The 144,179-nt window shown below is 39.4% G+C and overlaps 3 protein-coding genes, 1 long non-coding RNA gene, 1 other non-coding gene and 2 pseudogenes across 17 annotated transcripts in view; 5 read left to right on the forward strand and 2 right to left on the reverse strand.

Moving 5' to 3' along the window:
• Positions 1-7,903: 7,903 nt before the first annotated feature.
• Positions 7,904-9,255, forward strand: LOC114688424 (annotated as a pseudogene).
• Positions 9,256-12,629: 3,374 nt separating this feature from the next.
• LOC114688419 lies at positions 12,630-13,454 on the forward strand (annotated as a pseudogene).
• Positions 13,455-15,597: 2,143 nt separating this feature from the next.
• On the forward strand, positions 15,598-103,288 carry Znf182 (zinc finger protein 182). Of its 11 annotated transcripts, XM_028863006.2 has the most exons (9): positions 15,600-15,843; positions 16,312-16,370; positions 18,971-19,003; positions 20,680-20,806; positions 21,019-21,111; positions 42,546-42,598; positions 84,499-84,625; positions 84,802-84,936; positions 100,022-103,288. In XM_028863006.2, the coding sequence occupies exons 4-9, from the start codon at positions 20,773-20,775 to the stop codon at positions 101,662-101,664; spliced, it is 2,085 nt and encodes a 694-aa protein (XP_028718839.1). In that variant the 5' UTR covers positions 15,600-15,843; positions 16,312-16,370; positions 18,971-19,003; positions 20,680-20,772; the 3' UTR covers positions 101,665-103,288. The 11 variants fall into 11 exon arrangements, with proteins under 11 accessions (XP_028718847.1, XP_028718846.1, XP_037054975.1 ...); XM_037199080.1 differs by lacking the exon at positions 18,971-19,003 and having other exon boundaries at positions 15,599-15,843; positions 100,025-103,288; XM_028863004.2 differs by lacking the exon at positions 18,971-19,003 and having other exon boundaries at positions 20,667-20,806.
• Positions 25,282-28,800, reverse strand: Spaca5 (sperm acrosome associated 5). Its single transcript, XM_028863017.2, has 4 exons — positions 28,253-28,800; positions 27,691-27,849; positions 25,569-25,647; positions 25,282-25,464 (listed from the first exon to the last, which is right to left on the reverse strand). Exons 1-4 carry the CDS (start codon positions 28,395-28,397, stop codon positions 25,365-25,367), a joined length of 483 nt encoding a protein of 160 aa, XP_028718850.1. The 5' UTR covers positions 28,398-28,800; the 3' UTR covers positions 25,282-25,364.
• LOC114688425 lies at positions 85,889-85,991 on the forward strand. Its single transcript, XR_003733781.1, has one exon. It is a non-coding gene; the product is annotated as a U6 spliceosomal RNA (small nuclear RNA).
• Positions 85,958-92,234, forward strand: LOC114688422 (rab GTPase-activating protein 1-like). Its single transcript, XM_037199083.1, has one exon. It carries the CDS (start codon positions 86,069-86,071, stop codon positions 87,788-87,790), a length of 1,722 nt encoding a protein of 573 aa, XP_037054978.1. The 5' UTR covers positions 85,958-86,068; the 3' UTR covers positions 87,791-92,234.
• Positions 103,289-136,770: 33,482 nt separating the features above from the next.
• LOC114703976 overlaps positions 136,771-144,179 on the reverse strand; it is a 56,036-nt gene continuing 48,627 nt past the window's right edge. For 2 of the 3 annotated variants that reach the window (XR_005089989.1, XR_005089987.1), the window contains exon 5: positions 137,633-138,093. This is a non-coding gene — a long non-coding RNA (uncharacterized LOC114703976). Of the gene's footprint in view, positions 136,967-137,632; positions 138,094-144,179 lie in introns of those variants that run through there. The other variant, XR_005089988.1, reaches the window with a different exon arrangement.

Below are 144,179 nucleotides of genomic sequence, written 5' to 3' on the forward strand. Positions count from 1 at the left end.
GGGAGGGAGGGAGGGAGGGAGGAGGAAGGAAGGAAGGAAGGAAGGAAGGAAGGAAAGAAGGAAAGAAGGAAAGAAGGAAAGAAGGAAAGAAGGAAAGAAGGAAAGAAGGAAAGAAGGAAGAGAGAGAGAGAAAGGGGGCTAGAGAAAGAGGGGGAAAACTATTTCCTTTTGTTCAGGAAATGCTGATCATCTTTGTTTTAGTCTCCATTGTGCCAAAGTAGAGGCATTTCTGGAGTTCTGGATGAATTAGCTTCACAAGCAGGAAAAGTGGCCATTTCCTTGTGGGTTTTCAACACCCCCATGTAGCTAGATCTTATAAATAACATTCCCGTATTCATAAGTAGACTTTTGTGGCTGGCCTGAGGCCACTTCTGTTACATGTGTCATAGTAGAATCTTAGTGGTCAGGGTCACAGGTTCTGTTCAGTGGAGGCTTCAGTTTCCCAAATAACTACTAGCTCCTGGCCAAGAGACACCTATCTTTGGGCTAACACCTTCAGGCAGAGTCTAGGAATCAAGAGTGCTCAGTAGGTGTTTGCCTGTCTATTTGGTCCAGAAACTTCTGGTAGGCAATTGGCATGGTAGAAAGTTCTATTTTCAAGTCTTGCCCTCAAGGCACACACGGGAGAAGCAAAATGAAAGCCTTGTATAGTTCCTCCAGTGTCTGTTGCTCAAGCCCACACTTACAGGTGATGTGATATATAGAGACAGGCAGACAGGAAGACAGAGACTCAGCAGTATTCAGAAATTAGGACAAGATACTAAAGCTGACTTCTTGTCAGGACATGGAGCAGCGTTCTGTCTGTAAAGTCCATGCACAGTTGCTGGGCTATAGAAGTCCACAACCCAGTGATTTAGAAATATACATTGTTAACCTTCAAAAACAGAGAAAAATTAGTGTGCCTTCTTGTGGCACTCTCACTGAGTAGAACACATCAACCAAGTCTGTTTCTCCACACCATTTCCCCAAGACTCTATTGAATGTTGTAGGTTAGATGGTGTCTGGTAAAGGAAGTGGTTTTGTTTACCCTTCTGTGTTCTGTACTTGGCTTTCTCTCAATAGTCCAGATTTATATCAGTATAAGTTATAACAGAACTGCAGATAACACCATAGGAAATTTCCCCATATTTTCATATACTTTAAGCTGTGCCTATGATGGTGCTATTTATTTCCATGACATTGGAAGGGGAAGGTGACCAGTTCTTCCAGGCAGTGCCACCAGCAGTGCAGGGATCTCATTATTGAGAAAATTACTCCATGAAGCAATCTGCAGAGAAAGAGAGGTTCATTCCAGTGAAAGGAAAGGGAACAACTTGGAGGGTAACAACTAGGCCAGAAACATCTTTCAACAAAACTGGACCAGTTGTAATAGCTAAATGAATGATTTTCCCTGTGAATCTTCTCTTATGTTTGTCACTTCATGGGGTAATGCATGAATTTTTTCTGTAATGAGATTTGATCACTTCAGGCCAATGGTGTTAGCCAATGGTATTTATTATCTGGAGCTCAAATGACAGTTAATATGGTAGACAGATGGCTATTTGCCAGAACAGCTTGCTTCTGTGAACACTGTCTGTGGGAGCTGGTCTCTGTCACAGGCAAGGGTCAGTATTAAGGGCAGAAGGAGAGGCTGCCTCTGAAGAGGGAATCTTCTAGGGCTGTGTATTCCAATTATTTGACAGAGAACACTCAGTTTGAGATCTTGTTCCTTGGGGTTCAATATAACCTATGATGGTAGTTTGTTAACGTTATTTCCATAGGGAAACTGGAAATTTTGTTAAACTTTGTTCTTGGTGAGTCTGTGGGTGCGGGTTGTAATGAGACTAACAGGTCATCGTGTCTCATGCCATCTGTCACTCAATAAGCCCTCTCTGACCTTCCCAAAAGAAATAAATCTTTGGCATCAGCTAGCATTTACTATTGACAGAATTACCACAGAGTTATGAGGTCTCATGTAAAGTGATAAGCTGTTAAACACACAGAAATCCCCTTTAGGGTAGAGTAACCTATAGTCAAAATTATCCTGTGGTTGTCTTTTTAGTTTCCACAATGACTATACAGAATGTGTACACCATTGTCTGATCCTACAATTAGGAGAGACACATGTTATGTCAGCCCCTCCCAGGCAGGTCTTGCTGTAAATCATCAGATACATGCTTCTTAGCTAGGCATCTCCTCTTCATTTAGCTCCTGGTCCATGACCTAAAAATAACACTGGGTCTCAGGAGAAAAGAGAGGATGTCTCCTCCTCCACATGAGAAGTAGAGTCTTCTGCATGACCCCTACTTTTGTCTTTTCCAATTTGTAGGTAGCTACCAGCAAAGGAGCAGATGTACTGTCTTTACCATTATCACAGTGATATTGTGTCATCTGTTACTCTAGAACAGAAGACTGTTTCAGTTTTCCCTCTATCTAGTGTTTGGGGAGGTTGGGTTCCCAGTAAAAAGTAACAGTGAGCTAAGCAAAGCATAGGTCTGCTGGCTTGTACTGAATAAAATGATTGCCTCTTTAGGAGTCCTGAGAGGGATAGGAAAATAACCTTCCAATTATTTGGGTGCTTGAGATGGAACCCAGGGCTTCATGTATGGTATGCTAGCTCAATTTTGTTATTTTTTTACCTTAGCATTAGCCACCTCATCCAAAATCTGAGTTCTTGATGTGACTCTGGAGAGGAACTAGATCACAGCAGATCCAGGTGCAACAACCACAGGGTCATGTTATTGACAAAAATGTCTCCTGGTGCTGGCCAGATGACTCAACAGGTAAAGGCACTGGCTGTCAAGGTTCACGAACTGAGTTCAATCCCTGGAACACACATAGTAGAAAGAAAGAACTGACTCCCAAAAGTTGTCCTTTGACCTGCACATGTTTGGCATGTGCACACATGCACAAGTAAATACATACATACATACATACATACATACATACATACATACATACATATAATTAGAGTTGTTTTCTAGAGACCTTCTCCAACTTCTTTCAGAGGCTCAGTCTCAGAAAGATGTCTCCACCTTGCAATCTTCTTTACCAGCTACACTTGTTTCAGAGTCCCCCAACTCAATGGAACACCTCCCACTATAGCCTAGGGGATCAATGTAGTGCACACTTGCTTCAAGGCCAACTTGCTCCCCTCTTTATGTTCAGGTGCACAGGACACACAATGTCTAGCATCTGACTACTGAGTACACAGATATGTGACTTACCACCTTGCCTGGATAACTGGACAGTTCTGTATTTAGTAGTTTCCCAGAACTGAAACAGTCCTTCCAGGAGGAGAGTGAGAAGCTCATGAGACTTGGGAGGCAAACAAATTTCACATGTCTCAGAAAGCTAGAACTTGCAAAATTTAGGAGAAAGCTTCTCTACAGAGTTACAGAAGTACTAAACAACTGTTGTAGGAAGAGATTCTGACCATCTGAGAGGAGGCTTCTTGGACTTACTGATTTGCTTTTAAGTGTAGTAGTTTTAATGAAAATGGCCCCATAGGTTCATAGAGACTGGTACTATTGGGAGCTGTGGCCTTGTTGAAGGAAGTGTGGCATTGTTGGAGGAAGTGTGTCACTGAGGGTGTGCTTTGAGGTCTCAGAAGCTCAAGCCAAGCCTAATGTGTCTCAGTCTCTTCCTGATGTTTGCAGATCCAAATGTAGAACTCTCAGCTTCTCCAGCACCATGTCTGTATGTGCATACCACCATGCTTCCTGCCATGACGAAAATGGACTAAACTTCTGAAACTATAAGCCAGCCCCAATTAAATGTTTTCCTTTATAAGAGTTGCCATAGATATGGTGTCTCTTCACAGTAATAGAAACACTAAGACAGAAGTTCATGCCAGGGACTGGGGTATTGCTGTGATAGGCCTAACCATTTATTGTTTAGAGGAATGTGGACTTTGGGACTTGGTATTAGAAAAGTGGTAGAATGCTTTAGGTGGAGCTTAACAGGCCAAACTAGTGGGAACATGGAAAACAGTGGTATTGAGGGTGATTTGAATTGTGGGGGCCTGGCTCAAGAGGTTTCAGAGAAGAATATTTATTGGTATGTGGCCTATGGACTATTCTTGTGATATTTTGGCTAAGAATATGGCTGGTTTTTTCCCTTGTCCAAAAAATCAGCCTGAGGCTAAATTTAAGAGTTTTGAATTAATTGCATTGGCAGAGGAAATCTCAAAACAGCCTAGTATCAACTGTCACGTGTTTGTTAGTGTTCACTCTTATGCAGATCTATAATGAAAAGGAACTAAGAAAAGAAAAAAAATGTATAGATTTAGGAGGAAAAGGGCACCAGAAAGCAGGATGGGGCTAGTTTTGTGTTCAAGGAGATTGGCAGATTAAAAATGAATTGAGTGACTGCTTGGCCCTGGCTATGGGTTACAAGACATGAAACTGAAGCTGATCCACACGAGGTTGGAGATCGATTGTGGGATAAACCTGATGTTGCTACCTTCTTCCAGATAGTATGAGATAGTGTACTTTATTGCTATGTCAGCAGTTGCATTTCCCCTAAAATGATGCTAAGACATGCAACCAATGCTAAAGTATGGTGATATTTTATTTGTACTGAAATGTGATTGTGGTATTGTATTCCCCCAAATATTGTGCATGCTAATAAACTTATCTGGGGTCAGAGACAGAGCAGCCACAATATTAAACATAAAGGATAGGCAGTGGTAGCACACGCCTTTAATCCTAGCATTCCAGAGGCAGAAATCCATCTGTTCAAGGATACAGCTAAGCATGGTGACTCACGCCTTTAATCCCAGAAATCAAGCCTTTAATCCCAGGGAGTGGTGGTAGAAGGCAGAAAGATATATAAGGCGTGAGGACCAGGAATTAGAAGCATTTGGCTAGTTAAGCATTTGGCTGGTTAAGCATTCAGGCTTTTGAACAGCAATTCAGCTGAGACCCATTCTGGATGAGGATTCAGAGGCCTCCAGTCTGAGGAAACAAGACTAGCTGAAAAACTGGCAAGGTGTGGTGGCTGTGGCTTGTTCTCCTTCTCTGACCTTCCAGTGTTCACCCCAATAACTGGCCTCAGGTTTGATTTTATTAATGACTCTTTAAGATTCATGCTACATGTGATTTTATTTATATGTTAGTAAATAAAGTTGCCTGGGGGTCAGAGCTAATAGCAAGCCATAGCAGAGCCAGGCGTTGGTGGCACATGCCTTTAATCCCAGCTCTTGGGAAGCAGAGCTAGGTGGATCTCTGTGTGTTCAAGGATACAGCCAGCATGGAGACACACGCCTTTAATCTCAATACCAACCATAGAAGACCTGGAGGTCTGTACAGACGGGCAGTGACAAGGAGGTCATGTGGTTGGGTTTACAACCAATGAGAAGGCAGAATAGAAAGTCAATAAAAAGCACAAACACACAGGAAGTAGGTCTCTTTCGGAGAGGTAGGACAACAGCGACCGTGAAGGGTAAGGTTTTTAGCTCTTAGCTATTGCTCTGACCTCTTGGCTTTCATCTCTGTATTGGCTCTGTGTTTCTTATTTAATAAGATGGTTACATCTACACTAAAGGAAACCATGTAATGGGAGTCAATGGAGAAAATCCCAGTGAGGCCGCCTTCCTTTATGTAATTTGAAGTGGCATGCCTGCTTTATGAATGCAGTCCACAGCATGATTAGGAAGATGCCCTGAATACTATTACAGTTTACAACAAATTTTTGGTCTATGGTAGTAGCACATAATGGCAAAGAGTATCAGCAAACCACCACAGAAGTTGTCAAGCTGCTACTATGTATGCTAAGAAATGAATCTAAATCTGAGAAAGCTTCTCAGAGGGGAATTTGTTTGTGTAAGAGAAGATGAGATGGAGGTACTGTCTTGCTGTTTCTTATGATTTGCAGGATATTCAGAGAGTACAAGTTAGACCTGTCCTAAAGAGCCCTTCCTGGGATCCAAAATTTGGAAGAGTTAGATAGCAAAAAGGGAGGAAGTGGGGTAATAATAATAGTAAAGAAACTGGAGATAAGAAAAGCAGTGTTTTCTTCTCAGTTCACCAGACCAGGTAAAACTATGTTAGTAAAAGAAGTTAATTAAGCAGGAACCTCAAGACTGGTATGGGGCTTTAAAGGCTTTGTTAAGTCCCATGGTGGAATGTGATATTCATACAGTAGGAGAAGTTTTGGCAAACCTAAATGATTTTGTAGACCTGAATTATCTTGACTAGGTTATAAATTGAATCCATACGGTGGTAAAGCACTTAAAAAATGAGGAAATGAATAAACATAATGGGTTCTGTCTGAGTTACTCCAAAGCAGATGTGGCAGTATTTGTGGAGCTGGAGTTCCTAGTGAAAATTTTGATAAAAACCCAAATTCCATGTTGGAGAGTCTTTTAAAGACTTTAAAGCCTGACTAGAAGCTCACCAAAAGTTTAAAAGGAGTGGAAGACAGGGAGTTACATGTCACCCCAACTGTACCTCCTATAGAGGAAGAAGATGTTCTGGTTTGAGAACCATCCCAACTGATCTTCTGATGTGGCAACTAAGTTTTTCTTCATATGAGCACCATACATTGTGACCAGAGGACTCATTAATTATAGATTCATTGGCTGCCTACTAATGTACATAATACTTGGGCTTTGATGAATACTGGAAAAGAGAGAATTTAATTTATGGAAATCTCCTAAAGCATCAGGGGTAATGAGCAACAGTTGGTGAGTATGGGGATAGGACTGTGCAAATAAAGGGACCAAGCTTGTCCTAATGGTGTGCAATTATGCCCATGAAGAGTACATGGTATGCATTTCTCTACTGCAAGAGAGTAGTCTGGTGGGTGGATGTATTCCTGGGGCACATCCTATATACCAACACTGCAGAGTTTTCCCTGAGAGTATAGAAAGCAAGAGAGAATCTGAATGGTTGAACAAAATGGGAATATGTAAAATTTCCTACCCCAAGTAGTGTGGTGAATATCCATGGTGGTTTGAACAAAAATGACCTCCATAGACCCATAGGGAGTGGCACTGTTAGGAGGTGTATTCTCATTTTAGTAGGTGTGGTTACTTGTTGGAGGAAGTGGGCTTTGTGGTGCTCAAGCCTAGCCCAGTGGCTCACTTGCTCTTCCTGCTGCCTACTGATCCAGATGTAGAACTCTCAGCTCCTTCTCTGGCACCATGTCTGCCTGTGAAGTGCCATGCTTCCCACAATGACAAAAATAGACTTAGCAAGCCCCAATTAAATGTTTCCCTTTATAGGAATTATCATGGTCATGGTGTCTCTTCACAGCAATAGAAACCCTAACTATGACAGTATCAAACAGGACAAACTGCCTGGAGGCTATGATGAAATTACAGAAAAGGTGGAGATTATTTATGCAGCCCAGAGCCCTATCGATATCCCAATAAGGCCTGTGAAGAAGCAAGGTGGTCCTTGGAGAATGATTGTTGGTTATAAAAAGTTATATAAGGTATCACACACCCCATCCATGCCTCCGAGTCCAACATCACTCTTTTGACTGAATGACTGATGTAGTTAATGTTTTTTTTACATGCTGTATTGGATCTTGCTAGTGCATTATTTATTATTTCCTTAGCTACTAAATCCAAAGACCAATTTTGCAGCTACTTTCTTCCAAGGTTACCTTCATATTCCTACTGTCATGGGATGGTGGCCCAGGACCTTGTTTTGTTGTCATGTCTAACCTCTGTAAATATGTTTCATTATGTAGATGGGATAATGCTAATCTTTGAGTATTTCACAGGTTTAGAAAATTATCTAAATGTAGCATCGGCACTGAGTCCTGTGTACAGGTGTTCCCAGCAGCACAGTTTCTCAAGTACCAGCTGCTCTCACCAAAGCATCAGGACATGTCTCATGCTTGTGCACATCCAGGGAGATCTTTCTCATCTCACTCAGCTACAGAAAACTGGACTAGAATGATTGAATCCACAATGGAGAGAGAAAACGAAAAGTTCCATAAACAGTTAGTGGCTTAAGCTTTGAAACCACAGAAGAAAGTTTGAGAAACTACTGTGAGCAATAGGGAAATTTCACAAACAGTGTGATTATAAAGGATTCTGAAAGCAAAAGATCAAGAGGAATTTGTTTTATAACTTTCTCATCCATGGCCAAGGTTGAGGCTGCCAAGGCTGCATGGCCTCATTCCATTGATGGGAGGGTAGTTAAGCCAAAATGTGCTGCAGCAAGAGAGGAGTCGAGGAGTTGAGGAGGGGGAGCCCATGTGACTGTGAAGAAGCTGTTTGTTGGTGGGATTAAAGAAGATGGTAAAGAACACCACCTTGGAGATTACTTTGAACAATACAGAAAAATTGATAATATTAAAATAATTACTGATCTGCAATCTAGAAAGAAAAGAGGCTTTGGCTTTTTTACTATTGATGACCATGATCATGTGGATAAAATTGTATTGCAAAAATATCACACCATCAATGGTCACAATGAAGAAATTAGAAAAACATTGTCAAGAAAAGAAATGCAGGAAGACCAGATTGAAGGGGTCTAGGGCACAGAATACACCCAGACACCAAATTCTCAGCACAAAGGAGATTTAATTTACCTGGGAGGGGACAAGCAGGGGTGGGGTGGATGGCTGCCTCTAGATGGGGCAAAGACAGTGACAGCCTACTGGTACATGGCCATTTTAAAGGTTCTGGCTCAAGAAAAGGAAGAAAGGAGTTATCCATCCCAAGAGGGTTGGGGTGGCTGTCTCTGGTTGACTAGGAGAATACAAGAGATGAGGTGGTGGGCTATTGTCATGTAGCTCAGTGCTGTTTTATGAGGTAGGCTGGTGAGTTGAGAGACTGTATCAGGACCAACACAAAGTTCTTGGAGTAGAAAAGAAGGAAAGGTTGGTTTGGGGGATTCTCAAAGTGGCAGTAGCTATTTTGGACCAGGACCAGGAAGCAACTTTAAGAGGCAAATCTGATAGACATGGAAGTGGACATGGATTTGGTGATGGCTATAATGGGTATGGAGGAGGTGACCATTTTGGAGGTTGCCCTGATTATGGAGGAAGAAAAGGAGGATATTGTGGTGGAGGACCTGTATCTGGCAACCAGGGTGGGGACTATGGAGGTGGTTATGACAAATATGAAGGAGGAAATTACGGAAGTAGAAATTACAATGATTTTGGAAATTATAACCAGCAACCTTCTAACTATGGTACAATGAAGAGTGGAAACTTTGTTGTATCAGGAACATGAAAGGACCATATGGTGGAGGAAATTCTGGTTCTGGAGGAAGTAGAGAAAGTGGGAACTATTGTGGGAGGAGCCAATACTGAACTTCTTACTCATCCTGGGCTTCACTGTATAAATAGGAGAGGATGAGCACTCAGAGGTAACTGAACACCTTCAGGTTATCTAAAATAACAATGTTAAAGAAACTCTTATCTCAGTCACACATAAATATGCAGTGATATTTCAGAAGACACCAGAGCAGATTCAGAGAGACATTTTATGAATGGGTTGGATTATTTAATAACATTACCTTACTGTGGAAGAAGAATTGTAAAAAATGCCTTTGAGACAGTTTCTTAGCTTTTTAATTGTTGTTTCTTTCTAGTGGTCTTTGTAAGAGTGTAGAAGCATTCCTTCTTTGATAATGTTAAATTTTTAAGTTTCAGGTGACATATGAGACAGTTTTTAAGATTTTTCTCAAAATCTTTGAAACGATAATTAGCCAGGATCATGGTGTATTAAGACATACCTTTTTCCTTAAAAAAAAAAAGTAAGTGCACTCTTTCTGCTCTGCTCTGCTTCCTCCCACCCCCACCCCCACCCACCATCACCTTTCTTTCTCCAGGTCTGGCTCTCCTCTTTCCCCTCCCTCCTTTCCCCTCCTAAAGAAGCTCTGAAAACCAAAAAAAAGTAAGTGCATGTGTAGGGTTAAGAAGCTGTTGTACATTTATGAGTTAATAAAATAATTCTAAAGGAAAAAATTAATCAAAAGATCTATAGGTGCTCTTAAGGGAATGAAGCTGTGAGATCAATTCACACAAGGTATAAGGGCCAGGCACAACTATTAAATTCCTGGGAGTACAATGATGTAGTCAGATGTATACAATACCTGACAATGTTATCAAGAAAAATCCTACAACAACCCATATTGTAAATGTAAAAGAGCTGTAGAAATGCTTGTGGCTCCAGGATATTAGAGGGTTTTCATATCTCTCCTTGCCCAAATTTCTCATCCTCTGTATAACTTGATAAAGAAGGGTATTATATAATACACAACAGAAAGGCTCAAAAGGCTTTGGGCAGGCTCCGATCCTTAGAAAGCAATCTAAAATACTGTATGTCCCATTATCCCTGTGTCACTTTGTTATAAATCACTAGAAGTTCAGAAGGCTATAGATGGGAGCTAGGCAAAAACAACCTGAGCAAATAATTCCAATAGGGCAGTGGGTCTCGACCTTCCTAATGCTGTAACCCTTTATTACAGTCCCTCATGTTGTGGTAACCCCCAACCATAACATTATTTTTGTTACTACTTCATAATTATAATTTTGCTACTGTTATGAATTATAATGTAAAAATTTGTTTTCTGGTGGTCTTCTAAGCATTGTGCTTATGCTCATAGATTACTGTTACTCTCAGCCACAACTAATCAATGGAAATATACTTCCTTGAGGTGTGTCACAGAGATTCATCCATAGAAGCTTTTAGAAACTTCTGTGGCTTTGTAGGCCAATGCTAAACTATAAGTGGATATCTAAATCATGCCCTCCAAGGATCAGGGAACACTGTGGAAGAGGGGATCAGAGAGAATGGAACAGCTGAGAAAGGGGTGGAGTGTTATATAGCTATTCTCCCCCCTCCCCATTTAAACATTCACTCCAAGAGGGAAATAAAAGGCTCATGAAATTCAGGAGGTAAATCAATTTCACACAACAAGGAATGCTGAAACTTGCAAGATTTAGGAAAGACTCTTTTCATAGTTGTAGAAGCAGTAAACTGCTAGGGGAGAACAGCTGCATTTGAGTCATTTCCCATCCTGTAACCCCTTACCCTTATTCTGCTAGTAACCCCAACTCCGTGGTTGACCAAATTGGACTTTGATGCAAACATTATTTTGATATATTGCAGGTTTCCTTTCTACTGTGAGTAGATGAGTGTGTAGGAGGTGGGTAATCTTTCCAGGAAAAGTCTCTTATATATCACTCTGGTCCTCGGTAGTTAATTCTACCAAGGTGGGTATTACTGCTTTGCTACACAGAGGGAGGCCACATAAAAGTGTAACAACAGCATAAAACACTACCATGCCAAACTGTTGCTGTGGCATTCTTGATTCTTAGATTCACTACTTGAAGTCTGTACTGGCTGGTTTTGTGTGTCAACTTGACACAAAATACAGTCATCAGAGAGAAAGGAGCCTAGGTTGAGAAAATGCCTCCATGAGATCCAGCTTTAAGGCATTTTCTCAATTAGTGATTAATCAGGGAGGGCCCAGCCCATGGTGGGTGGTGCCATCCCTGGGCTGGTGGTCTTGGGTTCTATAAGAAAACAGACTGAGCAAGCCATAGGAAGCAAGCCAGTAAGCAGCGCCCTTCCATGACCTCTACATCCACTCCTACCCCCAGGATCCTGCCATATTTGGGTTCTTGTCCTGACTTCCTTCAGTGATGGATAGCAATGCTGAAGTGTAAGCCAAATAAACACTTTCTTCCCCAACTTGCTTTTTGGTCATTGTATTTTGTTGCAGCAATAGAAACCCTAACTAAGACAATCTGCTAGGATTATTTTCTCAATTTGAGTGACTGCTTAGATGGTCTCCTGTCCAAATCAGGATTATTTCCAGAAATTTACTATGTCATATATTTTCCCAGTCATCATGTCATTATTGAGGGACTAGGTTAGTTATCTCAAAGTAGGTTCATCTTATGATTGAAAAGAATTAAGTTTATTGATTTCTCTTTCTTGCTCTAAAATGTGCATGATATCATTTTGCTGTTACAATACATCTTGAAGGCCCTGGTCAGATCCTGGTGTCATGCTCTTGGATTTTCCAGCCTCCAAACCATGTACCAAATAAATGTCTATCATTTATAAATTATCCAGTCTGTGTTAATTCTGTTTTTATGACAGAAATGGACTAAAGCAAAGACACTATGCTCAATGAAAGAAACTAAAAGCAAAAAGCTAGCCAGGCGGTGGTGGCACACACCTTTAATCCCAACACTCGGGAGGCAGAGCCAGGAAAATCTCTTTGAGTTTGAGGCCAGCCTGGTCTACAGAGTGAGATCCAGGACAGGCACCAAAACTACACAGAGAAACCCTGTCTCAGAAAAACAAACAAAAAGCTAGTATGTGATTCTACTTTTATGAAATAATCACAATAAGCAAGTCCATAGTGACAGCAAAAAAGTATGTGGTAGCTAGGATCTGGGATCAGGGAGAGATGGAAAATGATTGTTTAATGGCTGAGGGATTTTGTCTTGGGTGATGAAGATGGTCTGGAACTAGATAGTAAAAATGTTTGTGCGGTATTTTGGATGCATAAAATGGCACTTAATTGCATATGTTAAATGGATAACATAGTATATTTTACATTATATGTGTTTTTCAAATAAAAAAAAAAGTTTGCCATTTCCCCCAGGCACCCTCATTAGAGTGGCATCATCTTTAAACCCTGCATAATAATCCCTGGCTCTCTACCATGGTACTCAGGGAGATCAGGGCCACATAGAAATCCAACTTCTTTTTTAAAGCCATCAGATTTTTGGATGATTATCCTAAATGCTTCATTGTGGGAGCAGTTGATGTGGACCCCAAGCATATTTGGAGGGATGACTGTGGTGCTCATAGGCAAGAACACCATGATACACAAGGCCATCCATAGGCATTTGGAAAATAACCCAACTCTGGAAAAATTATTGCTTCATATCCAGGGGAATATGGGCTTTGTGTTCACCAAGGAGGCACTAGCTGCTGACTCTCAGATAGTACCACTGTCCAGCCTAGAACAATGACCTAGAGCCCAAGAAGAGAGATTTCTAGGCTTTAAACCTCATCACTGAAATCTCCAGGGGTACCACTGAAATTCTGAATGATGTGTAGCTTATAAAGACTGGAGATAAAGTGGGAGCCAGCAAAGCCACCCTACTGAACATGTTCAACATTGTCCCCTTCTTTTGGGGGCTGATTATACAGCAGGTGTTCAACAACGACATCTATAATTCCAAAGTGCTTTACATCAACAATCTATCTCTTCATTCTCATTTCCTGGAAGGCACCCATAAATGTTGCCAGTGTTTATATGAACATTATGAGACTGTTGTTTCAGTGCCCCATTCTATAATCATTGGACACAGTGAGTCCTGACTGTGGAGATTGAGTATACCTTCTCACTTACTGAAAATGTCAAGGTCGTCTTGTCTGATCCATCTGCATTTGTGGCTCCTTTCACTGTGGTACTGCCACTACCACCACCTCTGCTGTTGCTGCTGCTGTAGCCCCAGCCAAAGTTGAAGACAAGAGCTAGAGGAAGTATATAAGGTATAGGACTTGGTCTCTAATCATCAAAAAACAACCAACTCATGTGACTTTATGTGAGAAACAAGGGAATAAAGGCTCACATGCCTTTAAATGTTTCTTTGGGGTTGGGGGGGGCGGGGATCAAACCCAAGGCTCTTACATGGTAGGAATGTGCTTGGCCACTGAGTTGTGTTCCCAGCCCCCATGCCCATAGATTTCATATGAGGTAGAAAATGTGAATACTGGTCATGAAGCAGAGTTAACCTTAAGTTAAATGTGTAACTGAAATGGGGGTGAATTAGAAAGACTGGCAGGCCGGGCGGTGGTGGCGCACGCCTTTAATCCCAGCACTCGGGAGGCAGAGCCAGGTGGATCTCTGTGAGTTCGAGGCCAGCCTGGGCTACCAAGTGAGTTCCAGGAGAGGCACAAAGCTACACAGAGAAACCCTGTCTGGAAAAAAGAAAAAAAAAAGGAAAAAAAAAAGAGACTGGCAGAGTGGGGAGGAGTGAGAATCATGAGGGTACAGTAAGGTTAAATTCAGTCCAAAGTGTCATTCAATTTGAGTCTTGTGCTCCTGGAAAGCAGGGATGACTATGAAGCTCCATGCCTTTGTTTTTGTGTTCCAACAAGAGATTAACTGTAAGGTCCCTGTCTTTTCCAGCTCTGGCTGCCATAACAAAATACTAGCTTAAACATCAGGAATTGCTTTCTCACAGTTCTGGGGGCTAGAAAGGGCAACATCAAAGTCAGTTGATTTGGTTTGGGGCAAGGATCATCTTGCTTGCTTGCAAGACAGCTGCTTATTACTGTTATTACTCAAATGACTTAATTTTTGTCCAAATGAAAAGTAAGCTCTTCAGTGGCTTTTATGGGGGCACCAATTCCATTAGATCAGGGTTCACCCTAATAACATTATCTAACTCTAATTACTTCCCAAAGACATCATCTCTGAATAATATTGCACTGAGGGTTAAGGTTTCAACACCTTAATCTTTGGAGGGTACACAAATCCATAGCACTCCCCAGTGCTTTTTCCATATTCTGAAATAAGACCCAAGTCCATCAATCCCCTTGACTCAAGGACGCTTTGTTAATGTGTTTCTATAAAAAACTCTAACCCTTCTTCCTTGTCTTTAATATATTCCTCATTAATGAAAGTTGTAATAACACTAAATTATATAGTGTTACTGTTGTAATAACCACTAAAAAAATCACTCCTTCATTGTCCCTTGCCTGATACTATAGTGTGTCTGAAGTCCAGAGCTGGAACAGTCTCCTGTTGGTTCCTCTAGGACTCTAGAAGACCCTGAGAGGTGTTCCACAGGACCCAGAGGCTGACATATGCACTTTCCCAAATCTCTGCTACCGGTTCCCAGGAATGTGGTCATGCAGGGGTGAGGGGGAACGGACTCACTGTCAGGACTTTGTGGATTCTCCCCTAGTCTCTTAAGACACAACATCGTTAGGGTCCCTCCTTTTCTTTCTGTCTCTGACTCTCCCTGCCTCTGTGCTTACCGGTGTCACTTTCTTCACGTATTTTTTTCTCTGAGCACAGAATCATACCCGGACTTGCCTACATTGACATCCTAGTATTTCCCACAGGGGATCATACCAATTTGAGTCTTCTTCACAGCTAGCCTAATAGTACTTACTTCTCTAGTCATATTTCCTCAAAGCCCCACCAACTCCATGATTTCTCCCCATCTCCACAGTGGTGATTATCTTTAGAGGAACACATTGTTCTCTGCTCTGATTCCCTTCTACTCCGAATACCAGGAAAGGTGGTGGCTTTCCAGCTATTCCCCCATCTCCGCAGTGGTATCTCCCTGCTGAGGGTGGGGGGTGGGGAAGCGGAGACAGGGGCTGTAGCCCTCAGCTCTAAAAGCCACACGTTATTAGTGTGCCTTTGTACAAAATGCCTAATCTTATCGCCAAGTGTTCAAATTCCTCACAAAATCTCATCTCTTCTAAACATTAAGAGGCAGATTTTTCCCCACTGTACGGAATGGCAAAGGCTATAAAGATGTCCGCTCCCTTGAAAACATGGCTTATTGGCGCATCCATTTTTCTTGCCTGCAAATTCGATCCTTGTGGTAATCAAAATATTTAGCACTGCTAGCGCTGATGGCTTCAGGAAGGGCTACTGCGCATGAGCAAGTTTAGTGACTGACAGTAACCAAGGCGGGGTAAAGGACTAAAAAGTGGCCGTCACAGGAAGTTATGACTGATTGGGAAACATTAAAGAGACTTTGCCGGCATAAGAATTCAGATTTTAAGATTGGAGAAGGGAGTGAAGGAGAGCGGAGTTCACTCAAAGCGGAAGTGGGAGGGCTGGTATTCAGGCAGGCCAAGTGAGACAGGCTAGTGTAGACTCCGCAAAGACGCGAATTTACTGGGTGAGTATTTGGGGAGGGGCTCAAATACGAGTACTGAGAATCTGGGCAGGGGGCTGCAAGCAGTGTAATGGAGATACATTGAATGAGTGAGAGGGTCTGTGGAGGCTTTGATCGAGGCGGGCTGTGGAATGAATGATGGGAATATGTGGGTTTTGTGATGATCAGGCTGTAGAGTGAGTGATAGGATCAGTAGTGTAAGTGATGTGGGGCTCTGTGGGATATACGATTGGGAGTTTTAGGGAATCTGTGATAAATATACAACGGCCTATGAGGCGCATCACAGATCTGTATTGTTGGATGATGGGAACCCATGGGGGAAAACATATGTCCTTACCCTTTTTTCTTAGCTATACAGTGACTGTTTCACCACATGGCATTTGTGGATTTCTGGCCTGTTGATTTGGTGAATTTTCAATCTGGGTATCCTTGCCATCTGAAGCTCTTCTCTTTTCTTCTCCCTCTCAACAGTCCTGCCTTTTTAGGCCTTTGCCTTCTTGCCACAACAATCAGTCATGACTGAGTCCTTGGTAAGTTCTTACTTGCTTCTCCCAACTACCCTCTGTCCTTATTAGGATAGAAGCAATATTGTATGGTGGTAAAGACTATAGAATCTGCAGCTAAATTGCTTTTACCAGCTTTAGGAGCTTACCAAAGCTCTCTGTGCCCTGGTTTCCTTAACTGTAAAATGGGAATGGTTAGGATGATAATGATAGTAATACTTACCTTGTATGGTGATTGTGAATGTCAATTGATTTAATGTATGTTTAGAACAATGCCTTGATGCATACATAATAAACCTTATATATGAGTATATGAATTAGTGTATTATTATTTATTCTATAAAGTGGGTATGTATAAACACAAAGTTTAAGGATATATAACAAGACCAGCATAAGTATGAAATATGTATCTCTCTGTGTGTGTGTGTGTGTGTGTGTGTGTGTGTGTGTGTGTGTGTATCATAGGATTTTATATATTTATGTTAAGGTACAGTTACTTTTCTGAGTTTTCTGTAAGCCACAACATAAAGGTAACAAAACATATTCACTTGTTTTATCTAACCTTACAAGACAGTAAGCCACTTGCATAGATACTTAGATTTCCTAATATTGATCAGACAGTCCTCTGATGGGTCCCTTCAAGTCCCTATTAGAAAACTTATGATAAACACAGGGTTAATATTGCTCTGCTGTGACTTAAATTATCTTCCTGTCAACCAAAGCTGTCTTGCTGAAGCAAAACTAAAAGGGATGTGACTGTTCAGAAAAGCCAAGCCAAGCCAAGCCTACACAAACATGTTCTGGACTACATGTGAATAAAACCTTGGTGTCAAAGAAGATGATATAAGCCATATGTCCTTCAAATTATTTTCCAGTAGTTTTTTTTTATAGTTTTTATTATCTAGATGAAAACCCTGAGAAACCCATAGGATTGTCCTTTTACTTTTAGTCTCAGAGTTCATGACATCCTGACCATTTTACATTCTTTCCCTTCTGCCCTTCTTTTACAAGTCTGTATTGTTTCATCTTCATACAAAAGTGGGATAAGAATGGCACCAGAATTAAAACTTCTCTAATGAGCATAGTTACACGCTTATTATCCCAATTTTCAGGAGGTGGGGGCAGGATAATCAAGAATTTGAAGGTAGCCTGGGTTACCTAGTTAGTTCCAAGCCAACCCAAGCTATGTAGCAAGACTTTCTAAAAAAAAAAAATCAAGGATCAATTCAAAACACACAGGTACGCACACATGCACGTACGCACACACGCCCACCCAGAAAGATAAAGGGTGTAGCAAGTGGTAGTTTGTCTAGCATTCTGTGGGACTTGGATTCAATCCAGGAAATAAACTCTGGAAGTGTAAAAGAGGACACTAGGGCATGTATGTAGTTCATTTGGCAGAGTGCTAACATGGTCAAGAGGCCCTTTGTTCTACTCCCAGGAAAACAATAATACTAAATAAAATTAAAAGGGAAAAAGGATCTCATGATATCATATCACCAATCATTGCAGATCGTTTGAAGTTGGTTAACTTCTGCCCTCTCTGCCTTGTTCTTTCTATATGTACAATAATTCGAAACATAATAGTTAAAATTAACTCATTAATAAAAACTTTTGCAACTCTTTGTCTTCCCTTTACATTGTAATATTTGGTCATAGCAGTACAAAGTGAGCATCCCTAATCTGAAAATCTAAATTCCCCAAAGCTACAAAATATGCAGCTTTGTGCTTTGTGGACATGATGCCTCAAGTGGAAAATTCCACAACTGACCTTATGTGATGATGGGTCATGTACAAAATGCAAACATACTGAATATTTTACAAAATTACCTTAAACAGTATATATATATGAACAAATGAATTTCATGTGTCCATTTGGCTCTCATCCCTAAAATATCTTATCATGTGAAGATATATAAATATTCAAAAAAATCCCAAATCTAAACTACTTCTTTGTCTCAAGCATTTTAGATAAGGACTACTCAATCTGTAGTAGTAATGATGATGACAAAACACACATGGTGGTGCTAATGGTAATAGGAGTGGCAGCAAGTGAGCTTATACTATGCATAGCTCTATACTAAAAAATACTTTATATGCATAGGCAATTTTAATACTCATAATAACACTATGAAATGGATACAATTATCATTCACATCTTCCAGGTGAGGAACAGAGTAGATAAGCAAGTGATCACTGGCACAGCTGGGATAAAATATAAGATAGTTTTTTACAGATGTTTCAGTATCAGGGACCCAGAAGGTTTTTGTTGTATTTTTTAGCATCAGCGCAGAGGAAGGAACCCCAGGCCTCCTACGTGCTAAATAAGTTCTCTACCGCTGAACTGCACATCTAGCTAGTTGAGATTTTATTTTGTTTTCTTCAATTTTTTGTTTTAGTTTTGAGATAGGGTTTCACACGTGTAGCCTGAGCTAGCCTTGAATTTGGGATTCTCCTGCCTTGGCTTCCTGAGTGCTGAGATTATAGGGATATGCCACCAAAGCTGGTTCACATAGGAATATTTTAAACAGCTATATTTTTCTCTTGTATTCATACACCATGATTTATTGATGAACATCATGTTGAAGGACCTCTGTGTGGTGATCTCTTGTCATCTTTGTTTTCAGAGATGAGCATTTCTAAAGTGTTTACTTTAAAAGGTGGGTGTGTTGTGAGCTTGCTTAGATATCATCAAATTGCATTTTGAAATGTTAATACAAGTTGACAGCTTCTCTAGTAATGAGTGAAAAGACCCTTGTGAATCCTTTTGTCATAATTTTAAGATTTGCAATGCGATAGTTGGAAATATCTTATGTTTTAGTTTGTGTTTATCAATATGGTTGAACAACTTTATGTTTTTCTCTTTTTATATTACTTTTGTGAATTCTTTTTCAAATACTGTTTTCTTTTTCCACTTGGGGTTTAAAATCCTTGTCTTTCTATTTTTAAACCTTTTGTAGAAATATAACTTAGACAAAAAATCTTATGTAGATTTATTGAAATATAGCATAAGTAGAAAAACATATAAAGTATACAGTTTCATGAACTTCTACAGATTGAAAACACTTATGTAAGCAATACTTGGATCAAAAAAGAAGAGGAAATGACATGCCTTCCAGAAACTTCCATGCCATTTCTAATCATTAGCTCTTGATTTATAATAACCACTTTCTAATTTCTATCATCATAATTTACTTTTTCTCTTCTTGACTTTCACATAAATAGAAATATACATATTATTCTTTTGATCTGACTGCTTTCACTTGTCATGATTTTTTTGTGATGCTGGGAATGGAGCCCAAGGCCTCACAAATGTTAGGTAAGCACTTTTCCACTGAGCTATATCTCCAGCCCATCATGTTTTATATTTACATTCTTGTTACTTTAGGTATAAGTATAATTTGTTCTATTTTTGTTATTATATACCATTCTATTACATAAGTAGTTCACAATTACTCTTCAAATCCACTGATGATGGATGTTTCCATTTTGGCTATTATAAACAATATTTCTGGGAATATTTTTGTTTATGTATTGGTGAACCCGTGTGCACATTTCCGTTAGATATATACCGAAGAATGAGGTTACAATTTTGTAAGTTAGAAGTATTTTCAGTTTTAGCAATTCTACCAAGCCATTTTCCAAAGTGTCTGTACCATTTTACTCCTACCAGCAAAGTATGATAATTTGTGTTTCTACACATCACTGCCAACATTTAGGTTGTTAGTTTTAATTTTAGCTGTTCTGTTGGAAAATACTAGTATTAGTATCTCAGTGTGGCTTAAGTGTGTGTTTCTCTGATGACTAATAATGTTAAGCATCTTTTTGTATGTTTATTCACCATTTGGATATTGTCTTTTGTGAAATACCTATTAAATATTTTTCTTTTTTCTACTGGATTATCAATATTTATCTCATTACTTAATAGTTTCCATAGTACAAGAGCCCTTTGCTTTGATTAGATATTGCAAATCTTGAAGAAGGCTGTTGCAGTGCTGAGGATGGAGCTTGGGGCCATACTGTGCATACTGGTCAAGTATTCTACCACTGATCTACACCCCTAGTCCCTAAGAAGGATTTTTAAAATGGTAAAACAATAGCTTCTCCTTGAAGAATATTTTGTTTATCATAAAGAACATTATCACTTCAATTAGCCTAGTCTAATATCTCTCTCTCTCCCTGCCCCCTCTCTCTCACACATTATAATCCATAAATATGTACAATTTTAATGTGTCAATTTTTAAAAGAATATTAAAACAAATATTTACTAACATTTTGAGAGAAATAGTATCACTAATTTTTACCAAACTAATTGAATAAAAGTATGCAATTGCAGGGATCAGTGTCATTCGAGGATGTGTCTGTGGACTTCACCCAGGAAGAGTGGAATCAACTGGACCCTATTCAGAGGAGCCTATACAGAGATGTGATGCTAGAGAATTATAGCCATCTTGTCTCTTTGGGTAAGGATGGCTTGTTGAATAATTCATGGTGTCACCAATTGTGTCTCTAAAGTATTCTAATACTCTGGGTTCTAGAGATTTAATTTCTTATTTCCTCTTAAACAAGATGATAATTGCCTATGTGAAACATACCTTTACTAAAACACACCTTACTAATTTTTTAACTGAATGTCACACAGAGTAGCCAAGTCTTGTATGATTTCCCACTACAGGGTATCCTATTACCAAACCAGATGTAATCACCTCTTTGGAGCAAGGGGTCCTTGGCATCATAAAGAGAGAAATCCCGAGTACAAGTTGCACAGGTAAGAAGGGAGAATTGGAAGATGGTGAGAGCAAGACCTTAGATGCTCTGGTAAAGGTTTTACATTTTTAAAATCTCAAAAGTATCTTCTTAAATGTTATATATACTCTTACTGCTCATTCCAAATTGTTTAGTAGGTTTCTCTCATAGTAACCTTTGAATGAGCTGTTAAGAAACTGGGCCCTATTCTGGCTTATTCATTCTGCTTCTTTTTTCATTCACTTCAATCATTTCCAGCCTTTCTTAAAAGATATTTGCATTCTGGGTGTCCCTGACCCCAATTGTGGGTTTTCCTGTCTTTCCAGTATCCATTTTCCAAGTGGCTCCCTGAACTGTATTTAGTTTCTCCAGTTTTAAGCTAACAATTATATCACTTATATTTATTGTTATTTTCCTGGTCCAACATCTTTTGGAGCACCGTGGGTTTTGTTCCCTCAAGCTCTGAGTGTAAGAGAGATACATACTTGGAATCTCTTTCTGAGCAGTACATGGACATAGAAGAAATTAAAGAACAGCACTATCAGAAGCCTGCTTCTGACTAGGAGTTTTTACAGAGTCTGGTTTATTCTTCTTCTTTATAGAAGATGGGCAAACTGAAGACTACCTGGAGTGGCATCAGGAAAACCAAAATATACACCCGGAGCAGACTGTATCCATTTTTGAGAAAAATGTGACTGAAAGAAGTTATGAATATGATGAATTTGTAAACCCACTTCCTCAGAACACATGGGTAGTTACTTCAGGACCCACACCCTATATGAATAACTCATTTGAGGAAAGTATTAAAGATAATTTAGGTTTACTCAATCCTAGTAGTTTGAGCTTTGCAGCTCAGGAATGTTATGAATGTAATAGATGTAGGAAATTATTAATTCCTGGCAGACATGAGATAAATGATGGAATGAAATTCCATGACCATATGTATGGTAAAGATTATATTTATAATTTTGTTCAACATGACTTGACTCAACTTGGAGACAGAAGCTATGAATGTCCTGAGTGTAGAATAACCCTCAGCCCAAGTTCATTCCTTATTGTTCATCGGATCACTCACATAGGAGAAAAGCCTTATGAATGGGCAGGATGCAGAGAGGCATTCAACAACACAGCACACCTCAGTCTACATCAAACAATGCACACAGGAGATAAACTCTTTGAGTGTAATGAATGTGGTAAATCCTTCAGAGAGGAATCAACACTGCATATACATCAAAGAACACATACAGGTGAAAAACCATATATATGCACTGAATGTGGCAGTGCATTCCAAGAAAAAACAAATCTCATCATACATCGGAGAACTCACAAAGGAGAAAAACCCTATAAATGTACAGATTGTGAGAAAACCTTCAACCAAAAGGCACATCTAAATGTACATCAGAGAACACACACAGGAGAGAAACCTTTTGAATGTACTGATTGTGGCAAGTACTTCAGAGAGAAATCAACACTGAATATACATCAAAGAACCCATACAGGAGAAAAACCATATGTATGCAATGAGTGTGGCAAAGCCTTCAGAGAAAAGACAAAACTCATTATACATCAGAGAACTCACACAGGAGAGAAACCCTATGAATGTTCAGAATGTGGGAGAGCCTTCAACCAAAAGGCACACCTCAGTGTGCATCAGAGAACACACACAGGAGAGAAACCTTTTGAATGCAATGAATGTGGCAAAGCTTTCAGAGAAAAATCAACACTGCGTAGACATCAAAGAATTCATACAGGAGAAAAACCTTATGTGTGTTCAGAATGTGGAAGAGCCTTTACCCTTAAGCTGAGCCTCAGTGCTCATCAGAGAATTCATACAGGGGAAAAAACAGATGGGTGTACAGTATGTGGAAAAGTCTTCTCCCGAAAATCATACCTCATGTTACATCAGAGAGCTCATACAAGAGAAAAATTTGAAAAATCATATGAATGCAATGAATGTGATAAAGCATTTTTCCAGAAATCATATCTCATTATTCATCAGAGAGTCCACACAGGGGAAAAACCCTATGAGTGTAACATGTGTGAGAAATCTTTCTCCCAAAAGTCATATCTCATTATTCATCAAAGAACCCATACAGGAGAGAAACCCTATCAATGTGATAAGTGTAGCAGAGCCTTTAGAGAAAAGTCCAAACTCACTGTGCATCAGAGAAATCACACAGGAGAGAAACCCTATAACTGCTCTGAATTGGAAAGAAACTTTCCAGATGTCAAAGCTCATCATGGATTAGAGAATGTAGAGATAAGAGAAAATGAATTGAAAATGGAAAATCTGTCATAATAAAATCAAAGAAAATGAAACTGTAAACAGTGTTGGGAAAGTAGTGCTGTATGTAGATAGGGTGCTTTGCTGAGGATATGTCAGTTGAGCTAAAAATTCAGCACCATCCACATTGGGAGATCATTCTGGGTAAAAGGAATAGAAAGATCCTCTTTCTTAAAGCAAAAAAACTTGGTCTTTGTACTTTTACATCATGGACCTATTGAATGATCATTTCCCATCAAAGAGGTCGCTCAATGCTGAAATCATTAGAAGTCTTGAATGTATGAAAGCTGTCAGATGGAAGACAAACCTGATCATAAATGTGGGCATAAGTATCAAAGAAATTCAATTAATTAATTTCAATAAGTGTATTTCCTCAGAAGTGAAGAGAAATATATATTTCTAAATTTAATATCGAACTCTCATAGAAAAAAGAAACAAAAATCTTATTAGAAAAAGTGGTTTACCAAACAATTTTAAGTTAAAGATTTAAATATAACCATTAAAGGGGCAACAAATAAAATATTATAAAATTCCAAATTATTATAATAGAACAATGTAAAGAAGATACCACTAGAGTATCAAATTCCAATTTTAACAGTTGACAATGCCAAGTTTCCACCCCAGCCTGATCTGGGAGGACTATAAGCTTCCAAGAAGGACTATAAGCTGCCTAATAGGCTTTAAAAGACCTGTTTTTTACACAGATTCATCAGTTTACTTCTTCTGCTTTTGATGAATTCAGAATCCTGTCAATAGCCAGCATGGTGACACCCTTTAAGGAACTCCATGGAGATGTGAAATTTTGTTATCTATACTGATTGGGGCAAAATATAGGGGAATTCCAGTTGACATTAAGGAAGGGATCTTGAACTCTCCTTGCCATGCAGTGACAGCTAGCATGTTTTTAAGGATCATCCCTGCTTATTTTTGATGAACACTAAAAGCAAGGCTTTGCATTGTTGAGTAGCCACCCCCCATGACCATGGACTACAAAGGACATGAACAACTACTTCATGAGAATAGCTAATTCCAGTGGGACTGCCCAGGGGAATGAGAGCAAGTGGCAAGTTCTTAGCAGCTTTGAACAAGAAACAAACTGAAACTCAGGCATTCTGTAAAAAGAAATTATTGCTTTGTGCATCCATTGAATTCTTTGCCTAAATTCCAAGCCTGTCATTAGCAACTATGGATTTTGATTATGAAAGAGGTAATAGGAGGTTGGGGCTTAGAATGGTAGTATGTGGAAATATGTGGGAAAATGTGAACATTTTAAATTCTCAGTTCACACTGTGTAAGCTATATTTAATTTCATTCTCCCCTGAAGATACTATAAGTGTCTTAAATAAAGACCCTGTAGTGACCTCATCTGAAAATGATGCTTTTTAAGGTAAGACATCTTTCATATCCTTACACCCAACCCCTCTATCCAAAACTGTAACTGACTTTTTATTGAGATAGAGTCTCACTATGTAGGCCATGCTGGCCCTATGCTTGTGATCTTCCTGCCTTTGTCACTTAAGTACTGGTATTACAAGCATGTACTACCACATGCAGATCTTTAATAGAATTTTTTATCCAAGCACTATATGTGTTTTCCAAACTTCAGTTCATTAAATCTTCCAAATAAACCCCGGGAGTTATTTCTCTCATTATCATTCTCATTTTTCAGATTTGGAAACAGGCAGAGAAAAATTCAGTAACTCTTTAAAGGAAGCACAACCAGTAAGTGGTAGATACAATATTTAAACCAAGGAAAATCTATGCTCTTGATTACTATACCATTCTCCCCAACCCTGAAGTGATCTTGTATCTCCAGATTAGATCTATAAAGCTATGGAGGAAAGGGTTGAATGGGAGTACTTTCAGACACTAAAAAACATGAAGAAAATCAAAACATCTGACAGGTAGTAGATCTTGCATTAGTTATAGATGCCATTTTTTATTAAACCCACAAAAGAAAAAATGGAATCTCTATACTTATGAAATCTGAGTCACCACTCAGTATTGCTTGAGTCAGTTTTCAGATGCACATCACACCCCTTGAGCCATTCAGATAAATCATGACCAGCACAGTGCCGGCTCCAAGAATCCCTGGGAAATAAAAGGAGGAATGGAAAATAAAGTGGACAAGTTGATGGAGCAGTAGCATCATTTTTTGTGGCTGTCCATGATCCAGACCATCCCTATGAACTTACCAGGCATTCATACTCTTATGTAAGGATACAACATGCTTGGCACATGCGATGTCATCAATGATATGGTTGTTGAGCAGGTCTGGTGAAGGGAGAGAAGGATGGGATGATCTGGTGCACTAAGGATGCAATAAAGTGTTTGAAGTTTCTGGATTCTTTAAAGCCTATATAACCTTAGCTATGATGTTGGCCAATTGTAAGTTACTTTCATTCTTTGCTAGTCATAAACTGTTTCACCTGCCATGTTGACTGGTGTTATACAATCTTAACTCATTATGAATGATCCTGTTTGACTTTGACTATCATGTTGGCTGGTTATGAATAACCCCAACCACCACAATGAGTCCCTGAACACCTTCCAACTCCACATTGGCCAACTCTGAATGACATCAACTGCTGTCATGTCTCAGGTTGAATGGTGTCAACTATAATGTTGGCTGGTCTGGCTTTGCCTCTACGACCATGTGGCTAATTAGGAACCACTTTCTTTCTATATTGGTCATTCCTGATGACTTCAGACCCTATGTGGTTAGGTCCTTGATAAGCTAAACTCCTATCTGACTGTTATAAATGAATTCAGTCAGGGCTGAAGAGATAGTGCAGCAGTTAGGAGTACTTGCTTCTCTTGAAAAAGACCCAAGTTTAATTCCTAGAACCCACATGGCAGCTCACAATTCCAGGGGATCTGATCCCTTTTTCTGACCCATCTACAAGCACCAGGAATGGACATAGTGCATATATATGCATGCCCATAAAACATTCTTACACATAAAATGTGAATAAATATTTTTTAAAAATAAATGATCTTAATCTTCATACTGGCTGGCTACATTCAGTTTTACCCATCAAAGTGCATAGTTCTCCATAATCTGAACTGCCATGTTGGTAGTCCAGGATAACATTTATTTACAATTTGCCTAATGATTTCAACCACCATGTTGACTAGCCCTGGAAAATCTTTATTACTTATATGTATGTGGGTGTATGCCACAAGTGTCGGGTGCTCATGGGGGCAGGAAGAGTATATCAGATCCCCATTAGTGCTAGGACCTAAACTTGGGTCCTCTAGAAGAGCATCAAGCAGTCTTAAACACTGATCTATCTCTCTATCTCCCTAGATAATCTTAACTACAAATGTGACTAGTTATAATTTTGTCCTCCATTTTAGCTAATCCTAAATGACCTTAATGGTCATGTTGTCCCAAACTGAACAAATTTATTTTCATTTTATCTACTCATTTAAAAGCTCATTATTCACTTGCCCTGTCTAAGACCATCTGAGATTCTGGATAACCTCAACCTTCAGTCTTGCCTGTCTTTTGTGACCACCTCTGTCATGTTCACAAGATTTAGATGGCCTCAACCTCCATTTGATCTGGCCTTAGGGAATCATAGTCTCCATTTTGGCCTGTTGTAGACAACCTCAGCCATCAGTTTGGTCAACCTTAAGAGAAATTTCAATTGCTATTATATTTTTCCTCAATAATACCACATTTTTGTCTGGAAAGTTTTCTCATTTCAACCTTAAGAGAAATTTCAACTGCTATTATATTTTTCCTCAATAATACCACATTTTTGTCTGGAAAGTTCTCTCATATCTTTCCCAGGGTAGTTTGGTTTTGTTCTTACTTCCATACTAATGCTTCTTTCCTTAGGACCTAGATAGTCTTCATTCCAAAGCAGGACATTCTTCCCCTCTATTTTACATGAAGCAAAGTTTCCTGTTCCCCCAATATCAAGAAAATTTCAGCTTGCATTTTAAGTGAGGTTGGGGAGATGGTAGGTATTTGCACTATTTCTGACCTAACAACTTCTTGGTGTAGAGTGGCTAAGGATTCAGGAAGCTTTCTCTATCAACCCAGAGACTTTCTTCCTTTCCCATTATTTTTCTGCCCCAGCAAGAGATTAATATTTAAAAGACATTCCAGCCAGATATAATGGCACATGCCTTTAATCCTAGCATTCAGGAGGCAGAGGCAGGAGAGTTTCTGAGTTTGAGGCCAGCCTGGAGAGATCCAATGTCAAAAACAAACAAACAAACAAACAAAAACAACAAAAGACATTGCTTTCTGTGTGTGACATGGGGACGAGACAGGGCTTCTGTGTGTCCCCAGGGATGCCTTACCATTACAATTCATGTGACAGAGGTTCTGGGTGGATGTGACACCATTGTTACACCACCAGGCAGAGTTCAGCTGGAAAATGCCATATTCACTGCTGCCATCTGGATTGCGGTCCACAAAGGAGGTATCAAAGCCACTTTCATAGTGTGCCACGCACAGCCCTGGGACAGACAGAGCGTAGTTAGGAGGTGGGCATACACATAAGAATAAGGAAGACTAAGGGAAGAGGGGAGAATACAGATATGATTGTCATCTTAAGTTGTGAAGCTAGTTGTCTAGGATTGGCTGTGGATTGTTTATTCTGCTGACCTATCATTGATGCTGGTGGTGTATGGTAATAATTATGAAGATATTGATGGTAATGATGATGTTAATGATAGAGACATTGTGAAGACAGTGATGATGATGACTTTACAGTTGAATTAAACTAGTCATTATAATCAGGTGGTGACTGAAAAGATTGTGTCCTGGCCCAAAAAGATGAAAAATTACAAAAGAGGCCTGGATCTGAGTGAGGTAAGTGAATTGGGGTATGGATAAGACTTGGGGCAACGGGAATCTTACAGTCTCCCACAGTGTAGCCTCTGAAGCCATTGAGGCCAGCCTTCTCCAGCTTTCTTGCCAGCTCACAACGTTCATAAATCTTGGCATCCACAGTGGCGACCATCAGGGTGGCCAGGGTCACTACAACAGTGCTCCAGGCCTGCATGACACCCAAAAGCCGTTCTATCTGATTCCTTGCCTCAGACTCATCCTGTGATGATCAAAAAGTAGGGACATTCTGGAACTCTGGGCTCTGTGAGCACCAGTCTGAACTATAGATTCTGGAACACAGAAGCTAGAGGGCTGGGGACTGTACCACTTTCCCTAATGTAAACTCTGTTAGAGACCGGGAGATACAAGAGAAAGAAAAACATTAACATATACACAAAAATGAAGGGAGATGAAGACAGGGAGAAACTCAGAAATATCAGAAAGACACAGGAAGAGAAGGATTGGGTATACACAAAAGATATACAGAACTTGGATACTTGTCCTCACAGTAGGACCACATTTCTCTACATTCTTTAATACTGTCCTACCTTGTCCTAGGCTTGCTAATTCTAATTTACTACATGGCTACCTCCTTTTCTACTCACTCTGATGCTTGGTGCCTCTGTTACCCCCTCTGCTGAGTAGTCAGTTCTGTCTTCTACATTGTGTTTACTGTCACCCCTAGTTCCTTATGCTCTGCAGAACATGACCATCATGCCCTCACTCATTACCTTTATTTACTCATAGTCCTGATCTGTTGGAACTGCTATAGCAGAATACCCAAGACTATGTAATTCACTAAGAACAAAAACACATTTCCACATAGTTTTGGAGGCCAATAAGTCCAAAATTACAGTGATGGCATCTGATGGGTGCTTTCTTGCCTTATTCTCACATGGTGGAAGGCAAAAGAACAAGAGAGTGAACCCATTTCTGCTTTTGGTAGTTGTTTTAGGTTTACTAAAACTGTGATGAAACATCATGACCAAAACAAGTTGGGAAGGAATGGGTTTATTTCAATGACAGTTTCATTTAACAGTTCATCATCAAAAGCACTTAGGGCAAGAACTCAAACAGGGCAGGATCCTGGAGGCAGGAGATGATACAGAGGCCATGGAACAGCACTGCTTATTGACTTGCTTCCATGGCCTGTTCAACTTGCTTTCATATAGAATCCAGGACTACCATCCCAGAGATGGTTCTACCCACAATGGGCTGGGACCTCCCCCATCAATCACTGATTAAGAAAATGCCTTACAGGCTTATAGACTGCTTATAAGTCCAATCTAATGGAGGCAAATTCTTTTTTTTTAATTAATAAAAATAATTTATTAAGACCTTATATTCAGTAAATATATTTTATTTAATTTTTTCCATTTTATGTAACAACCACTGTTCCCCCTCACTTCCCTTCTCCCGTTCCCACCACCTCCCCTCGCCCCCCCTCACTCCCATTCACTCCACATAGAGGGTAAGGCCTCCCTTGGGTAGTCAACACAGGCTGGCATACCAAGTTGTGGCAGGACTAAGCCCCTCCCCCTGCATCAAGGATGAGTAAGGCATCCTACCATAGGGAATGGACTCAAAAAAGCCAGTCCATGTACCTGGGATAGGTCCTGGTCCCATTGCCAGGGGTCCCAGAAACAGATCAAGCCACACAACTGTCACCCACATTCAGAGGGGCTAGTTCAGTGCCATGCAGGCTCCCCAGCTGTCAGTCCAGAGTCCCTGAGCTCCCACTAGCTCTGGTTAGCTGTCTCTGTGGTTTTTCCCATCATGATCTTGACCTCCCCTTGCTCTTATAGTCCCTCCTCCCTCTCTTGAAATGAACTCCAGGATCTTGGCCAAGTGCTTGGCTGTGGGTCTCTGCATTTCCTTTCATCAGTTACTGAATGTAGATTCTATGATGACAATTAGGGTTGTCATCAGAGTACTGGGGAAGGCTAGTTCAGGCACCCTCTCCACCATTGCTAGAAGTCTTAGCTGGGAACATTCTTGTGGGTTCCTGGAGATTTCCCTGGAACCAGGTTTCTCCCCATACTTGCTCACTCTGTCAAAATATCTATTTCATTGCTCTCCCGCTCTATTCATCCCCCAAATGTTGCCATCTTGATCCCTCATGTTCCCATCCCCATCTCCCACCAGGACTCCCACCAGGAGTGAAGGAGTGTCCCCTTTCTCCACATCCTCCCCAACATAAGCTGTCATCAGTGTTTTTGATCTTAGCCATTCTGATACATGTAAGATGTATCTCAGAGTCATTTTAATCTTTGTTTTGGTGATGGATAAGAATGTTGAACAATTCCTAAAATGTCTTTTGGTCATTTGAGATTCTTCTGTTGAGAATTCTCTATTTAGATCTGCACCCAATTTTTTAATTGGATTTTATGGTACTTTGATGTCTAGTGCCTTGATTTCTTTATATATTTTGGAGACCAGCCCTCTGTCAAATGTGGGATTGATAAAGATTGTTTTACATTCTGTAGGATGCCATTTTGTCTTCTTTACCATGTCCTTTGCCTTATAGAAGCTTCTCAGTTTCAGGAGGTCCCATTTATTAATTGTTGTTCTCAGTGCCTGTGCTACTAGTGTTATATTTAGGAAGTGATCTCCTGTGCCAATGCATTCAAGGCCATTTGCACTTTCCTATCAGGTTCAGAGTAACTGGATTTATGTTGAGGTCTTCGATTCACTCATACTTGAGTTTTGTGCATGGTGATAGATATGGATCTACTTGCAATCTTCTACATGTTGACATCCAGTGATGCCAGCACCATTTGTTGAAGATGCTTTCTTTTTTCCATTGTACCATTTTAGCATGTCAAAAATCAGGTGTTCCTAGGTGTGTAGATTAATGTTAGGGTCTTCAATTTGATTCCATTGATCCACGTGTCTGTTTTTATGCCAATACCAAGCTGTTTTTATTACTATAGCTCTATAGTCGACTTGAAGTCAGGGATGTTAATGCCCCCAGAAGTTCCTTTATTGTATAGAATTGTTTTGGCTATCCTGGGTTTTTTGTTTTTCCATATGAAGTTGAGTATTGTTCTTTCCTTGTCTGTGAAGATTTGTGTTGGGATTTTGATGAAGATTGCATTGCATCTGTTGATTGCTTTTGGTAAGATTGACATTTTTACTATGTTGATCCTACCTATCCATGAGCATGGGAGATCTTTCCATATTCTGATATCATCTTTAATTTCTTTCTTCAAAGATTTAAAATTCTTGTTATATAGGCCTTTCACTTGTTTGGTTAGAGTTACCCCCAAGATATTTTATGTTATTTTGTGGCTATTGTAAAGGGTGATGTCTCTCTCATTTCTTTCTCAGCCCATTTATCATTTGTATATAGGAGGGTTACTGATTTTTTTTTAGTTAATCTTGTATCCTGCCACATTACTGAAGGTGTTTATCAACTGTAGGAGATCCCTGGCAGAATTTTGGTGATCGCTATGTATACTATCATATCATCTGCAAATAGCAAAAGTTTGGCTTCTTCTTTTCCTGTTTGTATCACCCTGATTTCCTTTTTTGTCTTTTTGCTCTAGCTAGAACTTCAAGTACTACTATACTGAATAGATATGGAGAAAGTGGACAGCCTTGTCTTGTTCCTGATTTTAGTTCAATTGCTTTGAGTTTCACTCCATTTAATTTGATGTTGGCTGTCAGCTTGCTATATATTGTTTTTATTATGTTTAGGTATGTTCCTTGTGTCCCTGATCTCTCCAAGACCTTTATCATAAATGGGTATTGGATTTTGTCAAAGGTTTTTTTCAGCATCTAATGAGATAATCATGTGATTTTTTTCTTTCAGTTTGTTTATATGGTGTATTACATTGACACATTTTCGTATGTTGAACCATCTCTGTATCTCTGGGATGAAGCCTACTTGACCATGATGAATGATTTTTTATGTGATCTTGGATTCAGTTTACCAGTATTTTATTGAGTATTTTTGCATCAATGTTCATGTGGGAGATTGGTCTGTAATTCTCTTTCCTGTTTGCATCTTTGTGTGATTTTTGTATCAGGGTAACTGTAGCCTTATAAAAAGGGTTTGGCAATTTTCTATTGTTTTGGCAAAATTTTCTTCTGTTTCTATTGTGTGAAACAATTTAAGAAGTGTTGGTATTAGCTCTTCTTTGAAATTCAGGTAGAATTCTGCACTGAAACCATCTGGTCCTGGGCCTTTTTTGGTTGTGAGACTTTTGATGACTGCTTATATTTCTTTAGGGGTCACAGGTCTATTTAAATTATTTATCTGATCTTGATTTAATTTTTATGTGGTAAATATCCAGAAGATTGTCCATTTATTTTAGATTTTTTTCAATTTTGTGGAGTACAGGTTTTTGAAGTGTGACCTAAAGATTCTCTGGATTTCCTCATTGTCTGTTATTATGTCCCCCTTTTTATCTGATTTTGTTAATTTGGATATTCTTTCTCTATCTTTTGGTTAATTTGGATAGGGATTTGTCTATCTTGTTTATTTTCTTGAAGAACCAATTCTTTGTTTCATTGATTCTTTGTCTTGTTCTCTTTGTTTCTATTTTATTGATATCAGCTTTCAATTTAATTATTTTCTGTCATCTACTCCTCCTGGGTGAGTTTGTTTCTTTTTGTTCTGGAGCTTTCAGGTGTGCCATTAAGTCACTAGTGTAAGATTTCTCCATTTTCTTTATGTGGGCATTTAGTGCTATGAATTTCCCTCTTATCACTGCTTTCAAGGTGTCCCATAAGTTTGGATATGTTGTGGATTAATTTTCATTGAATTCCAGGAAGTCCTTAATTTCTTTCTTTATTTCTTTCTTGACCCAGTGATGATTCATTTGAGAGTTGTTCAGTTTCCATGAGTTTGTAGGCTTTCTGCAATTTATGTTGTTGTTGAATTCTAACTTTAGCCCATGGTGATCTAATAAGATACAGGGGTCATTCCAATTTTTTTTTGTATCTGTTGAGATTTGCTTTGTTACTGAATATGTGGTCAATTTTGGAGAAGGTTCCATGAGGTGCTGAGAAGAAAGTGCATTATTTTGTGTTTGAGTGAAATGTTCTATAGATGTCTGTTAGGTCCCTTTGAGTCATAGCTTCTATTAGTTCCCTTATTTCTCTGTTAAGTTTCTGTTTGGCAGACCTGTCCAGTGGTGAGAGTGGGTAGTATGTAGAGTTTGATATGCGATTTAAGCTTTAGTAATGTTTCTTTTATGTATGTGGGTGCCCTTGTATTTGGGGCATAAATGTTCAAAATTGAGAATTAATTTTGATGGATTTTCCTGTGATGAATATGAAATGTCCTTCTCCATCTTTTGATTAATTTCAGTTTGAAGTCTATTTTGTTAGATATTAGGATAGCTACACCAGCTTGCTTCTTAGGTCCATTTGATTGGAAAATCTTTTCCCAATCCTTTACTCTGAGGTAATGTCTGTCTTTGAAGTTGAGGTATTTTTCTTGTATGCAGCAGAAAGATGGATCCTGTTTTCATGCCCATTCTGTTAGCCTGTGTCTTTTTATAGATGAATTGAGTCCACTGATATTAAGAGGTATTAATGACCATTATTTGTTAATTTCTGTTATTTTTTGGTTTGGGTGATGGTGGGGGTAGTGTGTGTGTGTGTGTGTGTGTGTGTGTGTGTGTGTGTGTGTGTGTGTTTCCCTTCTTTGAGATTTGCTGGTGTGAAATTATCTATTGCCTGTGTTTTTGTGGGTGCAGCTAACTTCTTTGGGTTGGAGTTGTTCTTCTAGTACTTTCTGTAGGTCTGGATTTGTGGATATGTATTGTTTAAATCTGGTTTTGTCGTGGAATATCTTGTTTTCTACATTTATGGTGATTCAGTGCTTTGCTGGGTATAGTAGTCTGGGCTGGCATCTGTGGTCTCTTAGTGTCTGCAGAATGTCTGCCTAGGACCTTCTGACTTTCAGAGTTTCCATTGAGAAGTTTGGTGTACTTCTGATAGGTCTGCCTTTATATGTTACTTGGCCTTTTTCCTTTGCAGCTCTTAATAATCTTTCTTTATTTTGTACGTTTAGTGTTTTGATTATTATGTAGTGAGGAAACTTTTATTTTTGGTCCAGTCTATTTGGTGTTCTCTAATCTTCTTGTACCTTCATAGGCATGTTCTTCTTTAGGTTGGGAAAGTTTTCTTCTATGATATTGTTGAATGTATTTTCTTTGCCTTTTAGCTGGAATTCTCCTTCTATCCCTATTAGTCTTAGGTTTGGCTTTTTCATGGTGTTCCATATTTCCTGGATGTTTTATGTTAAAAATTTGTTGGATTTAACATTTTCTTTGACTGATGAATCTATTTCCTGTATTGTATCCTCAACACCTGAGAGTCTCTCTTCCATCTCTTATATTCTTTTGGTTATGCTTGCCTCTGTAGTTCCTGTTTACTCAGATTTTCCTTTTCCAGAATTCCCTCAGTGTGTGTTTTCTTTATTGCCTCTATTTTAATTTTCAAGTCTTGCACTGTTTCCTTTATCTGTTTGATTTTTTTTCCCTTGGGCTCTTGGCTTTCTTTACGGGATTTACTGATTCCTTCCCATTTTTTGTTGGTCTTTTCCTCCACTTCTTTAAGGGAATTTTTCATTTCCTCTCTAGGGGCCTCTATCATCTTCATAAAGTTATTTTTAAGGTCTTTTTCTTCTGGTTCATCTGCATTGGGATATTCAGGTCTTGCTGTTGTAGAACCACTAGTTTCTGGTGGTGCCATATTGATCTTTATGTTGTTGGATGCATTCTTACACTGTGGTCTACCCATTCCTTCCCCCAACCCGTGCAGGTGGAGCCTGTGCCTCCGGGAGTCCCTCTTCCTCCAATTGGTACAGGTGGGGCATGTGGCTCAGGTGGTTGCTAGTGATGCAGGGGATGGGTGGCAAGGGAGCAGGGGAGGAGGATGCTGCCCGGTCTCTGGGGTCTTCTTCCCAAGTGGTGCAGGTTGCTCCAGTGGTTGCTGGTCCCTCACGGGATGGTTGGCAAGGAGGCAGGGGAGGAGGCTGCTGCCAGGACTCTGGGGCTGAGATGGGTTGGGGGAGGGGTATGGTGTGTGCCCCCAGGGTCTAGGGGCTAGAGATCTGGGCTGTACAGCTGGGAGCTCAGGGACTCACCTCTTCTTCCCAATCAGTGCAGGTGAGTCATGGAGGGAATTTCTTAATTGACGTTTCCTCCTCTCAGATGACTTTGACTTGTACCAATTTGACATAAAACTATCCATCACACTAGTCACATTAATTTATTCATGAAGGTGTAGCCCTCATGGCCTAAACACATCTCCAAATAGCCAATCATCCAAAGCATTAAGTTTCTGGCACTTGGGGTTCTTTTTCAACATTTTATTTATTTATGTGTATGTGAGGGAGGTGGGGAGAGGAGGTGGTATTGTGTTCCCCAAAATATTGTGTACCCTAATAAACTTATCTGGGGTCAGAGACAGAACAGCCATAATATTAAATAGAGAGGATAGGCAGTGATAGCACACACCTTTAATCCTAGCATTCCAGAAGCAGAAATCCATTTGTTCAAGGATACAGCCAAGCATGGTGACTCACGCCTTTAATCCCAGAAATCGAGCCTTGAATCCCAGGGAGTAGTGGTAGAAGGCAGAAAGATATATAAGGCGTGAGGGTCAGGAACTAGAAGCATTTGGCTGGTTAAGCTTTTAGCTGGTTAAGCTTCAGACTTTCGAGCAGCAGTTCAGCTGAGAGCCATTGGTATGAGGACTCAGAGGCCTCCAGTCTGAGGAAACAAGACCATCTGAGGATCCAGGGAGGTGAGGATGCTGTGGCTTGTTCTCCTTCTCTGACCTTCCAGTGTTCACCCCAATAACTGGCCTCAGGTTTGATTTTATTAATGAGAACTTTTAAGATTCATGCTACATCTGGCGCCCAATGTTCATGGTATGAATTCATGAAAAAGCTGCTTGCCTGTGGCCTTGTGGGCCCCACCTTAGGCCCGAGCTACACTTGGCCGGTTGTGGTGGAGCACACCCTAGGATTTACTGAAGGAGGCAAAGGCAGGAGGATCCTGAGTTTGAGGGCAGCCTAGGAGGCTTGCTAAGGAGAAGCTTCAGCTGGGCGGAGCCACAAACAGTAGTGGGACCATGGAGGCAGTGAATGCTGCTTCAAGTTGCTGGCTCCTTCTCATCATGTTGGTGATGCTGCTACCTGGGACTGCTGCTTGTTCAGAGAAGAATTGCCTGGACCATTGTGTTACAAGAAAACATTGGCAAAGGTCAGTTTGGAAAAGTTTGGCAAGACAAATGGTGGGGAGAAATTGCTGTGAAAATATTCTCTTCTAGGGAAGAACATTCATGGTTCCAAGAGACAGACATGTATAAGACTATGATTACTCCAAACCTCGGAGGAGGAACAAAAAAAAGGGGGGGGGGACTATGACCATGCCTAACAGTGATTTTGAAATCTTCAAAAGGATGATGGGACTCCATAATGACGGTTCCACATGGACTATGGTAAAGCCATTAAACTAATTAACACCATGGAAAGATCTGCTTTGGCCTACAAACTACTCAGGACAATTTTGAGATGGCTAGCTGAGATGATTCAGCCTGACAGACTACTTGAACAAGGACTTGAAACAAGCCCTGCACTTTCTCATTTTGCAGCAACTGGACAAATGATACAGGACTTGACAATTAACCCAAAAATTTTCTTTTCAGATTCCTTAAAGATGTCTTCAACCCTAGAAAGCAGGAAGTAATTTTAAGAAAATGACACCGACATTCCCAAGAGGTGGGATGGGAGGTTTTTGGTCATTTAATGAGTTATGGATATTGTCATTGTTTATGATGGTTGGTTACAAGTTATTGTTAATGGTCAGGAAAAAAGCTGAACAAGGAGATTAGATTCAGAGGTTTTGCTTAAGAAAGAGAAAGAAAAAGAAAAAAGAACATAGATTTGAGGTAGATAATTGAATCTACTCTGAAAAAAAAGATAAAGAAATAATAGGATAAATAGGTAGATCACTGAATATACACTGAAAAGAAAAAGGGGAAGATATAAAAATGACAAAAGGTAGACTACTGAATCTATTATGAAAAGAAAAAAGAGAGACTATAGATATGATAAGATAAAAAGGGAGATTATGGAATCTACTTTTAAAAAGGAACTACTTGTTTTAAATAAGTAATGAAAATTTTTTGTCTGAGTTTATCAAATGTTACTGGACTGGACATTGTTATATATTAATGGAGTTTTTAATCTGAATCTGTCAAATGTTAATGGACTAGACATCATTAATGTAATTCTTGACTGTATATATTGCATATACTTATTGGACAGTTTTTCTTGTATTAGTTATAAGCTTTTTTAAATTTTAGACAAAAGGGGGGAAATGAGGTGGTATTGTGTTCCCCAAAATATTGTGTACCCTAGTAAACTTATCTGGGGTCAGAGACAGAACAGCCATAATATTAAACATAGAGGATAGGCAGTGGTAGCACACACCTTTAATCCTAGCATTCCAGAGGCAGAAATCCATCTGTTCAAGGATACAGCCAAGCATGGTGACTCACGCCTTTAATCCCAGAAATTGAGCCTTTAATCCCAGAAATCGAGCCTTTAATCCCAGGGAATGGTGGTAGAAGGCAGAAAGATATATAAGGCATGAGGGCCAGGAACTAGAAGCATTTGGTTGGTTAAGCTTTTAGCTGGTTAAGCTTCAGGCTTTCGAGCAGCAGTTCAGCTGAGAGCCATTGGTATGAGGACTCAGAGGCCTCCAGTCTGAGGAAACAAGACCATCTGAGGATCTGGGGAGGGGAGGTAGCTGTGGCTTCTGGTTCTGGTTCTGGTTCTCTGATCTTCCAGTTCACCCCAATAACTGGCCTCATGTTTGATTGTTATTAATAAGAACTTTTAAGATTCATGCTATAGGGAGGAAGGGAAAGAGAAAGAATAAATTTGAATATGAATCACTTTATGATATCAGAATACCCACAATCCACTCCACTCACATAGGCATGCCTCTGAACACTGGTACATTAAGGATCAATCTGTTCAACAAGCTTTGTGGGGCTTTTAAAATCTGTACCAGTCATTCCTTTACTCTGCTTTATATCCTCCTGCATTCCCTTCTCTCTGCTGCTCACTCATCTTCATTCCAATACTTTTTATTTCTCTTTGTGCTCCTTCACTACAAATTTGGCCTGTAGTCATCATTATTAAACACCTCTACCAGTCCCAGGTATCCTATTTACCCTCATTCACATTTTCTAATAAAAATGTTTATGTACTCAGAAACCTTCCAAAAAATTCTGTAGAATAATAAATAAACAAGGAAGAGTATTATTGAGTGGAAATTATGGATTCAACTTTGGGAACTTGTGACCTTAAGCAATGGTCCCAAGCAAGACCTTTCTGATCTCTGGAACAGTTTCTTTATCTAACAGATGAGAGCAATGGATCTATTGTATTGACTATCTGAGGCAGTTCAGTATGTACTTCACACAGGACACATTTACTTCACTTCCTGTGCCTGTTGCCAGAACCTGTTCACTGGCTTTCTTGTTCCTTTAAGATATGTTCTTCTCAAAACCAGCTTGCAATTCATTTCTTAATTGCAATTTTTCCTTTTTATTTTCCTTACAGGCTGTAGCCATGCAGGGATCATAAGTCTACTCATTTTTTCTGAATTATTCAGAAAACTGTAACTTTTCCCTTTCTTCTATATCTTTTCCAAGCATGTGTTTCTGAACACTTTGGGCTCTTCCCACCCCCAGTGTTTTGGGCTTCCTTATTATTTCTCTAAAGTCTCCCTTCCCACCTTCCCACCATGTGGCTGCTGGTCTACCATTTTACTAACCTCCATGCCAGCTTAAAATAGCCTTTTCTGGAAAAAAAAAGTGTGTGTGTGTGTGTGTATGTGTGTTTGATGTTTCTTAAATGATGACCAAAATCACTTAGCACCTCCATGTAGCAGATGTTGTTCTACATCCTCTACAATTATCAATTCATTTGTCACCACCACCTTAATGAGGCAGACATTGGTATCCCTATTTTATAGATGAGGAAACAGCACAGAGAAAATAAGAGCTGTGCCCTATGTCACACAGCTGGCTGAAGTGCTTTTGTTCTACCCACATGGAATTCTTGGGTAGAGTGAAAAGACCATTAGAAGCAGTGCTAATTAAAACAATGTGAATGAAAGACAATATCTCAGGTTGGTTCCAGAGTGAATTGGATGGTACTGTCCTGGAAGGGTTCCTGAGGACATTTATATGCATATGGAATATTATATGCATATGGTGTATGATGAAGACCCATTTATTTGAACTGTTCTATACTAGCTTATAAGTGTCTTGCTATACTTAGACCTGCTAATAAAAGTGCAAGTTAATAATGTACAAAAAAAGACAAAATTGTGAGTAGGTGAGAAGAGTCTCTTCAATCACTATTCTTTGGAAGATTTTGTTTATCTCAGTGTGTGGCAGGAATAGACAGGTGGTGGTGGAGGCAGGTGGTACCCTTTCGTGGCATAGTCTTTGTGCAGAATTCTGGTATGTGAACCTTTAGCTCTACAAGTATTTGCACTAATCACAGCCATTTGCTTTAGACAATCATAGCCTTGCCTCTCAGCACCAATCATAGATATTGTGTTTGAACCAACTACAGCCTTGCCTCTTCAACACCAGTCACAGTAATCCCTTTGCTGGGCCAGTTGAGGAAATGTTCCCCTTCAAGTTGTAGGGTGTTTTTGAGTTCTCCAAGTTTTGTGGTAGGAAAAGCTGTGATACAAATGCTCTCAAGCAAGCCTGTTTGAAGTTGTATCACCACCTGCTGCATCTACCACCTACCTGACTTGCCACCAAACAGAAAGAAAAACAAAATTTGCCAAAGACCAGTGATTGGAAATCTTCTAGCCTGCCCACTATTTCTGTCAGGAGAAAGGGCCCACAGCCAGCTGGTAGGTAACACCTTAGTGAGGTGTTTTATTTGGGCTATCCTGCGCTATTTAAAAAATATTTTATTGATATTGAGTACACTGCAAGGGAGCAGTGAAGTGTGCAGTAAGTAACTGCATGCAGTTTTATAATTTTAATTTTAATTTATAATTTTAAGCTCAGTATACAATGTTAGATTTATTCATCTCTCTTAAGGTTCCCCATGATGTCCAGAAAATAAAATATCAAAGCCCTGTCCCTGGTTGAGAAAGTCCTATACCATGTAGTCAATGCCCACTCCTCCCTATTCCCAAAACAATGACAAACTGCTTTCTCTGGAGAGGGAGATACACTGTCATCTCACTTAATACACTACCATATTCTTCTCAGTGTATGTTTGTGGCCCCATGTGGTGGATAATTTTTCAGCTTGTTGTTTGCAGAGACTTATGGTCCTTTATATGCTGGAACACAAACTCACAGTTCTAGACAATGGATGGAGCCAGGGCTTTCCCCTAAACTCCTACTCAAAAGAAGGTAAACCATTCGCACCACTTGGTCTTCTTGATAATTACATCTGCAACTCCGTGGCTGCCCTCTGAATTCACCACACAAAATTCTTCCTTGTTAGAACATTTGTCTTAATTGGACTCTCTCTCTCTCTCTCTCTCTCTCTCTCTCTCTCTCTCTCTCTCTCTCTCTCTCTCTCTCTACTCTCACACACACACACACACACACACACACACACACACACACACACACACACAAAGGTGCCTGTCGTCTTAGAAATGCTGATCTCTGCAAAATAAACACCAGCTTTGCTATGGGCGCCGGGGGAGGGTAGTTGAGACAGCGGATGCAGACAATTTTTTTCCGTCAGTTACGTCACCGACGCTGCCCGCTACACTCTGCGCCTGCGTAGGGCCTGCTAGTCTTCACAATACCATGTTGACTATTGGCGGATGTGGTCTCAAGGCATCCCTGAGCATGCGTAGAACAAGCCGCCTTTCCAGATTAGGCGGCAGGGACAACTAGTAGGTCCCAGACGGAAGTGTTTTTCTGGGCCGTTCCACTAACGGTCTACTCAACATCCCGCAGAAAATCTGGTTGAGTAAGGTTGAGGGTCTAGCACCTGGGGTCGCGAGCTGAATGGTGGGGAATTCTAAGGGATGAATGAAGGGAGGCTCGTGAGTGTCATTGATTTGAGAAACTGGGAGGTGGGATGATCCGGGTTTGAGAGAGCAGTTGAATCGGGGTCTGCAGACTTAATAGCGGACAAAGTTATGAGGCTAGTTAGCATTAAGTAAGCCTTATTAAACTTTGGCTTTTACACATTTTCCAGCACAGTGGTCTCCCCTCTTTAGGTGTGGCCCCACGTCTCTGTCTGCCAGTGTAACCCTCGCTGGAGTTGCAGGGAAGGGTGCTGGATTGAATCAGCATCTAAAGACTTCTTTGCAGCGCCTGTACTAGAAGGCCCCAGTGAGGTGAGGGAAAAGAAAAAAGCATCTATAGAGCTTTAGCAGGCTTTGAACAGTTTGAGGTCTGAGATGGATAGACAGGCATTAAAGTATGTGAATTGAGGTACCATTCGGATAATAGGTAGTTTTTAGTGTCTAATAAGTAACATTTGAGTTATAAATTAATTGGAAAATAGAGGGGAAGAAAACAAGACTAATTTTATCCCTCAAACAAATGTTCATTCTTAGACATACAAGAGCTTTGTCTCACTTAATAGTTGACATTTATTTTATACATTTAAAATGTATTCCTGTGGTTTTATAAACCTTTTTCATTTAGAAATTTAATTGGACTTACGTTATTTTTTTTCTGTAACATTTATTAAACTTGGATTTGAGCTTCATGTACCACAAAACATGTAGATAATAAGTGCACAGTTCCATACGTTATTGGAACAACTATGTAGTATTTCATCCCGAATTTCTACTTATTGTAATATTATAAGTTATATAGATAAGATTTCTTAAGGTTGGCATTATTAAATTCAGTTCTGTGCATCTCAGTGGTATAGTGCTGGCTTAGGTATAGTGCACAAGGCCCTAGGACTAGGTTCTATCCTCAGTACTACAAGGAAAAAAATTATATATATATATATATGCCTTTTTGCTCAGAGTTCACATGACATAATGAACATATACAGGCTGTTATTAAAACTTGTAATTGCTGCTGAACATGATGATGGACCCCTTTAATTCTAGCACTCAGGATGCAGAGGCAGGTAGATCTCTGTGAGTTCAAGGCCAGCCAGGGCTATATAAAGAGACCCTGTCTTTAAAAATAAAGAACCTTATAATTGCCCATACTCTTCCCAAGAGTAGCCTTCTGGCCAGCTCATGTAAGGGGATTTCTGGGCAGGTGATTCTGAGCACTGTAAATCTAATGATGTCTACTCTGATATTCTACTCTCCTCATTCCAGCTCAACTTTCATATATGTTTTCCCAAGAAAAGAAGGAAATGGCCAAACCCCAGGTAAGTATGTTGTCTATCTGTTTCTAGATTTTATCATAGATGTGATGAGTTATATAGGAATCAGTACCACAAACTAGGAAACTATAAATTACTGGAATCAGAGAAAATGAGAAATAGCCAGTTAGGGTCATTAGATTGTTGATGCATTGAGTATTTAAAGGTAATAGATACAGATGCTTCTTAAATTATGATGATGTTATGTCCTGGAGTTATGTCAACTCAAAATTGAAAATTCATTTAATACCCTTATCCCACTAAACATCATGGCAACATGAACATGGTATACAGTGGTATGTATAGGTTGTTTCCTAGCAATGACATTGCTTACTGGGAGCTGTTGCTCAATGCTGCTGCTTCACATCATGAGAAATTAGAGTATCACTTATCTTTAGCCCAGGAGAAATCAAAATTCAAAGTATGGTTTCCATTTAATGTATTTTTTTTCACCATTATAAAGTTTTTTTTAAAAAAAGATTCTCTCGGCCGGGCGGTGGTGGCGCATGCCTTTAATCCTAGCACTCGGGAGGCAGAGGCAGGCGGATCTCTGTGAGTTCAAGGCCAGCCTGGTCTACCAAGTGAGTTCCAGGAAAGGCACAAAGCTACACAAAGAAACCCTGTCTCGAAAAACCCAAAAAAAAAAAAAAAAAAAAAGATTCTCTCAATATTTTCTGTGAGTTTCCAGTTTGTCTTTGAGCCTTCTGGCACTATATGAAATTGTAATGATTAATAATATTAAATATTTTTTCACATATCTATTGGCCATTTATGTGTCTTTTGCAGACAGTGTCCCAGGCTAGCATTGAACTTGCTATGTAAGCTTTGACTCCCAAGTGCTGGTTTTCAGGTGCATGTCACCATGCTTGCCAGTGTCTTTATCTTAGAAATATATATTCAGATTACTTGCTCATTTTCAAGTGGAGTTGTTTGCTTGCTATTGAGTTGAATAACTTTTTTTATTATTAATACCTTATCAGAAATAACTCCTTTTAAATAATTTAAATATAGTTTTAAATATTTTTCCCCAATCCACAGGTTTGCCTATTCACTTGGTTAACTATTTCTTTCCTAATACAGAAGTTTTTTTTTTGTTTAATCCTACTTACCTATTAATATTTTTGTTGTTGAGCCTTAGGGGTCAAATCCCAAAGCAATTATTGCCCAAACTGATGTTGTGTAGTTTTACACCTGTGCTTCTTAATTATTTTTTTTAATTTTTAAGATCTTGATATGTAACCCAGTGTGGTAGTTTGAATGAAAATTGCCCCATAGGCTCATAGGGACTGGTACTATTGGGAGATGTGGCTCTCTTGGAGTAGGTGTGGCCTTGTTGGAGGAAATGTGGCCATCTTGGAGGAAGTCGTCACTGAGAGCAGGCTTTGAGGTCTCAGAAACCCAAGCCAGGCCTAGTGTTTCTCAGTATCTTCCTGATGCTTACAGATACAAATGTAGAACTCTCAGCTCCTTCTCCAGCATCATGTCTGCCTATACATAACCATGATTTGCACCCTGACTAAGACCCCCCAGGTTGACCTGAAACTGACTGTGTTGTCCTGTCTGGCCAGAAATCTTGATCCTCCTGCTTCTCAGCATTTGAGTGTTGTGATGACAGACATGCAGCACCAAGGCCAGTTCCTGTGTTTTCTTCTAAGTGTTGTTTGTCTATATTCTTCCATTGATTTGTGTATCTGTCTTCCATTAGTACTATAGTGCCTTCATTAATGAAGCTTTATAATAATGTGAAGTCTCTAACTTTATTCTACCTTGCCAAAATTGTTTGGCTATGTGTATTCCTTTCCTTTTGTCTTTCTGCATAGATTTTAGGTTAATCTTGCTTATATGTTTTAAAATATCTTGCTAGGACTATGATAGAAATTAAGTAACATTGAAAGTCATTTTAGGAGAATTGATATCCCTGAATACAGTATACCTCTCCATTTATTTGGTCTTTAATTATCTCATTGATGTTTTGTTGTTTTCAGCATACAGATCCTATGTATGTATTTTGTTCTGCCTAGGCCATGATGAGAAGATACCACAGTTTAATAAAGGTATAGTTCAGTCATCAGTACCACTAAAAGTGATTAAAACAAAAACAAAACACCTCTTCTTGGGTGACTTAAACAATATAAACTTATCTTCTCACAGCTCTGGAGACTGGAAGTACAAGATCAGGTGCCAATAGAGGTGTCTTCCTGACTTGTGGGTGGCTGCATTTTTGCTTGCCCTTACATGGCCTTTCTTGTGTCTACACCCTAGAGGGAATTTCATTTGCTGTCCTTCTGTGGGCTCACTCCTATCAAGTGAAAAACCTACCCTTCTGACTTCATTTAACCCTAATGACCACCTTAATCCACCCCCCAAACCCTACCAAGTTGGGGGTTAGGATTTAAATATATAATTTTTGAAGGATACAGTTTCAGTCCATAATGATGTTTCTTTTTATAGTTTTAGTAGCACATATTATACATTGTAATGAATTTGATTATGATCTTTTCATACCTGTATATGATGTATTTTGATCATTTTCACTCTCCTTTGTCATCTCTTGTTCCCTTCCCATAATGCTCTTACTTTTGTCAGAGAGTTCCCCTGTTTTGATGTCTTTTTTTTGGACACCCAATGAGTTTCATTAGGGTTATTTACAGGAGTGTAGGTGAGAGGTTATTTACTGCAGCATGATGAACACCTTACCAGTGGCTACTCCACAAAGAAAATGCCTCTCCCTTCCCACCAGAAACCATTACCTGCCTATAGATCCTGAGAGGAGTGGGTCTTCTTAGCCCTCCCCTAGAAATCATTTAAAAATTCTCAGAGAAGGATGACCCCATGATTATGTCATCAGATGAAGAAAAGGCTTTGAAAAATTCAAGTGTGTTTCATAATAAAAATCCTCAGAAAAAATAGAAAAAGAAGAAATTTTCTGGGCTTGATTTAAGAAAAAAAAATTTTAAACTTCTAGAGATTATGTCACATTTAATGATCCAAACATAGATTCAAACACAAGGCCTACATGTTTGCTACTAAACAGGCTAGGAAAACGAGCCAGTGCAAATACGCAGGAAACAAAAGGCATCGTGACTAAAAAAAAAAAAAAAAAAAAAAAAAAAAAAAAAAAAAAAGTATCTCTGTTCAAGGAAGACATGATTAGACTATGTTGAAAACTCCAAAGACTCTACCAAGGAAAAAAATCTAAGACTAGTAAGGGTGCTCAAAATCACAGGATATAAGGGTAGAAAACAAAAATCAACCCCAATTCTACAGGCTGATGATGACTACTAGAAACATTTAAAAACAAAACCATTACAATAACTTAAAACTGAAACCTACACGTATATGTCTAAGAAAACACATCATTATGTGGTGGTATTAACCCACCCAAAAGCCTATGGCTGGGGGTGTCATGGGTCTTGAAGGTAAACTGCAGCAATTTTGCTAAATGAACATGATATGTCTGTCAAATTGACTTCTAAATAGTTATGTTTATCTCCATAAATTAGTTCTGCTCTCAGTTTTGGTCAGAGATGCTTCTTTTTACAGTGAGCAACAAGTGTATAATTCTACTGATTAAATTTTAAATATAGAACCATCTTTGGGTACCTGAAATGAATCCTACTTGGTTGTGGTACATTATTCTTTTTACATGTTCTTAAGTCCAAATTGCTAATATTTTAATAGTCACTATTATTCTCATGAGAGATGTGACATTGTTTTTTGTTTTGCTTTGTTTTTTATTTTGTTTAGATAGGGTTTTACTATGTAACTTCAGCTAGCCTCACATTCTCTGTGTCCTTCAAGCAGGACATGATCTCATAGTCCTTCTGCCTCAGCTTTCCTAGCACTAGGATTACAGGAATGTGCAACTACTCCTGCCTTTGGGACTGGTAGGTTTTTGTTTGGTTGGTTGGTTAGTTGGTTGGTTGATTGGATTTTTTTTTTTTTTGGAGGATTTTTTGGCCTTGTTATCCTTATGTAGTGTCAGACACTCTCCTGAGTAATTCTTTCCTTTGTTTCTCAAAGTTTTAATTCGGCTGTTATAAATATGATCACTCTAGTTTTTCTTTGATTAGTATTTCAATAATATACTTTTTTCCATCTTTTTTTTTTTCATTTACTTATTTTATGTGTACAGATGTTTTATCTGCATCTGTGACTGTGCACCATGTGTGTACCTCGTGCCCATGGAGGCCAGAATTGGGCATCAGATTTCTTGGAAGTGGAGTTACAAATGGTTGTGTGTGTTTGGAATTTAACCCAGGTCTTCTTGAAGTGCAGGCCATGCTCTTAACTTGCTGAGCCATCTCCCCAGATGTCATCATCCCTTTTTGTTGATACAGACTCTCTATATCCAGTCCTGTCTGACCTCAAACTCACTGTTTAACAGAGGCTTGCCTCAAACTCAAGATCCTCCTGTCTCCAACAACCAAATACTGCAATTGTAGGTGTACACCACCTCACCAAGCTCGTCCTTACTTTATATACAACTAGTATTATTACATTTGAAGTGTGTTCTTATAGATAACATATAGTTGTGTTCATTAGTCTGTTGGAGTTATCATAACAAAATACCACAGACTAGGTGGCTTAAACAACAAAAGTTCCTCTTTCAACAGTTCTAGAGACTAGGAATTCCAAGATAGAAGTTCTCTCTGATTTATTGTTTGGTTAGGGCCTCCTTTCTACTTACAGGTGGCCTACTTGCTGTGACCTTGCTTTTCTCCTCTTCACACTGTTCCTCTTCTTATAGCAGTTCTTTATTGGCTCTGCTTTTTTACCTTCCTTTAACTTTCCCTTTTACTTTTATGGCAGTGATTGCTAGGTAAGCACTCTACCACTGCCCTGTAGCCCCAGCCCTTCATTTAATTACCTCTATAAATATCCTATCTCCAAAGAGAGTATATTAATTAAGCTCCAATATGTGAACTGGGGAGGATACAGTTCAGTCCCTAATAGTTGGTAATATTTTTAATCCATTTGGAAATTTTCATTTAATTGGTATATTTTAGTCTTTTTACCTTTAATGTAATTATTGATACACTTGGGTTTAGGTGTACCATTTCATTATTCATTCACTGCTTTTTTTCCATTTTATTTAGTAGTGGTTCTTCTTGCTGCCTTTAAAATTTTTTTAAACTTTTTTTGTACTACATAGTTATTTATCTATCAATGTGTGCTGAGAATTGAACCCAGAACTCTGGTATGCCAAACATACTTCACCACTGAGTACCCTGTGCTATTTTTTGAGACAGGGTCTTACTATATAGCCCAGTGATTTCAATTATATTGTTTGCCAAAGCTTGTTTCTCAATTCATACATACTTAAAAAATGTATGCTCTGCTTTTTAGTGGAGTATTCTGTATATGTTAGCAAATAATTAGTTGGTAGTATTATGTTTTATATTCTTTTGTTTGGTTGCTTAGATTTTATTTATTTTGAGACAGTCTCACTGTCTTGAGACTTGTAGCCCTTGGTTGGCCTTGAACTCTCAGAGATCTGCCTGCTCTGCTTCCTGGCTGCTGGGATTCAAGTCCTGTGTTGATTTTCTGTCTACTGATTCTTTCAATTTCAGGCTGTTTTGAAACTTGAGATACAGTCCAGGCTGGCCTCAAATTTGTGATCGATCCTCCTGCCTCCTCTGCTTCCTAAGCATTGAGATTGCAGCTAAGTACCACCACACCTGGCCCTTGGTTGTATGTTGGACTATGTCTATTTACCTAGTTTGTTTTGTGTTTGCTCTGAAGATTATCATGTGTACTTAACTTTATACAATATGATTAATGGGAATATTTTTACCTCTTTGGCTAGATGTGTGAACTTGGCTAATGTCTTCTTACCTGGTCCCCTTTCTGTTTTAGTTGTCATATATCTACGTGTATTGAAAATTACACTGAACACTATTACATTGTTTTTGTCTCTTTGTTTGTTTGGGGGTGTTGTTTTTATGTAGATTTTCACTATATTTCCTATTAGGTCCCAAATTCCTAGGTTCATTTGATTCTCCTGCCTCGGCCTCCTGAGTAGGCAGCACAGACAAATGCTACTACATCTGTCTTTACATTGTTATAATTAGCACTTTCAATATCTTCATATTTTAGAAGACTGAAAAGAAATGATGTTATTATATTTATCTTTTTAAAAAACCAAGTCTGGTGTTCTTCCTTCATTGTTGATAATTCAGATTTCCCTCTGTGATCAGTTGCCTGTCTATAAACTGCTTTTAGTAATTATTTTCAGATTAGGTCTACTGGCAATGTATTTTTCCTTTATTTGAATATCTTTATTTCACTTTTATTTCTAAAGGAAATTTCCACATAACATATAGATTTTTCAGTATACCATCATTTCTTATATTTATTTATGTTTTTGCTTGTGGAGGCCAGAACACAACTTATAGAAGTCAGTCCTCTCTACAATGTAGGTTTCAGGGGTTGAACTCAGGCTGTCAGGCTTGGAGGCAAGCATGCTTACCTGCTGAGCCATCTCACTATACTAAACTATCATTCTTTTTGGCACTTCAGCAATGTTGTTCTACATCCCTCTGCACTCTTTGACTTCTGATGAGAAATACAGTCATTAGAATAGTTAATTCCCCTATATGTATTATTTTTCCTTTGTCTTTAGTTTACAGGAGTTTTATGATAATGTTTCTGGCTTTGGAATCCTTTGTTTTTTATCCTGTTTCAGATTTGCTCTACCTCCTGAACCTACAGAGCCCTGTCTTTTGTCAAATTTGAGACATAATGAGGAATTATTTCTTCAAATACTTTTCTGAATTACCCCCTTTCTCCTCTGCTTCTGGAACTCTGATAATCTGAAATGAGTACTGTCCTTCAGGGTCCCAGAGATGCTGTTCTTACCCTTGCCTACCCTGATGCTTCCTCCCCATTTTCCACATTGGACAATTTCTATTTACCTGGAAGCTTTGTTACTCTTCTCTGTTTTCTACTGTCTTCATTGTACTATTGTGTCCTTCCAGTGGGACCTTACTTTAGTTATTGTCCTTTTCCATTTTCAAACATCTATTTTGTTTTTCATTAGATCTTTTGTTTCTTTGGTGAGACCCTGGTGGCTCCCTGAGCATTTATCTTTCTTAGATGTTTTTAATAATAGATGCTATAAAAACTTTTTCAAATAATTTTAACAGCTGGGCAGTAGTGGCGCACGCCTTTAATCCCAGCACTCGGGAGGCAGAGCAGGAGGATCTCTGTGAGTTTGAGGCCAGCCTGGGCTACCAAGTGAGTTCCAGGAAAGGCGCAAAGCTACATAGAGAAACCCTGTCTCGAAAAACAAATAATAATAATAATAATAATAATAATAATAATAATAATAATAATTTTAACATCTACATTAATCCCACATTGGAGTCAGTTCTTTGTCTTCTCATGTGAGTTAGGATTTTCCTAGTTCCTTGTATATGTACTATGTAATTTGGGGTTGTGTTCATGAGTTTTATTAAATACCAGGGTTTTTGTGAATCCTAAGGGAAATGTTGATTTTTCTGTTTATGATAGGCAGTTAACGTTTGGACTGCAAGTTGTAATCTACCCTCTGTGGTTCAGTTTTCAAACCTTAGCAATTTCATTTGTACCTGCTGTGTATGCCTAATAGCCTATTCTGGCATGTGGCTGTCCCTTCTTAGTTCAGTTCTCAAAATGTTTGTTTTTCTGTTTCAGATTAGCTGCAGACAAGCACAGCTTGACAGTGAACCCAGGAGCTGATAGTGATTTTATAGGGTTATATTCCTAAATTCCTTCTCCCTGTAATTTCCCATGTTCTTTTTAGTCCCTTGCAGCCCCTCTTTACTATCTTCTGTGGAACAATGGGAACTCTCTGGCATTGTAGTATCTCCAGAAAGGGAGATTCTCTTCCCTCTTTTACATTTGGTTGGGGTGAAGGGAGAAGCACATGTGCCATGGCACTTGTGTCAAGGTAAGAGGACAACTTGTAGAAATCTCTTCTCTTCTTAAATCGTGTAGTACTGGGCTTGAATTCAAGTTGTCAGGCAAGTGCCTTTTCCTGCTGAGCCATCTTGCTGGCCCCTTCTCTGTTTTTTTAGGTGACTATACCAGATTCCACTGCTGCTGTGTGTTCTGTTTTTTGCAAGTGAAACTGCTGGGTTTTCTGCTGTTTGATGGATGAGAAAAAGGATGGAGAAAAATGAATGGATGAACATTAAATGTTCCCTTCTCTTAAAGCCAGACAAGAAGGTCACTTTTAGAGATCTTTGTCTGTGTCCATACTATCTTCTTGGCTATGCTACCTTTATCCTGGGCCCAGAGAATACCAGAGAAAAGTGGAAAGTCACAATCCCCTGAGTTCTGGCCTTTCCCTTAATCTTCCTGATACATATTTACTTTTAAATTTATCTAACTGCTGTTCCCTGCCTTTTGTCCAGGTTTCATGCCTGTACTAAGTGGGAGACACAGTGGGAATATGCTCACTCCATCTTACTTGGAAACACAGATCCCAGTGTTATGCTGCACTGGGCTGTCTACTGTTCCTGGGCACATACTTATATATTTCAAGTGCATAGATTGACCAGATGGGACCTTGTCATGTACCATCCTCAGCTGTTGTGTTGCTGAGCTGCTAGGCAGATGTGGAAAGGGGTGGGAGTATTTGTATTGTCTGTTTCATTATAATTTCAGTTGTGAGAGATCTCTGATCCTAGGCATTTTCTCTTTAAAAGAGATAGAAATCTTTGTCATTACAAATGCAAGAGAAGAATCATACAAAAAAATCTAAACTACTCAGGAAAGCAAAAGGGAGGCAAATATCAAAAGGCGTGATTGATAAAATCACCCTCTAGAGAGGCCTTCTCTTCCTGGTTTGGCCAATGTCTCCAAGGAAGTTTGTTCTTGATATGTATAATTGCTCTCCATCCACCCGTATTTCCTTCCATTTTCCTCCTCTGTATTTGTATCTAGTCAGTCATCTTTCTGATCTGTTCACTGTTGTTCTTCCTGGTGTTCTACAAACAGTCCTACAGCCTTTGTGTTCAAAGAATTTCCTTTAGATTTTGTTTTATTTTTAGTTGGAGGGCTCACCATGTTTCCCAGGCTGGCCTTTAAACTTGTGGCCTAAATGATCCACCTGCACTGGTCTTCCAAGTTGCTGGAATTACAAGTGTGTTCTCCCAGGCCTGGTTTTGGCTCCACCTACCCCCCAAACCCCCCCCCCCCGTAGGTCTTCTGGTAGAATTTTTTTAGTTTTCCTCATCTGAAATATTTTAATTTCCTTTTTCTTTCCTGAAGAATAACAATTTGTGGGTGAGATTTTTTTGTTTCTTTTAACATTTGAAAAGTATTAGGGCTACTTCTTCCTGACTTCCTTCCATGAGAAATCTCTCATATAAATTCTGTCCTCTTATAGGTAATGCAGTCTTTCTGTCTGGCTGCTTTCAAGATTTCTTTGTCTTTACTTCTTAAGAAGTTTAATTTTTGATATATCTTGGCATAAAATGTTCAGCTGTTATTGCTTTGAATATGAATTTTATTTAGTTTTGTTTTTTTTATTTTGAGACTGAGTCTTACTATATAGCTTAAGTTGGCCTTATATTTATGATCCTCCTGCTTCAGTTCCTAAAATACTAGGAATATAGGCATGCACTACCATGCTTGGCTTGCTTTGAACATTCTTTTAGCTGCATTGTTCTATTTTTGTGGGATATCATTAATATGAATATTGGAATTTCTGTTAAAGTCCCATGGGCCCCTGAAATTCTGTTCTACATAATCTTTGCAGTACTTGGTATTCTACCCATAACCTCATCATGTTAGGCAGGTACTCTACCACTGAGCTACACTCTCAGCTTCCAGTCTTCAAGACTAAATAAATTCTGTTGATACATATCTTCAGGGTCACTGACTCTATTTTTTTTTATTACCACTAAACTAGTCAAGTTTTTGTCTTGTTTAGGTTTTTTTTTTTGTAAGAATATGGGGAAATAATCCAGGGCCTTGTGCATTATAGGCAAGTTCTCTCCTACCTACTTAGTATGTTTATTTGTTTATTGCATTTTTCAGTTCTGTAATCTCTGATTCTCTCATTATAATGTGTTTCTTTGCTGAGTTTTCCTATTTTGTTTGTTTTGGAAGGACTTTTAATTATTGAATCTTTTTTTTGTTAACTGCTTTAAATTTTTGTAGTGTTTTAGACTGATTTGTAACCCCCCAAAACATTTGTTTGCACCAGCATTAGGACAGACCCAGTAGTCCCACAAAGTTGTTTGACTTCAGACACCAGCCAAAACTGAAGTGCCTAGGTTATCTATACCTCTGCTACACCCCATTACAATTTGGAGATGTATTATATAGTTTTCTCATTGCTGTGTCCAGATCCCTGACAGATAAGAAACTCATGGTTTTAGGGTATATTCCATCCTAGAGGGAAAGTCATAGAACATGAAGACTGCTTGCTCACAGGTCAGAAAATATAGAAGGGTAATACTGATGCTCACTTCAGCTTGACTTTTTCCTTTGTTCCCTTTCTGTTCAGTCTGGCATCTCAGCCCTTGAATGGTACTGCCCACATTCGGGTGGTGCTTTCCTCCTCAGTTAATCCACTCTGGAATTGCCTTCATGGACATACCAAAGGTGTGTCTCACTAATGAGCTAAACATTTCAAGTAGAGAAGCCAAAGTAATCATCATAGGGCTAGAAGGGCTCCCCCACAACCCATCCTATACAAGTTCACAATCTACTTGAATAACTCAGAGAAGTCAGGAAGGCATGGCCTGTGGGCATACCTGTGGGACATTTTTCTATTATTATGCCACAGGATGTTATACTTTTTGGTATTTTTTCTAATTTTAACTTGAGTTCTTTCTCACAAGAGTGGTTGTAAATCCCAGTCCTGTGTGTGAGCAGGTCCCGGGGGATATGGTAGTGGATAATTATAATGTGCTCTTCATAAAGTGCTATTTTACCTTGGTGCATGGCTTAGGAAACTTGTTCATACTGATAGGCACCCTATGGCTCTTATCTGAACTATGTAGTGTAGTTCCGCTAAGATATCCTTGAGAATGGGAAAAGTTATATTCAAGTCTGCCAGTCAGGTGAGATCCAAAGAAGATAGTTAAGCAAAACCCCAGTGGCATAACAGAAGTGGAACTTAGAAGAAGGCATTATAATACCTCACAGCATCAACAGGAAAGAGAAAGCCGTCTGGGATATAACTCAGGTGCAGTGCAAGAGAAAGTGGGGATCCTGTGGGTCAAAGCCTTTCTTGGGGTCCAGGACATTATCTAGTAAGTTTTGCTCAAAAGGAGTTTCAATGTGGAGGTTTAGAGCAAACAGGAACAAGGTTCCTGGAGTCACATTGTGACTGAGAGGCAGTGACATTTTGACAGCATATCTAAAGTCTATGAATTATGTGGGGATTAGTGGACTGTGTCCAGTAGGTTATACCTAGTTGTGCCACTAAAAACTAAGGTAGGTAAGGTGTAAGGTGTTGCTAGACTTGAGGAACTCAGAGGAGTTAGAGAATTAGAAACTGTATGGAAAGTGACTGAGCCCTGCTTCTGTTGCAAGAAGATCAAAATGGACACTCAAATAACATAAAATTATAGGAATTTTCTACTCAGAAGAAAATAACCATTCAGAGGTGTGGGCCATTTACCCACCACCCCCACAGCTTCCCAGAGTTTTCTTGAGTGCGATCAGCAGGAAATATTAGATAGAAGGATTTATAGTGGAGAATCTTGTGGAGATAAACAGATAGAAAATAAAGGATAGCCTTGAGAGGGCCTGGAACCTATTCCAACGGGCCTCGACTGTCTCTGGCCCAGGATTTTTATAGAGATGTCAAGGGGTGGAGCAAAAGACCTCCTCCCCCAGCACAGCCAAGTGCAGACCATCTCAGACACCTGCACTCAGGCCCGTGGTCCTGATCATCCTCTATTCAGACCTGCTGGGTAAAGCCACGAGGAACCCAAGAATGGGCTCCCACAGGTCCCCCCTTCTTAATATATAAAAAAAAAAACTATTAATGGCTTACAGCAATCTCCATAGCTGATACACCTCCCAGTATGGGAGTAGAGGATGATACAGATGGCATTTCTCTTTTGAATTAAGTCCAAGGTGACTACAGCAGTCTTAGCTGTCTCAAGCCCTTTCTAAACCAAAAACTCGTAAGGCAACTACAAACTTAAAGAATCCCTTGGCTTCATCATTACCATTAACAGGTTAACATAAATATTGCTATACATAGTCACAATTCTCTCAATCTTACAACTCAAAGCGAACTCTTAACAGAACCATTTGAATTAGCATATATGGTGCTATATATAGTTAACAAATTTCTCCGTCTTACAACTTTAACTCATTTTTCTTGTTAACAAAACATAGGAAAAACTTCAATGTATTCACATCAAACTTACATTTCCTCAACTCCACAAAACCAGGGTGTACTAATATCAATAGGTTTCTGCGAACATAATTCAATCTCATAACTCCTCCTTTTCTTTATAATTTTTAAACAAAAACTCAAACCTAGTTAGAGGAACTCAAACTTATACAATTCCTACAAACCCATATTGAAAGGCAATATTTTCAATCTAACCATTAACATTTTGAAAACTTAGCAAAACATCCAAAAGCAATTTCTTAATAAAACTCTTTACACACTTTAAAAGTAGTCTTAGTAAACCCCATTTGCATTTCTTACTAACAAAACATGACATTAATCCACTCAAACAACAATTTAAATTAAATAGACTAAGGATTATTAACTCTCCCTTTTCTTTATATTTTTAAGCAAAAATCTCAAGCCTAGTTATAAAACCCAAACTTCTGTTTATACAGTTCCATTTGTACCACAAAACCAGTTCCATAAGTAATTCCATTTTACATAAACAGTTCCACAAAACAATTCATAAGTCACCAGTTAATAAAGCACATATGCATACACAAAATTGCATCTTGATCCTAAGTAGAAATACATTTCTTCATTTAATGCAATTCCAGGTCATTACTCAAAATTGTCCCATTGCAATGAAATCTCTATTGTTTATTTCATTTCTTAAGTCTTAAAATTTAAATGATAAATTCTGGTACTAGCCTTCCAAATATGAGAAATCCATAACCAAAATCTTTTTGTAATTTTATCTCATTTTAAGTTCAAAAAGTTCAAACAAGAAATAAATTCTGGTATCAGGCTTTCACTTCCAAATATGAAGAGACGTTTTACAACCAAAACTTTTTGCAGTTAACAATTTTAGTTCAAACAAGCATCTCTGCAACTTTTGTTCTCACAGACAGACCTTTTTAGTTATAGTAATATTTTAAACCGCACCGTTTTTGCTGTTAGCTCAGGTTTTTCTGTGCTGCGTTGATATTCCACGGATCTCAGCTGCGGATGCCTTGTGCTGGTTCTGGCGTCCGCCATTCTTAGCTTCTTAGCGGCTTCTGGAGCTTTTGAAACCATTCAGACTGCCTACTTTGCAGTCTACTAGGACACTAACCTTCTGTGTCTCGGGGTTCTTTCACCATATACATTAAGAATAGATTCACACTTAACATTTACACTTTACAAACCCACATAACATGTGCTTAAGCATAAACTCACTCAACATTTACACATTTTTACAAACTCACATATAACATATTAACATCTACTTATTTATACTTTAAGGAAACTATAGAACTACTTTAGCAAATATATTTCTTATTAATTCTTATATACGTATATTGATTCCATCTTATTTCTTATTTAAGCTTACATTTACAACTAGCATCTTACAAGCTTATTACTACATGTCTTAAGACTACCTTAGATACTTCTTACAAGCTTATATTCTTAAAGGAACTCTATAGATCTATTTTACAAACTTATATAGGCTACCATTAGCATATATCTAACTTAGCAAACACCTAAAGATTTCTTAACACAGATCTAACAAGACAGAATTTTTACAAACTCACATATCTTATTTTCATCTTTCTACGTCTTACTCTTAATTATCATCACCATCTCCATTAGAAAGATTCTCTTAACTAGACAGGAAGTATGTACATCATTTCTAAAGTTTAGAGTTTATAGTCAGCTTTGTTATAAAGCACTGGGATTTAGTGAGTGTTGTCATAATAGAGTTGTGATACTTGTTGCTAGGGGGCTGTAACATTCTCCGGACAAAGCCACACCCCAAAGTTGCGAATCGGCCTTTTCGAACCGGCAGAGATGCACTGTCAGCGGTAAACGGTTTTTAACTACAGGCTGTCCCTTCATCCAAATTCATAGTAGCTCCCCTAAGTGTTTCAATTCAGACAAACGTTTCTATTACAGAAGTATTTTTGGCTCGTTCTACCAAAAAACTTCACTTCACGCTGAGGGTGAAATTACCATATTTAGCTGCTCTAAAGCTTGTCACCAAATACTGCACAGCTATTAGGTGATATAAAGTATTTTTCTAAAGACGCTAGTAAAGCCAAAAGTGGCACAGCTCTGAACTCTGTTTCCTCACTGTTTGCATTAACCAGTGACAAAACCTCAGAAACACTAATCGAGCCACTTTCATTCCGCTTCCTTTATAGGAACGTCATGGGAGCTGACTTTTCTTAGTTCCACGCTCCTTACCGTCATTGGAGCTGACTTTTGTTAGTTCCACGCTCCTTACCAGATGCTCCGGTAACCACCGAGCTTCATTCTCCTCTTGCGAAAAAACACAAACATGTCCTCGACCCCATATTAACACAGGATCAGGACCCTTCCATAATCCTGAGCAGGGATCTTTCCATTTCACTTGAGTTTCAGGATTTAGTATTTTCACTTCATTAGCTTTAACTCCTGATGTTATTAGCAGCGGTGATATTTAGCATTGATTTCTTATAAGGAACTTTCAGGTAAAGCAACTATTTTGTAAGACAGCTAGATTTTCTGAAGTTTGTTTCCCATCTATAAAGCAGTCATTTCTTTTTTGAATGCCTGTTTCCTTGTCTCTTTATTAGATTTGCAAAGGAATTACTCATTGCAGGCAGTTTGTTCAAGAGGCAAAGAACTTTTTAAATTTCAACATAAGTTTCTTCATATCTAAGACAACGTTCAGTGTATAAACTGCTTTCCCTTGTTTTAAGGATTTTAAAGTGGCTTGTTTGCTCTTATAGGTAGCTTTTTAGTCATCCAACTACCGTAAAAACTTTTCACAGCTATTAGGGTAAATAAGGCATTTTACCAATGGAGCCCCAAACCACAAAGCGCCTAGTTCCGTATCCTTTCAATTTTTCATTGGAACTGACACTTAAACTCTTAAATGATTTTCCTCCTTATTCTTTTTAAAGGCTGTATTTTAAGTTTACCATGAATGTATTTTTGAGCTGACAAAAATGTTTCAGGGCAATGTCGCCATCTTTAGCGGAAAAACTACCTTTCCCAGAATGCATTTCCCTTATATCAGTCCATAATAATATCAGTCCCATATCAGTCCCTTATATCAGTCCCTTATATCATTTCCCATAGTTCTTTTTGGGTCTGAGAGTCAACTGGTTCTCTTTTACCAGACTTGCTTACAAATTCTTGCCTGGGAAGTTTGAACAAAGTTTTTTGCTTTTGCAATGGGAGATTTGAACAAGCATTTTACATTTTCAGCTCTATGGCACATTGGGAGGTTTCTATTCTCCTCAGCTGGCTTTAACAGGTGTTTCAACTTCAGACACTGGCCCTGGATCAGAACCACACCTGCCTCGTCAGCCGGCATTGAGGCTGGCATTTCTGATAGCAACTTTGCTCGGGGCTTGTGTTTGCCTTACCCAGTCAGTGAAGAACAAGATCATTTGCAACAGAGCTTTTCCATAGCTCCTTCAGAGATTTTCTCCCACTGATCTTATTCTCATTTTGCTTGTTCCTTCCTTCCCCAGATGCAGAGCTTCAGCTATCTGTGGCTCTGTACCTCTGCTAGCTGCCTTTGGAGGTAGGGGCTTTTTTTCTCCCCCCGAATCTGCCTCAAACTCTAGCAGCTTTTTCAGGTCACATATTTTCTGGGGAGGATTATGTCCCTTCTGTTTCTTCAGAGTCTTTCTCCCAGACAGTTCCCAGTTTGGTCTCAATTTATCCCCTCTACCCCAGAAACGGTTTCCGACACTAGAGCGGTGGCTTTCCCTGCTACTGAAGGTAGGGGCTTTTTGTCCGTTTGTTTTCGGGGTCTGTGTGGTTTGCGTACAGACTGAAAAATTTAACAAGGGAGGTTTTTGCCATTTCTAAACTCCCATTAGAACAGGTGCTTTGCCTCATCAGGCCTTCATCTGGCCCAGTCCCCCAGTGGGTTGTGTTTGCTTGTCTGGGTGCTCAAGGACAGAGCTTATGCCAGAGGCAATCACCCCTCAGGGCTACACTCCCTCTTCTCATCGGGAGTCAGTTGAAACAAAGCTTTTCTCAAAGAGGTGCTTTCTCTGACAGAAAAGACCTTTACTCCTGGATAGTTCTGTTCTGCCCTGGCTGGGATCTTTCCCCAAACAGCGTTCTGACTCAGCAGCATGACTGCTTCAGACACAGTTCAGCTTTACTGTTTTCCCAGAAAGGTCCTTTCTCTAATAGGAAAGCTTTTTCTCAGATTTCTTTTCGCAGCTCTGGACCTATCAACCCGGGACTTGTAGGAAAGTGCACAACTGTGCCGTTCCCACCGGCTTTAGCTTTGTTTGTTGTTCATTAGCAATCTTCCCCTGGGTCCTGCACCCTCCTGCCTCAGCTCTGTGCTCCAGGAAGTTTACAACTGCAGGAACCCTAGTATCCCCTAAATGCACTCCAACTCAGAGGCTGGCCTCTGGGTTTTTGGTCAGAAGCTAGGATACAATGCTAACAGTTTGCATTGCTTCAGGGGTCTTTGCATTAAGAAGATTAGGAGCACCTTTCCATTCTGAAAGGCTCACTCAGAAACAAAGCACTTGATGCCTCAGCTCTGCTGTAACTGAAAAGCTTGGCTTTTTGCTTTTCTCAGGTAAAGTTTTCTGCCCTTTTGGGCTCTCTGTAGCTGTTCACGCTTGCTCTCCCCAAGCATTTCCCTCAGGGTATTCTGACCCACTGTCTTTTACTAGCTTGAAGAGAGCTTATTAGAGGTTTTTAGAAACTTGTTCCTGCCTCCTGCATTGCAGGGAGGATTGTTAAAGCTTGAAAGAAAACTTCGAGGTTTTGCTGTCTTAAGAGGTTTGTTGTTTTCCCTTAGAGCTAATCACAGGTGGTCCCCATACTAATATCTTCAGGTGACTCTAATTTTTGTCCTTCGGAGAGAGTTCTGAAAGGCTTTAGTTTTTAAGTTTAAGAGAGCTTTTGAGAAAGATTAAGGCTTTTTAGAGAGATTTTTTCCCCAAAAATTTTCCAAGAAAAGCTTTAGTTTAAGAGAAAGATTTTTTTCCCCCCAGGAGAAAGACCAACTTTTCCCAAAACTTCCCAACTTTAAACTTTGACTTCTTACACCCCCATTTTTGCCTCAGGGAGAAATTACTTTCTCCTGCCTCTTGGACTTAGCATTTCAGCTGTCCCCAGGTCAAAAGCTTCCATAGGAAACTTTTTCTTCCCCATAAGCTCAAAGAAGAGCTTTTTTACTACCCGTAAAGCCCAAAGAAAGATTTTCCCCAGTTTGCTTTCAAAGCCCCTAAAGTGAGAAAATTAAAGAGTTTTTCTGTCTAGTTGCCTTACTTATTTTTTCCTACACAATCTTACACTTCTAAGTTTTTCCTACACTATATTACTACCCTATACCTTATACTTATCACAGATAGAAATTGAGAAAGGGATAGAAGATAGAAAATTTTGACAGAAGAGAATTTCGCTGCAGCATCGGACATCCTTCCAGTCCACTTTCCTTTTCTCTCGAGGATAAAACCCCTGCCTCACCAAAAATATATATATATAAATATATATATTCCATAACACCGGCATGCCTTTCCACTGGCAGGGCTGACTCAGCACTTTCACCAAAAACTCTGTAATAAAACTATTATTTTCCTTTATCTTTAGTCCCTATTACTTTTTCCTAAGTCCCTGTTCATTTGTCTTTAGTCCCCCCTTTTTTGTCCCCCCTTCTTCAGTCTCCCTTTTTTTCTTTTTTCTTTAGTCCCTGTTCAGGCGCCATTCTGTGGGGCGTTTACCCACCACCCCCACAGCTTCCCAGAGTTTTCTTGAGTGCGATCAGCAGGAAATATTAGATAGAAGGATTTATAGTGGAGAATCTTGTGGAGATAAACAGATAGAAAATAAAGGATAGCCTCGAGAGGCCTGGAACCTATTCCAACGGGCCTCGACTGTCTCTGGCCCAGGATTTTTATAGAGACGCCAAGGGGTGGAGCAAAAGACCTCCTCCCCCAGCACAGCCAAGTGCAGACCATCTCAGACACCTGCACTCAGGCCCGTGGTCCTGATCATCCTCTATTCGGACCTGCTAGGTAAAGCCACGAGGAACCCAAGAACAGGCTCCCACACAGAGGCTTAATATTATGTATAACTGCTCAGCTTAATATTATGTATAATTAGCTCAGGCTTATTATTGACCAGCTCTTACACTTAAATTAACCCATAATTCTTATCTATGTTTAGCCACATGACTTGGTATCTTTTCTCAGTTCTGCCTTGTCATCTTGCTCCTCTGTGTCTGGCTGGGGACTCCTGACTCAACCCTTCCTCTTCCCAGAATTCTCCTCATCTGCTTGCCCTGCCTATGCTTCTTGTCTGGCTTCTGGCCAATCTGTTTTACTAAACCAGTGTACAACTGCATTATTCCACAGCATTCTAGGCTAGGCTTCTCTTATGTCTTACTTACTTCTCTTCAGATTTACTTCTGCAGGATCTATGCCTAGTCACAATAGGAGATGGGGTTCTTGGCCAGCAGGAATGAAGAGTATTTCCCATCTGGGTGCTTATTGTGTGGGTCTCCATGAAGTCTTGCTGGTTTGCCAGCAAAGACAGTCTCAGTGAAAAACAAAAGCACTTTGTCTGCTGCAGGCTCCCAACTGATCTCCTCTGCTGGTGTTTCCTTCATGTCTGAAGTTGTTGGAGAGCCACCTGTTGATCTGAGGAAAGGTTGACACACCTACACAGCTTTCTGTTAGTAGGTTGGGGGTTTAGAGACACTGGCTTTGGTTCTTGTTGGGGCTTGGCAGTCATAATGCACTCTGGCACTTTTGAGAGTTCCTTGGATCCCTAACCAGACTGCTTTCCACTTTTCCTCCTTTGAAAGTCGTTTTTTGAGTGCCTTGTGTACTTTCAGGGCTTATAGTTATACTTAATGTAGTTATTGAGTAACTAGCATGAAACCATCTTTCCACATCACACTAGAGAACTACCTTTTCCTTTTTTTTTTTTTTAAAGATTTATTTATTTATTATGTATACAGTGTTCTGTTTGCATGTGTCCCTGCAGGCCAGAAGAGGGCACCAGATCTCATTACAGATGGTTGTGAGCCACCATGTGGTTGCTGGGGATTGAACTCAGGACCTTTGGAAGAACAAGCAGTGCTCTTAACCTCTGAGCCATCTCTCCAGTCCCACCTTTTCCTTCTTAACTGCATATGATTAGCAAACAGACTAAACATCCCTAACCAAAAATCTGATTCTAAAATGCTCCAAAATCTAACATTTTTTTTTGAGTGCCAGTATTACAGAAGTAGAAAATTTCACAACTCATCTCATGTGATATAATGGCTCAAAGTCAAAAAGCATATACACTAAAAATATAGCAGAAATATATTTTCAGGCTACATTAAGACATGTATGTATATGTTGCTAAAATTCCTTCCCTGGTGGGAGATGTAAATCAACATCTACTCTTTCTTCGACATCACAACAAACCCAGGAACAATTCCAAGTTCACTCTTAGGGAACCAAGGAATTTGTTGAGCTTACTTACAGAGCATAAGAGAGGTGTTACTTCCCCCTATTGGCCACGCCTGGAAAATCTTGCTCAACAAGGATGAGGTAGGCTAAGTAGATAGATGGATGCTCAGCTGTAGTCTTCCCCTTCTATATACTCTACCCCTTCCCCCAGGCCCTGGGCAGAGTCCTCACATAATAGGGGCAAGAATCTCTCTCATGCCCTCCTCTGTACCTCTTTGGGGAGGTATAAACATCAAACAGCCTGGCTGGGACTATTTGGCTCTGAGGACAGTTAATTATAACACATTGTGTGTGTGTGTGTTTGTGTGTGTGTGTGTGTGTGTGTGTGTGTGTGTGTGTGTGTGTTTCATAAATGAATTTTATACTTGGGCTTGGGTCTCATCCTTAAGATATCATTATGTATGTGAAAATATTCTCAGATATCCAAAACATAAATATCTAAAACTCTTGTTATCCCAGTCATTTCCTGTAAGGGTATTCAACCTGTATTAGTTCAAGCTGTAATAACAGACTACCACAGATTGTGGACTAAATAGCAATTTATTTTTCACAATTCTGGAGACTAGAAGTCCTAAATCAAGCTGCCATCAGGGTTGTTTTCAGCTGAGGTCTCTCTCCTTGGCTGCTAATGTCTGCTGTCTTGCTGTCTTCACACAATCTGCACACTACTACTACTACTAACAATAAATAAATAAATAAAAATTTAGAATTTTAATTAAATTATAGCTAATGTAAATATAATATTATTATGCAACATGTAATCTTTCTATTTTAATTTTGTAGGTTAAATGCCTGAGCATTTCTTTGTCTTTCATGTCTGGATTTTTTTCTTTTATTGAAATTTTGATTGTAATTTTATTATTTATAAGAATTGTTCTTAGCCGGGCGGTGGTGGCGCACGCCTTTAATCCCAGCCCTCGGGAGGCAGAGGCAGGCGGATCTCTGTGAGTTTGAGGCCAGCCTGGTCTCCAAAGCGAGTTCCAGGAAAGGCACAAAGCTACACAGAGAAACCCTGTCTCGAAAAAACCAAAAACAAAAAAAAAAAAGAATTGTTCTTATTCTTTTCTCATATATTATATCCCAACTGCAGTTTCCCTGTCCCTCTCCTCCTTCAGTCTCTCCACTTCCCACATCCCCATGTCTGAACATTTTTTAAATACACAGGCTGTTTATATTGTAAAATATGCCTCATTTTAGGCTTCTCTGTCTTTATGGTTACATTGAATTATGCTTTTCTGAAAAGAAAAATATGTAAGTGATATTGTATTTTTGTTGTATCATGACAGGGGACACATCCTCTCAGTTTGTGTCATTTTTGATGACATAGGCTTAGATTGATTGATCTTAATTTCTCTTAGTTGCTAGATTTCTCCATAGTAAAGTTGCTAGTTTTTCCTTTGACATTAATAATTTATGGTATTATTCTTTGAGGCTATGTAGATGTTATGTTCTTCACTAGACTTTTTACCTTTAGTATTAATATCCATTGATGAATTGTACCTGAATGACATGCTGTGACAGTTGCACATGACAGTTTTCTCTTATCATTTCTTCCATATTGATATCTTTTTACTATGTTTCGTCTTTTTTTCCTTATTTACTTCCATGAGTAATAATTTTTAATTTAACATGTTTTTATCAGTGGCTTACTATCATTATTTTGATATTTGTTGTCATTTAGTTGGCTAGTGAGAGCCACTTTAAGCTGGCTTTTATGCCCTTTTGACACATCCTTGTCATTTTCTGAACACCAACTTACTTTCTTGCACTAGACATTCCAGCCTATATCTTTCATCATTAGGTACTGCAGTCCTGGAGCCATTCAGTGGATAGTTATGAATATAAATTCAAGGTGTGCTCTTCACTGCCATCAGTACTGTATGTGTGTGTGTTTGCTTCCTGCTTATATGTATATGTATATGCATGTGTATATACACATACTGCACACTCATACATACTTTCCTTGAGTTCATACAGTATTATATTAATCTTTCCCATTAGTCTTTATTCCATGTTTGTGTTTTACTGATCCCTTCTCTAGCAGTGAGAGCATTGGCTCCTGGTATCAATATTTTGATGCCAGGAGCCATTTGATCAGCATTATAAAAAAACTAGAGTCAGAATTTCTGCACCTGTATCACTGAGGAAAGACAACTTATTTCATACAGTATGTGACTTGTCTGCATGCCTTCTGTCTGCAATGAAGATAGGTGAAGTATTGAGTTCCAAAGTTACTTACACTAGTTTTTTTTTTTTCCATTTTGTTCTACTCAGTGTCCTTAAGTTATTTATTATATTGTAGATTCAAATTTTTAGTTTGTATTCTATTTAGATTTTATTTCTTCCCAACATCACCAATTTAACTTTATTTTTAACTTTGTATATAATAAAATATTAATAAGATTTTTAAATTTTTGTGTGCATGGATGTTTTGTCTCTATATACATCTGTGTACCACATATGTGCCTGGTGCCTGAGGAGACCAGAAGAGGGCATTGGATCTGCTGGAACTACAGTTACAGATAGCTTAAGTCACCATGTTGATTCTGGGACTGGAACCCAGGTCCTGCACAAGAGTAGTGGTGTTCTTAACAGCTAAGCTATCTCACCAGCCCCTTGATGTATTTTTTAAAAGACAAAATTATAGAAAAAGAAAATTGTCACTATTCCTCCATCTCTTCTGTTCCATTTTCACTCTGCCTTTGAGACACCCAGTTTTGTTAATTTTCAGTTTTTGTTTATAGTGTTTCTTTTGTTTTTTTGTATTTAAGTATCTGGAGAGACAGCTTGATAGATAAAGTATTTGCTTCATAAACATAAGGACCTGATCCCTAGCACCCATGTAAAAGCTAGGCATTGTGATGCATATTTGTAACCCTAGTATCAGGAAAACAGACAGATACTCAGGAGTTTGCTGGCCAGAGGAATCACAAGCTCTAGGTTCAGTGAGAGGCTCTGTCAATATGAGGCTTGGAGCTACAGAGTTGGTTCACCAGTGTGTAGTTTATGGTTACTGGCCTGTCTGTTTTGTGTGTCTTATCTGTCTGTCCCTGTTGCATCTGTCCCCAACAAAGGACTTTACTCAGTATTTATTGAACAGCACAGAAAATATGGTATGGAGAAGGAACAAGGAAATCTTTATGGAAATCTATAACAGAGGTTTACAAAGAGAGTAAGTAGTTAATTTACTACTCCAGCTAACCCCAGATAGCATTCAACACTACAGACAGACATTACCAACCTATACCCATACATTGCTTTCAACTTTACAGCTTCCAACCTGATGGCTTTGTTGGAACATACACATACACACATAAATTATTCTGGGTCAGAGGCATGGAAGAGTATATAACTTAAGACTGAAACTATGCATTTATCTTATGTTGTAAAAGCTAACTGCATGGAAAATCCAAGGCACAGTAAGATTGGTTACATTGTTCTTATAAAGACAAGTTAAACTTAAAACAGGCTGAGTACACAGTGAGATAATAGATTTAGTACATAGTCTTAAAGGCATACTTTTAACTTGACTGTAAAATCAAAACAGTTATTTTGTAGTCAAGAGATACTTTCATAAAAATGTATCAATATAGATAATAATAAACATTAAAAAATTAGATGGATAGAAATTGAGGAAGAAACCCAAAGTTGGTCTCACTTCTACCGCACACATGCTCATGTACACATGCATGTATACCATGCACATGTATGCACACAAACACAAATACACACACAGAAAGCAGATGGGAGGAATGGATATTACTGCTTATTTATTTGGTCTTCATTACATGTATAAATTACCTTAGGGATAACTACATTTTTGTGACTTTGTGTCATTCTGTGATGTGTTTCTCAGTCATGATGTTAGAGGTTATAATTCCTGCAAGAGACTACCCTTACTTCTCAAACTGAAAGTTAAGGAGTACCGAAACCACTGTTGGATGTGATGATTCACTGGGTATGTCAGAACTCACAGAAAGCTGTTACATGCACAGTACTGACTTAATGTATGAAAGCTTACTAATTGGAATCTGCTATGGCAAGAAGCACTTAGGGCAGGGTCTAAAGAAGTACCACATGCAGAGCTCCTATTTTCTTCTCCTTGTTGAGTCAGAACACTACTTTTGACAGCACTATATAATAGCACTCGGGGAGTATTGCCCATTAGGAAAGCTTGGCTGTGTTTCATGGTTCAGAATCTTTATTATGGCTTCATTAGGTGGGCATACTTGATTGTTCCTGTGGCTGGTCCCTACCTCCAGCCCCTTTGCCTCCAGCCTAATACAAACAAAGACACTCCTATGGTCATGAAATCTTAAATTACCTCCATAAATCCAAGGACCAAAGCCAAACAGCATTTTGAAAAGATTAAATTATTTTTACTACGTACTATTTAAAAATTCCGGAATGTCATCATCACTTGGGTGTAGATATCTAAAATGTTTTTCAAGTTTTCATCATACAGATTTTTCTCATTTCTTTGAAATATCTCTAAATATTTTTCCTTCCTTGTTGCTGTTTTTCTTCTGCTAATATAATTTAACTAGCATTTCTTTGCATATATGAAAATTATTGATTATATTTACATGGTTTTTTCTAAATTTTTCAAATAATTGTTTAGTTTTACTGTTGATTCTTCATTTTTCAGATATCCCCTCATACTGGTTGCAAGTAGACTTTTATTTATTTTTAGTTCTACACTTTTTTGTTTTCTCAAACTTAATTGCATTAGCTAATCCCTACAATACCATGTGTCATAGCAATGGTGACTGTATTTTGCTTTGTCAGTGGAGATAACTCTAGAATTTTCCAATTAAGTATAATATTGACTTCAGGATTGACTTATACCTTTAACTGCCTACCTTTTTTGAAAAGTCATAGATTGAATGTTGTCTTAGGGCTTATATTGCTGTGATAAAATATCATGACCAAAAGCAATTTATGGAGGAAAGGTTTTTTTGCATCATATACTTCCACTCACTCTGTCATCGAAGGGAAGTCAGAGCAGAAATTCAAAACAGGAACCTGGAGGCATGAACTGAAGCAGAGGCCTTATAGGAGTACTGTTTACTGGCTTGTTCCTCATGGCTTGCTTAGCCTGCTTTCTTTTAGCACCTAGGACCACCAGCCCAGGGATGGCACTACCCACAATGGTCTGGGCCCTCCCCCATCAATCATCAAGTATCAATCAAGAAAATACCCACAGGCTTGCCTACAGGCCAGTCTTATGGAAGCATTTTCTCAATTGAGATTCCTTCTTCCCAGATAATTGTAGCTTGTGACAAGTGGACATGAAACTAGCCAATACGCATGTAAATAACCCTTGGTTATAGTAAGTAAATTACCCTCAATTCTAATATTTTGGGGGGTGTTTTTAAAATAGGAAATGGCTGTTAAATTTGTTTCAGTGTTTTCTTTTTTATAAAGAAGAGTGGCAGAGGTGGGAGGCTGGAGACATTACTCAGTGGTTAAGAACACTGACTGCTTTTCCAGAGGTCCTGAGTTCACATGGTGGCTCACAACCATCTGTAGTGAGATCTGGTGCCCCCTTCTGCCTTAAAGTTATACATGCAGATAGAGCACATAAACATAAAATAAACAAATCTTTAAAAAAAAAGATGGGGTAGGGAATGTATACATGCCATAGCATGTGTTTGGAGGTCAGAGGAAAAATTGTGAGGGTTGGTTCTCTCCTCCAATGTGGTTCCTAGGGCTAAAGTCAGATCATCAGTCTTGACGGAAAGAGCCTTTATCCACTGAGCCATCTTATCTTTACATTTCTTTAAAAAAATTAAGAATTACTATTATGGGAGAAGGCATATGTTACAGCACACATAGAAAGGTGAGAGGACAACTTTTGGAGTCAACTCCCTCCTACCTTTATATGGGTTCCAGGGATTGAACTCAGGTCACCAGGTTTCTGTGGCAAAGATGTTACTCTCTAAGCCCATTTCAGCATTTTTTTGTACTAAGATTTTAAAAATAATCTTACAAATTTTCTTTTATCTATTTGTGATGGCGAGGATCAAACCCAGTGCCTTACACATGTTGTCTTAGTCAGTATTCAGTTGTTATGAAGAACACCATAGCCATGGCAACTCACATAAAGGAAAGCATTTAATAAGTTTCAGAAGTTTAGTCCATTGCCGTCATGGTGGGAAGCATGGCAGCACACAGACAGAAATGGTGCTGGAGAGGTAGCTGAGAGGTCTATATCTGGATCCACAGGCAGCAGGAAGAGAGAGACACTGCACCTTGCTTAGGCTTTTGAAACCTCAAAACCCACTCCCAGTGGCACACTTCCTCCAACAAGGCCACACTCCTATTCTGTTTTAAGTAGTGCCACTCCCTGATGACCAAGAATTTCTATGGGGGCCATTCTTATTTAAACCACCTTCATGCTAAGCAAGTACTCTACCATAGAGCTATACTTTCAGACACTTCTCATTTAAATGGTGAATTATACTAATGAATTTTTCTTTTATTGGGCCATCATTGTAGTCCTAGAATAAATTTCATTTGGTCATGTGGAGGTTCCACTGATGGTGTAAACAGCTTAGATGCAAGAATGTAGAACATTCGGTAGGGAACTTCTGCCCTCCAGGGTTCCTCCATTGTGCTGTAAGCCTGTATTTAAGGTTTCCTCCCTCTTTCAATCAACGGCATTAGTTCAATCAATGGCATTCGGCATTCTGCTGGGGCAAATGACCCACTGTCTCTTGTCTCTGTTTTTTTGATGCACAGCCCCTCACTCGCACATGGTGAACGGTGGTGTTAGTGCAGGTGCTACCACAACAGTCATGTTGAGTTATTGTGTTAATGTGGTTTATGTTTATTTAGAAGTTTCACAAGTGAAATTGGTCTGCTATTTTTTTGTTTAATACAACCTCCAACCATTTGCATACCAATTTGTTTGATTCATGTCAAAATGCAGAAGCTTTTCATTGTCCTTTCTCAGGAAGAATTTTTCCTGAGTGTTAGTTAGTGTTAGAATTGTCTTTGAAGGTTGGGTAAGATTCCTGTGTGAGACCTTTGTAGGTTAGTTCCTTGACTTGCCAAAGAGTAGTATAGCTGGGGCATATTATAGATTTATTTTTAGCTTTTTTAGAATTCTCCACACTGATTTCCAAAGTGACTACACCAGTTTACAATCCCACCAACAGTTAATTAGTATCTCTCTTTCTGCCACATCCTTGCCAGCATTTGTTGTCAGTTTTTTTTTTCTTGATCTTACACATTCTGACTATGGTAAGGTGAAATCTCAATGTAGTTTTAATTTGTATTTCCATAATTGCTAAGGATGTTAAATGCTTGAGATATTTCTTAGCCATATTTATTTCTTCTGTTGGGAACTCTCTGTTTAGATTCATAGGGCATTTTCTTTTAAATTTTCCATGTGTTTCTTAACTTTTGTTTTAGTTCTTTATATATTTTGATACTAATCTTGTCAGACATTTAACTGGCAAAGTTTCATTCCCACTCTGTGGGCTTCCTCCTTACTTGATTGTTGCCATTAATATACACAAGCAGATTAGTTTTATGAGGTCCCACCTGTCAGTTGTTGACCTTAATTTGGGGGCCAATTGAGTCTTATTCAGAAAGTCCTTTACTACACCTATATCTTCTAGGGTACTGCCTATATTATCTTCTAGGAGCTTCAACATTTCAGGTTTCATATTGAGATCTTTGGTCCATTTGCAGTTGATTTTTTGCAGGATGATAGATGTAAATCTAATTTCATTTTCTACACTGGACTTCTAGATTTTCCAACACTATTTGTTATCTTTTGTCCAGTATGTATTTTTGGCATCTTTGTCAAATATCAAGTGGCTATAGTTACATGCACTCATGTTTGGGTCTTCTGTTTTGTTCCATTGATCCTCATGTCTATTTTGTGCCAGTACAATGCTGTTTTTATTAGTAAAGCTCTGTAATATATCTGGAAATCTGGAATGGTAATCTCTCCAGAATTGTTTTTTGTTGCTTTATGGTTGTGTTCTCCCACCCCTCAGCATTGTTTTGGCTATCCTGGATCTTTGGTGGCTCCATATTAATTTTAGGACTTTATTTCTGCAAAGAATGTTGTGGGGTATTTTGATTTGGAATAACATTGAATCTGTAAATTGCTTTTGGTAGAATGGTCATTTTTACATAATTCTACTCACCCATGAGCATGGTAGGTCTTTCTATCTTCTAGTTCCTTCCTCAGTCTGTTTCTTCAGAGATTTGAAGTTTTCATTATAGTGGTTTTTATCTCCTTAGTTAGGTATTCCTAGATATTTTTGAGGCTAGTATGAATGGGAGTGTGTCCATGATTGCTTTCTCACTGTTGTTGGTATGTAGAAAGGCTTCTGATTTTGTAAATTGATTTTGTACTCTGCCACTTAGCTGACATTGTTGAACATTTCTAGATGTTTTCTAGTAGAATTTTTGGGATCTCTTATGTATATCATCTTACTTATACATCATCTGCAAATAGGGATAATTTGATTTCTCTTTCCCTATTTGTATCCTTTTAATTTACTTCTCTTGGTTTATTCCTCCAACTAGTGCTTTGAGTACTATATTGAAAAGCAGTAGAGATAGTGGACAGCCTTGTCTCATTCCTTATTTAAATGGAATTGCTTCGTGTTTTTCTCCATTTGGGATAATGTTGGCTGTGGGTTTGTTTTATATAAATAGCCTTGATTATGTGAAGTTATGTTCCTTTAAGTTCTACTCTCTCTAGGACTTTTATCATAAAAAAATGCTGGGTTTTGTCAATGGCCTTTTCTGTATCTATTGTGTTCTTCATGTGATTTTTGTCTTTAATTCCATTTATTGACCTGGAACTCACTATGTAGGCCAGGCTAACCTTGACTTCAGAGATCAGCCTGCCTCTAACTCCTACATGCTGGGATTAAAGATGTGCACCACCATCCTGGCACAGAAGGCTTTTATTTCTTATGGGTCTGCTTAGTTGTTGGTTTCTATTTGGTCTGACTTTGGCTTAGATTAATCTAGAAATTTGTCCATTTCTTTTAGATTGTCTAAAGAAACTGAGTGGTTTTTTTAATATTCTCTTATAATACTCATCTATGCCTATTCAAAGATTTGGCCTATTCACAGTACCCCATAGTTTTAGTTTCTTCTGTTATTATTATTATTATTATTATTACTAATATGTAGTTTGATCCTGTTGTGGATGGGAGTTATTTGGATGAGTTTCATCTTTTTAAATGTATTGAGACTTATTTTGTGTTGTAAAATACCTGAAAAATGTTCCATGTGCCCCAGCTAACATAATACAAGAAACTCTTACAAGGACTTTCTGCTAAAATTTCAGAACTCTGGCATTATTTTTCTTTGTAATCAGATTGGTGACTACCCTAATTGTCATCATAGAGCCTTCATCCAGTGACTGATGGAAACAGATGCAGAGATCCACAGCTAGGCACTGGGCAGAGCTCTGGGAGTCTAGTCGAAGAGAGGGAGAAGGGATTGTATGAGCAGGGGGTGGGGGTGGGATATGTGGGGACAGTTTTCAAGATCATGTGGAGAAATCCACAGAGGCAGCTGACCTGAACTAGTGGGAGCTCATGGACTCTGGACTGATGGCTGAAGACCTGCATGGGACTGAAGTAGGCCCTCTGAATGTAGATCACAGTTATGTCTGTTTGTAGTCCCTTGGCAGTGGGACCAGGATTTATCCTTGGTGCATGAACCAGCATTTTGGAGCCCATTCCCTTTGGCGGGATACCTTGCTCAGCCTTGATACAGGGGGCAGGGGCTTGGTCCAGCCTCAATTTGATGTGCCAGACTTTATTGACTCCCTATGGGAGGCCTTACCCTCTTTAAGGAGTGGATGGGGGTAGGGTAGGGAGTAGGTGGGGGGAGTGGGAGGAGGGGAGGGAGGGTGAACTGTGGTTGGTATGTAAAATTTTTAAAAATTAAAAAAGAATAGCTTTCCCAGTCCTGTTCTTATGACTAATGAAAACAGCATTTGGAATGAATTTCTGAAAAAAAAAAGACTAGAGTATAAGGCAAATTAATAACTTGAATAAAGGGTGTGGGACAGAAGATGACACCCAAACATATAACATATAACCAAATTCCTATAGCCAGAGGGAAACAGTTTACAGTGAGGACATTCAAACACATCCATGTACAGAGAATCTAGAAAGCCAGTATGTCCAGGACTAGACACATACAAGTCTAATCTCTTACCTCAGGCTAGCTCACAGAATCAGTACAAATATAGCTGAATATTATAGTAGCATCCTAGTGCAGAAGCAATCTGTAAAACTACCAGAGGTGGTTTGGTTTTGGTTTGTTGCCTTCTTGATTTTGTTGTTGTTGTTGTTGTTGTTGTTGTCGTTGTTTTCTTAATGTTCAAGAAACTAGTATCTGGTCCAAAGGCATAAACAGGATGAAAGTGAAAGGATGAAAAAAACATGTTCCATGGAAGTAGGTACCTAAAAGATAACTGGGATGGCTATATTGAATACCAGACAAAAGAGACTTTAAGTCAAATACTTCCAAAGAGACAAATATATTGAAAAATGATCAATTAATTGTGAAGATAAAATACATTTAAGCATATAAAAAACAAACAGTGTATCCCCAAATATATAAAGCAAAATAGTTGAGCAAGTGTCCTTATGGTATGATTGATCATCCATTGGGTATATGCCCAAGAATGGTATTGCTGGGTCTTGAGGTAGATTGATTACCAATTTTCTGAGAAACCTCCATACTGATTTCCAAAGTGACTGTGCAAGTTTGCACTCCCACCAGCAGTAGAGGAGTGTTCCCCTTACTCCACATCTTCTCCAACATAAGGTATCATCAGCGTTTTCAATCTTAGCCATTCTAACAGGTGTAAGATGGTATCTCAAAGTCACTTTGATTTGCATTTCCCTGATGACTAAGGATGTTGAGCAATTCCTTAAGTGTCTTTTGGCCATTTGAGATTCTCTGCACCTAATTTTTTTATTGGATTATTTGGTATTTTGATGTCTAGTTTCTTGAGTTCTTTATATATTCTGGAGATCAGCCCTCTGTCAAATGTGGGGTTGGTGAAGATCTTTTCCCATTCTGTAGGCTGCTGTTTTTGTAAGTAAATTTGTTGCAACTCTGAGGCTTTGGTCCTGGGTTTTGGCACCAAAATGTGAGTTTTGCAACTCTGGGAAAAGGTGTCCTGATTACCTGAGGAGTCAGAGAATACCTTGAGCTACTTAGGATTGCTCTGAAGACTGGAGCTGCAAAGAGACAGCTCAGCCCTGGAGGGCAAGGTATCTCAGACACCTTGAGCCACTCAGAACAGCTCTGCCCTGGAAGTGTTCCAGACACCTGGAGCTGTTTAGCACAGCTCTGGTGGCTGCAATTGCAAGGAGACAGTTCAGCCCTGGAGGGAAATTTTTCTGACTGCTCAGGAGAGTCATGCCTGGAACTGCTTCAGCAGGAAAGGGTATCCTGACAATTCAGGAATGGAACTGCTTCAGCAGGGAAGGGTATCCTGACTGTTCAGGAAAGTCAGGCAATACCTGGTATGATGGGAGATGGTTTCCACCTGCAGGATATAGCAATCCTGCTCCTTTCCTGGAGAACTGCTAGAGCTGAGGTTTGCTGTTTAATAATTTCACCAATATCTGGCGCCTGATGTGGGGCTCAAACCCATGACCCTGAGATTAAGAGTCTCATGCTCTACCGACTAAGCTAGCCAGGCTCCAGATATTGGTGGAATTATTAAGGCCACTCCACATAGTTAAAAGGAGATTTATTTAATGGTGTAACTTCCAAATGAAGGGATAGGTAGGTTGAGGGTTCTGGAAAGGATGCAGTGTAGTCCAGTGGTGTTCTCTGGAGAGCTCTGTCGGTCCACCTCTAGTATCTGGGTTCCCAGCAGCAAGAGAGCACCGCACGTCCCGATCTCGGGTCTTCAGGGGCCTCCTTTGGCCCTGCCTTGTAGGCGTGACAGTTACTGAAGCCTCAATGGGGGCTGGAATTTCCAGACCAAAGCTGGAATGGCTACCTACTACATCAACATGCTTAGCTATATCCTTGAACAGATGGATTTCTGCCTCTGGAATGCTAGGATTAAAGGCATGAGTGCCAACCATTTTCTAGCTCTGAATCTAGTGACTGTCTGTTCTCTGACCCCAGATAAATTTATTAGGGTGCACAATATTTTGGGGAACACAATACCACCACACTCTCTTGCTCTGTCCACTGAGGGACATCTCAGCAAGGATCTTATGTTCAGCTCCCCCTTGGTCTGACTACTGAGGGACGTCTCAGCAAGGTTCTTCTGTTCAGCTCCCCCTTGCTCAGTCCACTATGAGACAACTCAGCAAGGTGTTGCCAGTGAATGAAGGTCTTCACAACCAAAACTTTTGAGAGATTTACTTGAGAAGGAAGAGTCCAGGAGAGTAGCTGCCTTAACCAGGGTGGAGAGAACAGCTTCCAACTGACCAGACAGGGTGGTTTATCTAGGATATCTTGAGGGTGGAGTCAACCAGTGATTGGTTAGTTTTTTTCTGCCCAGGAATTGGCCAGTTTTGTGGACTAGGGACAGAGGTGGCCCTGATTTCAAGGCCAAACTGTGTTTCTTTCACTGGCTTTATTTAGCTTTTTGACACTACCTCTAAGACCAGGGCACATTTCTTTCACTAACTCTGATTCTGGGAACCAAGAGTGTTATTTTGACAATAGTTTCAGAGTCAGTGCATGTTTCCTTGGTTCTGGGTTTGGGGAAAAAGTGTTCATTTCTATGGCTCAGGTCCCAAACCCAGGCTATGTTTCTTTCCCTGGTCCTGGGCCCCAGGGCCAGGATTCTACTGTCCTCCTCTGTGATTGGTTGGTTTCACAAGTCAGTTTGCCAGGAGCATAGATGGTTCTGATTTGAACCAAACTGTTTCTTTCACTGGCCTTATCTGAGCCATCTTTCCCTAGTTCAAGGCCCAGGGTCAGGGTGGGTTTCTTTAGCCAGCCCCCTTTCCCTACAGTTTTGTCTTCTTGACCATGTCCTTTGTCTTACAGAAGTTTCTCAGTTTCAGTTGGTCCCATTTGTTAATTGTTGCTCTCAGTGTCTGTGCTACTGGTGCTGTATTTAGGAAGTGGTCTCCTGTGCCAGTGCATTCAAGGCTACTTTTCCACTTTCTCTACTATCAGGTTCAGTGTAACTGGATTTATGTTGAGTCTGATCCACTTGGACTTGAGTTTTGTGTATGGCAATAGATATGGATCTGTTTGCATTCTTCTACATGTCAACATCCAATTATATAAAGGGTGATGTTTCTCTGATTTCTTTCTTAGCGTACTTATCATTTGTATATAGGAGGGCTACTGATTTTTTTAGTCAATCTTGTATCCTGCCACATTACTGAAGGTGTATATCAGCGGTAGGAGTTCCCTGGTAGAATTTTTGGGGTCACTTATATATACTATCATATCATCTGCAAATATCAAAAGTTTGACTTCTTCCTTTCCAATTTGTATCACCTTGATCTCCTTTTGTTATCTTACTGCTCTAGCTAGAACTTTGAGTACTGTATTGAGTAAATATGGAGAGAGTGGACAGCCTTGTCTTGTTCCTGATTTTAGTGAAATAGCTCTTGAGTTCCTCTGCATTTAGTTTGATGTTGGATGTCAGCTTGCTATATATTGCTTTTATTATATTTAGGTATGTTCCTTGTATCCCTGGTCTCTCCAAGACCTTTATCATGAAGGGGTGTTGGATTTTGTCAAAGGCTTTTTCAGCATCTAATGAGATGATCATGTGTTTTTTTTTTTCTTTCAGGTTGTTTATATGGTAGATTACATTGACAGGTTTTTGTATGTTGAACCATCCCTGCATCTCTGGGATGAAGCCTACTTGATCATGGTGGATGACTTTTTTAAGGTGTTCTTAGATTCAATTTGCTAGTATTTTATTGAGTATTTTTGCATCAATGTTCATGAGGGAGATTGGTCTGTAATTCTCTTAGTTGCATCTTTGTGTGGTTTGGATATCAGGATAACTGTAGTCTCATAAAAAGTTTGGCAATGTTCTTTCTGTTTCTATTGTGTGAAACAATTTAATGAGTATTGGTATTAGCTCTTCTTTGAAATTCTGGTAGACTTCAGTGCTGAAACCATCTGGCCTGGGGCTTTTTTTGGTTGTAAGTATTTTAATGACTACTTCTGCTTCCTTAGGGGTTATAGGTTTATTTAAGTTATTTATCTGGTCTTGATTTAATTTTGATATGTGGTACCTATCCAGAAAATTGTCCATTTCTTTTAGATTTTCCAATTTTGTGGAGTACAGGTTTTTGAAGTATGACCTAATGATTCTCTGGATTTCCTCAGCATCTGTTGTTATGTTCCCCTTTTCATTTTTGATTTTATTAATTTGGATATTCCCTCTCTGCCTTTTGGTTAGTTTGGATAAGGGTATGTCTATCTTGTTGTGATAGACCCCAGAACCAGGGTACTACCTTCTCAAGTGGGTGCCCCAAGAACCCAGACTCTGGTCCAGTTGATGCAAACAGCAAGAGGTTTATTGATGCAGCTGTACAGTCAGGCCACTCTTGTCCTGAGAGCAAGAGTCTCATCCTACTGCAGCCACATAGATACTTTTAAAGGAAAAACCCACAAAAGCCACAAGATTACAATTCCCATACAATTTTGTTTTGATTGATTTATGTCTAGAGGCTAATTTCTCAAGATCATGATCTGATCACAGAGGGGGTACAGTCATATCCACATGCACATTCTTCCTGAAACCCCTAGGGGGGTATCAGGATGGGAGTGAGAGTTACACAAAGGTTACAGTGGTCTTTCCTGGAACACTTGCAATTATCCCATTCACAGTTGAGCACATCTCTTAATAGAAATCTCTTTACATTTTACATTGTGGCAGGGGTGGTTGGGTAATGGCTGAGTCAGTTTGCCCTTGGAACTAGCTTTTTAGTTCCTTATTCTCCTGGGGCTTGGGGGGGTGTAAGCCTGAAGGGTTAGGGTCTTTCAGTTGATTTTGTCAAAGAACCAACTGTTTCATTGATTCTTTGTATTGTTCTCTTTGTTTCTATTTTATTGATTTCAACCCTCAATTTGATTATTTCCTGGTATCTATTCCTCCTGGGTGAGTTTACTTCTTTTTGTTGTAGAGCTTTTAAGTGTACTGTTAAGTCATTACTGTGAGATTATCCAAATTCTTTATATGTGGGCATTTAGTGCTATGAACTTTCCTCTTAGTACTGCTTTCATAGTGTCCCATACATTTGAGTATGCTGTACATTCATTTTTCAGTGAACTCTAGGAAGTCTTTAGTTTCTTTTTATCTTCCTTGGCCCAGTGGTGATTCATTTGAGCATTATTCAGTTTTCATCAGTTTGTAGGCTTTCTGTAATTTGTGTTGTTGTTGAATTCTGACTTTTAAGGCCTGGTGGTCTGATAAAATACAGGAGGTTATTCCAATTTTTTGTATCTGTTGAGATTTGCTTTGTTACCAAGTATGTGGTCAGTTTTAGAGAAGGTTCTGTGGGTTGCTGAGAAGAAGGTATATTCTTTTTGTTTTGTTTTGTTTTGGTTTGGTTTTGTTTTGTTGTTGTTGTTTTTCAAGACAGGCTTTCTCTGTGTAGCTTTGGCACCTTTCCTGGAAATCACTCTATAGCCCAGGCTGGCCTCGAACTCACAGAAATTGGCCTGCCTCTGCCTCCTAAGTGCTGGGATTAAAGGCATGCACCATCACCTAGCAATATTTTCCTTTGTGTTTGGGTAGAATGTTCTGTAGATGTCTATTAAGTCCTTTTTAGTCACAATGTCTGTTAGTACCCTTATTTTTCTGTTAAGCTTCTATCTGGATGACCTGTCCATTGGTGAGAGTGGAATGTTGAAGTCTCCCACTATTAGTATGTGGGGTTTGATGTGCAATTTAAGCTTTAGAAACCATATATGTTTCTTTTACATATGTGGGTGCCTTGTATTTTGTGGGAGCCCGTTTTCGGATTCCTCGTGGCTTTACCTAGCATGTCCTCATAGAGGATGATTAGGACCACGAGCCTAAGTGCAGGTGTCTGAGATGGTCTGCACTTGGCTGTGCTGGGGGAGGAGGTCTTTTGCTCCACCCCTTGGCGTCTCTATAAAAACCCTGGGCCAGAGACATTCGGGGCCCGTTGGAATAGGTTCCAGGCCCTCTCGAGGCTATCCTTTATTTTCTATCTGTTTATCTCCGCAATAAATCCTTCTATCTAATATTTCCTGCTGCTCACACTCAAGAAAATTCTGGGGAACTGTGGGGGTGGTGGGTAAACGCCCCACAGTATTTGGAGCATAAATGTTCAGAATTGAGACTTCATTTGGTTTATTTTCCTGTGATGAATATGAAATGTCCTTCTCCATCTTTTGATTAATTTCAGTTTGAAGTCTATTTTGTTAGATATTAGTATAGCTACACCAGCTTGCTTCTTAGGTCCATTTGATTGGAAAATCTTTTCCCAACTTTTTACTCTGAGGTGATATCTGTCTTTGAAGTTGGGTGCAACAGAAGGATGGATCCTGTTTTTATACCCATTCTGTTAGCCTGTGTCTTTTTATAGGCAAGTTGATATTAAGAGATATTAATGGCCAGTGATTGTTAATTCCTGTTATTTTTTTTGTTTGGGTGGTGATGATTGTGTGTGTGTGTGTGTGTGTGTGTGTGTGTGTGTGTGTGTGTGTGTGTGTTTCCCTTCTTTGGGATTTGCTGGTGTGAAATTATCTATTGCCTGTGTTTTTTGTGGGTGCAGCTAACTTTTTCGGGTTAGAGTTTTTCTTCTAGTACTTTCTGTAGGGCTGGATTTGTGGATATGTATTGTTTAAATCTGGTTTTGTTGTGGAATATCTTGTTTTCTCTGTCTATGATGATTGTGTGCAAAACATCTGTCCACGACATTCTGGCTTTCACACTCTCCTTTGAGAAGTTGAGTGTTATTCTGATAGGTCTGCCTTTATATATTACTTGGCCTTTTTGCTTTGCAGCTCTTAATATTTCTTTATTCTGTATGTTTAGTGTTTTGATTATTACGTGTCAAGGGGACTTTTTTCTTTTGGTCCAGTCTATTTGGTGTTCTGTAAGCTTCTTGTACCTTCATAGGCATGTTCTTTTTTAGGCTGGGAAAGTTTTCTTCTATGATTTTGTTGAATGTATTTTCTTTGCCTTTGAGCTGGAATTCTTCTCCTTCTATCCCTATTGGTCTTAGGTTTGGTCTTTTAATGTTGTCCCAGTTTTCCTGGATGTTTTGTGTTAAGAATTTGTTGGATTTAACATTTTCTTTGACTTATGTATCTATTTCCTCTATTGTATCTTCAGTGCCTGTAATTCTCTCTTCCATCTCTTATATCCTGTTGGTTATGCTTGCATCTGTAGTTCCTGTTCATTTACCCAGACTTTCATTTTCCAGATATCCCTCAGTTTGTGTTTTCTTTATTGCCTCTATTTCAATTTTCAAGTCTTAAACTGTTTCCTTTACCTGTTTGATTATTTTTTTCTTGAGTTCTTGCCTTTCTTTAAGGGATTTATTGATTTCTTCCAATTTTTGTCTTTTCCTCCATTTCTCTAAGGGAATTTTTCATTTCCTCTCTAAGGACCTTTATCATCTTCATAAAGTTATTTTTAAGGTTGTTTTCTTCTGCTTCATCTGCATTGGGATGTTCAGGTCTTGCTGTTGTAGAACCACCAGGTTCTAGTCGTGCCAGGTTCTTTATGTTGTTGAATGTATTCTTACACTGTTGTCTACCCATCTGAATTGGGGTAACTATAGGTACAGGTGTTGATTCTTCCTCAAATCAGTGCAGGTGTATCTGTGCCTCCAAGGGTTGCTGATGCCACAGGGGATGGTTGGTGGGGGTAAGTGGGATTTGTAGGTTACAGGGTCCAATGCATGGCAGGGGTGGTAGAGCGGCCTAGCCTCAGGAATCTTACCTGCTGACACACACTACTTTTTCACTTGGGTTCTAGAAATTCAAGCACCTTACCCACTTAACCATCTCCCTACCCTACCCTGTAGTCTTTTAGAGTATTGCCCACTACTTTTCTACTCTGAATCAAAGTTAGGCAAAACAGAGACAACCACCTGGCACCCCTAAATAGGTTAGGAATGGACACATTTATTAATAATGTCTTCTCTGCTTCCTCTAACACCTGGGACTTGGTAAGCACAGGCTACTACTACTAGTAGTCATCAATAGGGGTAGAACAAGGACAAAGGTAAGCAAACTATGCTGTAAAGCTTTCCCACAACCTTTGTGTTGCTTTTTTCTTTGTTCCATCTTTGTGTGGTTGCTGCAAACCTGTCACTTTTGCCAGGGTTATATTTGGTTTGGTCTCTTCTTATTTTTAAAAATTTAATGCATTCATTTATTTATGTATTTATTGAAAGAGAGAGAGAGAGAGAGAGAGAGAGAGAGAGAGAGAGAGAGAGAGAGAGAGAGAGAGAACGAACCACCCCTTACCCAGGCATGGAGGTAAGAGGACAACTTATGGGAGTCAGCCCTCTTCTTCCACCATATGAGTGGGTCCTGGGATGGAACTCATATTGTTAGTCTTAGTTGTAAGGGCCTTTACCTGCTGAGCCTTTAACTGTCCTCTTGTTTGTTTTTTGTTTATTTGTTTCTGTGAGAATGCGATCTTAGAATTACCTACTTTTTTGTTTTGATGTTATCATTGTGGGGTGAATTATTTGTCAACCTGGAATGTTTTTAGAGAGGTTCAGTGCTGGTGATTGAACTTGGGTTTCTACTACTGAGCTATATCCCTAGCCTGGTCACAAAATGTTGTCTTATTTTCCATTGTTCTTAAGAAAGTTTTGAGTGGATATCCACTGTTTTTGTTGATTTGTAAGGAGATCCTAGGATTCAAGTAGTCTCCATGATGTTTAGTTCAAAATCTGGCAGAGTAGTCCAATGCAGTAGCTTCAGTGAATGACTTTTGCTTTGGGTACTACTGAGAGGGATTTTGTATATACTAACTTTGTTTTGTTTTATCCCAGTCTTCCTCTCACATTGCATTCATTATTTTTCTTGTTGCTGTGACAAAATACCTGGCAAAAGCAGCTTAATATATAAGGCTTTGTTCTGGGTCATAGTTTCAGAGTGTCAAAGTCCACAGTGAAGTTTATTTGTGATATGGGTGTGTGCTAGAGGCAGCCAGAGCAGGGGATGGAGAACACAGGCCAGCACCAGAACTGGAAGCAGATATTAACCTTCAGAGCCCTACCTTCTAATAACCTTCCACAAATACCATTTCCTAAAAGCTCCACAACCTCCTAAAACAGTGCCACCAGCTAAGGAACAAAAGTTCAAAGTATTGTGGGGTACATTTTTTATTTGAATAATAAGGTCATAGCATGCATGACCTTAATTTCCCCCTTGTTTTTTTTCTGCCACTACCAAATCTTCAAATGCTTCTTCATTCCTTTGTTTACATATTTTACCTTCAGAAGTAATGCTTTTCATTGTCACCTTTGGTTCTGCATATTTTTCCTACAGCTAGCAGTTCTTTGATATAGCAGATTAGTCTTTCTGTACTTTCATGCACATAGATGGCAAGGCACTGGGCATCTTTCTAAACATGATCATTTTACCCCTTCTGCTCTGGCTTTTCAGACCCCTCTTGTATTTCTGAACACTTCATGGCAAGAGTTTGAAAGACAACTGGGGTAGATGTTTGTTTTTTGTTTGTTTGTTAGTTAGTTTTCAGTTTGTAGGTGATTAGAGCATTCTGTAGTACTCTCTAATTTGTATTATACATTATACTGAAAGTATTGGTTATGAGTCGTCCTATGTGCTGTGTTGAGCAGTAAAGTTTACTAGGAAGTTTATGGAGAGATTTGAAGGATTTTTGGTAGTTGGGTTTTTTCCAAATGCTGAAGATTCAACCTTTGTACATACTAGACAGGTGCTCTGCTAAAGAGCTGCATCCCAAGCCCCTATGTGGAAAGATTTGGATTTATACAAATGTATTTATTCTAGACTACTTGAAAGCTTCTTATTTTTAATTGTAAGAAGCTAAGATATAATTTACCTACAGGAAAATGGATCCTTTTAGTGTATAGTTATATTAACCCATAGCTGTAAACCACTACCACAGTGGAAGCAAGAGTTCTGTTACTCCCTTTGTAGTCAACCCCTGTTGCACCTGGTCCTCTAACTCTTGGTATATTTTCTGTCTCTGCAGTTTTTAACTTTCCCATTAGTTACATAAGTGGAACCATACAACAGATCGCTGCTTGAGCTTGGCTTCTTTCATTTAGCACAGTACATTTACTATAGGTATTATCATCTATGTCATTAATTCCTTCATTTTTATTATTGAATAGTTTGACATTATGTGGATTCAAGTTTGTTCATTTGCTGACAAAAAGTGCTTAGGTTATTTCATGTTGGGGTGAATAAAAAAAAATGTTCATTTGTAAGCTTTTGGAGGCTGTGTGACTTTCATTTCCCTGGGATAAATACACCTAGGAACATATAGTTCAATAGTATATTCCTAACTTCACAAACACTTGGAAAACTGTTTCCAAAGGCCTGTGCTCTTTCTACCTTCATGTCTGTGACAACAGAGATCCAGCTGTTCCATGTCTACACTACTTTATTGTGAGGTCTCCTGTTCTCACAGATGTGTGGTGGTATCTCATTCATTGTGTTTTAATTTGCAGTTCCCTGATGACATTTTTTATGTATTTATTTGCCATTTATATGTCTTGTTTGGTGATATATTCCCCCCTTTTTTAAAAAGATTTATTTATTTATTTATTATGTATACAATGTTCTGCCTGCAAGTATGTCTACAGGCCAGAAGAGGGCACCAGAATTCATTACAGATGGTTGTGAGCCACCATGTGGTTGCTCGGAATTGAACTCAGAACCTCTGGAAGAGCAGTCAGTGCTCTTAACCTCTGAGCCATCTCTCCAGCCCCCCCCCCTTTTTGTTTTAATAGTTGTTTTTATATTTTCAGTTAGTTCTTATTTGAGTTTTATACTCTCAAATAGTCTAATAGTACTTTTTATGTTATCAGATATCTGATCTGTAATATTTACTTCTATTCTGTGACTTGTCTTTTCATTATCTTTAAGAGTGAGTATCAGAAATTTTTGTGTTACTTGCTTCATCAGGATTTAAGGAACTTTATTCCATACTTTTCCCCTACAAATACTATAGGTTTAGATACTACATTTAAGTCAGTGATGCATTTTGAGGTGTATTTTTTATGCTGCAGTTATTTTGGAATCACTTGTTGGGATAATTTTCAGGAAAGTAGAGGGAGGAACTGAAGCAGAGACTATGGAAGAATTCTCCTCATATGAAGCTTGCTCTTCCTGCCTTGCTCAGCTACTTTTCTCATACACCCAGGCCCACCTGCCTAAGGATGTTGCTGCCACAGTGGACTGGGCCCTCCCGCATCAATTAAAAATTAAGAAAATGGACCACAGATATGCCTGTAGGTCAAATCTGATGGATGTAATTATTCAATTGAGGTTCCTTTCCCTAGGTGACTCTAGTTTGTGTCTAGTTGGCAAAACCTAACCAACACACACGTATTATAGTATATTAGTTGGCGTAATTTTAACTTTTCTGGCAGACACATAGTGATGTCTCATTGTGGCTTAAATTTTCACTTACCTGAATATGGCTTGCATTTTCACTGTTATACTTAAAATATAAGACATGAGTATGTCTGTGTGTGCCATGTATATGAAGGTACCCATGGAGGCCACAAGAAGGCACAGCTAGAGTTATAGGCTGTTGTGAGCCACTTAATGTATGTGCTAAGAGCCAAACTTCAGTCTTCTGGAAGAGCAGCAAGCACTCTTAAACACTGAGCCATCTCTGTAGCCCCTATACATACTTAGATTCTGTTTTTCTCCTAGATACCTATCCTTATGATAATATCATATCATTTTAAATATTTTATCACTTAATGCAATTGTTTTCTGTCATGATTTGTGATTCTCCTTCAAAGTAGGCTATTAGTATGTTGTGAAGAAGACATCTTGATGAATTGGGAGCACAATTAGAAGTTTCCTCATATATCCTTATCACTCAGTGGTCAGCATTTTAGAATAAAAGAAGCTTTCTGTTACAGGAACTAGTGACATTTGAGGATGTAGCTGTGGATTTCACCCAGGAGGAATGGCAATACCTGAACCTTCCACAGAGGACCCTGTACAGAGATGTGATGCTTGAGACCTACAGCAACCTTGTTTCTGTGGGTAAGATGGCTTCCTCAAATAATTTTTAATGGTTATTGTATCCAGTGTGGGGAGGGCCTTGGCTTGATTGATTTCATATTTTTCTTTCATTAAAGGAAACACAAAATACTGGTTAAATTGTTTGTGTCAAGTGATAGATCCCCTGTGCTGATCACATACTGCAACTTCTGTTTCAGGCTCCGAAGACCAAGGAGGTATCTATCATTTATCATCTTCAGAACAGCAGGTTACTAAACCAGACCTCATTATCAAGCTGGAGGTAGAAGAACCAGAGCCAGAAGATGGGGAGATTTCAGTTTGGAGCTTTCCAGGTAGTATCTTAATACAGCCCTCTGTCCTGTTTTTCTTATAAGGTAGATCAGATTCGGGATGAGCTTTCCTCTCTTTTTCCTTCCTAAGTATTTCCATCAAGAGGTTTGTCATGCACAGTTGTCTCTGTTTTATGCTATTATTTGCTGGTAATTGCTTGATTAGGCAAGTTAATTCACTAAGAGCTGCAAAATGGAGTTTTTAATTGTTTATTCTTGAAAATTTCATACATGCATACAATGAAATATGATCACACTTACTCCACCATTTCCCACCTCCTATTCCTCCCATAGTCCCCTCAACAGATCTTCCTCACAATTTCATGTCTTTTTTTTCTTACAAATATGCCCAGTTATTGCTGTCCATATGTTCATGGATGTGGGAAAACACAAAACAGTAGTGGTTACCATCACAAGATCAAGCCAGCCGAAATTGCAGCATAAATAGAGGGGAAATTATTTCCAAACCTCACCCCTTACCAATGAACTATTGGCTGGAAGAGGGAGAATTACTCTTCTTTGAGGATAAGTCCATTCGTAGGACTCCCATGATCCAATGCTGAGATTTTAATTCTTTTTTTTTTTTTTTTTTTTTTTTTTTTTTTTGGTTTTTCTAGACAGGGTTTCTCTGTGTAGCTTTGCGCCTTTCCTGGAACTCACTTGGTAGCCCAGGCTGGCCTCGAACTCACAGAGATCCACCTGCCTCTGCCTCCCGAGTGCTGGGATTAAAGGCGTGCGCCACCACCACCCGGCTGAGATTTTAATTCTGTTATTCATTCATTATCTAGCTAGAATACTTCTATGAAAACAAATTGTGAATGTCTGGCATGGTGGCACATGCCTTTAATCCCAGCACTCAGGAGGCACAGACAGGAAGATCTCTTGTGAGTTCTAGGCCAGCCTAGTCTACATAATGAGACCTTGTCTTAAAAAAAAAAAAAAAGAGTGGGAATGCTTGCTTCCGCAGCACATATACTAAAATTGGAACGATACAGAGAAGATTAGCATGGCCCCTGTGCAAGGATGACACACAAATTCGTGAAGCGTTCCATATTTTTCAATATATGAAGTGGTGAGTCTGCAGAGAGAGTCTGACAAGGAAGAGCCAGTCACTCCTACTAGTGGAGGGGGGCCAATGTCACCCCAGGAGGATGAAGCAGAAGAGGAGAGTGATAACGAACTCTCAAGTGGAACAGGTGATGTGTCAAAAGACTGTCCTGAGAAGATCCTCTATTCTTGGGGAGAATTGTTAGGAAGATGGCACAATAATCTTGGTGGCCGACCAAAAGGGCTATTCACTTTGGTAAAGAGTGGTGTTCCTGAGGCATTAAGAGCAGAAGTATGGCAGCTTTTAGTGGGATGCCATGACAACCAGGTAATGCTGGATAGATACCGAATTCTTATCACAAAGGACTCTGCACAGGAGAGTGTTATTACTCGAGATATTCATCGTACATTTCCTGCACATGATTACTTTAAAGACACTGGAGGAGACGGACAGGAATCCCTCTACAAGATCTGCAAGGCCTACTCTGTGCATGATGAAGACATTGGGTACTGTCAAGGACAGTCTTTTCTTGCTGCTGTATTGCTCTTGCATATGCCAGAGGAGCAAGCATTCTGTGTTTTGGTGAAAATCATGCATGACTATAAATTGCGAGACTTGTACAAAAACAATTTTGAAGATCTTCATTGCAAATTCTATCAACTTGAGAAACTAATGCAGGAACAGCTGCCGGACCTGTACAACCATTTTTGTGATATGAACCTAGAAGCTCATATGTACGCGTCCCAGTGGTTCCTCACTCTTTTTACTGCCAAGTTTCCTCTCTGCATGGTGTTCCACATCATTGACCTACTGCTGTGCGAGGGTTTGAACATAATCTTTCATGTAGCCTTGGCTCTCCTAAAGACCTCAAAGGAAGACCTCCTGCAGGCTGATTTCGAAGGTGCTTTGAAGTTCTTCAGAGTTCAGCTTCCAAAACAATACCGGGCAGAGGAGAATGCAAGAAGATTGATGGAGCAGGCTTGCAATATTAAAGTACCAACCAAAAAGCTGAAGAAACATGAAAAAGAATATCAGGCAATGCGGGAGAATCAGCTGCAACAGGAAGACCCAATGGATAGATACAAGAGGGAGAACCGAAGATTACAGGAAGCCAGCATGAGGCTGGAACAAGAGAATGATGACCTTGCCCATGAACTAGTGACAAGCAAAATTGCTCTTCGGAATGACTTGGATCAGGCAGAGGACAAGGCTGACGTGCTGAACAAGGAGCTCCTCTTGACCAAGCAGAGGTTGGTGGAGACTGAGGAAGAGAAGAGGAAGCAAGAGGAGGAGACTGCCCAGCTAAAAGAAGTCTTCAGGAAACAGCTAGAAAAGGCAGAATATGAGATAAAGAAGACTACAGCTATCATTGCTGAGTATAAACAAATATGTTCTCAGTTAAGTACCAGGCTGGAAAAACAGCAAGGAGCCAGCAAGGAGGAGCTGGAAGCAGTAAAGGGTAAGATGATGGCGTGCAAACACTGCAGTGACATTTTCAGCAAGGAAGGAGCTTTAAAGCCAGCAGCCATAAGTAGAGAGGACCAGGGAATTGAAGCCGATGACGAGAAGGATTCACTGAGGAAGCAGCTGAGGGAGATGGAGCTGGAGCTGGCACAGACCAAACTGCAGCTGGTGGAGGCCAAGTGCAAGATTCAGGAACTTGAGCATCAGAGAGGCGCACTTATGAATGAAATACAAGCTGCAAAAAACTCTTGGTTTAGTAAAACCCTGAACTCTATCAAAACAGCCACAGGCACTCAGCCACTACAGCCACCACCGGCTCCCCAGCCACCCAAGGAGAGCACATAGCTCCGCTGCTACAGCCAGTCACAAGAGCACAGTGATCAAAACAACAGAAACCAAGAATCCTCCCTGCTGTCCCCTTGAAGGAAAGGAAAGGAGACCAGAAAGCAAGTTAGAACCTTTAGTAGCTCTGCCTTTCGTGTATGCCATTTTCAAAGGGATGATATTTAAACTGACCTGATTTATGTTGCATATCTGTTTCCCAGCTTCTTCATGGAAAGCCACATTCAGATCCATCATAGTGTTACACACTGTTTTATAGGCCTGAAATTTAGTTGGAAATAAGTAACCTGAGAACTAAATGCTTTTGTTTAGAATTATTTATTCATAATCATTTTTTTATCTCACATAAAAATGGAGACATGCTTTTCCAAGGTTAAAATGGTAAGACCTTTGTCATGGAATTCTGTTTTTAAAGGAAAATTAACCCTCTTTAACTTTCCAGGATTATTTAGATAAAGCACACTGTGGGGCCGCACATGACCACTGACAGGTTTCACAACTGAAAGTGACTTCCAGAGTAGTGCTACTCCTGTCCCAAGAAAACAGACCAGGAGTTGGCTTGAAAGTTCCCCCCAAATTATTTTGAGTTGGTTACATTTGGAAATGGAGTGCCAAGAGCTGTGGAGTAGCTGGGCTACTGCATTCCAAGTAAATAGAGACTTTCAGTAAATGTGCAATAAAGTCATTTGGTCAGGCATTCTAGCAGATCCTTTGAAGGACTCCACATGGGGCTCATTCTCCTGATGTGCCTTTGTATGAACACAGAGGTGACTTGTGGCAAATATAGCCTCAAAGATGGATATTTTCAGTGGCCGACTTGGGGACCCTCACTGGAGAAGTCTAAAAAGGTCCGTGTTCAGCACTGTAGTTTTGAGTGGAACAGGATGATTTAGTGGATGCTGACACACTAGTTAAGGCAAACACTGATGTTCTGTACTTTACTAAAGGCTGTGATATTGCCAAGGAAGTTGAAGAGAGCTTCCTAGCACCTTAGTGTTAGGAAACTTTCCTAACTTCTCCCTAACCCAAAACAGTGCCCTACACACCTGGGAATAAAGAAAAACAAGGGCATTTTTCACATTTTTGATTGACTAAACCTTTATAGAACTACTTAACTCATGGAAAGGTAAGGTTACTGTTTAAAAAAAATTGGTGCAAATATTTTTTCAATTATATTTGACATGCCTGTATAAATAGCCCTTACAAGAAATTCTTTGGTAACAACAAAACTAAATTTTCCATTTCTAAGCTACTATAGAAGTCTCTGGTCCCTTTACAGCATCCAAACTACTGTCAGTCATGTATAGTAACATTTCTTCATATTCATCTTAGGCTTCATTGTTAAGCATACTGTTTCCAAAGTATCTCAGACTATTTAGTCCAGAGGGCTCTCCTCTGTGCCATATGTTGTAACTGTAATAACACACTCTAGAGGTAAGCCTCAGCAGAGCCCTCCCACCCCCAACTTCAAGTTGCTCATGATAGAGCCTTTCCTCTAAAATCATTTTTGAGTTCTAGTATGTGAAATTTCTTTAATCTCTAAATGTCTCTATTATCTACAGGCCATAAAACTAATATGGTTGTTTGATATGTTACACTTATCAAACAATACCTCCCATATAGAAGTTTCTGTTTTTTCTGGTGTCTTTCATCAGAAGATTCACTTCTTTTTACCAAAAGACAATAACCCAGAACTCCAGATGTCTCTGTTGATTTAACATTCCCTGAATCTCTGATAAGCTATTTTTTCTATTAAATATAATGGCTAGAATATTACATCATTTCTGTCAGTCATTTAGTGTAGCCAATTAACTTTATTGGTCCTGGGCACTTGGACTCCAGAAAGCCCTGGACAAGTCACTTTTTCAAATGGCCAGCTAAATTAAGGTGCACTTCTGTGAACTTCTAATACCATTTCCAGCTTTTTCTAACTTCTGAAAATAAATACATTCCACAGAATACCGAAGTTGAATAATTTTCATAAGTGGTAAATGAGGGAAACAAAATGGCTCTTGATCAAGTATCTGTTCAGATTCATGGCCCCTTTTTCTCTAAACAAAATCACCAGGACCATATATTTTAAGAGTTAAATATATCTTTTGAGTTTTCATCTAGCTCTTATAAAAGACATAATGGCAATACATAATCTCTTTTGTTCGCTGGTATCATATGATACTTGGGCGTGTATATTGGTATTTTGGTATTATGTTTAAACTTCCCTGCATTATACCATCTTTTCAAGAGATAATATGTGATTTCTTGTTCACTATTTCACTATAGCAATGCCTCAAACCATACATTCCTCACTATTGCTTGAGAACTCCAGAATGCCAACATAAAGCAACTACTCATCAGTTTCACTTACTACTTTATATATATATTTGAGAATTGCAACTTTTTTTCTTGAAACAAGTTCTACTTATGTAGTCTAGGCTAGCCTTGAACTTAGAACCTTCCTACTTCAGCCTTCCAAGTGCTGAGATTATAGGTAGGCACCACAATAGCTAAAATTACTCTCTTGAATTCCTTATAGAAAAAAGATAAACCATCCAAGTATGGTTTATCCAAGTACCATTCAAACATGGTACTTTCTTTCATCCTTTCCTAAGATTTACATGATAGTAAACACTCCTCTAAAATGCTAATATTTGTAGTATCTGGGAAGTGATCATTTCTCTTTTCATTGAGTCCTATAGAATAAATGAAGTTTCAACTCATTCATTGGCTTTTATAACTTAGTCTCATTTAGTATATTCTCAAAAGACACCATGCTGGATTTTGGAGTGCCTATGTTTGGTACACATCCTGAGCCAAGTCACAGTGGTTATTTTTAGTACATATAATTTGATGTAAAGAAATTCTTGGTTCCCTGTACTTCAGTATAGGAGTTCCTATCAGAAACAGTAATGGGAATGCCAATAAGCCTGCACCCTGGATTTTCATGCAGTATCTGCTGTCCCCTCACCATCTGTTAAATTAGTCATTTCTTTTCCTTTGGCGTTCTAGAATGTACCCTGATAGAGTTAAAAAGACCCTTTGTACTGATGATGAGAGTTTAGTTTTTGTTTCATTTGCTTTAAAAATGTTCACCGTTTCTTACATTATATATTTATTTTTCTCCAGCTCCTACTCTGTTTCAGCTATTTTCCAGTTAGTAACTAGTGGTTTCATTTCTTAGTTAAAGTAAGAAAACTGAAACAATATACAGGTCAGAGGGCACAGCAGATAAAAAATGATTCCTTTACATTTGTAGTCTCTTAGGTTAGGTCTCAGTGTTGGTTGTGGTGATACATACCCACAATCCCTGCACTCAGGAGGCTGAGGCACAGGCGTACCTGTGAGGTCAAGGCAAGCATGGGGCTACACAGTGAGTGCCAAGCTAGCCAGGATTACATAGCCAGGCCCTATTTCAAACAACACACAAAAGATCAAATGTGCAGCTAATGTCAGGATTGAGCCTTGCTGTGCCTCAAGGAAATCGACTCTGCTAATGAATTCACCGACCCTGTGCATCCAACACTAAGGTGGTTGTCTGTATTTTAGGACTCCTGTAAGTGGACAGAAAGGAAATTTTAAAAAGACTTAGTTTTCTCTTCTAAGAATGACACTAAAAAATGATTGTATTACATAACTTATTCTTTATAATATTCTACAATAGATGATTCTCTTCTCTTGCTTTAATATCTAGTAAATGAGATAATGAACAATTCTGTTGTATGGTTTAAATAGTTGGAGATGCATTTGCATGTGTGCACAGTGTGTGTGTGTGTGTGTGTGTGTGTGTGTGTGTGTGTGTGTGGTGAAATTTTATAGGTTATCCCTTTTTCTTTTGTTTACCTAGATACATTGCAACCAAATGCACATTAGATTTCAAGACACAATGATCAAAACTGGAAGCCCAGACAGCAGCTCTGTGGCCTGTTTCCAATGACCAAGCATAAAATTCTGTTGGTCTTTGTGCTGAGGGTCACACTGAGCATTCTTTCTTCCCTATGGTGGCTTATATGTAATACATGCAAGGCACTTTATGTTATCTATTTCCTTAACTTTCAAATCTGTAAAAATGAGGACCCCCATTTGGACTATACCTCAACAGGTGACGCTGATCTTGAATTATAAGAAAAGTAGATGCTTGTTCAAGTGACGAGTCAGCTATCTGCATATCATTCTCAATTTCCTCTTAAACAAACAAAACCCTACAGTGTGAGCTTACCTCCAGTAAAACACACCACCTGCTATAAAACAGTCTCCATCAATATGTCCCCCTCATTCTGCCCTCACCTCTGGTTTATCATTAACTGTATTTGAAAAGTTTGAGAAAAATGAATCACTGAAAAGAAAATGAACATTATTTTTATTGGCATATGACTTTCCACTAAACTACAACTCTGAATAACTATATTACATATAGAAAAAGATCAAAGAAACTGATTTATGAGACTATAAATGCATCAAAAGACTAATATCATGAAAGCACAAGAATAAAGCTGGAGATGATCCCAGAATCCAAGATGTCCCAATAGCCTTCTACATTGGTTTCACTATTCTTGGCATTTTGCATAATGCATGGATTCTTAGTTCAAATTAGGGAAAAGGTTTCTGTCAGCCCCATTCCTTTCTTTCCAACTCCTACCTTTGCCTTACTGAGGAGGTAGTACAAACCTTATGCTGTCTGTCTTCGTGAGACATGGTTTTCCCCAGCATCTACAGTGAAAACAGGTTAGAATAAAGGAGTTGATTAGTCTGGGAGTGCTAATTGACTATAAAACCAACATTAGCCATCAATCTCTTCCTCTATAAACACTGACCAATTAGTTGTTTCCATAATGCCATGTATTATGTATAGTACACTCTATTAATGTAAATGTGATGCTTGTTAAGAAAGTGCAATTTATTGTACATTGTCTCAATAAATGTTTACTTTTATAATCGTTAAAAAAAAGATTGGGAGAAATTGTCTCTCAATTATTATTTGGTTACTAGGAGTTACATATTCTATAGAAAAGAGATGAAAAGTGATTGAGGTTTTGTTTATCATTATTCAAAATAATTTTTAGTTGGGCTGAAAAGATGGCTCAGCAGTTAGTACTACTTGCTACTCTTCCAGAAGACTTGAGTTTGGTTACTAACACTCATGTCAGTAGACTTACAAACACCTATAACTCCAGCTTCAGTGGATCCAAAACCCTCTTTTTGTTTCTGTGTGCACCCACACTCATGTGCACATACCCACATATGGACACATAAACACAAAAATAAATAATTTTTAAAAACAATAATAATATTTTTCCCAATAATATTTTTCTCTGTGTAGCCCTGGCCATCCTGGAACTCTCTCTGTAGACCAGGCTGGCCTCAAACTCAGACATTTGCCTGCCTCTGCCTCCTGAGTGCTGGGATTAAAAGCATGTACCACCATTGCCTAGCCAAAAAAAAAAAAACCAATAATTTTAAAAATGGTTTTAGCAACATCTGAAGGTGACCAATTTTTTAATTAAAATTTTCATGCAAGTATATATTGTATGTTAAGCATATTTCCCTTCTATCTTAGAGTTACTGTTGCTGTGATGAAACTTCATGACAAAAGCAAATTGGGGAAAGAAAGGTTTATTTGGCTTATACTTACACATCACTGTTCATCAGTTGAGGAAGTCAGGGCATGAACTCAAACAGGGCAGGAATCTGGAGGCAAGAACTGAAGCAGAGGCCATAGAGGTATACTGCATACTGGCTCAGTCCCCATAGCTTGCACAGTCTGATTTCTTACAGAACCCTGGATCACCTCTCCAGGGGAAAATACCACCACAATGAGCTGAGACTCCTAACATTAGTAACTAATTAAAATTAAAATCACTTTATTAAAAATGTTGTACAGGCTTGCCAGCAGCATGATCTAATGGAGCCATTTTCTCAATCAAGGTTATCACCTCTCAGATAACTATTGCTTGTGTCAAGTTGACATAAAGCTAGCCAACTCATTTTCAAACCAGTCCACTTTCCCTTTTCTTATGCATTCATCTCCCATTATGTTACTTGTTCCCCTAGACAGTTTCGTATCTATTTTCACATTGTGTGTGTGTATGTACACATATATGGTTTTATGTATATACACAAAAATCTAGGAGCCACAAATGAAAGAAGATGCTTATATTTTAGAGACTGGCTTAATTCACTTAATATGATTATCTCTAGTTGCATCCACTTTTCCTGCAAATGACATGATTCCATTGTTTATAACTGAAAAAAAAATCTATTGTGCATATGTAGCATTATTTTCTTTACCCAATTCTCTGTTGGACAAGATAGTTTTTCCTTAATTTAACTATTAATTTAAATTAAAGCTTAATTTAACTATTGTGAGTAGTGCTACACTAGACATTGATGTACAAGGATCTCTGTAGGTAGAATTTTTCTGTCCCAATAGTCAGTTCCCAAATAACCACACAGAGACTGTTATGCCCAAATGGCATCCCCAAAGAAGCCACTGGAGACCTTAGGTACAGAATGCAAAAGCAAGGTTTATTCAAATGAAGTTTACAAGCCTCGGCAGGGGGCTCATTCCAAATCTCTCACGCACAGCAGGGAGGTTGGAAGGAGCATGCCCCTTTCTTTGTGAGGCTAGTTCTTAAAGGCACAGACCACATAATTCATCTCCCACAGCCCGCCTCCCTCTTTTTGGTTCATATCAGTAGTTTTTCATGTTATCTTTATTTCTCATTTGTTCAGCAACCGTGTTTAGGAGTTTTATGAGCTGTCTCCGGGGTTCGGGAAGTTAGGGACTTAGTCTCTACCAGATGGTCGTATATCCTAACTCTGTGTTTTCTTAAGTTTCTGTAGCTGATAAAACTACCTGGGAAAAAGGTGGCTAAGTTCTTATCTACACTTAGGAATCCTGGTTTAAGCTTCTCTTTGTCTGTAGGGGATGGAGTGGGGAGGGGGTTTACGGAGGTTTCACAGAGACTATTATCAATTATAAATGCTTGGTCGATAGCTCAGTTTATCACTAACTAGCTCTTATAACTTAAATTAACCCATATTTCTTATCTATGTTCTGCCACATGGCTCAGTATCTTTTCTCAATATGGCAAGTTTATCTCCTACTTCTTCTGCATCTCCATGTGACTCCCAATACTCCTCCCTTCCTCTTCTTCTTCCCAGCATTCTCTTAGTCTGATTCTCCCACCTAACCTTATCCTACCTAGCTATAGGCCAGTCAGCTTTTTTAATAAACCAATCACAGTGACATATATTTATACAGTATAAAGGAATATCCGGCAGATCTCTGTGATATCTGTGATATGTTGATTTAGAGTTCTTTGGGTAAGTACCTAAGAATTGTGTAGCTGTGTCAATTTATATCCTTTTTTGTGTAGCATTTATAGCTTTAAAGATATAAGCATTCTTAAGTCCTTTTGGGGGGGCAGGTGCTCAATGTTTTGTCCAGGCTAGCTTCAAACTTATAATCTCCTGCCTCAGCCTCAACAGTGCTGAGATTGCAGGTATGACTCACAGGCAAAACATTTTTGTCATAAGCAATTGCCTTGGTATTCTTATGAGTCAAACTATCCACCTTTGGTTAGTGGAAACCCTTCAAGTTAGCCTTGAAGCTCCACATCACCCATCCCAAGTGGTAATACACAAAGACAGATCAGACTCATAAGATAAGACATAAACAACAAAGCAGACAGTAGCAATTGCTGTCACACAGAAGTTTTACCAGTCTGAACAAAGAGAATTTAAATGATAAGAGGCTGTTTTAGTTGCCTTCTTACACAACCTCTGGACTGCCTGATGTCCCCACATTGGGCCGTTCCAAACTCTAAGTTTGGCCCTCAATGTCCTGTAAGGCTTTGTTGTACAGCTTTGACTTTGGAACCCAGCTGACGGCGCCAAGGTGCTGGACCACCACAAGTTTGACTCAGTCCCCAGTGTCATCAGGACATGAAATCAGAGATCCAAGGCAGGTCAGAAAGCAACTGTTGTATTTTGTTTGAGTCTTAAAATGGCCTTATAATAAAAAAAATAAATAAATAAATAAACATGTGCCAGATATTGGGGTGAAGCTGAAAGATCAGAGAAGCAGAACAAGCCACAGCCACCACCTCTTACCTCATCAACTCCTCGGCCTGAAAGAGCTCAGCCAATAGGCCTCTAGCCGAATGAGCTTCCTCAGTCAAAAAGGCTTTAGTTCCTGTCTCCTCATCCTTTATATACCTTTCTCTACCTAGTCATCACTTCCTGGGATTAAAGGCATGTGTGCTTCCCAATACTGAGGAATACCAATACCAAATACCAAAAGGTATGTGTCACGACTGCCTGACTCTGTTTTCACTCCTAGACTGAGTCAATCTCATGTAGTCCAGGGTCGCTTTGAACTCACAAAGATCTAGATGGATCTCTGCCTCCCAAGTGCTAAAATTAAAGATGTGTGCCACCACTGCCTAGCCTCTGTGTTTAATCTAGTGGCTTGTTCCGTTCTGTGATCTTCAGGCAAATTTTATTAGAGTATACAATATATCACCACACTGGTGGCTCTAGTCCAGTTATCCAGAATAACCAGAGGGCCATGGGACATCTCCCTGTACTTTAGACAAAGGATTTTGGGGTCTCATTAGTTCCCCTTAATCCCCAGTAGGATACCCCCAAACCAGAATCTAGAAACCAGACAGAAAAGTGTCACAGAGCTTTTCTTTAAAAAAAAAAAAAAAAAAAAAGCTTCTGGGAGGTCTCTATAAAAATGCATGCTACTTTTTTTCCAAGCTGCAGGAAAAGGGGTTCTCTGTGTAATAGCCCTGGTTGCCCTAGAACTCTCTTTGTAAACCAATCTGGCCTCAAACACAGAGATTGCCTGTAAAGATGTGACCATCATACCAGGCCCTTTCCTGGGTATTTTTGTGTTTCTGTATGAAGCAGAAGGTTGTTCTTTTAAAATCTGTGAACAATTGTGTTGACATTTTGATGGGGATTGTATTGAATCTGTAGATTGCTTTTGGTAGGATGGCCATTTTGCTATGTTAATCCTAATGGTCCATGAGCATCGGAGATCTTTCCATCTTCTGATATCTTCTTCAATTTCTTAAAGTTTTTATTAGTTTCACTTGCTTGGTTAGAGTTACCCCAAGACGTTTTATATTATTTGAGGCTATTACAAAAGATGCCACAACTTGAATCTTATGAAATCATGTTTAGACAGTTTCATTCCTAAAGGTTAGAGAGTATGTTTAAAATTCTTTAAAGAAAAAATCCTCATGTCTTCAAATTGATACTTCTAAGTCAAATTCTAGAATTTTTTATTTTTAGTACGTGTGTGTGTGTGTGTGTGTGTGTGTGTGTGTGTGTGTGTCACACATGCATGTCATAGCATTTGTGTGAAGGTCAGAAGAAAATTTACAAGAGTAAATTGTTATATCCTGTGGGTCCCTAGAATTAAATTAAGGTCATAAATATCTTTGCCTGCTGAATCATCTCACTAGCCCTAATTCTTTTGATTAATTTTTCATCTGTTTATGTACATGTGGTATATTGAGCTGATTGAGGTAATGATGTTGGTACCTCTGAGAACTGAGACTTCTTACTAGAAAATAGAAATGACAAAGTATCTACCATTATTCAGTTTTTCTGATGGTTATATACAATACTACAAAAATGTTTATGTGGTTCTGAAGTGAAATCTAGCAAACAAGATTATTAAGAGTAGCTCAGGGCTGGGGAAATGGCTCAGTGGATAAAATGTTTGTGCCAAGTCTGATGAGCTCAATTCAATTCCTGAAACCAACAGGGAAGAGGGCAAGAAAGAACTGACTTCTGCAAGTTGTCCTCAGGCCACTGCATATATGCTGTAGCATCTGTGCCCCCTAACATAAATAAATAAATGTAAATTTTAAAAAGAGCAGTCCAGTCCTTTCCCTTTCTACCATACTCTCTTCTGTTCCTCACAGGTAACCTTTAGTGGAATTTAGTTTATCTTCGCATTGTTTTCATACAACAATGACCCTATATGAATATACTTAAACATTTATCTATTCCTTAAAATTATACTCTACAGTATACAGGGGGCTTTTTGGTTTGGTTTGGTGTGGTTTTTAAGACAGGGTCCAATTGTTTAACCCTGGCTGGCCTGGGATTCACTGTGTAGACCAAGCTGGCTTTGAACTCACAGAAATCTCCTGCATATGCCTCCCAAGATACTGAGATAAAGATGTGTACCATCACACCTTGCCCCTATGCAGTTTAATTTGCCCCTTTTCACTTAGTTTTTGAGAACACATCAAATACATATTTGTGCATGTATATGAACTCGTTATTTCTTTTATGATAATATAGTGTGGCTATACATAACTCATAATATCAGTAGAAATTTGGTTCAGTAAACATTTTAAGTATTTCATTGGTGCCATATGAGCTCTATTGTAAGTATTTAATTCCCCTAAATATCCATTTTGGTGAGCACTGTTTTATAGGTGGGAAAATTATACAAATAGATTAGATCAAGTGAAAAGCTTAGTCAGAATTCACTCCTGATCCAAATATTCCACATGACCTAAACCACAGGGTCATACTGCTTATGATCACCTAAGGAAGTTAAGATTTAGCAGATCCTAGATGGAGTTTGACTCCTAAATGCAACTTGTGAGACCCCTTCCTATGATTCAGTGTCCATCACTTGATAAGAACTTGTGCTTTTCTATCTAGAGAAAGGAAATCACAGGGAGGGAAACTACAACCATGTGACCTATTTTAAAATTCATTGCTACTGTAGTAAATCCTAGTACTATAAAATCTAAGAAACTTAAATAGTAGCTGTACTCTACTTGTTTCAACATTTCTCCGGGCTTGAAAGTTTTCATATACAATCTTAGAAATTACAGAGGCTGGAGATGTAGCTCAGTGCTTAAGAGCACGTGTGTTGTTCTTTCACAGGATCTGGGTTCAGTTCCTGGCACTCACATGGTGATTCAAACCATCAGTAACTCCAGTTCCAGATCTGACTCCTGCTTCTGACCTCTGTGGGCAGAAGGCACACACATTGTACACATACATGTACACAAAACACTTATACACATAAAATAAATAAGTCTAAAAATTTTAAGCAAACTATAAGATATAATTTATGTATATTGCAAAAAATGTCTGCTAAATTTTGTTGAATTTAGGATACTATTGATTTTAAGATGTGCCACTAAGAAATAAATATTGCCACTAATTAAGTTATGGCATGTTGCCAGCATTGATATTTAAGGTATGTTTGGATTCAGAAATGTTAAAATGTGAAATATTTTATAGATTATTAATTATGAAATTAAAGGCAGAGTTGCAATTTAACTGTTTAAATGAGTGGTAGAGATTATTAAATATATTATATGTTAATCAAAATTTAAAATATATAGAAAGGTCAGAGTAAGCTTTTGTAAAATGATAAAACTGCCTCTTAAAAGTTATCTAGATTCTAAATATAGCAAAATATAGAAGACAGGAGGGTAATATAAGGAAACATCACAAGTCATAGAGTTAAAATATGCACATATTTTAAGTGAAGTAGAGTGGTCAGTAGCAGAGTCAGTGGTGTTGAAAAACTGTATGTGTTGAGGGAGATCATACTTATAAGCTCCAATTGAGAATAGTTTTGTTTTGTTGAGCTCATTATTCTAGATTTTCTGTGACATGGATCAGAATTATTAATATTGAGTTTAGGAAGTACAATGCTGCATTTTCCCTAGGTGGAAATAATATATGTTAGGTGTAGCCAGAAGTTCATATAATTATGCCAGCTGTATTGGCACATGCCTTTAACTCCAGCACTCTGGAGGCTGAGGCAAGTGGATCTCTATGAGTTCAGGGTTAGTCTAGTCTACATGGTGAGTTCCAGTACCCCCAGATCTACATAGGAAAACCCTACCCAAAAAAAGTTCATATAACTAAGAAAATTAAGGGTTAGAGATGTTATGGGAAGTTTTTCTTGATCATAAAAAAGACAGCACATGAGAATTTACTAAAAGGTCCTCTCTCCTTTGGGACTCTGATAAAATGATGTGATAGTTTCATCTGAATCACAGGGAAAGCTCTTATGAGATGCCCTTAGAGGAAGCCAAGCCCAACCTCAGATCTGCTAGATCTGCATCTCAGGTGGTCAGTAGCTGTATGGCAGTAACAGTTGAGGTCATGGCATTTCTGAAAAAAAAGGCCTACTCCCCATAATGACAAGTATACACATGATTTACTGTGCTTTTTTTTTAGAAGTCTGCCAAATTAATGAACAGTTTGAGAGGCAACATCAGGATAACCAAGATAAGTATCTGTTGATGCAATTTGGATTCCCTGAAGACAAAATAATTACCAAGAGTGACCAGAACTATGCTGAATTTGAAAACACATTTCATCTGAGCACAAGCCTTGTTGTCCCAATGCAAAGAACCCACAAATTTGAATCATTTAGAAATAATATGGTGGACAATTTAAGCTTGCTTAGTAGAAGCTCTACAGAAAATAAACATGATACTGGGTATGCAAAGTTATTCTTCCATACAGAATATGAAAAACCTAATTTCATAGTGAAACCCTGTGGATATAAAGAATATGACAAAACCTTCAGGCGAAAGAAAGGTCTTAGCCTTCATCAGAGAATTAAGAATGGAGAGAAGCCTTTTGAATGTACTGCATGTCAGAAAACCTTCAGCAAAAAGTCACACCTCATTGTACATTGGCGAACTCATACAGGAGAGAAACCATTTGAATGTACTGAATGTGGGAAAGCTTTTAGCCAAAAGTCCCAGCTCATTATACACCTCAGAACTCATACAGGAGAAAGACCCTTTGCATGTCCAGAATGTGGCAAAGCCTTCAGAGAAAAGTCAACTGTCATCATACATTATAGAACACATACAGGAGAGAAACCTTATGAATGTAATGAATGTGGGAAAGCCTTCACTCAGAAGTCAAACCTCATTGTCCATAAAAAAACCCACACAGGAGAGAAAACCTATGAGTGTACCAAGTGTGGGGAATCTTTCATCCAGAAACTTGACCTAATTATACACCATAGTACTCACACAGGAAAGAAGCCTCATGAATGTAATGAATGTAAGAAAACATTCAGTGATAAGTCAACCCTCGTTATACATCAGAGAACTCACACTGGAGAGAAACCTCATAAATGTACTGAATGTGGGAAGTCTTTCAATGAGAAGTCAACCCTCATTGTGCACCAAAGAACTCATACTGGTGAGAAGCCCTATGAATGTGATGTGTGTGGGAAAACTTTCACTCAAAAGTCAAATCTAGGTGTGCATCAAAGAACTCATTCAGGAGAGAAACCATTTGAGTGTAATGAATGTGAGAAAGCCTTCTCTCAGAAATCCTATCTCATGCTACATCAGCGAGGCCACACTGGAGAGAAGCCCTATGAATGCAATGAATGTGAAAAGGCATTTTCTCAGAAGTCCTATCTCATTATACATCAAAGAACTCATACAGAAGAAAAACCCTTTAAGTGTAATGAGTGTGGAAAGGCATTCCGAGAAAAGTCAAAACTCATTATCCATCAGAGGATCCACACAGGAGAGAAACCCTATGAATGCCTTGTGTGCTGGAAAGCTTTTAGCCAGAAGTCACAGCTCATAATCCATCAGAGAACACACACAGGAGAAAAGCCCTATGAATGCACAGAATGTGGTAAAGCATTCAGGGAAAAATCCACATTCACAGTACATCAAAGAACTCACACTGGAGAGAAGCCCTATAAGTGTGCAGAATGTGGCAAAGCCTTTACCCAGAAATCCAACCTTATTGTACATCAGAGGACCCATACAGGAAAGAAGGCCCATGGAAGAGGTCATACCTGCAAGGCAAATCTCACTACAAAATATGGAACAAAGCACTAGTGTCTTTCATATACCCAAAAGGAAAGATGTGTTGATTTAATGTTGAAAAAGAATGACCTGAATTCTAGTCTAATCATTGGGATAGGGTCGGCATTTCTTTTCATCTATTTTCACTCTAATGCAGGTTGAAATAGAAACAGATGAGTAATTTCTTTGGAAACCACTGCAACCATAGGGCTGTCAGTCTAAAAGGCAATCAAACCCTAGTGCATGAGATTTCACAGCTTCAGAAGTGAGGCAGCATAGCTAAGGACTCTCCTCTGAGGGCTGAGGTACACGGTAAGGTGCATGACCAGAGACAGCTGTGACAAAGACCATGTGAGGCCTGAGGAGAAACGGGCAGACAGACCTTATATTTACAGAAAGTAATCAGACAGATTTGAGGGAGAGCTGGAGGTGGGGAAGCTGGGGCAAATAAAGGGATATAGTTAGTCTTCTTTACTGGTTTGGGAAAAGTAAAGTCTGAAAGAACTAACAGAAGGTAAGGGGTGTCTCATTTGTTTGAAAAACTGATCTGTCTAGAATGTGGCCCTGGCATCTTCCTCCACAAGAACCTCAGGCAAGCAGCAAGTCCAGGAGCTACTCTTCTCATTCAAAGAAAAGCATTTAAAAGTAATAAAAATCACAAATACATTTCTACTTCTAGGAATACATATATTCACATGTGTACAAAATGATCAAAACAGATATTTGTTGATGCAGTGTTTGAAAACAAAAGATTAGAAGCTTTCCAAATGGCATCGCCTGGATTCTTCTTCCTAAAACTGATATATATTAATACAGCAAACTCAAGACAAAAATGAACAAAAAGAATGTGGATATCATTTCTGTAATGGTTTGGGGTAGTCTCCAAGTTACATCATTAGATAGGAAAAGCAAGGTGCAACACAGCAAGTATAATGTGCTACCATTTGTATATAAAAAGGGGGAAATGGTAAGTACAGAGTACATTGTATGCATAATCTGTTTCTGGAAAGGAATATAAGAATCTGATTATCATTATTATCTTACAAAAGGGAAGGGGGCAGTATGTGACTAGGGAGATGAAACCTCGAGACACCTGTGCATTCTCTCATAGCTTTGGAAAGTTGTACAGTGTGGATATATAACCTTTTTGACAAATAAATCTCTAAAACCGTATTTCATTCCTTTAATAGTTAATTCTAGATACATAATTTATAACGTTTAGTGTATATAAGCTGAGTAGAGTTTATTTTCAGTGAATAAACTGAAATACTGGCAAACAGGAGCAAATATTCAATCAATTCCTAAAGTATGTAGGCATTTTTTTCTAAGCATGAAGTAAAGTAATTCTAAGGTCATCTGGGACCATATTACATAAGCCTAAAATAACTGAAACTGGAATATATTTCATATTTAGGGTACACAGTGACACCTGTGAGAAGTTACTTTATTAAAATTCATTGATATCTTTTCAAATCTTAAAATGATTTAAATGACTTAATATGCATACACTGTTTTTACAAGAAGCATAAAGTACCAATTCAATGGAAGGCAGAATAACTTGCTCCAAATATTACACAAGTGCTAGTAACATGGATTTCCCAAGATTACAGATGAAATCGAGACCCATGAGAACAATAAAACAACATTTGCTATAGAACAAGAGATCTTGTCTGTGAATTACTCTATTTGTAGCCCTCTTGATAATATGGCTATTCATTGAGTGTGTGCCTAGCATTATTAGGCAACCCAAGCTATGTAAAACCTAAAGGTCATCAGAGTTTATACTCATCAGAACAGATGAATTAGACTTGAGTCTGTACCTTTCTAGACCACCTTGTTTAAGGTGTGTGTGCATGTGCATGTGCTCATTGAGGCCATAGAGTCACTCCCAACATATTTTTTGTCTATTTGTGTCCATATTTATTTTCTAGAGTCAGATCCTAAACGTTAAATTGCTTTGATATTGATTTCTAAATTGCATTTAGAAAGTTTAATACACTACTCTCAATAATCTTCTTTCAAACTCCATAGACCCAGTCAAACACTAATGTATAAAATTTGCTGAACTTGGGTCCTCTGTAAGAGCTCACTTAAACACTGGGCCATCTTTCCAGCATCTTTTTTTTATTTATTTCTGGGGAGGGAAAGTGAGCAGTAGGCTCAGGTTGGGATGGGGGGGTTGTTATTTCAGTGCTGGAGCTCAAATATGGGACTTTGCAAATGTGAAGTGCTCTCACACTCTTCCATCCTCATCCTCATTTTATTTTTGAGCTCTGTACATCACGTGTCCAATTCCAGGTACAGGAAATGTAGGGCCAACTAGATTGTTCCTGGTGCAGTCTATAGAAAAGATGCCCAAGGGAACTGGAAGTAGCTATTTGATTTTTTTACCAATAGAAGATAACCCCAATTAAGTTATTCTGCAATAAGGTGAGAGCTCAGCTTGTACCTTTTCCTGTGAATCTTGTACACTTTCCTATGCCACAGATGGCAACTTGCTCCAGCTACATTTAAGCAAATTGAGGTGAGAGAGTCATAGACTGAAGAGGAAGGGATGAGGATGAACTGCAGGATGCAAATGTGCTGATGTTAGAGGGAAAGAGAGGAGGGTAATGAAGAACCAAGTATGGCTAAATGGGGCCAGTAAAAGGCAGAATTGGGAACTGTTTCTAGTGGTCCAAGTTGGGGTCATCCCTGGGGATGCCTGGAATCTTCCCTAACACCCAGTTTCTCTCTGTCCCCATGACGTCTTCCTCTATCATGGTATCTATTTCACTGTTTTCCTGCTCCATCCTGTTCCAGCTCAGCTATCCATTTCCTTGTGTTCTCATTCTCCATCCCCCTACCCTCCATTCCATCCCATATACCTATGCTCATAGTGCCTGTCATTACCCAAAGGTTCTGTGACTATAAGTTTTGACACCACAGATCCTTGTTACCTACGAGTATCCATCATTCTTTCACTCCAGCTGTCCATCCATTTTGATGGCCCATCCCTTTTCCTCTGTTCACTCACCTGCACTTCTCTCCACTCAACTGCATCTAGCAGGAACATTCGCTAAACCTTGCCTTCCCTCACTTCCAATGTAACTACTTGCCAATTCACTCTCAAATGCTACCCATGCCATGGGCAGTTGGTGAGGACCAAGAAGAGAACCCCACTATGAGCATTGATATATGAGGTGGAAACAACCTGTACTCCGGACTCAGTGAAGGTAAACTCTGTGCTCCATGTCCTTGTTGGTGTTTATATTTAGCATGTCTGAGACCATCATATATCAACAAAAGTAGCTGGGAATAAAATTTTATCTCTGAAGATGAGGAAACCCAAAGGATCTATAAATTATTAAAATAAAGTAAATGGGGGCTGGAGAGATGGCTCAGCGGTTAAGAGCACTGACTGTTCTTCCAGAGGTCCTGAATTCAATTCCCAGCAACCACATGGTGGCTCACAGCCATCTGTAATGAGATCTGGTGCCCTCTTCTGGCCAGCAATCATACATGCTGTATACATAATAAATAAATAAATCTTTTTAAAAAAAAAAGTAAATGAAAGCTTAGCAATATTAGTTCAAAATTTAGAAATGTCTTTGTACCATCAATGACCAGAACAAGGATCATTAATTCAGTGTGGAGGAACAGAAACATAACAAGGCCATTCATTGAGACTCTTGAGTTGAATGAGGATTAATCTATAAATGTCTAGAATGCTTTAGGAAAGGAGTAGAGAGCTGGAGGAAAAGTAAAAAGGCCATGTATCTGATCATGGAGGTGAGGTGAACTAGGACCCACTCTCAAACCTAAGCAAAGGATGGGGCAGTGAATTGTGAAGATGTCCTGTCACTGAAGGAGTTGGCTTCCATGTGTTAAAACCACCAGAGACCAGTATCCTTTAAGAAAACATCATGGCAAAGGATTTGACACCCACTCACCAGCTGGATCTACTCACCATCCCAGTGTTTTAAGTGCTCACCTCCCTGTGCAACTTGAGATTTTTCTCCCATCCAGGGCTCTTCATCAACATGAAGATCATAACTGCTTTGAGAACTTGTCACCCTTATGTAGACATGATTAAAGATTACCCACTTAAGCTTGGAGTCCTGTCATGGCTAAGAAAGGGACAGCTTCATGGGCTACATAACACAAACAACCATTTCTGTCAGGCCATTCTGCATCCTCCAGGGGCCACAGAAATGGGGAATATGAGCACACACACAGAGGCAAGAAACAAGCTACATGTGTGGGCCCATGTATCAGCTCCTCTGCTAAGGTTCTGACTAGTATAGACCTTGTCCTCAGCATCCAAGATAAGTGGAATGTCTTAACTATGAGAATGCAAGGCAGGAAAAATGGAGAAAGATAAACATGCAAAGATGAATTCAAGAAAGTAGGTGTGTCTATACTATAACAGGATACAGTAGTTCCCTTTTACCAAGGCTGTTTTTTCTTTAATTTCAGTCAACTCTGTTCTGAAAATATTAAATGGAAAAAATTCCAAAAATACTGTTTTAAATTGAGTGTCATTCTGAGAAGCATCAGATTTTATTCCACCCCATAAATCTCCTTATCAAACATTTTCATACTGTTAGCTACTGCCTGTTAGTGATTCAGTAGCCCTCTTGGTTTTTGAATTGACTGGCACAGGGCTTGTTTTCAAATGCTTATTTTACTTAGTAATGACCCTGAAGCATAAGAGCTGTGATGCAATGTTTTTGATATATCTTAGAGAATCCTTTCATTGAAAAAGTGAAAGGTCTGAACTTAATAAGAAAAAATATATAACTTGATGTTGCCTAAGCCTATAACTGAGAATGAATCTTTGGAGCCAGGTGTGGTGGTACATCTGTGATCCCAGCATTAAGGAGGCAGAGACAGGAAAATCACAAATTCAAGGACATCCTGGGATACATAGTAAAACCCTGTCAAAGAAGAAAGGATACAAGGTGATGGAAGCAGGAAGAGAAAGATCTTCTGTCCATGAGCTTGTGAGGGGAAAAAACTTTCCTGCTAATTTTGCTGTTGTACCTCAAAATGCGAATGTTACAGCCACAGTGCTCAGTAAGGTCATAAGTATGATAAGCAAGGAATTAAATTACAGGATTAGCTACTTTCCATGGTTTTAGGACTTTACCAGTGTCTTTGAACATACTCCCTGCAGATGAAGGACACTCTGACTCACAGATTGGATGCCTTAAACAATAAACACAGTTCTGGACATGGGGAATTCCAAGATCAAGGCACTCAGAAAAACCTGTGTCTGGTGATGCCTGGCTTCCTGGTTTGCAGATGGCATCTTGTATCTGCAGAAAGAAACTCCTTTTCAATTAAGATACTAATCCTATCATAGGGGCTCTGTTATCATGACTTCATCTAATTCAAATTAATAGAGAAAAGCCCCACGTCCTAACCCTATCCAATTGAAGGTTAAGGTTTTTATATAGAAGCTTGGGGCACAGTGAGTGCAAACATGCAGTCTGCAACAGTAGCCAAGTACTTTAATGTATTTCGGTTCAAAAATTTCATAATTCTGAAAATAATTTTGAATGTAAACTACAAATTAGAAAACTGCTAACAAAATAAGAACTGATTATAAAATTCAAAGAGAAAAACATTAACCAGGATGAAGAAATATATCTTGTATCAATAAAAGAAATTATATTTGTCAACAGATATGATAATTGTGGGTGTGTCTCATTTACAAGATAGGTTTAAAGTCTATGAAGCAATCCAAAAGAAGTGGTAAATCTTGAATTATACAGAAATAGAAATTAACACTCCTTTCAGTGCAAACAAGGAAAAATAATGACTTACTTGATTAACAGTTACTAAGCTTGCTGCATTATGAAACAGAGACATAAATGAAATGTATGTACATGCATATGGGAGAAACATTTACAAATAGTATAAGTAGATGATCATAAAGGCCCAGCAGACGATGAGTGGTGGCATGTGCCTTTAATCCCAGCACTAGGAAGTAGGGGCAGACAGATCTCTGAGTTTGAGGCTAGCCTATACTATGTAGTCAGTTCCAGGACAGATATGTACAAAGACCCTTTCTCAAAAGAAAAAAAAGAAAAACAAAAGCCCAGCAAATCATAGGCACATGTTTGTCTAGTTCCAATACAATAAAATCAACTTCTGCTATCCTAAATAACTTTTGTATTAAAATTTTAATTAATGTATGAACATATGAGAAATAGATGAGTATACAGATCAGGGGCATCTGAATAAAACTAGAAAAACCACTGCCTGTTGTGTAATACTGGTATCTCAAGATCATATCTCTTCATTGGCAAGCTAGAAATCCTCAAACTCACTGGACACTGCAGTAAGGATGTTTTGTTTTGAATTTTTCACTAGTTCTATAAGAATTTTGTGGCCGGGCAGTGGTGGCGCACGCCTTTAATCCCAGCACTCGGGAGGCAGAGGCAGGCGGATCTCTGTGAGTTCGAGGCCAGCCTGGTCTACAAAAGCGAGTTCCAGGAAAGGAGCAAAGCTACACAGAGAAACCCTGTCTTGAAAAAAAAAAAAAAGAATTTTGTACAATATGTTTTGACCATATTTACCTCTCCCCCGCAACTCCTCTCAGATTCATACCCCCTTCTCTACACACCTGTACTGGCTGCTTTTGTGTAAACTTGGCACAAACTAGAGGAAGGAGGCTTGGTTGACAAAATACCTCCATGAGATCTAGCTGTAAAGGCATTTTTTCAATTAGTGATCAATGGGGGCGTGCCCAGCCCATTGTGGGTGGTGTTATCCCCAGCTTAGTGGTCCTGAGTTCTATAAGAAAGAAGGCTGAGCAAGCCAGGGGAAGTAAACCAGTAAGCAGCTCTCCTCTATGGCCTCTGCATCAGCTCCTGCCTCCAGGATCCTGCCCTGTTTGAGTTCCTGTCCTGACTTCCTTCAATAATGAACAGAAATATGGAAGTGTAAGCCAAATAAACCCTTTTCTCCCCGGCTTTCTTTTTGGTCATAGTGTTTCATCACAGCAATAGAAACCCAAACTAAGACACCACTCAACTTTGTATCATTTAAACACTGTTCAAGCCGGGCGGTGGTGGCGCACGCCTTTAATCCCAGCACTCGGGAGGCAGAGCCAGGCGGATCTTTGTGAGTTCGAGGCCAGCCTGGGCTACCAAGTGAGTTCCAGGAAAGGCGCAAAGCTACACAGAGAAACCCTGTCTCGAAAAACCACAAAAAAAATAAATAAATAAATAAATAAACACTGTTCAAGTCCAATTTGTGCTACCCATATATTGTTGGATGCATGGCCTTCCATTGAAGCATGAGCCATGGATGATGACAAGGAAGCAGTGTCTTCTAGACACAGCAAGGCACATATGAACTTACAGTGGTTGTAACAGCATATGTAAGACTAAATTCCAACATGAAGAGAGAGCATGATGTCCCAACCCTAGCTGAGGAGCTATTGGTAATTGTTAGCTACTGAAAGAGGAAGAGTCCATTTTCTTTAAGAATGTAGCCCCTGGTAAGTTGATTATACGCCAGTGGAAGGCCACACATAAAAGGATGAGCTTTCTGGTGGCACAAGATCTACAAAATTTGATGGTATGGTGGCACACACATTTAATCCCAGCACTTGGTAGGCAGAGGCAGGAAGATTTCTGAGTTCAAGGACAGCCTGGTCTGAAAAGTGAGTTCTAGGACAGCCAGGGATACACAGAGAAATCCTGTCTGCCTGGGGGGGGGGACAATAAATCTACACAGTTAATTGGATAGCTGGCAAGTTTATCATAGAAGGCCTCAAAGGGTAGTAGAATCAAGAATGCTACTGCCACAGTTTGGCATGGCATTGTTCTGTACCATGTTGCACTCCACATTTATGGACTCCCTCTGTGTATCACTAGAATGGCCAAACAGCTACACCACCAGTATGTGGGTGAAAACACTTGATGAAGATTGACTTCAAGGTATCTGAGTTATCCATTTACATAGGAAAGTTCAGCCACCCACTTGGTTTCCACTACACAGATTCTGTACCATGTGAGACCTGTGGCATGAACAAGAGAAACATGCCATCCAGACTATAATAGCAATTGTTCTATGTGTGGGTTATTGATTTGGAGGACTCAGAGAAGAAAGAAAGTATCCCTAAGAACCCTAATGGCAGGTAGGTGAGCTGCTAAGGCAAAGATGTTAGACTAAGGGCTGGCCCCTACACACCCAGCCACAGTTATTATAGCATTCAGTTATTTGTTGAAGATGTCATGTTTTGAGTCCCTCCCTGTAGGAATATCAAGATTACACACTTGGGTTATGCAACTAAAGAGTTAGACTAGATTCAAGAGATCTTATACTCCTTCCCAATGACTCAGGGAGGTGGTTGTCCTATTAAATTTAACTAGGAGATGGATGCTGGGCCTTAGGACTGCCTAAGAAGGCCACCCAGAGAGGAAGTTGGTGCCCAACCTCCTTCAGAGACCAGACAGCTGCCACAATGTGGGTAGGGACAATAGCATCCACACTGCTGTGTTTGGGGCCATCTACAGAACTACCCCCATGAGGATTTGGACCATAGTCCACTCTGCCTTGTTAGTAGGAATTTCTATGACTTGAAAGGTGGTTATAAGGACTCATAAGTTCCTGTGTAAACTCATAAGTTCTGTGTAAACAGAAAACACTAGCTGACACCAAAGATTCCAACCAACCACTAGTGGAATATCAGAGTGAGCACCCAAAGTGACAGGCGGCATGCACCATGATGACTTAGTCCAGAGTCCACAAAGCTATTTCTCAGGGAGCTCTGGACTAGTGTTAGTCCTGGCTAACTGTCCATGGTAGGGAATATTATCAGTTTCATCACATAGAGCAATGGGCCACACCTATTGACTCCCATTTAAATCACACTTATATATAGCACACAGCAGCCAGCATTATGACCAGCTCATGATTATGCTGATTGGTGCAATCAAATTAAAAACACTAAGCTAAAAATAAGTTAAATTGAAAACAGAATAAGGATAACAAGAGGTTGAAAAAGGTGGATTTGATAAATGCATGCTATGTGCATGAATATAAATAATAAATGAACTCTGTTATCATGTACAATTAATACATGGTACTAAAATGTTTTCAACAGGGGCCAGCAAGATGGCTCAGTGGGTAAAAGCTCAGTATGCAAGCCTAACAATTTGATCCCTGGAACTCAAATGGTGGAAGCAAAGAACAGACTCCTGCAAGTTATTCTCCAACCTCCACAAGTGTGCACCCTAGCATGCATGCACCTATACACAATTAATTAATTTTAAAATGAATCCAATTGCATATCAAATTGTCAAGAAATACACAGCAGCCCCCCTACCGCATCTCTAGTGGATGCTACATATCTTCCCCTCTTAGCCTTCCCCCCACTCTTTTATTTACCCCCTCAACTCCAGCAGGCACTCCCTACAAACAGGCTACTCCAGCCAGGGAAAGAGGTAAGCTAACTACAAATGCATCTCGCCTTCTGCTCCTCAAAATCAAATCCCCCAGTCCCATTCCCAGCTATGCAACAGAACATCTGTTTTAGCCTCAGCTCCCTTCATGCACCAATCTCCAACTGATCCCACAGATCTTCCACTCCTAATCTCTCTCCCCCAGTACTTGCTTTATTCTAGCCCCCAACTCCAGCAGGCATTTCCTAGGTACCCACAGGGAAGCAAGTAGAATAACTAGAGACCCTCATCTCTCTTTTTGCTCCTCCAAGTCCAATCACAGCTTTCTAGGAGATCTATTTGCCTTCTCCTCACTCCCTACCCCCATTCTTAGGGGACTACCTAAGCAGATCCCTGTAGCTGCATTCCTGCTGAGCTCCTGGCCTAGTTCCAGAGAGTAGCACCTAGCCCTAATCCTTCTATTGTTTAACCACACCTTTTGTTTCTCTTACTTTTTGTTTCTCTTATTTCCCTATGTGAATCTTGTCTGAGAGTCAAGGATCAGAGAGACTCCCAAAGATCAAGGGCCTATGCAAAACTTGGTTCAGGAAACCTGGAAAACTGTGGTGCCTGAGAAATCAAGTAATTTGCACTTGGCATTTTATCACTGAGAGCTCCTTTCAGGTTGCTTTGAAGGTATAGAAATTAACTGGCTAAACTGTAATTAGAGAGAAATAAAAATGCCCTAGGTGAAGGGATGATGCTTCAGTCCTTTGAGGCTAGAGCCCCCTGCAGCCATGAAAGGCTCTATTCATTCTTAAGATGCCTCTGAGTCTTCTTTACCTACATGAACCCACACACTCCTGTCATGACAAATAGTGACAGATCCCCATGGAACATCCAGCTTTCTTCCTTTTTGCAAAGCCCCACCACCATCCCCAGCACATCCTAATACTAAGTCTCAGACCCCAATTCCCAGAAAAACATTTTTTTCCTGGAATCCCCCATGACCACAAAGGCACCCAAAGATTTCCTACAGGCAACACACTGCCACCACACTCTCTTGTAAACAGATTGTTCTCTACCAACTGCCAATTCCTGAATAACCACTCAAAGGCTTAATATTACTTACAAATGCTCGGCCACTAGCTCAGGCTTATTACTAACTAGCTCTTATACTTAAATTAACCCACAATTCTTATCTATGTTTAGGTGCATAGCTTGGAACCTTTTTTCAGTACAACATTCTCATCTTGCTTCCTCTGCATCTGACTGGAGACTCTCCTGACTCTGACCTTCCTCTTCCCAGAATTCTTAGTTTCATTGCCCTACCTAAACTTCCTGCCTGGCTACTGGCCAATTAGCATTTTATTAATCCAATTCAAGTGACAAATGTTTACAGCCCACAGCATTCCCCCCTTTTGTCTAATTAAAAAGGAAAGTTTAAACTTTAACATAGTAAAACTATATACATCAAAAATAGTTATTAAGTAAGAATTATAGTAACACTATACTATCTAACAATTTGCATTTGGAAAAATTAGAGAATATACTTATTATCTATCTTGGTGACTCTAAAGTTTTGTATTTAATTTACTTTCTTTTATAATTTAGGAAAACTATAACTATTTAGTCTTCAACTCCATCAAAGACCACAGAGGGGTGAAATGTTACCTAATGACAGGGACCTCAAGCTGCCTAGACAATCACCCAAAATTCTTCTGTAGTGTTGGAGCATCCATCTTCAGCCTACAGGCTTAGAGTATCTGGCAGACTATTGAGTGAAACAGGAAATTTAAAGGCCTGTCCTGCCTTATATTGTCAAAGGCCATTGCTTGCTTTCCTCTGTGTCCTGCAGAATGTCTGGCAACTTCTGTAAAGCAGGAACCTGAAGGACCATCATGTCTTGGTTTGGTAAAGTTTAGCAGTCACTTTTCTGTGAGTTCTACATGTCCAGTTTATACAGCATACTGCCAAGCAATCCAGGCAAGGGCAATTTCTTGCCCAAATGACGAACCTTACCAGATTGAAAGCAAACTCCATAAAGTGTTTCTTCAATGCTCATCATCCTCGTTGAAGTAATTGGTGCTGCCAGGAGCAGACATGTTTCACTGTTGAGAAAAGTCTAAGTTCTTAAAACATTTTGAATGCCACATTCTGTAGGTCTTTGAAGTGATTGAAGATTACCTACCTATCTGAAATATATCTCTGTATGACCTTGAAAACATATCTAACATGACTATAAGTTTGCTATTATTGATGACTATTAATCTGTATTTCTTAATTATATATTACAATTTTAAATGAGTTGTATAAACATAATATCTTAAACAAGAGTAGAAATATACATTCAGTATAACAAAACTAACTTTAAATTTGTATCAATAAAATAAAATCAATACAAATGTAAAATATGTAAGATTAATAGCTGTTTTCTGGATTAAAGTAATCTACCCATTTTTCCCATCATTATAATCTACCCTTTATCCTATCATTTCTATATAATATCCCCCTTTCTTCTTTTAGAAAGATATTGACTATGCCTAATAACAATTTGTAACTAGCCTCCCTTAAATGAAAATGAACATTTATGACCAATATTTTGGGTATGTGGACATAGTTCTCTAGACTACATCTTATTGATAGCAGGCACTGGTAATCTTTGGGAGATCCTGAGAAAATTTAGGATTATGGTCAAGTCCTGACTAGAATATTCTGTGAGGCTGGTTCATGTCAGCTAACAGCCCTGAAGCCATTCTGGATGCAATCTCAGAGGAAACTGCAACAGAGGCACTCTGAAACACTGGGCCATCTGTTCCCATTGGAAATTTTTTCAAGAGGTCTTCCTTGATCAAACCTGATTTTTCTTAACCCAGAATGAATCCATAGTCTCTCATTTCCTGTGGAAATAAAAACACAATTTCTCCCCCAAACTGGCATATATTTTGACTTAAATTCTGGATTCAAGATAATTTTTAAATATATAGGTTGGTTTAACATAGCAGTCTCCAAAATCAAATGTCTCTCAGCAGTTATCATCATTAGCCATCAAAAAATTTAAAGTCAACACAGTGACATACAGTATCCAGACTCTCCATGTATTTTCCATCCTTCTGTGGCTCATTATTATTTTACTACTCTATTTTTTTAGAGAACTTTACTATTTCTCTCAAGCCCACACATATTTTTTAAACATACTGTGACCCCGTTTAGAGGCCTTTTGGTCTGATTTTTTGTACTATGTATTTCTAACCTTTTCTGTATGCATGAGCAAAAGCTCTAAATCTGCCACACAGTGCATGGCTGATTAGCCTTTCTGTACTGTGGCCCATGTGAGAGACTGTGGAAACCTGCCAAGCCACTTAGCTCATGACAGCTGGCAGCAGTTACGTCTAACAGTCAGCTTGTCTCTGTACTGCTGCTGGCATGAGACTGTGAGACTAGGAATCCCAATGCAGCTCCATTTCTGTGTGTTTAGAACCATTTTTAAGCTTTCTCAGGTCTTATGTGGAAATTCCTGCCCTGTGTTTTGCCACCATATGTAATTGGTGGCAGAACTTTTCTATCCTAATCACCTGGTCCCAAATAAACATACAGAAATAATCTAAATGTAAGAGCTAGTTAGTAATAAGCCTGAACTATAGGCCAAACATTCTGTAATCAATATTAAACCTCTGAGTGATTATTTAAAAGTAGCTGCAGGACAGAGAAAAGCCTCTGTTTACATATGGTGCCCATCATCGGGCATGGATCCACATGAGACCTAAAAAAGTCTTTAAAAGGTTCTAAGTTTGAAGAAACAGAACCACACTGGGCTTCCTAGTCTCTCATGCCAGCCATGGTACAGAGATACATCTCCAGACAACTGCCTGGGAGATGGAGCCAGCCGACCAACAACCATGAGCTAAGCCACATGGCTGGTTCCCACAGCATCTTATACTGGCTGCAGTAAAGAGGCTTGTCTGAGCCACTATCTGAGGGCCTGAGAACACAGCTGTGCACTGCATGGCAATTTAAGGTTTTGCTCATACAGACAAAAAACAGTTAGATATACACAATAAGGACAGATTAAGATGCATACGGTCACAGTATGTTTTAAAAATGTGTGTAGACTTGAGAGAGAGAAGAGAAAGAATATATACAGCCTTGGATTTAAAGTAATAAAATAAAATCCTTAAAAAGAGAGTGAAGTAATATAAAGAAAAAATACACATAGAAAAGGGAAATATACCAGGAGTCTGGATTCCGTATGCTATTATGTTGATTTTGAATTTTTTTATTGTTGAGAAGCAAATGACAACTGCTAAGAGCCATGGGATTTAAAGAGGGACTGATGAAATAAACCAGTCCTAGGTTTTTTTTTTTTTTTTTTTTGTTTGTTTGTTTTTTGTTTTGTTTTTGTTTTTGTTTTTCAAGACAGGGTTTCTCTATGTAGCTTTGCGCCTTTCCTGGAACTCACTCGGTAGCCCAGGCTGGCCTCGAACTCACAGAGATCCACCTGCCTCTGCCTCCCAAGTGTTGGGATTAAAGGCGTGTGCCACCACCGCCCAGCCCAGTCCTAGGTATTTTAAGAATGACTTAACTTTAAAAAAAGAAGTCAAAAATATATTTGTCAAATGAAAACCAAAAATGCTTTGGAGAAGAGGTTTTGCTTATGTTTCCACAGAAAACATGACGCTATGGATATGGATCAGGTTTGATCAAGGGAAATCTCTTGAACCTTGACAGATGATATCTATTAACAAAGATTATAGCTGGTATTCCCACGACTTGGCCATTATTTCAAATTTTCTCTCTGGGACCCTAAAGATGCTTCATCCACAGACAGAATGAAGGAGTCTAGAGTAAACAATGCCCACATTCCCAAGAGTTGAGAGATATTGGTGGTCTTTGTTTTTTGGTGGGTTATGGATGTTTGTTTTCATTTAGGGCAATATAGGAATGAAAATATAAAAGAGTAGATTATTGAATCTACTTTAAACTAAAAACACAACTATTAATCTCAAATATTTTGTATTTGTATGGATTTTTGTATATTGATACAAAATTAAGGTTTTTTTTTACAACATATTGTATATATGTTTCTACTCTTATTTAAGGTATTGTACCTATGAGATTCATTTTAAATATAAGATAAAGTTCTAGTTTTTTAACGCTATTATTATAAACTATTTAGGATAATCAAGAAACATAGGTTAGTAGTCATTTATAACAATCAAGTTTGTAGATAACATTAGGTATGTTTTTCAAGGTCATATAGAGATATATTTTAGATAGATAGATGGTCTTCAAACACTCGAAGACCTATAGAATATGAGATTTAAATGTTTTGTTAACTTAAGACTTTTCATGACAACAAGACACTTATGCTCCTGGCAGCATTAATTTACTTCAGAGATGATGGGCATTGAAGAAACTCCTTATGGAGTTTGCTTCATTGTGGCAAAGTTAACCACTGAGCAAAGAACTGCTCTTGCCTTTGACTGCTGACAATGTGCTGTGCAGACTGGACATGCAGGACACACAGGAAAAAGACTGTTGAACTTTGCCAAAACAAGGCAGGACAATCCTTCAAAGTACCTGTTTCACAGAAGAGTCTGCCAGATATTCTGCAGAACACAGAGGAAAATGACTGACCAACTTTGCCACTACAAGACAAGACAGTCCTTCAAATTTCCTGCTTCACTGAAAATTTTGCCAGATATTCTGGGCCTGTAGACTGGACATGGATGCCCCAACATTGAAGAGAAAGTTTGGGTGACTGTCCAGGCAGCCAAATGTCTCCATTGTTAGATAATATTACATCCTTCTGGGTCTTTTATGGAGTTTAAGACTAGATAGTTATAGTTGCAGTTTTTCTTGGTTATGATAGAAAGTAACTAAGTATAAAACTTCAGACTCACCAAGATAGGATAGATAATTGAATGTTTTCTCTGATTTTGTCAAAAACAAATAGACTAGATATTATAACTGTAATTCTTGCTTGATAACTCTTTTGTAACTTTGTGATGTTAAAGTTTAAACCTTCCTTTTTGAATAGACAAAAAGGGGGAAATGTTGTGGAAGGATCTTTCTGTATGCTGTGAATATGTGTTTCTCTCATTGGTTGATAATAAAAGTTGATTTGGCCTATAGTCAGGCAGAATAAGGCTGGGCAGGAAAGCTAAATGGAGATACAGGAAGAAAGAAGGACAGAGTCAGCAGATGAAATCCAGGTGCCCAAAGAACAAGATGTCAGAGAATTGGTAATCCATGGGCCACATGGTGATGCATAGATTAATAGCAATGAGTTAATCTAAATGTAAGAGCTAGTTAGTAATAAGCCTGAACTCTAAGCAAAACATTCTATAATTAATATTAAGCCTCTGAGTGATTATTTATAAGTGACTGAGGAACAGAGAAAAGCCTTTGTTTACACTCTTCTAAGAACCAAAGAGGAAACAGAAACCAAGGAACAAAACACCCATCCAACAAATGTAAGAGCAGATGTCAGCACCTAGAATTACAATCTTCCCAATCCAAGATGATGCCAACATAAAAACACAATGACAGCCAGTATACGGTGTCTCATCTAGAACTCAGCAACCCTATCACAGCAGGCCCTGAATATTCCAACATATTTGAAGCACAAATAAAAGACCTTAAAACAACCTTTATGAATATTTGTGGTGGTTTGAATGAAAAATGCCCCCATAGGGTCATAGGGCATGGCACTACTTGAAAGGAAAGGACTTATGGCATTTTTGGAGTGGGTGTGGTCTTGTTGGAAGAAGGGTTTCACTGGGGAGTGGGCATCGCAAGCTTTCTTGTTGAACTATCTTTGGACCGCAACCCAAAAATAATAACCAAAAGACTTATTATTAATTATGAAATCTTGGCCTTAGCATAGGCTTTTCCACAACTCTTATGACTTAACTAACCGACATTTTTAATATGAGTTCTGCCATGTGGCTCAGCCTCTTCTTAGTATGACACATCTGACTTATTCTAAGTTTGCTGGCAAAATCTCAAGCCTAGGTTACTTCTTCCTGTTTCTCCCCCCCCCCTCTCTCTCTCTGTCTCTCTCTCCCTGGAAATTCTGCCTGTTCTCTCCTGCTTAGCTATTGGTCATTGACATCTCTCAACATCAGTGGTCTCAGTTCCTCAAGAAAAAGACAAAGACTAACAGAATGAATGAGAAAACAGGATCCATGCTTCTGCTGTATCCAAGAAATATACCTTAACAACAAAAGTTAAAGTTTGTTGACCTCAGGGTGAAAGGTTGTAAAAAAAATATTCCAAGAAAATGGACCTAATAAATAAGCTGGTGTAGGTATATTAATATATGACAAAATAGACTTTAAACCAAAGCTAAGCAGAAGAGATAGAGGAGGACATTACATACTCAAAAAGAACATTGTCATTTTTAACATCTATGCCCAAAAATCATGTATACCAAGTTTGTAAGAAAAAAAACTATTACAACATAAATCACATATGTACCTTCACACACTGATAGTGGGAGATTCCAATACCCTACTCAGACAGGTCATCCAGGAAAAAAGCTAAACAGAGAAAGGCAGAAGCTATGAGACATTATAAACCAAATGGAACTAATATACTTATCAAACATTTCACCCAAGCACAAAAGAATATACCTTTTTCTCAGCACCTCATGGAACATGGTTCAACATTGACCATATGCTTGGATACAAAGGAAGTCTTAACAGATATAAGGAAATTGAACTAACTCCCTGCATCCTTTCAGACCACCATGGGTTAAAACTGAATACCAAGAATAACAGAAACAACAGAAAGCTTACAAACTCATGGAAACCTACCAAAAACAATAAAGTTCAGCCTTTATTATTTTCTCCCAGGGTCCATGGAAGAATCTAAAAACAGCTGAGGATTCTAATCTGAGGGATATCAAATGAATCTAAGCACACTGAATTCTTTAGTCCATTCACTTTATTCTCCTAAATTCAATTCTATCTACACAGCTACCTTTCTGTCTCATACTTAGCTCCTCTCTGTCCCTTCTTCTTTTCTCTCATCATTCTACCTAGTTCTTTCCATCTCCATCCTCATCTTTATTCTTCTAAATCAACTCCCTCTAGTGCTGTGGGGGCACCAGTATATATATACAAGCAGTAATTATTTTGCAAAGCAATGCAAGGCTTGAAGTTTTCAGCGTTGCAGAGAGATGTGATAAGAATCTACACATAAAGCAATAATTATCAACTTCCAATTACAACCCAAAAGAGGGAGTGAATTTGCACAAGAAATGGAACTTGGCACCTGTCATGTGCCTGACCTTGTCAGAAGTCTCCTTTGGTGAGTGGGAAATAATTATCTTAACTCAGTAAAAAGCAAGGGGCTAAAACATCATCCCAGAAATGTGAGCAGTAAGTATCTTAAGTTAGGGTCTTGTGTAAATAGCCTGGGATAAAGGTAAAAAGTTGAGGATTTAATTGTTAATGGTTATTTTCTCTTATCTGTAAGTGAGATGAGCTAATGTTTAGCTATGCACAGTTTTGTCCTCAGAAAAAAAGTATCTTTGATGAAATACTTTTGTCTGGAGAAAAGCCCTGGGCAGATGTAAGTTAATGAATAATAAACACAGCTGGAGAAATTATTCAATTACTCCAAATGTATAAGGAGAATTGTGCCCAAGATTGAGATGCAATCATGAGATTATATGTACACATATAATCTGGAAATACACAGTAAATGGGGAGAATCATAGCTGTTATTGCACAAGAAGTTTACAACAAGAAACAGCCTATTCATTCAAAAGGCAGTAATTCCATAAAACCTTACATGATGGTTTCATCTAATAGAACCCTCAGTTCTGATAGGTTGGCTTTCTGAACTCTAATTGTCACCTGCTGTATACCCGCATGGTTTTTTGCTACCAGCGGCTCTCAATAGAAACTGAACAACTCTCTATTGAATGAAAAATTGGTCAAGACAGAAATAAAGAAATCAAAGACTTTTTAGAATTGAAGGAAAATTAATACACAACATGACAAAACATATGGGACACAATAAAGGCAGTTCTAAGAGGCAAGTTGATAGCACTAAGTGCCTACATAAAAAATACTGGAGAGATCTCAAAAGAGCAATTTAATAGCACATCTGAAAGCTCTAAGAAATCACACCCAAAAGGAATAGACAGCAAGAAATAATCGCACTCAGGCCTGAAATCAATAAGAGAAACCAAGAGAATAATACAAAGAATTAATGAAACAAAAAGTTGGTTCTTTGAGAAAATCCATAAGATCAAGAAACCCTTATCCAAGTTAACTAAAAGGCAGAGAAAGAATATCCAAATTAACAACATCAGTAATGAAAAGAGGGGCAAAACAACAAATACTGAGGAAATCTGGGGATCATAAGAACATACTTTAAAAGCCTGTACTATACAAACATCAGGAAATTTAAAAGAAATAAATAATTTTCTCAATAGGTACCACTCACCAAAGTTAAATCAATATCAGGTAAGCAACTTAAAATACATATAACACCTTTTGAAATAGAAGCAGTTATTAAGAGTCTCCCAAACAAAAAAGCCCAGGACCAAATGGTTTTAGAGCAAAATTCTGTCAGACTTTCAAGGAAGAGTTAATGCCAATACTCTTCAAACTGTTCCATAAAATAGAAACATAAGGAACATTGCCTAATTCATTTAACAATGCCACAGTTACCCCAATACCTTAAACACATAAAAACCCAACCAAAAAGGAGAATTACAGAGCACTTACCCCTATAAACATAGATGCAAAAATTATTCAATAAAGTACATGCAAGCCAAATCCAAGAACACATAAAAAAGATCATCCACAATGACCCACCCCGGAAATAGAGGCAAGGTTCAAAAATACATAAATTGATAAATATAATCCACTATATAAGCAAACTAAAAGGGAAAAAATCACATAATCACCTCACTAAGTGTAGGAAAGGCCTTTGACAAAATGCAACACCGTTTCATGATAAAAGTCCTGGAGAGAGTAGGGATAAAAAGGGCATACCCAAACATAATAAAGACAGTATTATAGCAAAATCATAGCCAACATAAAATTAAATGGAAAGTCAAAGCAATTGCACTAAAACCAGGAATAAAACAAGGCTGTCCACTCTCCCCATACCTATTCAATGTAGTACTTGAAGTTTTAGCTAGATCAATAAGACAATTGAAGGAGATAAAGGGCTACAAATTGGAATGGAAGAAGTCAAAGTATATTTATTTGCAGATGATGTAATAGTCTACATAAATGACCCTAAAATTCAACTGAACACCTATAGTTGACAAACACTTTTGGCAAAATAGCTGGATATGAAATTAACGCACAAAAATCAGCAGCCCTCCTAAATGCAAATGACAAATAGTCTGAGAAAGAAATCACAGAAATATTACCTTTCACAATAATTTCAAATAATGTAAAATATCTTGGAGTATCTCTTAACAAGCAAGTGAACAAATTTTATGACAAAAACTTCAAGCCTTTGAAGAAAAAAATTTGAAAAAGATATCAGAAGACAGAAAGATATCCCATGTTTATTGATCAGTAGGATTAACATAGTAAAAATGGTCATCCTGCTGAAAGGAATCTACATATTCAATGCAATCCCTATCAAATTTCCAACACAAGTCTTCACAGATCTTGAAAGGACAATCTGTAGCTTCATATGAAAAAAGAACAGGATGGCTAAAACAGTCCTGAGTAAGAAAAAAAAATTGCAGGTGGTATCCCTGATTTCAGGTTTCAGTATGAAACTATAGTAATAAAAACAGGAAGGTATTGGCACAATACCAGACATGTTCATAAATGGAATCAAATTGAAGACCTAGATATAAACCCACATACCTATGAACACCTGATTTTTTTATACAGTAGCTAGAAATACATACTGGAGAAAAGACAGCATCTTCAACAAATGGTGCTGGTCAAACTGGATGCCTGCATTTAGAAGTATCTAAATAGATCCATATTTATCACCCTGCACAAAAGTCAACTCCTGATAGATCAAAGACCTTAACATGAAACCAGATACACTGAACTTGATACAAGAGAAATTGGAGAATAGCCTTGAACACATTAGCACACAAAAAGATTTTCTGAACAGAACACTTATAGCACAGGCACCAAGATCATCAAAAATTAATAAATGGGAGGTCATGAAATTGAGAAACTTCTGCACAGCAAAGAATGCTACCATTCAGACAAATCAGCAGCCTACAGAATGGGAAAAGATTTTTTTTTAACCAACTGCATATATCTGATAGAGGGCTAATATTCAAAATATATAAAGAACTCAAGAAACTAGATATCAAGAAAAGAACCCAATTAAAAATGAGATATAGATCTAAACAGATTTCCCAATAAAGGAAGTTCAAGTAGCTGAGAAACACTTCCTTAACCCTCAGGAAAATACCAGTCAAAACTACTCTGAGATCTTATCTTACACCTGTCAGAATTGCTAAGATCAATAACACAAGTGACAGTTCATACTGGCAAGGATGTGGAGTAAGGTGAACACTCATACTTTGCACATGGGGGGTGTAAACTTATACAGCCACTCTGGAAATCAGTATAGTAGTTCTTCAGGAAGATTGAAATCAATCTACTTCAAGATCCTGCTATAACAATCTTGGGCATATACCCAAATGATGCTTTATCCTAACACAGAGACACTGGCTCAACCTTATTAATTGTTGCTCTATTCATAATAGACATAAATTGGAAACAACTTAGATGCTCCTCAAAAGAAGAATGGATATAGAAAATATGAGTAATACAATGGCAGATTACTAAGTTGCTGTAAAAAAAAATGACATCATGATCTTTGCCAGCAAATGGATGAAACTAGAAAAAAGATCATCCTTACTAAGGTATTCCAGACCCCAAAAGACAAGCAAGGTTCACACTCACTTATATGTGGATATTAACTGTCAAATCAATGACAACCAAGCTATAATCCATAGAACTAGAACAGATAGATCTCATCGGGAAAGGGAAATAGAATAGATACTTGTGGATGGATGAGGGGGTGTGAAATGAGAGTATCAAATGGTGATGGGAAGGGGAGAAGGGGTAGTGGGAGGGAATGTGGGGTGAGACAGCTAAAATTAAGAGGCATCAGCTCTTGCCTCCAGGTTCCTGCCCTGTTTGAGCTCATGTCCTGACTTTCTTCGATGATGAACAGTGATACATAATTGTAAGTCAAATAAACGCTTTCCTCTCCAAGTTTCTTTGGTCATGATGCTTTATGACAGTAATAGTAACTCTAAGTAGGACAGAACAAATACTTCTTATACCACATGCTCTCACAGGGCCAACCTGTAACAAGCTCTCAGACCTTAACACAACCAACACCAAGTTAGAGGCACCATTTTGCCCTTAAAACTTAGCATGTCAGCTACAACACTTGCCAAAAATGGGAACAAGGACATAATCTATCAAAGATATAGTCCATAGTTCCAAGATCCAGGAAAATCCCTAAATGTACTAACCTTACTTTTTGGCTCCTGTAGTTTTGCTTCCTGATAACTGAAGTGTGCCAAACAGGGTGTAGTTTTTGTGCATAAAAGACAAAAAAAAATGGTAAGGCTTGGGGCTGCATGATTTAGGCAAGTTCCCTGTGGAGCTGCTGGCCAACAATACAGACTTGCTATTTGTCTTCATGTGTGTTCAAGCCCCAGGCTACTAAAGGTGTATAAATGGTCATCCTATAAAAGCTTTTCCTTGAAAGCTATGCAGTAGATAGTTGCTACTGAAACACAGTGATATGCTAACCAATAAGAACAGAAATGGGCCCAGAATGTTGACATATGAGGCAAAGGCAGGCAGATCTCTGTGAATTCAAGGCCAGCTTGGCCTACACTGAGAGGTCCAGGCCTACCAGGACTACAAAGTGAGACTCTATCTCAGAGACAAAGAAGAAAAAGAAGGAGGAGGAGGAGAGGAACAGCAACAACAACAACAAACAGCTTATATGTGCTATAAAATTGGTGTTTATTTTTAAATACCTTAGACACCACCCCATGGATCCAATGTATGAGTGTCTCTATGATTCATAATCCACTATATCATGTGGCTAAATAAAAGCTTGAAAAAAATACCCACTTAGAGACAATGTGTAGTTTAGTTTATACCCACCCAGGAACATTGATGTTATTTACTAAGGACAATTAGCAGGAAACTGGAACACTTGTACACACCTACGAGAAGAATGAGGAGTATACAACTGTCCTCAAAACCAAAACTGCAATGAAACTTAGCCATAGATGGCATATTTAACTCCAAGCTACACTGGATTCTGCCAACCTGATCTTAGTACACATAGTGAATGTTTTTATACTCCACAAATTCATAGGTTGAAGGCTTAACCTCCTGAAAAGGCCAGGCCAAAGAAACCCTACTTTGTGCTAAGGGCTCCATCTTAGTATCTAATGACTGTTTGCCCTAGACTCAAAATCCCAAAAAGGTAAGTCCCAAGAAAACAGCCTTGACTCAGTGATCCCCACCCAGAAATATACAGCCATGACCATCTACTTGTTATGATATAACTTACTTGTTATGATATAGTTATGTGAATTGCTTACATAGATACCCAAAGACTGTTTTGAGTCACTTTAACCACTTAAACTTGTCATAGATATTGAAGGTCTTTTTGTGATTTTCCACATTTAAAAACCATCCCCATACTCCTCTTTCATGGAAATCTCAAATTTTGCTCAGAGATTGTTCATAATCCACCGAATGACAAAAAAAAAAAAAAAAATCACCCACCCCACCTCTTGGGAATGTGGGCTTTGTGTTCTCTAGACTGCTTCCTGTTGTCTAGGGGTGCTGGCACATTTGGGAGACCCTCAGAAAATTAAGATAGTGGACAAGTCCTGGCTAGAATAGTCTGTGAGGCTGGACCATCTCAGCCAACAGCCTTGAAGCTGTTCTAGATGCAGAACTCAGAGGAAACTGAAACACAGGTACTCTGAGAAGTTAGATCACCTGGACCACCCATTTTCATTGGTGTCTGGTCCCATTGCTCTGAAACACATAAACTTTCAGAGGTAACATAGATATCTACATTAACATAAGTATGGACTGTGCATTGTACACAAGCCAGCCAAAGATTTTTTTTTGTTTTATGTTTAAGCAGGTAAAATATACATCACCTGTCTTGTAGTTTTTCGAGATTTATTTCTTCATGCCTTTAGTCAGGATTTTCAAGGTGTCTCCCCTGATCAAATCTGATCTCTATCAACTTTGAATGAATCCACAGCCTTTTGTTTTCTATGCAAACAAAAACATAAACTCTTCCCCAATATTATGTATTTTTGTACTTCCATTTTGAAGTTAAGACATTTTTAAAATGTTGGTTTAATTTAGTAGTTTTTATAATCCATTGTCTCTCAACAGCCATTGTTTACTCATGAGCAATTAAAAAATTAAAAATCAACGGCCGGGCGGTGGTGGCGCACGCCTTTAATCCCAGCACTCGGGAGGCAGAGGCAGGCGGATCTCTGTGAGTTTGAGGCCAGCCTGGTCTCCAAAGCAAGTTCCAGGAAAGGCGCAAAGCTACACAGAGAAACCCTGTCTCGAAAAACAAAACAAAAAAAAATTAAAAATCAATATAGCACCATACAGGATCCAGACTCCCTGTGTATTTCACATCTCTATATGACTTATTTTTTATTATTTATAAACAATTTACTATTTTCTATGACTGTCTATATCCATTTTCTTTTCTTTCTTAAGCCTATGCACATTTTTAAACACACTGTATCCTGTTTAGAGGTTTGTTACATCTGAACCTGCTTTACCGTGCATCTGTCTACATGAGCAAAATCTTTTTTTATTAAGAAATATTTTGTTCAATTTACATACTAACCACACAACCCCTCTCTTCCTTCCTCCTGCCCCTCCAGCCTTCTCCCTCAACTCATCCCCCATTCCCTCCTCTAAACATGTAAGGCCTCCCATGGGGAGTCAGCAGAGCCTGGTACATTAAGTTGAGGCAGGTCCAAGTCCCTCCCACAAGGCTGTACAAGGTGTCCTACCATAGGTAGTGGGCTCCAAAAAGCCAGCTGATACAACAGGGATGGATCCTGATCCTACTGCCAGGGGGCCCCTTAAGTAGATCAAGCTACACAACTGTCTCACATATGCAGAGGGCTTAGTCCAGTCCCATGGAGGCTCCACAGTTGTTGGCCTAAAGTTCATGAGTTTCAACTAGCTTGTTTGATACTCTCTGTAGGTTTCCCCATCATGATCTTGATGCCCCTTGCTCATAGAATTACTATTATCTCTCTTCAATTGGACTCCTGGAGCTTGATCAGGTACTTGGATGTGAATCTCTGCATCTGCTCCCATCAGTTACTGGATGAAGGTTCTATGATGACAGATAGGGTATTCACTGATGATTACCAGGGTAAACCAGTTCACGCAACCTCTCCACTATTGTTAGTGGTCTAAGCTGGGGTCTTCCTTGTGGATTCATGGAAACTTCCCTAGCACCAGGTGTCACTCTATCCCCATGATGTCTGCCTCTATCAAGGTATCTCTTTCATTGCTCTCCCACTCCATCCCTGTTCCACCTAGGCCATCCCATTTCCTTATGTTCACCTCTCTCATCCCCTACCCTCTATTTCCCCCTATCCCCCAGTCTACTCATGGATATCTCATCTATTTCCCCTTCCCTGGGTGATCCATGGGTCCCTCTTAGGGTTCTCCTTGTTAGCTAGCTTCTCTGGACCTGTGGGTTGTAGTCTGGATTTCTTTTGCTTTATGGCTAATATCCACTTATGAGTGAGTACATACCATGTTTGTCTTTCTGAGTCTGGGTTACCTCATACAGGATGATATTTTCTAGTTCCATTCATTTGCCTGCAAATTTCATGATGTCATTGCTTTTTACTGCTGAGTAATACTCCATTGTGTATATGTACCACATTTTCTTTATCCATTCTTTGGTTGAGGGGCATCTAGGTTGTTTCCAGATTCTGGATATTACAAGTAATGCTGCTATGAACGTAGCTGAGCATGGGCCCTTGTGGCCTTTGAGCATTCCTTGGGTATATGCCCAAAAATGGTATCATTGGGTTTTCAGGTATATTGAATACTATTTTCTGAGAAACCAACATACTGATTTCCAAAGTGGTTATACAAGTTTACACTGCAACCAACAGTGGAGGAGTGTTCCCCTTACTCCACATCTTCCCAACATAAGCTGTCATCAGTGTTTTTGATCTTAGCCATTCTGACAGGTGTAAAATGATATCTCAGAATCATTTTGATTTGTATTTCCCTGATGATAAGGATGTTGAGCAATTCTTAAATGTCTTTTGGTCATTTGAGAGTCTCCCTTTGAGAATTCTCTGTTTAGAGCCTGCTGTGGGATGTTCTGTATGCTATGAACATGTGTTGCTTTCATTGGATGATAAATAAAATGCTGATTGGCCAGTAGTCAGACAGGAAGTATAGGCAGGATAAGCAGACAAGAAGAATTCTGGGAAGAGGAAATCTGAGTCAGGAAGAGGAAATCTGAGTCAGGAGATGCCAGCCCACTGTCCAGGAAGTAGCATGTAATGGCACACAGATAAAGCCACAGAAAATGTGGTGACATATAGATTAACAAAAATGGGCTGAGTTTAAAAGTAAGACCTAGTCAGTAGTTAGCCTGAGCTAATGTGCCCTGCCTGAAGGGCTACAATGGGATCTCAACCACCCTAAGGAGGGAATGTAGGGACAGGAGATACAAAGGAAAATACACTAAGTCTAGATTCTGATCAAAGTGCAACTTTATTTTCTTCCAGAAGGGTTTATATAGTTCCTGCAGGGTGGTGGGAGCAAGAAGCTGTCATCTGCATAAGGTGGGGCAAGCTAACAGGATGTTTGTATAGGATGTTTACAGGGAGAAAGGGTCAAGGGCTATGAATCAATGTCCTGTTGCTAGGCAACCTGACTGTAAGATGATCTAGTTCCCTGTCTTATCAGGGGTCTGTATTTTTCCACTAATTAGAGATTCTGTCCTTGTCCCTGTCATCACCCCCTTCTTAGTAATAAATCTAATAAACCAGGTTCAAATGGTCTAAAAGGAGAGCTCTGAAAGAGGCTTTGCATGGAGGATTACAGAGGCCCTATCCCTCTAAAAGTTGTGAAAAAAGGTCCGAGAGGGAATGTCTCTCCAGACTCAAGCACCACAAGCATGCCCACCATGCAGTTTTTTGAGGGAGCGGAAATGGGTAAGCGCAAGGCTGCTACTGCACAACCACTATGCAACAGGGCATATAATCCAGGTTCTCGGGATTTTGGGGTACCATGGCCCCAGCCTGTGCAGTCCCAGCTGCACTCCAATAATGCCTTGAGTGAGCCTTTTTCCCACACACAGGTGCAGCCTCCCCTGAGTGAAGGGGTCTGTGTGGGGCATCTCTCATTAGGGGAAATTTCAACCCTGGAGTCCTGCATATCAAAGCAGTGGTAATGAACCTGGATCTGCCTGGCCCACAGGTCTGTTATTTGGCTTCAGATGAACGGAATGAGCCAGGAAAGTGCCCATGGACCAAAGACAAGGACTAGGAGCAGGCCTACAACAGGTCCTAGGAGGGAGGAAAGAAGGGTCGTTAGCCAAGGGGAGTTGGAAACCAGTTATAGAACCACCCAAGCTCTTGTTCTCCTTTTCTTTTTCTTTTTTTCTAGTCCTTTTCTAACCTTTACCATACTATCTCTGAATACCCCAGTGTGGTCTGTAAAGAAGCAACATTCCTCTTTGAGCACAGTGCAAAGGCCACCCTGTTGTAAAAAGAGGAGATCCAGGCCTCTCCTGTTCTGTAAAACTACCTCAGCTAGGGAGGAAAGGGGTGACTGGAGGGCAGAAATTCCCTGTTCAAATTGGGCAATATCCTCATCTATGGACAGGTGAAGCTCAGAGTAATGTTGGTTGAACAGGACCAGAGAGGCAATTTCTGTGCCTGTTTCCGCTGCTCCAAGCCCCAGAAGGACTGCTAAGGTGATGGCAGTAACCAGCTCCCATCAAGGCAGTCGTCTCAGCGCGGTTTCTCTTCCTAGAGATCTAGGAATTGATCTGAGGAATAATAGGTTAGTCTAGGTGGAAGGGACCTAAGTGCCCTGAGTGGCACATCTCTGGTGCTACCCTGTTTGCTGTGCTACCTGCCAGCCACAGGCTGTGTCAAGCTGGCCCAACATGGCTATGACCACCTGTGACACCAAGGCCAGCAAGTCCAACAAGCCTGTCTGACACCTTGGATGAAAAATTCAGCACTGCCCTTGGAAACATGACTCCTGCTGTCAGACTGGATTTGTGACAAGCAGTGTCCCTGCTCAGCCCAGAACATGATTGACTATGGGACTTGTATACTGTGTGAAAGGTCTCACACACAGTTTGCTGTAAAGTTCCCACTGTTCCCCCACAGGAACTCTGAGCAGAGTGATAACAGAGCTAAATGGCTGGTGGGGGTTGCTGTAGGTGAAGACAATAGCCTGGATTGTTTGACGGAGGGACAGCATTTGAAACAGAAGAAATTTCCTCAGGAGAGGATCTATCTCTCCTGGGTAGATCAGGTATATTTACAGCTCTAACCAGGCATTCTGGTAACCATCTGGGAGCAGAGTGTATCAAGAATGCAGGCCAAACCTCGTCCCCATATAAGGACCCAGTGAGGCGCTGAGGAGCCCAACCAGCTGACCCCCAGAGGTGTTTGTAATTGAGGGATTATCACAGACAGATGAGAGTAGAGGAACTAGCTGTGCCAGGCACGTACTGAGGAATTGTGACCATGCCGTTTACAGAAGTGGCCAGAATCTTAATTTCACCTGTGAAATCACTATCTCTTATGCCAGGGTAAACCTGGACCCCTCGGAGGGCCGCAGAAGCACAGCCAAGGACAAGTGCGCAAACATTAGGAGGTAAGGGCCCTGTCACCCCTGTAGGGATGACCTGAGCCCCTTCAAGGGAGTTTAATACTGTTTTGGCGGCGGCACACAAGTCCAATTCGGCACTGCCTGGAATTGGAACTGGGGCAGGAGAATTTGTTGAGGCTGGGGAGGCAGGAGGTGAGCGGACCTCAAGGCCCCAGGGTGCGTTCTTGGAGGCATTGGTGAAGGGTTCACAACGCGGTTCCATTTACTGGGCAGACGCTTCCGTCTAGCCATGTCCGCATCAAAATCGTCCCGTAGCTAGGATACCACAACACGGTTCCATTTACTGGGCGGACACTTCCGTCCAGCCACTTCCGCATCAAGAGCGTCCCGTAGCTAGGATACCGGTGGGCCCGGATGTCTCCACCTATCAAGTTCCGGGCCAAGGGGTCTCGCGTGATCAGAGTCCCGTGACGTTGCATGGTGATGTAAGCGCGCAGCACCACCATGTGCCCTACGTACACACGTAGGGTAGTGACGTGACCTGGCCACGCCCCCAGCCGGTTTTAAAAGTCCGGCGCCATATTCCCCACTCCCCTTCTCCACGCACGTGTCTCTCCCACAGGCCCGCGCACTTTCTATCCTTTGTTTCTAGTAAACTCTATAAGCGGATTCTGTCGTGTTTCGTGACGTTCCTTGCAGGGTAAGAACACAACGCAGACAGAAAACTAACAATTGGGGCCAGGGGCTGGCCCCTTTGGAAGTTTCCTGGCACCCGCGGAGGAAGGGGCTGCCCAAGATAATTGCTTTTTGACCTGCATTCTGTAGCCCAATGATGGCCTTTGTAGCAGCAGGGGCAGAGAGTGGAAGGCAGGGGCCTCATAGAGGTGGCCTCCTCAGCCGGCTGGGCTAAGGGCGCAAGGCTGTGACCTTTCTGGGGGCATTCCCTAGCAAAATATCCGGGTTGTTTAAGAAATAACAGGTGCGGGCCCCAGGCTGTTGTGAAGACCTCAGGGCAGCACCTATGGCTAATTCCATGGTATGGGCGGCACCAACACCTGAACAGAGTCAGACATATTCAGACAGGTCTGCTCTGTTTTTATGAGGGCGGAGGACTTCCTGGCAGGCAGGGTTTGCATTTTCAAAGGCCAAGTGTTTAACAAAGGTGCTTTTGTGTTCATTCGGCCCAAAAAAGTCTCTCAGCTGCATCATTTAAGTGAGAAACAAAGTCACTAAAAGATACATCAGGCCCTTGATGAATCTTTGCTAATGAGGTGGTTGATGCCTTTTGGGGCAGGCATTTCCAGGCCCAGACCCCCGCATTTTGAATCTGGGCCAGGAGGCCAGGAGGGAATTTTGCCTGTGCTGCATTTGTATCATAAGGGGGGTTGCTGAGGAGTTTCTTTAGCGTCCAAGTTTTTGAGGATGGCTGTTCAATATTTTTTTTTGAGCAACTTCTCAACAATTTTCTGTAAATTCTGTTTTCCAGAGGACAAAGTCACCCCCAGAAAGAGCCACATGGGCAAGGAAATACCAGTCATTAGAAGTTAACCAATGTTCACTCTGGTTTTCCACCAAGGCCATTGTAAAAGGAGCTGTAGGACCATACTGAGCACAGGCAGATTTCTGCTTTTCAACAAGGCTGAAATTTAATTTGTGATAAATCTGTCCTGGCGGGGGATCCTCTGAAGACAGCTCTGGCTCCTCCTCCTCTTCCTCCCCCTCCCCCTCATTTTGATCTTCCAAACCCCCTGAGGGGCCGCTCTGGGCGGCAGCCTTGGATGAGTCCCCAGCAGTCTGGCTCCTGGTAACAGGAAATGCCAGGAGAGGCTGAGGCTTACTTTTTGATTTACTAGATTTTTGAGATGGCTTTAGCGGCCCGGGAGCCACCACTTCAAGGGCAAGATATTTAAGTTCTTTGTCAAGAGTTTTCAATTCACTTAAAAGCTCAACATGTTCCCTGAGAGCCTGGAGGGCCCATCTCAGTGAGCCGAGATATGGGACAGGGGGAACTAACTCATCAAGAACGGCCGCAAAAGTGGGAAGACAAAACATAGGGAGGAGGCACCGATGGAGATTTTTGTGGTAGTATAAAAGGGCCCAAGGACTCCTGTTTTAAGGGGAGATTTTTGCAGGGAGGGCAGTCTGGATTATGTTAACGGGCTGCCCCTTTCTCTAGGGAAGCCTCCTCAGTGGGGTCTGGAGGGGAGTTATGGGTAAAATTATTAGCAGAGGGATAAAGATGGGCAGGAGTGGACTCCTGGGGATTGTTAGGTTTAAAAGGCATGAGCATCCCCTCTTCCATAGAGTGCAGGTCGTGATCCGAGGGACAGACCGAAGGTGCTCGAGAAAGTGCTCGGGGGTGGGGGGTGGGGTGGGGGGTGTCTTAGGGCAGGTAGAGGGGGAGTGAAAGGCTTCTTTTAAGATTTTTTTCTCCTATATTAATAAGCTCTTGTATTTCAGGGGAATGTTTATAGACCCTAAGAATGTCATTAATAACCTTCCAGTAAGAAAATGTGGTGATGGGAAACTTCTCTAGTCCAAAAGTCCTGTAGAAATCATCTAAACATTCTCCGAGACATGCCCAAATTTTTTCATCTATGGTTTCTCCTTGGGGGAACCAAGGACATGTGTCTATAATATAATCAAAAAAGGCTTTAAGATCTTTTTTCTTAACCCTAGTTCCTCATATCTTGAGGGCCTCTTTCAGGCCAGAAAGGAATAAATCTTGTGACCATGTTGCCTGTCCCATGGCACATCACTTTCTTATCTGTATCATCTCTGCTCTCCTCCGGGATCACGTCCTGAACCGGGCGATTTCAGGGGGATCCATCAACTTCACCAAGGCCTTGGTCTTCCTCCGGGAGACGACGTTCCGAAACCTCAAGAGGTGGTTTCATCCACGTTGGGCAACAGTTGCCCGCCTGCAGGGCTACAACGGGTTCTCAACCACCCTAAGGAGGGAATGTAGGGACAGGAGATACAAAGGAAAATACACAGATCTAGATTCTGATCAAGGTGCAACTTTATTTTCTTCCAGAAGGGTTTATATAGTTCCTGCAGGGTGGGGGGAAGCAAGAAGCTGTCATCTGCATAAGGTGGGGCAAGCTAACAAGATGTTTGTATAGGATGTTTACAGGGAGAAAGAGTCAAGGGCTATGAATCAATGTCCTGTTGCTAGGCAACCTGACTGTAAGATGATCTAGTTCCCTGTCTTATGGGGGGGTCAGTTAAAGGGCATCTAGGTTGTTTCCAGGTTCTGGCTATTACAAACAATGCTGATATGAACATAGCTGAGCATGGGCCCTTGTGGTATGATTGAGCATTCCTTGGCTATATGCCCAAGAGTGGTATAGCTGGGTCTTGGGGGAGATTGATTCCCAATTTTCTAAGAAAGCTTTATATTGATTTCTAAAGTGGCTGTGCAAGCTTGCATTCCCACCAACAGTGGAGGAGAGTTCCCCTTGCTCTGATCCTCTCCAGCATAAGCTGTCTTCAGTGTTTTTGATCTTAGCCATTCTTTACCATGTCCTTTGCCTTACAGAAGCTTCTCAGATTCAGGAGGTCCCAGTTATTAATTGTTGCTCTCAGTGTCTGTGCTACTGGTGTTATATTTAGGAAGTGATCTCCTATGCCAATGTGTTCAAGACTACTTCCTACTTTCTCTTTTATCAGATTCAGAGTAACTGGATTTATGTTGAGGTCTTTGATCCACTTGGACTTCAGTTTTGTGCATGGTGATAGATATGGATCTATTTGCAATCTTCTACATGTTGACATGCAGTTATGCCAGAACCATTTGTTGAAGATGCTTTCTTTTTTCCATTGTATACTTTTGGCTTCTTTGTCAAAAATCAAGTGTTCATAGGTGTGTGGATTAATGACAGGGTCTTCAATTAAATTCCATTGTTCCACGTGTCTGTTTTTATGCCAATACCAAGCTGTTTTTATTACTATAGCTTTATAGTAGAGCTTGAAGTCAAGGATTGTGATGACTCCTGAAGTTCCTTTATTGTACAGGATTGTTTTAGCCATGCTGGGTTTTTTATTTTTCCATACGAAGTTGAGTATTGTTCTTTCCAGGTCTGTGGAGAATTGCATTGGGATTTTGATGGGGATTGCATTCAATCTGTACATTGCTTTTGGTAAGATTACCATTTTTGCTATGTTAATCCTACCTATACTTGAGCATGGGAGATCGTTCCATTTTCTGTTATCTTCTTCAATTTCTTTCTTCAAAGACTTAAAGTTCTTGTCATACAGGTCCTTCACTTGCTTAGTGAGAGTTACCCGAAGGTATTTTATACTATTGGTAGCTATTGTAAATATTGATGCTTCCTTTATTTCTTTCCCAGCCCACTTATCATTTGTATATAAGAGAGCTACTGTTTTTTTTGTTTTGTTTTTTGTTTTAGTTAATCTTGTATCCTGCCACATTGCTTAAAGAGTTTATCAGTGGTAGGAGTTCCCTGGTAGAATTTTTGGGGTCACTAGCATCTGCAAATAATGAAAGTTTGATTTCTTCCTTTCCAATTTGTATCCCTTTGATCTCTTTTTGTTGTCTTATTGTTCTAGCTAGTACTTCAAGTACTATATTGAATATATATGGTGAGAGTAGACAGCCTTGTCTTGTTCCTTATTTTAGTGGAATCGCTTTGAGTTTCTCTCCACTTAATTTGATGTTGTCTGTCGGCTTGCTGTAAATTGCCTTTATTATGTTCAGGTATGTTCCTTGAGTTCCTGATCTCTCCAAGACTTTTATCATGAAGGGATGTTGGATTTTGTCAAAGGCATTTTCAGCATCTAATGAGATGATCATGTGTTTTTTTTCCTTTCAGTTTGTTTATATGGTGTATTACATCAACAGATTTTTTTATGTTGATCCATCCTTGTATCTCTGGGATGAAGCCTACTTGATCATGGTAGATAAGTTTTTTGATGTGTTTTGGATTCAAGTACTAGCTAGAGCAATAGGACAACAAAAGGAGATCAAAGGGATACAAATTGGAAAGGAAGAAATCAAACTTTCATTATTTGCAGATGCTATGATAGTATATTCAGTTTACCAGTATTTTATTGAGTATTTTTGCATCAATGTTCATGAGGGAGATTGGTCTTTAATTCTCTTTCTTTGTTGCATCTTTGTGTGGTTTGGATATCAAGGTAACTGTAGCCTCAAAAAAAGAGTTTGACAATGTTCCTTCTGGTGCTCACTTCAGCAGCACATATACTAAAATTGGAATGACAATGTTCATTCTGATTCTATTGTGTGGGACAATTTGCAGAGTATTGGTATTAGCTCTTTGAAATTCTGGTAGAATTCTGGGCTGAAAACATCTGGTCCTGGGCTTTTTTTTTGGGGGGGGGGGTTGAGAGACTTTTTAATGAGTGTTTCTATTTTCTTAGGGATTATAGGTCTACTTAAATTGTTTATCTGGTCTTGATTTAATTTTGGTATATGGTACCTATCCAGAAAATTATCCATTTCTTTTAGATTTTCCAATTTTGTGGAGTACAGGTTTTTGAAGTGTGACCTGATGATTCTCTGAATTTCTTCATTGTCTGTTGTATGTCTCCCTTTTCATTTCTGATCTTGTTAATTTGGATGCTCTCTCTCTCTCTCTCTGCCTTTTGGTTAATTTGGATAAGGGCTTATATATCTTCTTGATTTTCTCAAAAAACTGACTCTTTGTTTTATTGATTCTTTGTATTGTTCTTCTTGTTCCTATTTCATTGATTTCAGTCCTCAATTTGATTATTTCCTACCCTCTTTTCCTCCTGGGTGAGTTTGCTTCATTTTATTCTAGAGTTTTCAGGTGTGCTATTAAGTCACTAGTGTGATATTTCTTCAACTTCTTCATGTGAGCATTTAATGCTATGAATTTTCCTCTTAGCACTGTTTTCATAGTGTCCCATAAGTTTGGATATGTTGTGCATTAATTTTCATTGAGTTCTAGGAAGTCTTTAATTTCTTTTTTGATTTCTTCCTTGAGAAGATTTTATTCAGTTGAGCTTTATTCAGTTTCCATGAGATTGTAGGTTTTCTGTAATTTTTGTTGTTGTTGAAATCTAACTTTAAGCCATGGTGATCCAATAAAATACAGGAGGTTATTCCAGTTTTTCTGTGTTTGCTGAGATTTGCTTTGTGACTGAGTATGTGGTCAATTTTAGAATAGGTTCCATGGGTGCTGAGAAGAAGGTATATTCTTTTCTGGTTAGCTCTTGTGAGGCTTGGGTTCAGTCCCAAGCACCACAAAAAAAATTATTTTCAATTACCATTTTATGTCTTAGAAAAATTGAATTGAATGTTTGTGGTCAACTATTTATTTATTAACAGGGTCTATAGTCCAGGCTTGCCTCAAACTGTGTTAAACTGGGCTACATCTTCAGTAACCAATATTCATTTCATTGGAAGACTCACACTGTATTTTCATAATTTAAATATATTCTCTAGATGTCAATTATTTCTCCATACTCATTTCTGGGATTCATTTTAATGTTATCTTTTATTTATTTTATTTATTTTACATCCCAATTGCAGTTTCCCCTCCCTCCCTCTCTTCCTAGTTCTTCTCCCTCCCACCTCCCCTCTGCCTCTCTGGAATCCATTCCTTGTCCTTTTTATTCAGAAAATGGAAGGCTTCCCATGGAGATCAACAAAACATGGTATATGAAGTTGAAGTGAGACTAAGCACCTCCCCTCCTATTAAGGCTGGACAAGGTGACCTAGTGTGAGGAATAGGGGCCCAAAATCTGGCAAAAGAGTCAGAGACAGCCCCTGCTCACACTGTTAGGAGTCCCACGAGAAGACCAAGCTATACAACTGTCATATATATGCAGATGGCCTAGGTCAGTCCCATGTAGGCTCCCTGGTTGTCGGTTCAGTCTCTGTGAGCCCATATGACCCCAGAGTAGTTGATTCTGTGGGTTTTCTTGTGATGTCTTAGATCCCTCTGGCTCCTATAATTCTTTCTACCTTCTTCCTCAGGATCCCCAAGCTCCACCAAATATTTGACTTTGGGTCTCTGTATCTGTTTCCATCAGTTGCTGGATGAAGTCTCTCTGATGACAGTTGGGCTAGGCACCAATCTATAAGTATAACAGAATATTAGGCAACAGTGCATAGAATTTTTTTTAACCAATCATGTTTGGTCATCTAGCCTCTAGGTCTGGCCCCCAGGCAGTGTCAAGTGTGGGCTCATCTTATGGCATGGGTTTCAGGCTAGACCAGTCATTGGTTGGCCACTCCCACAATCTCTGCTCAATCCTTACCCCAGCTTATCCCATAGGCAGGACAAACTGTAAGTTGAAGGTTATGTGGCTGGTTTGGGGTCCCAATCCCTCCACTGAAAGTCTTGCCTGGTCACAGGAGATGGCCAATTTAAGCTACATATCTACTCCTGCTAGGAGCCTTTGTTATTTATTAAGCAGTGCAATGTTATTTATTAAACAGTGCTATTTACTGTACGAGAGAAGCCATGAGGCACAACAAAACCCACTATAAGAGTTTATTAAGGGAATAGAGAGAGGGTGTGCATAGGCCTATGGAATGACCATGCAGGAAGAGAGAGAAGTAATAGGTGGAACCTGCTTTTATAGCTACCCACTGCACATACACATATAGGCTTACATAGCTATGCCACACACGCTCATAGATTACATGATCATGCTGTGAGCAAATTACATGATCACGCAGCACATGGATTATGTAGGATGTAAGGCCCTGGGATGACTAAACATCTTGCCTGGCTGCTGGACAGCGCATGTGCAGTCATGTAGCTCGGGAGTGGCTAGGAATTCTAACATTCCAGACTCTTTTTTATAAAAATTGGTGGGTAAACAGGAATGGGGGTGCTGTGTCTCCCAAAACTGCTTCCAGCTGACTCACTGGGCATTGGTTAACTTTGGGGAGTAGGAAAGGGGACTTTTGAGGTAGCCAGATGTCCTGAGGTAGTAGATTGTTTTCCACTGCTTTAGGAATTCTCCATCATCTTCTGCTGCTTCAGGCTCTGTGGAATTGTCCATTGCTGCTTGGATCTGACTGTTTGGATCTGACAAGGTGCTAGCAAGGCAGAAGAGGAAGTTTAGAAAAAAATTTTACCTTGGGGGGGTCCCTGAGGGGTCTTGGGGTGAGGAAGGGGGTCCCAGGACCAGGAAAATTTGAATGATACTTATCTGAAGTGGATCTGACCTGTACAGGTGGATTCAAGCTGGCTCTGGAACACAGAAGAAATTTTAAACATATTAAGAAGCAGCTGCAAGTAATTTAAAATCTTGAGCTGGTAACCATGATATTAAATGTTTAATACTCTGCTATCTGAATGTTATTAGTTAGTGTTAGCAAGAGAGAGAAAAAGAGAAACCTGTAACATGCTTTTAATTTTCACCAGAGATAAGTCTTCTTTAAAACAAACCTCAAGGCACCTGTTTCCTTTATTAGTTTAGCATCCAGGAGATACAGGTGATCAATTGCTGAGGGCATTTAAAAGTAATAAATTGTGGGAGCCCATTTTCGGGTTCCTCATGGCTTTACCCAGCATGTCTGCATAGAGAATGATTAGTACCACGGGCCTGAGTGCAGGTGTCTGAGATGGTCTGCACTTGGCTGTGCTGGGGGAGGAGGTCTTTTGCTCCACCCCTTGGCGTCTCTATAAATACCCTGTGGCAGAGACAGTCAGGGCCTGTTGGAAAAGGCTCCAGGCCTTCTCGAGGCTATCCTTTATTTTCTATCTGTTTATCTCCACAATATTTTCTGCAATAAATCCTTCTATCTAATATCTCCTGCTGCTCACACTCAAGAAAACTCTGGGGAGCTGTGGGATTGGTGGGTAAACACCCCCACAGAATGGTGCCATGAACAGGGACCAAAGACAACAGAAAAAAAAGGGGACTAAAGAAAAAAAGGGGGGACTAAAGAAAAAAAGGGGGACTAAGACAAATGAACAGGGACTAAAGACAAAGTAATAGGGACTAAAAATAAAGGAAAATAATGGTTTTATTACAGAGTTTTTTGGTGAAAGTGTGGGTCAGCCCTGCCAGTGGAAAGGCATGCCAGTGTTATGGAAAATATATATATATATATATAATTGAGGGGCAGGGATTTTATCCTCAAGAGAAAAGGAAAGCAGACTGGAAGGATGTCCGATGCTACAGAGCAAAATTCTCTTCTGTCAAAATTTTCTATTTCTATCCCTTTCTCAATTTCTATCTGTGAAAAATAAGTATAAGGTATAGGGTAGTAATATGGTGTAGAAAAAAAATGTGTAGAAAATAAGTAAGGCAACTAGACAGAAAAACTCCAATTTTTTAACTTTGGGGGCTATAAACACAAACTGGGGAAAAAATCTTTCTTTGGGCTTTATGGGCAGTAAAAAAGCTCTTCTTTGAGCTTATTGGGAAGAAAGTTTCCTATGGAAGCTTTTGTCCTGGGGACAGCTGAAATGCTAAGTCCAAGCAGCAGGAGAAAGTGTTTTCTCCCTGAGGCAAAAATGGGGGTGTAAAAAGCCAAAAAGTTTAAAGTTCAGAAGTTTTGGGAAAAGTTGGTCTTTCTTTCTTGGGAAAAAATCTTTCTCTTAAACCAAAAAGCTTTTCTTGGAAAATTTGGGGAGGAAAAAATCTCTTAAACTTAAAAACTAAAGCCTTTCAGAACTCTCTCAGAAGAACAAATTAGAATCACCTGAAGATATTAGTATGGGGACCACCTGTGATTAGCTCTAAGGGAAAACAAACTTCTTAAGACAGCAAAATGACTCTAAGTTCTCTTTCAAGCTTTAAAGATCCTCCCTGCAATGCAGGAGGCAGGGACAAGTTCCTAAAAACCTCTTCTAAGCTCTGTCTCTTCAAGCTAGGAAAAGACAGTGGGTCAGAGTAGCCTGAGGGAAGCGCCTGGGAGAGTGTGGGTAAAGAGCTACAGAGAGCCCAAAAAGACAGGAAGCCTTACCTGAGAAAAGCAAAAAAGCCAAGCTTTTCAGTTACAGCCAAGCTGAGGCATCAAGGGTTTTGTTTCTGAGTGAGCTTTTCAGAATGAAAAGGTTCTCCTAATCCTCCTAACACAAAGATCCCCTGAAGCAATGCAATGGTATCCTTCCTTCAGAGCAAAAACCCAGAGGTGACTGGCCAGAGGCTCTGAGTTGAAATGCATTTCGGGGATACTAGGGTTTCCGCAGTGATAAACTTCCTGGAGTGCACAGCTAAGGCAGGAAGGTGCAGGACCCAGGGGAAGATTGCTAATGAACCAACAAAACTAAAGCCAGTTGGAATAGCATAGTTGTCTGCTTTCCTACAAGTCCAGGGTTGATAGGTCTACAGCTGCAAAAAGAAATCTGAGAAAAAGCTTTTCTATCAGAGTAAGGACCTTTTTGGGAAAACAGTAAAGCTGAACTGTATCTGAAGCAGTTGTGCTGCTGAGTCAGAACGCTGTCTGGGGAAAGAGCCCAGCCAGGGCAGAACAGAACTATCCAGGAGTAAAGGTCTCTTTTCTGTCAGAGAAAGCATCTCTTTGAGAAAAGCTTTGTTTCAACTGACTCCTGGTGAGATGAGGGAGTGTAGCCCTGAGGGGTGATTGCCTTTGGCATAAGCTCTGTCCTTGAGCACCCAGACAAGCAAACACAACCCACTGGGGGACTGGCCAGGTGAAGGCCTGATGAGGCAAAACACTTGTCCTAAAGGGAGTTTAGAAATGGCAAAAACATCTCTTGTTAGATTTTCAGTCTGTACACAAACCACACAGACCCCGAAAACAGAAACGGACTAAAGTCCCTACTTTCAGAAGCAAAAAAGCTGTCACTGTGGCAGTGGGAAATGTTTCTGGGCTAGAGGGGATAAATTGAGACCAAACTGGGAACTGTCTGGGAGAAACACTCTGAAGAAACAGAAGGGACATAATCCTCCCCAGAAAATATATGACCTGAAAAAGCTGCTAGAATTTGAGGCAGATTAGGGGGGAGAAAAAAAAAAGCCCCTACCTCCAAAGGCAGCTAGCAGAGGTACAGAGCCGCAGACAGATACCTGAAGCTCTGCATCTGGGGCGGGGGGGGGGGGGGAGAGGAACAAGCAAAATGAGATAGATCAGTGGGAGAAAATCTCTTGAAAGAGCTATGAAAAAGCTGTTGTAAATGATCTTGTTTTTCACTGACTGGCTAAGACAAACACAAGCCCCGAGGAAAGTTGCTATCAGAAATGCCAGCCTCAATGCCCACTAATGAGGCAGGTGTGGTTCTGATCCAGGCCAGTGTCAAATGAAGGAGAGACACCTGTTAAAGCCAGCTGAGGAGAGACCAGAAATCTCCCAATGTCCCATAGTTGAAAATGTAAAATGCTTGTTCAAATCTCCCATTGCAAAAGCAAAAATCTTTGTTCAAACTTCCTGGGCAAGAATTTGTAAGCAAGTCTGGTAAGAGTGAACCAGTTGACTCTCAGACCCAAAAAGAACTATGGGAAAAGACTGATATAAGGGAAATGCATTCTGGGAAAGGTAGTTTTTCCGCTAAAGATGGCGAAATTGCCCTGAAACACTTTTGTCAGCTTGAAAATATGTTCATGGTAAACTTAAAATACAGCTTTTAAAAGAATAAGGAGGAAAATCGTCTAAGAGTTTAAGTGTCAGTTCCAATGAAAAATTGAAAGGATATGGAACTAGGTGCTTCTCGGTTTGGGGCTCCGTTGATCAAATACCTTATTTACCCTAATAGCTGTGCAAAGTTTTTACGGTAGTTGGATGACTAAAAAGCTACCTATAAGAGCAAACAAGCCACTTTAAAATCCTTAAGAAAACAAGGGAAAGCAGTTTATACACTGAACGTTGTCTTAGATATGAAGAAACTTATGTTGAAATTTAAAAAGTTCTTTGCCTCTTGAACAAACTGCCTGCAATGAGTAATTCCTTTGCAAATCTAATAAGGAGACAAGGAAACAGGCATTCAAAAAGAAACGACTGCTTTATAGATGGGAAACAAACTTCAGAAAAACTAGCTGTCTTACAAAAGAGTTGCTTCACCTGAAAGTTCCTTATAAGAAATCAATGCTAAATATTACAGCTGCTAATAACATCAGGAGTTAAAGCTAATGAAATAAAAATACTAAATCCTGAAAATGCTTTTTCTCAAAGTAAGCTAATGAAGGATACATTTCATGAAAGAACATCTATGTTCTTGACTCCTTTGAATAGTAAATTTTGGTGAAAATAATGGAATTAACAACATTCAAGTCAAAATGTTTCAATAAATTCAAGACGCTATTCCACAAAAGAAAGCCGCCATGCTTTGTGGGCCATATTAGAGCTCACTCCAATCTTGCTCGTCCTTTAGCTGAGGGGTAATGCAATGGCTGAGCATTATCCCAAGTGAAAATGGCTCAACAGTCACATGCTCTTCATCATCAAAATAGCAAAAGCTTAAGAAAGCAATTCAAACTTACCAAAGAAGCAGCTCGTCAAATAGTTAAATGTGGGGTATGTCCAAAATATTTTCCTATCCTTCACTTAGGGGTAAACCCTCAAGGTCTTCTTCCCAATCATCAATGGCAAATGGATGTTACTCATATTGTAGAATTTGACAAATTAAGATAAGTACATGTGACCATTGACACTTATTCAGGATTTTTAATGGCTAGTGCACAACCTGGGGAAGCTACAAAACATGTAATTATGCACTGCTTGAAGTGTTTTTCGTATATGGGTATACCTGTGTGGCCGTGACAGGCTTCTTGCTAACTGCTCTAATATCTTAAATTAACCCATTTCTATAAATCTATACCTTGCCATGTGGCTCGTGGCCTACTGGCTTCTTCACATGTGGCTTGTTATGGTGGCGGCTGGAAGTGTCTCTGACTCAGCCTTCTACTTCCCACAATTCTTCTCCTCCTTGTCCCACCTATACTTCTTCCTGCCTGACTACTGGCCAATCAGTGTTTTATTTACTAACCAATCAGAGCAACACATTTGCCATACAGAACATCCCACAGCATATACCAAAAATTATTAAAACTGATAAAGGTTCTGGATATAGTAGTAAGGCATTTCAACAATTTTGTACCCAATGGGAAACCATACATAAAACAGGTATTCCTTATAATCCTCAGGGACAAGGTGTAGTAGAAAGGGCTCATAGCAGTCTTAAATACAACTTCAAAAAATAAAACTAGAAAAGGAAGAAATTTACCCTCAATCGCCACATAATACATTAAATCGTGCTCTTTTTGTTCTGAACTTTTTGATTATGGATGTCTATGAACAGTCTGCCACAGATATGAGTTTTGACACAGCGGCATCCAAGCAACTTTTGCTCAAGTGAAATGGAAAGATCCCTGCTCGGGATTATGGAAGGGTCCCGATCCTGTCTTAATATAGGGTCGAGGACATGTTTGTGTTTTTTCACAAGAGGAGAATGAAGCTTGGTGGTTACTGGAGCATCTGGTAAGGAGTGTGAAACTAAGGAAGGTCAGCTCCAATGACGTTCCTATAAAGGAACCAGAATGAAAGTGGCCCGATTAGTGTTTCTGAGGTTTTGTCACTGGTTAATGCAAACAGTGAGGAAATAGAGTTCAGAGCTGTGCCACTTTTGGCTTTACTAGCTCCTTTAGAAAAATACTTTATATCACCTAATAGCTGTGCAGTATTTGGCAAAGAGCTTTACAGCAGCTAAATATGATAATTTCACATTCAGAGTGAAGTGAAGTTTTTCAGTAGAACAAACCAGAAGTACTGCTGTAATAGAAATGTTTGTCTGAATTGAAGCACTTAGGGGAGCTATTATGAATTTGGGTGAAGGGACAGCCTCTAGTTAAAAACTGTTTACTGCTGACAGTGCATCTTTGCTGGTTCAGGAAGAGCTGAGAGAACTCAGCAACTCTGGGGTGTGGCTTCGTCCTGAGAATGTTACACTCCCCTAGCAACAAGTATCACAACTCTATAATGACACCACTCACTAAATCCCAGTTGTTGTATACCAAAGCAGACTATAAACTCTAAATTTTAGAAATCATGTACATACTTCCTGTCTAGTTAAGAGAATCTTTCTAATAGATAGTGATACTGTCTTGTTAAATCTCTGCTAAGAAATCTTTAGGAGTTTGCTAAGTTAGTTATAAGCTAATGGTAGCCCTGTAGAGTTTGCTTAATAGTTCTTATGAATATAAGTGTGTAAAATAGATTTATAGAGTTCCTTTAAGAATATAAGCTTGTAAGAAGTATCTAAGGTAGTCTTAAGACATGTAGTAAAAGCTTATAAGAAAGATACTAGTTGTAAATGTAAGTTTAATCAAGAAATAAGACAAGAAGTATATAAATAAGTAGATGTTGATATGT

This window comes from Peromyscus leucopus, chromosome X, assembly GCF_004664715.2.
Source record: "Peromyscus leucopus breed LL Stock chromosome X, UCI_PerLeu_2.1, whole genome shotgun sequence".
NCBI lineage: Eukaryota > Metazoa > Chordata > Mammalia > Rodentia > Cricetidae > Peromyscus > Peromyscus leucopus.

Excerpts from the sequence above, each read along its gene's own strand:
- Znf182 (XM_028863003.2), top strand. Across the intron at positions 20,807-21,018 it reads TAGCCATCTTGTCTCTTTGG|GGTATCCTATTACCAAACCA; the intron begins GTAAGGATGGCT and ends TTCCCACTACAG. Across the intron at positions 84,626-84,801 it reads CAGCAACCTTGTTTCTGTGG|GCTCCGAAGACCAAGGAGGT; the intron begins GTAAGATGGCTT and ends CTTCTGTTTCAG.
- Spaca5 (XM_028863017.2), bottom strand. The coding sequence starts at position 28,397 with ATGCAGGCCTGGAGCACTGTTGTAGTGACCCTGGCCACCCTGATGGTC. Across the intron at positions 27,850-28,252 it reads AGGCTACACTGTGGGAGACT|GGCTGTGCGTGGCACACTAT; the intron begins GTAAGATTCCCG and ends TGTCTGTCCCAG. Across the intron at positions 25,648-27,690 it reads CTGTCACATGAATTGTAATG|ACCTGCTCAACAACCATATC; the intron begins GTAAGGCATCCC and ends TCCCTTCACCAG.
- LOC114688422 (XM_037199083.1), top strand. The coding sequence starts at position 86,069 with ATGTCACCCCAGGAGGATGAAGCAGAAGAGGAGAGTGATAACGAACTC.